Source organism: Lissotriton vulgaris, chromosome 11, assembly GCF_964263255.1.
Source record: "Lissotriton vulgaris chromosome 11, aLisVul1.2, whole genome shotgun sequence".
Lineage (NCBI taxonomy): Eukaryota > Metazoa > Chordata > Amphibia > Caudata > Salamandridae > Lissotriton > Lissotriton vulgaris.
The window spans coordinates 411,051,527-411,195,705 of record NC_141699.1 but is presented as its reverse complement, the minus strand read 5'-3'; the positions used below and the strand labels follow the sequence as shown (position 1 = coordinate 411,195,705).

The following is a 144,179-nucleotide window of genomic DNA, read 5'->3' as shown; positions in this document are numbered from 1 at the left end:
TGCGTGGTCAAGGGGTCACGGGCTACGGTACTGTCTATGGCCAGACTTCCTTAGTGGGACACTTTTGCCCATGCTGAGACATTTTCATAGTTACTTCACAGCTTCATCAGTTTCTTATACTCCGGCCCATTGGCACTTGGTTATACGGGATCTAATTGCAATGTTTTATGTGCCTGTTTTAGCCACACATAGTCCTCCTGGCTGCCTTCACTAGGACCTTTTAGGCTGGCTCCACCCTGGGTCTGGCTGATACTTTAGACTCTAACTTGCTTACTTTCCGGAAACTGGTTGGTGCGTTGGACATGTGGCATTTAGTTCCTTTTTCCACTTGAAGGGTCCGGTTCTGGGCAGGCAGATTCGAACAGTCTAGAAGTTAAACATCCTGGGTTCACTCGCAGTGGCAGGGTGGGGGGGCTGGCTAATTCCACTGGCAAGCTGTCACCTAAGACAGTATTTTAGGTTGATTATGCAGGTATCCAAGTAGGTTTCGCCTTGCAGTGTCACTCGCCAGGAAGCACGAGTGGTGAAGTAATCGTTCCCCCAGTTGCACAACATGTACATACAGTTGTATAGGTTGCTTGACGAAGCTTCGTAGGGGCCAACTAGTGCCAGGCTAAGGGCCATATATAATACAAGTATGAAACACGAGGAGAGACTGTCTCAGTGTTTAAAGGGACGTGCCAAAGCTAACGCATTCTGTCCTTTTCCTCATGTTTGAGATGTTAGCAAGCAAACTGTGGCCGGTCCAACTTTGTTTTGTGTATAGTTGCATGCATGCACCATGAGTTGATCCCCAAGTTCTTCCCAGGCCGGACTATCTGTCCCGTTCTTTAGCCAGACCTTGGCTGTTGCGGACAGCTAATTTGCTTGAGACAGACTAATAGTTTCGCGTCACAGAGTACTCGTAGGGATATTGCCTAATTAGGTCCCTACTAGCCTTATAAGCATTAGAGACAATTGGTGACATGCTGAAAGGTAAACCTTGGGTTGGAGGGACATGATCCCAAAGTAGGTCGATTGGTCAGCCTACACAGGCAGGAGAGTTCCGCAGATGCTTAGTAAAGCTTGCGGCGAGGCAGGGGCCTGCACACCCTAGGTGATTACGATTTGGGCAAGCACGCACCTATCGTGTGATGCTCAAGTCCTTTTGAGGCAGTCTTTATTACCTGCTCTAGAGGCAGGGAGCTTTTGGGAGCTGCCAGTTAATTAGTGGGTTGCAGTGCTTTACCCTGAGGAGAACGTGGGGTCAACATATTTGTGTACACCCGTTTTTACTCCTTTTCCCAGGGCAGGTCATTTCTTAAGGGGGATTTGGCCTTTGTTATGCCTCGCCAGAACAGGGAGTGCCTCATCACAAAGTCAGTGGGGGGTATCCGGCTGTAGGTGTCTTTGAGAGACAGGCTAAGGCATCTTAGGGCTGAAGTGGGCGACACAGCATTGACAGGGACACTGTCGGTCACAGCAATTCCACCAATTAGGATGATTACTTACTATGACACACTGTCTGGCAGTTAGTCTTCATTACTGGTAGAAGTATCAATCAATCAATCAATCAATCATCGCATTTATATAGCGCACTACTCACCCGGAGGGTCTCAAGGCGCTTTGGGAGGGGGGGTCCGCTACTGCTCGAACAGCCAGGTCTTGAGCTGCATCCTGAAGGCGAAGTGGTCTTGGGTCAGGCGGTGGTTACAAGGTCCAGTCACCTGTAGTTTGGCACTGCACTACTCAATGCAGGGTCTAACGTTGGACTCCACGCACTTTTGCCCTCTTACCTGAGTGACACCACTGCTATGGGCACCAGGGACTATTTGAAGTCGACGTCTCAGTTGCCTGGCTCATGAGGGAAGAAGACCACTATGACCACACAGGGCAAATTAGCAACCAGTGAGGGACAGGTAAATGTCAGTGGTTGGATATCTCCCATGGCTCCTGTGGCAGGGAACCTGACAGGGGAGGCATTGGAGCCTGCACACAGGAATGTCTGCGCCATACAGTACTATCTGGAGCATGTAGAGGAGATAAAGGTTAGCAACTCAGACTGGGGAGTCTGGGTCAAGAATCCCCTCGCTAGAGCTATGGGGGGCATCAGGCTGGATGGGGTCTTTGTGGGACGGGCAAGGGCAGTATAGGGCTGCGCACGTGACACAACCTTTGAGAACGCAGATGGGTCCCAGTGGATACACCAAAAAGACTGAAGCGAAGCATGTGGCACACAATTTTGCAGTTCGGCACCGTCCTTGGTGTAGGTAACAGGGTCGCAGGTGGATTCATCATTTTAAGCATGACCCGATTCTTGCTGACTATGGGAGTGGCCCTAGAATTAGCAGGATGTAGTAGGAATGCCGGCCTTGGTGGGGGCCCTGGCTGCGACGGTCGCCACACCCAGGGCTGTGGCGGAGTTACAGGGCGATCCAGAGGCGGAAAGGTACTCAGAGGTACCCTCTTCAGGAGCACAAAGGATGCTGAAGCCTAATATCCCCAGGAAGTCTGTGCAGTGGACCCTGGGGTGCGACGGCACCCCATTATCCTACGGCGGTTGGAAACCTGTACAACCGGGGGTTGCTTGAAAGGTCTGCCCCTCGTAGGGGGGGGGGCGTGAGCAAGAGGGTGGACCGATGGTTCACCGGAAGTGGGAGTGGCTACCCACTCACCACAACCGCTAAGCAACGATTGGCTAAGGCCACGATGCAAGTTTGGCCCATCAGGTGGTAGGCCGCTAGGGGCGGCTTGCCTTTGGATCGCCTGTAAGATAACCCACCTTGTTGGCATATTGTTATGCTAATAAACCTGCAGCAAATTATTCCCAACAAAAAAGTTGTCTTGTCTGCTTATTTTATGCTGCGTGTATGTTGCTGCGGGAGGGATGGTCAGTGGGCCGATATTGGCACTATGCGGGCGGACTGACTCGTCCACGAAGGGGACCCTCATAAGAGGGCGGCCCCCTTAGTGCCACAAGATGGCACACCGAGCAGCCTAGTGTCTCCGGACCCCAGTGGGTCCCGATCGTCACTTCTGGCCTGAGCGTGGGCAGGGAAGGGGATATATGTCCACCCACGCCCCTCTGACGGCCTCTTTGCCCCCTCACCCTGACACCGTTTCCCTCCCTTCCGCTTCCCCGGCGTCTTCAGTGTGGGGGGGGACTTGTTCTAATCCTTTTTTTTTTGTGTTGCAGGCGGAGTTACAGGGCGATCCAGAGCGGAAAGGTACTCACGGGTACCCTCTTCAGGAGCACAAAGGATGCTGAGGCCTAATATCCCCGGGAAGTCTGTGCGGTGGACCCTGGGGTGCGACGGCGCCCAGTTATCCTACGGGCGGTTGGAAACCTGTACAACCGGGGGTCACTTGAACGCTCCGCCCCTCGTAGGGGGGGGCGTGAGCATGAGGGTGGACCAATGGTTCACCAGAAGTGGGAGGGGCTACCCACTCACCACAACCCCTAAGCACCGATTGGCTAAGGCCACGATGCAAGTTTGGCCCATCAGGTGGTAGGCCGCGAGGGGCGGCTTGCCTTTGGATCGCCTGTAAGATAACCCACCTTGTTGGCATATTGTTATGCTAATAAACCTGCAGCAAATTATTCCCAACAAAAAAGTTGTCTTGTCTGCTTATTTTATGCTACGTGTATGTTGCTGCGGGAGGGATGGTCAGTGGGCCGATATTGGCACTATGAGAAGTGCATGCCCTCCCCGCCTGCAGCTGGCCTCGTTTAGTAAAGGTGTGCGTTATATATTTTTAAAGCATTTCGATTTGTTTTATAAATTACTTAATTACATCCGAAAAGGGCAAGGTAGCGTGTGTGTGCGTGTTTCAAAGCATCCCCCCACCGTCTTCTTCCGGCTTATGCTTGTTTTTGGTAGCCAAAGTGATTACAACTTTGTACACAAATAAGTGATGGTGAGCTCAAGCTCAGACTTGACCCTGCTTCTCGCAAACTCTGAATCCGGGTTCATTTCTTTTATGCTACATATTTGGCCTTAAGAACGAAAGCGTTTTGACTATTTGTAGAGTAATCGTTTAATTATTTCTCCCCTATTTGTATAGGCTCAACTATTGGCAAAGCCAATAGTCATGGTTGAATTTAAGTATGCTTTTATTCCTGTTATATATATGGCTGCGGTTGACTGTTACCAGTCGAGTTTAGGTTTCTAGGTTTGTTTTTCACCAAAAAATGGAAAAAGAAGCCTCAATTGCTTTTTGCTTGTATGCAGTGTGCTTCCACCCTGTAGCTATACCATACGTAATACCTGACTTTACCACCTTTCTATCGTGGCCGGCCCAGTGGGTTGTAGGCGGCATGCTGTGTTTAAGTACTACTGTTGTGCCCTTTCTTAATTATGAGCCTACCCTGGACTCTATTCTGTGTAACTGCCGGCCTGCAGTTGTAGGCGTGAAGCTGTGTACTGCCTATCGCTCTTGTCACCAATAAAGGTTTCAAAATATATATATATATATATATATATATATAGCTGCGGTGACCGGAGTAGAAACATGCAACTTTGGCGGCATAGTATGCTAATATCGACAATTTGCCTTATTGGTTTTTTGAAAGGGTTTGCTTTATTTGTGTATGTTTTGTATGTACTTAATTATTATTAGCACTACAGTTTTATTTAGGGTTTGAAGTGGACCGGATGTATGCAGGTATGCAATTGGTGCTAATTGTGCTCTCCCTTTTCACTGGCATATGTGTAGAATAAATATATGTTACCTTTGCTGCATTTTATGTTTTTATTTTATTATTTGTATTTGGCCCATAGTATCTAGCGCTAACTTAGCCCTACACGTTTGCACTGTTTTACACCCCCACTAGTTACATTATACAAAGTAAATGTGAACTATTTTTCCTAAAAGCCAGGCTATGACTTAAATCTGCTTCTGTGCACTAATAGAAGTAGCAAAATGCTAGGTAGGGGTATACTATAGTGAACATTGCATTGTAGCTTAAACGTTGTAATTAGTGTTGTTTTTATGCCATGTGCCTCCGACATGTTTAAACCGTAGTGTTTTATTTTGGTGCATACAGGGGCTGTTGCTAGCAAGATATCTGGCAATAAGGCTCGCTATGTATATTTAACAGTCTACTTCATCACAAGCTGGTGGTGCTGGGGGCGGTGGTGATTTTAAGCATTGAATGATATTGTGCTGCTTAATTTGTGCTAAAGAGATACTGGTTTTTTAACATTAAAAATATTTACCCAGTAAGTTAGGATGAAATGTATAACTAAATTTGGCTAAAGAGTTATTGTGATTAATAGCATTTGCGAGCTGTACATCAGATTAGTTTATTTTAAATAGTTGTTGGCGTGCCTCGGTGTGAACACAACTTTAGCAGCTTGCTGTGCTTGATTTGCATCCCACAGATGCTGCCTACGAATAGATTTCAATCTGTCTTCCTTTGCTTGTTAGCGCTTCATTAGCCTGCCCTTGTTTCCTTTCTAAAGTGTAGATTTTCACTCCAAAACATCACACCATCGCAGACTTTCGGTCTGCTTTAGGCCACCCAAAACCACGTTCGATTTTGAGTTTACGTGTAGCGCTGTGACTAAAACGAGCTTCTGCAAACTTTAAATCTGGAAACTTTCGCCTAATGCTACAAATTTGCCCATAATGACTAGACCGTTTTCAATCGTAACACAGTAACGCTTTATTTTGCAGTGAAATATTTATGTGAGAACAGCTACTATTATGTACCTATGCTTTCTAGATGCTTAATTGTTATTAACATTACACTTTTCTACAGCTTTAAGTGGGCCGGGTCCAAGCAGGTACAGCAACAGGGGCCAATGGGCCTGCGCATTTATTACCTTTGTCATTGGTGGCCATATTACGTGACTCGGCTGTCATATGAGCTGCAGCGATGCAGAGCCACTGAAAGGCTTTCTGTATTTTTAAATTATCTTGGCATTGGTGTTTTGAGCACGCTGGCTCTGAAATGTAATGTTTGCCCCGGCATTTTTGGGGGATTACAGCACTGTCGCAGAGGACTTTTTACAGCGTAATTATTGCTTTCTTTTGATCACAGTGGCTCTGAACGGTACACTATGTTAAAGACTGATTTCGAGTTTACGTGTAGCGATGTGACTAGAACTAGCTTTCTGTAAACTTTAAAGTCGGAAACGTTTGCCCTATGCTAGAAATGTGCCCCTAATCAGTAGCCCCTTATTATTATTAATTTTAGTAACACTTTATTTTGCTGTTAATTATTTATGTGGAAACAGCTACTATTATTTGCGTATACTTTCTATATGCTTAATTGTTGTTAGCATTACACTCTACTTACTGCTTTAAGTGGGCCCGGTCCAAGCAAGTACTGAACAGGGGCCGATGGGCCTGCGCATTTGTTAAATTTTTCTTAGGTGGCTATATTACGTAACTCAGCTGTCATATGAGCAACCACACACACACAACCACACACACACAACCACACACAACCACACACACATAAACACACACATAAACACACACAACCACAGACGCAATCACACCCACAACCACACACAACCACACACACAACCACACACAACCACAGACAAACACACACAACCGCACACACACAACTACATACACACACAACCACATCTACACACACAACGACACTCACACACAACCACACACACAACCCCACACACAACCCCACAGTTAGTGCACACTTTCACCGGCCACAAACACCACCACCGTCAATGCACGCTGCCAACGGGCACAAACACCACTAGCCATCAGTGCACGCTTCCATCAGGCACACACACACACACACCACCAGCCATCAGTGCACACTTTCACCAGGCACACACACACCACTAGCAGTCAGTGCATGCTTTCACCAGGCATACACACACCACCAGCACAGTGGCTCTGAACGGTACACTATGTTAAAGACTGATTTCGAGCTTACCTGTAGCGCTGTGACTAGAACTAGCTTTTTGTAAACTTTAAAGTCGCAAACGTTTGCCCTATGCTAGAAATGTGCCCCTAATCAGTAGCCCGTTATTATTATTAATTTTAGTAACACTTAATTTTGCTGTTAATTATTTATGTGGAAACAGCTACTATTATTTGCGTATGCTTTCTATATGCTTAATTGTTGTTAGCATTACACTCTACTTACTGCTTTAAGTGGGCCGGGTCCAAGCAGGTATTGCAACAGGGGTCAATGGGCCTGTGCATTTATTAAATTTTTCATAGGTGGCTATATTACATAACTCAGCTGTCATATCAGCAACCACACGCACAACCACACACACACACAACCACACACCCAACCACACACACAACAGCACACAACCACACATACATAAACACACACATAAACACACACAACCACAGACACAACCACAGACACAATCACACACACAACCACAGACAACACCACACACACAACCACACACACAACCACAACCACACACACAACACACACACACAACCAGATACACACACAACCACATCTACACACACAACCACACTCACACACAACCACACTCACACACAACCACACACACAACCCCACACAAAACCCCACAGTTAGTGCACACTTTCACTGGCCACAAACACCACCACTGTCAGTGCACGCTTCCAACGGGCACAAACACCACCAGCCATCAGTGCACGCTTCCACCAGGCACACACACACACCACCAGCCATCAGTGCACGCTTTCACCAGGCACACACACACCACTAGCAGTCAGTGCATGCTTTCACCAGCCACACACACACCACCAGCCATCAGTGCACGCTTTCAACAGGCACACACACACCATCAGCCGTCAGTGCACTCTTTCACCGGACACACACACCACCAGCCGGCAGCGCACACTTCCACCAGGCACACACACAACCAGCCATCAGGGCACAATTTCTACACACACACACCACCAGCCATCAGTGCACACATCAATTGTTAACGCATCCACAATTAACTATTGTAGCAATCGCAGTATGACGCACTTTTACTTTTAAACATATTCATCTAAAGCGCAGCATGCCACCATTGCTACAAAAATAAATACACTTTTTTTTGGCCTACAATTTATAGACTTTTGTTGCAATTGGTGTTGCAAAATTTTGCAATGCCAATAGCTCAAACTTAATTAATGCGAGACCTATTGCATTGCAAATGCTTGTTGGTCGTTCTTATGATATAGAAAAGTCTAGGGTCGCACTCTGACTCCACCCACCAGCGGGTGACTGTTGTGTGGCGGCCTTCTCTTCCACCCCTAACGATCTTTCTCTACTGATGAGGGAAGTCATCCCGAAACCCGAGACATGTCTTGGGCGATATCCTAAAACCCGGGACATGTATCGGGTCTAGAGATTCATCAGTCCTACAAGTACCGACTTGCACCCACCTGGGTGATCCACTGAAGAACTGCAAGTACCAGAGTCCCGAGGGGCGATCCGGAGGAGGGGCTAGCGGTGTGCGCTCCATTTATGACTAAACACAATACGGCTCCCTTGAGCTTTGGGCCGACGGGCTCTCAGAAGACGCACCTGCGTGCCGGTTCTGGCATCGAGGCCTTTGACTGTTGTGTGGCGTCCTTCTCTTCCACCCCTAACGATCTTTCTCTACTGATGAGGGAAGTCATCCCGAAACCCGAGACATGTCTCGGGCGATATCCTAAAACCCGGGACATGTATCGGGTCTAGAGATTCATCAGTCCTACAAGTACCGACTTGCACCCACCTGGGTGATCCACTGAAGAACTGCAAGTACCAGAGTCCCGAGGAGCGATCCGGAGGAGGGGCTAGCGGTGTGCGCTCCATTTATGACTAAACACAATACGACTCCCTTGAGCTTTGGGCTGACCTGCGTGCCGGTTCTGGCATCGAGGCCTTTGACTGTTGTGTGGCGGCCTTCTCTTCCACCCCTAACGATCTTTCTCTACTGATGAGGGAAGTCATCCCGAAACCCGAGACATGTCTCGGGCGATATCCTAAAACCCGGGACATGTATCGGGTCTAGAGATTCATCAGTCCTACAAGTACCGACTTGCACCCACCTGGGTGATCCACTGAAGAACTGCAAGTACCAGAGTCCCGAGGGGCGATCCGGAGGAGGGGCTAGCGGTGTGCGCTCCATTTATGACTAAACACAATACGGCTCCCTTGAGCTTTAGGCCGACGGGCTCTTGGAAGACGCACCTGCGTGCCGGTTCTGGCATCGAGGCCTTTGACTGTTGTGTGGCGGCCTTCTCTTCCACCCCTAACGATCTTTCTCTACTGATGAGGGAAGTCATCCCGAAACCAGAGACATGTCTCGGGCGATTTCCTAAAACCCGGGACATGTATCGGGTCTAGAGATTCATCAGTCCTACAAGTACTGACTTGCACCCACCTGGGTGATCCACTGAACAAATGCAAGTACCAGAGTCCCGAGGGGCGATCCGGAGGAGGGGCTAGCGGTGTGCGCTCCATTTATGACTAAACACATTATGGCTCCCTTGAGCTTTGGGCCGACGGGCTCTTGGAAGACGCACCTGCGTGCCGGTTCTGGCATCGAGGCCTTTGACTGTTGTGTGGCGGCCTCCTCTTCCACCCCTAACGATCTTTCTCTACTACTGAGGGAAGTCATCCCGAAACCCGAGACATGTCTCGGGCGATATCCTAAAACCCGGGACATGTATCGGGTCTAGAGATTCATCAGTCCTACAAGTACCGACTTGCACCCACCTGGGTGATCCACTGAAGAACTGAAGGTACCAGAGTCCCGAGGGGAGATCCTGGGGGGGGGGGCTAGTGGTGTGCGCTCCATTTATGACTAAACACAATACGGCTCCCTTGTGCTTTGGGCCGACGGGCTCTTGGAAGACGCACCTGCCGGTTCTGGCATCGAGGCCTTTGACTGTTGTGTGGCGGCCTTCTCTTCCACCCCTAACGATCTTTCTCTACTGATGAGGGAAGTCATCCCGATACCCGAGACATGTCTTGGGCGATATCCTAAAACCCGAAACATGTATCGGGTCTAGAGATTCATCAGTCCTACAAGTACCGACTTGCACCCACCTGGGTGATCCACTGAAGAACTGCAAGTACCAGAGTCCCGAGGGGCGATCCGGAGGGGTGTGCTCCATTTATGACTAAATGTTCTTATGATATAGTCTGCTTAGCTGGTTACTGCACTGGGTTGTCAAATCAAAACTTTTGTGTATAGTTGGTTGCGCACCTGAGCTGGCATGGTTGGAGGAAGAGAACTGGAGAGATCTGCTGGGATGTGCATTGTGGTATTATCATCATACACCTGAGTGCCATTCTGAGATGTGAAGAAGCAGCCATAGTGTATAGATATTTGGGAACTGCAGTTGTGGACTATATTAAAGTCCTCTGATTGATCAGCAATGTGTGACAGATCTCTTCAGTTAACCCATGCCTGCTTATTTAGATATGGCTGGTTTATTGGCTGCTCAGTACTGGTGATGTACAACCCTTTTAGTGTATATGCCTTAATTGATTGCAAGAGGTGTAAGTTACAGTAGGCCAAGCACGGAGTGTTATGGTTTTAGTCGTAGTGTAGATCAAAAATGCTATATCTGAAATTCATAACTATATAATAACCCAGCAAACCACAGGTTGTTCCCAATCTGAGGATGTAAGCTGAAGATTGTGCTTGAAAGTGCAGCTGTCTTTCTAGGCTCTGTTGCCAGGTTGTTGGGTGCAGTAGTTGTCTTGTAAATAGCCATATTTAAGTGTTTATAGATCGAAGGGATTCATCCAGTTTTAAATTGTAAAAGTCTTCTAGGCCATCCATTTTTAAAGTGATTTAGGCGTATCTGCATAGTTGTAACAGGTGGGATTGAATTATTTAATCAGGTTTATTAAGAGGTTATAGGTAAATGTTGAATAAAAGAGGGGATAAGCTCCTGATGCAACCACATTGTTGTATTTGAGGAGCTCAGGTGAAAGCTAGTACCAACACTAGTTTGCAGTCACAACTGGGAGTACAATAATTCAATAGGCATTAGCTGAACTCCCTGCTCATCTTTCATAAATGATATATCAAACAAGAAGTTGGTATGTGAAAAGATTGCACAATTGTGCAGAACATTGAGTCACATTGCCTTAAGACAGCAACGTTCATCACTTTTCCTATTGCTGACACAGAAGCGGTTGTCACTAAGTTAACCTATCAGCTATTCAGCAGCAAGGTCCAATAAGGAAATGTCCAGAATCCAGTATGGCATAGTGCTTTAATAAGCTTATTGGGCTGTGGCAAATTCATCACAAGTCAGGTACGACTTACATTTAACTGACATTTCTCCAGCCTACATTGACCTGTTGTGAAATATAGCCTGATAAGATATTGAATCTGTTCTGGAGATCTTTATTTTGTTTGCAGAAGCCAGGTAGTTTCTTACGTTAAGGTGCGTATTTGATCCCTACCGCAGTATGCAGGGAAATACATTTATATACTGTTTCAGAACAGACACAGGTGACGAAGAAGAGTACCAGAAGTTGTAGCATCACTTGAAGCACATTTTATTTTACAAATCAACTCACACTGCATGGAAAGCTCATTAGCAAAAAGAAAATCGCACCATCTAACTTGACCGAAAAACAGAACTTGCTGCCATCTATAGTGGTGGCAACCATGCTGGACTGTCCTGGCTTTTGGCATGAGCAAGCATGGCCTACACCTGGGGCTGTGACATTCTGCGGGGTGCACAGAGGTCCGTGACAGTGCCCCAAAGCATATGGGAGTTTTTTGTGAAATCAGTTAAGGGGTCACCAAATTCGATTTTAACCCAGGACGCTCTCTGATCAAAGACTGGCTTTGCGACTAGAGCAAGGAAGTGAGGGTGCAAATAATTCAAGTCTTCCCAAACCCATCTGACACTCCAAACCTGTTTGACTCTTAACTGTCACATGCTCAAACCAAACTCCTCATTAAATATTGACTCTTGCTTATATGACAATCGCAAAAGAACTGAAAGAAGATCCTTTTACAAATGCAGGGTGACTCAATCCAATTCAAGGGCTATCGCACAGGCACGATCAAAGAGGTGGACAAAACAGCCATCCCATGAAGTTATGCACACAGTGTGGACATGAGACCCATGCCCATGACATGTCTGGTATGTGGAAAGGATGCTCCCTGTATGGTAAGCATAACCAATTCATGCACAAAAGCCACACCGCACGCCCCAACAACATGGCAGTGGTTCTATTGATGAACCCATGTAAAAGGGATTAGAACTAAACAATATAGTAAAATAAGGGGAAAAAAGAATAAGAAAGTTAGAAAAAAAGTGGTATGACAGGGCCAATTCTGACCACGTCATAGAATTTTGTTTGCCAGGACAGGAGGGGTAACAACACAGGAGAGGGATGAGGCAAACAACCTGTTGGAGGGGTGACAGGGCACGCCACTGGTGTAACAAAACTTGAGGGGGCCTCCCTGCAAGTTCGTGGAGGGGCCTCCTCCGGGCCCCTCCACAAGAGTTGTGTGCTGAGGGGGCCCCCTGCAGCTTGGGGGCAACCCGCACCACGAGGGGTGTGGGGGACTGTGTTAGGCCCCTGGGGCAAGCAACAACACAGGAGGTGTGGTGAGACTGGGCAAGCAACAAAGTGGAGAGGTTGGGCTTGGTGTGGCAAGCAATAAAGTAGAAGGGGCGGAAGGGACAGGGGCAAGCACCAAGGAGGGAGGGTGGTATAATGGACAGGGCGAGCAACAAAACGGGACGGAGTGGGAGGGGCAGGGGCAAGTAACAAAGCAAAAAGGGGTTGGAGGGATGGAGCAAGCAACCATGCCAGGGGTGAGGGGGGTGGTACCAACAGGGCAAGCAAAAATGCAGGTAGGATGGGGCAAGCAACGCAGGGTGGGGGCTGGAGGGATGAGGCAGGCAAGAACACAGGATAGAGTGGGTAAGGGCAAGCAAAGAATGGGTCAAGAAACAATGTGGAGGGGCGGGTGCAAGTAAAATACAACATTAGATCTGAAAGTGCGGCCAGAGGAAGGACACATCCTGGGTAAGGAAGCAGTACTTCAACCATCCTCCAGGGGATGGACAAACATAAGAGGGGAAAGTGATGTCGGCACGTGCTGACCAGAAAAAAGCAAGGAAATTAGAGTGACGACTTAGCCAACCAAGTGTACTCAATGTATGAGCTCTAGGCCTCCTGTAAATAAACACATTGTCTCACAAGGGACAGCACATGTACTGTCTCAGACTAGACCCAAAGACAAAAGGCTTTATCTGTTACTTTTTAATGCAGTTAACTTAGCAGCACTACTGTTGTGTCATTCCCCAGAGTACTTGTCTTCTTAATTCCTAGCTGCTCCATTGATCAGATGGCAAGGCAAGGACCACAAAAATGTTCGCCCAACCCCACGAAAGCTTCTGATATGCCTTATAACAGAACCCCTTCTCTGCACTGCTCTCCTTAGCAATGACCCACTGCTATTAGACCGTTCCCTCTTGAAGTATGGATTTGTACTTTCTGTTATTACAAACACCAATGGCGGAACACAGGCCCCTCCGGCCCTCGCGGTGCAGGGAGGCCCCCAAGCTCCAGGAGCCCCCTCCACGTACCTTGCAGGGCGGCCCCCTCAACGGTGTAGGTTTGGGGGGTGGGTGAGGCAATAAGCTCCACCCCCAGATTTTTTCAGGTGGGTGATACTGTGCAGCCACTGCAATGGAGGAATTGGTAAAGGGGTTGAAATAGTGAGATAGTTTAGGTTCTTAGGACAGTATACAGAGTCTCTTTCTTCTGAATAAGGGGGCTGCACGTTATCTAGTTGTTAAAGGCGTCCTTTCTACCAACTCCCTTAGTAGGGATATCAATAGGAAGGAGTCAGGAAAAGTAATGCAATTTAGTTGAAAGTTTCTAGTTGATGATGCAGGTACCTGTTATTTTTTTTTAAAGATGTAAAAATGAGCAGGTGCAGATGGGCAGATGGCAGTTTTCGGTTTATGTTTAGGGCACAATGATGACTGATTGCAGTGCTGGTTGGGCGAATCACCTCGAGGGAGGGAAGGGGCTAGGTGTTCAAGTAACTAGTTTAGATTTCGTTCTTGCCAATGAAAGCAGAAGTTGTTTGAAAGGATGTTGGCCACGGAGCAGAGTTATCAGGGAAGCTGGGTGAAGGTCTTGGGGAATTACTGTTACGAAAGGTATTAATGGAGTTGGTTGTTTATGATTGGGCGTATAGTGTGTTAGGTATTGAGGTTGGACAGACAGGCAATATTAGTCAGGAAGGCAAGTGCCAGGGCGTTGATTAAGCATACGATACACACATCATTTAAGGGTCGCCAGGGGTCGCAGTTGCAACCCCTGGCTTGCTTCTTGCGACCCCTGGTTTTGCCTTTGTGACCCCTGGCATCAGAAGTGGTAGAATCACTGTCAGAAACGCTGTGGCAGTCCGTCCTTATGGATGTCGATAGGGCTCCCCTCTCTTTGTTTTCTCGCATTTGTTTATTACACTACAAATGACTAATGTTACAGTATTCACTATTAGTGTAATTTAAAATGGAATACAGTCAGCTGCAATATGACCTTCCCTAGCAACTGACATAAGTAATAAAAAAATGCTTTTAAATATATGTTGTGTCTTTGCTTGCGATTTGGTGTATGTTTATTTGCGGCAGTGTGTGTAAATGTGAATGTGTGTGTGTATGTGTAAGCGTGTGAGTGAGTGAAAGTGAAGGTCAAATAGCGTGTGATGTCACGTCCGCTCCCAATGGCATTTTCGTGAAGTAACATTCATGGATCTGCACCTGTCTCATAAAAATGCCCTTTTCACGTTTATAATTGGTTGCAGTTCCGAATTTCCACTGCTAGAGCGCGCAGTTTTCCCCAGGTCACCCGGGTTACCAATTCTTTAACACGCACTGGGCCCTTGGCGTGAAGAACACACTAATTTTGTTTGGGTGAAACTGGGTGAGGATTTCTCCTCCTGCACGCTGCTAAGAGTAATCAGGTTTGGTTTTACCTCTGCTTACCATGCACCCGACTTACCACAGGCGCAACTTCTTGTCGGACCTGGAGCTATTTAAGGAAAAAGTAGACAGGCCTAACATTCAATATACTTAAAACCAGTAAAATACTTTCCACAGTTTTGTGTAATGACCACAGACACCTGAATAAATTCGAAATTTTATATAAGAATTCAAAGTGAAGAAGCCAAGATAATAAGCGATACACAGAGTAATATATCAAACATCAAAATCAGTACCAATAGGTAACTTTGCACAAAAAATATGACCATTTAGAATATATGGGAAACTACAGGGAGAAGTTTTACCACATACTATTCGCTGCAACTTTATACTAGAACATAGGATTGGGATGGGACCTAGAACATGTACTTGACCTAAGTGATTAAGCTATTCTTGCTACTTTCACTGCAATCCACTAAAGGGAAAGGAAAAACGGGAACATACTAATGAAATATGACAGTTGGCAATCTTCTAAAGGTGGGGAGAGAAGTGGAACAATCTAATAAACAATTTCATATCTCTCTCTTTCAAGGTGATAGAGCAATATCACGGGCAAGAGTGCTTTATTAAGGAAAGGAAAAGAGAGAGAGAGAGAGAGACGTAAACCCACAATCTATATTTACCTAGATCAGATTGAAGACCAACCCTGGCCACGGGTCAGTGGGAAGACGGGGACAGGGACCCTCAGAAAAGGAATGCCAGAATGCGAGCAGGTACAGCTCACGGACAGTATGGACAGGATACCCCTCAGGTTCAGGTCAAGGACTGGGCCTCCCAGGGTACGACCAACACCCACAGCTTCGGACAGCAACGCCTGCGTTACCCCTTCCTGCAAGTAATCCGCCAGAAACCCCGATTGGATTTTTCGATTTCCCCAGCAAAGTGCTTCGCCAGCACTTAGGATTTTCCACCCCTTAGGGAATTGTGGAAAGTATGGACAAGGTGCTCCGCAGCACTTTCAGAATGAGCACCTATTGAGATCGTAGGGTCAGTGACAGGTCTGCTACTCGGACAAGTCGGACAATTTTCCTAAGCTAAACTAGGGTAATTATACAGTTTTGGGGACCCTTAGACCACCCATTAATGTTGCAAGTGACAGTTTCCCACATTGTGATTGGTCAGGAGAGGTGGTGCGGTCTTTACCACCTCCTAGAATTCAGTTTTCACATGTTTAATATTCAAATTTGGATTGAAAAAAACAAGGACCCCCTGGACACTGATAGCAGTGAGATTCCTAGGGCAGGGACAACAATATGTGAATAAACACCCTAGGCAATCAGTAATAATGGCAAACAAGTAACAACAATTGACAGTAAAAACTCAAGGTGCACAAAAAAGTTATTTTATATTAAAAATGGTCAAGATTTTAATGCAAATAGTTAAAAACAATACACATATATAACATTTTCATAAATTTACAATAAGTACAAACTGAACCTAACAATAATAAGCATACATTTCATAACTGACAATACATTCAATTGAATGTATTGTCAGTTATGAAATGTATGCTTATTATTGTTAGGTTCAGTTTGTACTTATTGTAAATTTATGAAAATGTTATATATGTGTATTGTTTTTAACTATTTGCATTAAAATCTTGACCATTTTTAATATAAAATAACTTTTTTGTGCACCTTGAGTTTTTACTGTCAATTGTTGTTACTTGTTTGCCATTATTACTGATTGCCTAGGGTGTTTATTCACATAATATTCAAATTTGAACACCCGCCCCCCAGGTTCACGTTCCCATGCATAGAATACAGCAGTACAGGATAGTTCACAATATGTAGCAACAGTATTGCTTTTTCCAAGGTAAGACTCCGTATTCCCAGCGAGGTTCCCAGGCGCATTGTGCTTCAGGAGCCAGCTGGCTAGGTTTAGCTTCTGCGCAGTTGGAACTTTCTCCGGTCATGTGACGGTGCCCAGCAGAGCTTCAAGTATGGCTCCGCTCATGATTACCCCAGCCCACAAAGACGCGGTACATGAAAAGTAAGCGAAAACAAATTAAAATCATACATAAAAATGATCGCACTGTATACCATGATAAGAGGTAACCAACCCTTACTTTTATAATAACTATAGCATTAAGGATTAGTGCGTAAGAATAGATAGGCTAAAAGCTGCTGCAGTAAGCAGAGAGCGTGGTGAGAGACAAGCGGCCATATTTAGCATCAATGCGCATGAGCACAGAATCCCTCCAGAATGCGAGTGCGTCACATCACATGGGTATGACCGACGCATGCGCAGACTGAATTGCGGCAAAGCAGCCATTTTCAGTGCAAGCTTCGTTAGTACGTGAAAAGACAAACAAGCAAGCATCCTAGGGACACCCGCGTGTAGGGGAAAACACTTTACAAATGACGAACAATGGTGTTAATATTATTATGCAATTTAGACAAGGGTTTTGCATACGAGCAAGGCGCTATACGTGCGAATCCTTGCTCCATCAATCCCCTCTTTGATGATATTTACTATCATCACTACATGAAGGAAACAGATGCCAACTTTTCTCATTCATTCATATCGTCCATTTCGATTTCAATAAACTTATTGTTTAGTTTTCTTTCAGCTTCCCTATGAGAGTGGTGATTTTTCGCCTTTTTATAAATTGCACTCTTCAGCTCCTCTAATTCTAATTCATCAATGTTTCTTTTCACCCCCCTCGGATTGACTGTATATTTCTTTTTACACTTTTGACATTTGCAGCAGATAAAAATGATCAATACAATCACACCTATTATGACTATTGGCATCAGTATTTTCCACAAAATATTTCTACCTAGATTAGTAAACCAACTACCTATAGAGGAGAGACCTCCAGTCAGTCTCGTCCAGGCACTGTCAACCTCCAATGGTTTGAGTTCCTTTTCCAAATTAGTTATGTTCCTCACATATTGTTTTAATTCGATGCTCTTATCAGGAATGTAGGTGCAACAATGTTGCGCTCTCAGCATTCTACAGACTCCGCCCTCTTTTGCTAATAGGGTGTCAAGGGCAAGACGGTTTTGTAAAACCATTGATCTGATCGCAACCATTTCAGTATTGACCAGCAGGAAACCAGCAGCAGTGTCCGTTGATAACCGGTCCACTACTGTAGACAATTTGCAGATTCTATGGGTGTTCAGAACTACCCCCATTCCAGGTATCAGTGCACTAAAAATATCACCTACAATTTCGCCTACACTTTCGCGTCTACTACGCACTAAGCCATTAGTTTCATCATCGCTTCCAGCTGCATTGTTCACATGGTATATTTTCGGGAAAACAATGCCAAAGTAGCAGCTTCCATACCAGTGATCCGGCAATTTGAAATAAGCCTTGTTCCCACATATATAATATATTCCGGGAAACACAGGTTCTGACCCATTTTTGAAACCCCAACCTCCAATTACCTTATAATTATGTTCACACTCGCTGGAACCGATGAATACATTGTTATAGTACTCTGTCCTTTCCCTATGGATACAAAGTTTCCCCTTTCCTTCAAAATCCAGCAACAAGGCAGGACTGGCTTCGCCTTCTGAGGTGTTATCCATGTGCTCAGCCCACCTAGGAACTCTTTCCTTCTCGTCATTTGCCTTCTTCTGAAACTTTTCTCTCCTTCTGTCTGCCATCTTTATAAACATCTTTTCCTGCTCTTGCAGTGAACAGGTCAGATTGTCTTCTTTTGCTTGATCTAAGTCTATGTTACCTATAGTCAGGAAATATTCTCCCATATAGCGGGTCACGTCACTTGTAGTATGTACACGGTTCAAATGTCTTCTAACAGGAAGTTCAGAAAATACTACGTCATTATTTGAATAATAGTACTGCAAGGTGCTTCTATAGAACAAGCTAGCCAATATACTACAGGATATTCCATATGTCAAAGGTAGATGGTGGTATGTCACGCCTTCAGCCACTGAGGTTGGTAGCTTCATGCAGACATAACAGTCCTCTATTTCCATAGCCTCTACGTAATGCACTAACAAGTTAGCAAAAACATTTAAATGCGTCCTGTTCTTCATTTTGTGAAAATGTAGTCCATCCTCATCTGGTGCTTCTAAATCAGGTCGTGTGTGTGTCAGTCCTACTCTTTTGTCGCGTCTTTCTAGTCTTCGTGGTGTTTCTGCAGTCGGTACAACCCCTACATCTACTGCTTCGGGTTCAGTAGGGGACAAGTTAGGATTCTTACTTATCATAAAAGGTAGAAAAACTGTTAGTCCTATCCACATTACTATTAGCATAGCTACACTACACAAGCATATCTTACAACAGGTTTTGAGACACCCACAGCGGGATCTCCCAGAGACACTCGGATCAGACATTTTTAGCTTACAGGTGGCTTTTGCTACCCCTCTTCATTTCTTTGCACCAAAGGCCCACTTCAGGGCTCGCTTAAGGAGGGTCTTCGTCCGAACTCCGATCAGCAATGGACTCGTTGTCACTGTTGCCACTGTGGTGAGGCTCGTCAATCTCTTCCAACACAAAGTACGTCCACTCAGGGCTCCGATACAGTCGGTTCTGTTTCTTTATTCTGTCGCTCTTTCTCAGCGATTTGCCTTGGGCTGCATTCCTTTCACTTAAAGCCCTTTTTCGGTCTTTATCGTTTTCTTCGACTGTCTTTAGTCTGAGCCTTAGTCTCTTGACGTATCGAGGTGTACTTCTTCCTCCGTGCCTCCCAGTGGTTGAGGAGACTTCTCCTTCTTCGTGCACTCTTTTCACTTTTTGTTGTGGCACTTCTGATTCCCTGCCTGTCTGACTAGTTCCAGGTCTTTCGTCTATCTCTTCTGCCTGGTCGCTAATCTGTCCCTGCTCAGATTCAAATCGCACTTTCTTTTTACTTCTTGTTACTGTTGTTTCCGTTGTCTGAGCACTTTGATCTAGTTCTATCTGTTCCTGTTCATGCTCTTCGACCTCTTCGCTTTCTTCTGCATGAACGTCAGCCCTAATTTCTAACTGTCCCTCTCCACTCTCGGGAGTTTCAGGAGGAGTGTCGATGTCCTGATCTGACCCTACTTGGCCTATTTCCTGATCAGGTATGTTACGGCTTTCATTGACCTGACCTTCTTCTTCTACTCCTGACTCACCTGGACTATCCCACTCACTGTCTAAGTAGGAATATTTCCTTGTTCGTATTGGATCATGAACTGGTTCGTCGGCGGGATACCATTCAACGTCTCGACTTGTGCTCGGCAGTTCGATGTCAGCTAGCTCCGGACTCTCTTCCTCGGAGGTCTCTTCAGCTGTGCTGCCTTCAGCTCCAGTCGCGTTTTCTCCAGATACCCGCTTTGTGTGGCTGGCGTGGATCCACTTCGGTACACCAGCGCACTTCACAGCAGTGGTAGTGACGAGGATCACTTGTCGTCGCTTTCCCCACCTTGGCTTCAAGCAGCTGCTCCGGGTGTGTTTCTTTAACACCACCCAGTCTCCTGGCTGCAGGTTGTGTGCTGGAGTCTTTGGCCACTCGTCTTCAGTCTCTCCAATCTGCTGAGAGAGAGAACGCACTTGGTCACCCAGCTGCTTGCAGTATTCTAGCACCATATCATCAGAAATGCTTAGCAGTTTGTTTCCGGGTACCCATGCCTGGGGCATCACTCTTCCCATCAACACTTCATGGGGACTCAGGCCAGTCTTTCGATTCGGGATACTTCTCAAACTCATCAGCACCAGGGGTAAAGCTTCTATCCAGTTCATTTTTGTGGAATCACACAATTTTCCCAGTCTGGACTTCAGAGTGCCATTTATTTGTTCCACTACCCCAGAAGCCTCTGGGTGGTAGGCGCAGTGCAATCTTTGCTTCATTTTGAACGCTCTACAGAGTTCCAATAGGACATCGTTGGCAAAATGCCCACCTTGGTCCGTTTCGATTGTCTCTGGGATCCCATACCTAGGTATCAACTCCCTAAGCAATAGTTTGGCTGTGGTAATAGCGTCATTTTTCTTAGCTGGATATGCTTCCACCCACCTAGAGAATAGACAAACTATGACTAAAACATATCTATATCCGTTGCATCTGGGCATGGTTATGAAGTCTGCCTGGATTCTTACGAAGGGACCTACTGCCTTTCCAATAGTACTCTGTTTCACTACAGTCTTCTTTCCTGCATTGAATTGCTGACACACTAGGCACCTCTGGCAAAGCCTGTCCGCCTGGTCCCTGAACTTTGAATTGCAGAACACTTGTTCAAACACCCGACACATCGCATCTCTTCCCATATGTGTTGGCTCGTGTATCATTCTGACCATGGGGTCGATCAAGCTATCAGGCAGTACAGGCACCCCATCCGGATTTACCACCACACCATCTTCTCGCAACTCGCATTCCTTTGCGGCCCACCTGCCTTTTTCTTGCCTGTCTGTGGCTTGTTGTATCTCTCTTAATTCTTCCCACGTTGACACATTATCAAACAACATAAGTTGGCAGCTGGTTCCATCCCACCGGGCAATTTGTAGGGACATCTGGTGTCGGGCACAAAACTGTGCAATTTGGTCAGCGTACCTATTACCGGCAGTCACATCATCATTTCCAGATCTGTGAGCCGCACACTTGACCACAGCCAATTCTTTGGGTAATTGGATGGCTTCCAGTAAGTTATGCACTACTTTCCCATTTCGGATAGGTGTGCCAGAGGAAGTCATGAATTCTCTTTGCAACCACAATTGGCCGAAGTCATGAACAACCCCGAAACAGTACTGACTGTCTGTGTAAACAGTAATTCTTTTGTTTTTTCCCCTCTTGCATGCTCGAGTTAACGCTATAAGCTCCGCCACTTGTGCAGATTTCACCTCGCGCATGTAAGATGCCTCGACGACTCCTGTCAGAGTAACCACAGCATAGGCAGCACTCAGACTCCCACTCTCATGTCTCAAACACGAGCCATCCACAAACATTGTTTTATCCCCTTCCCGTAGTGCTATTTCACGAATGTCAGGACGGGGCTTGGTGCTATATTCAGTCAGATCGATGCAATTATGTTCCCCACCCTCATCCGATTCTGCATCCAGAGGGACAGGTAACAGTGTCGCAGGATTTAGGACATTGCACCGGGAGATAGTTACATTTTCAGCACCAATCAAAATTCTCTCATACTTAGTCAGCCGACTAGGTGTGAGGTACTGGGTCTTAGTTCTAGTCAGTAGGATGACAACAGAGTGAGGAACATAGACAGTGACGGGATGTCCCATGACAATGCTCTCACTCTGTTCTAGACTGACGCAAGTAGCAGCAACGGCTTTTAAGCAGCCAGGCAGTCCAGCCGCCACTGGATCTAGGGTGGCCGAAAAGTAGGCGACTGGTCTTCTGACTGATCCGTGCTCCTGGGTCAGGACTGAAAGAGCACAATTTTCCCTGGTGTCACAGAACAGTTCAAAGGGTTTATTGTACTCAGGCATACCCAATGCAGGTGCGGTACATAGACAGTTTCTCAGAGTTACCCAAGCATTCATGCTCTCACTGTCCCAGTGGACGGGATCTTCCACTCCTTTCTTTGTCATATTTATCAGGGGTCGGGCTAGAGCCGCAAATCCTGCAATCCATTGCCTGCAGTAACCCACAACTCCCAAGAACATTCTCACCTCTTTCTGGGTTGTGGGCAGTTCCATTGCTTTAATTATTTTGATCCTTTCGGTAGTGACCTTCCTGATTCCCTTTTCTATCTGGTGCCCCAGATATTTTACTGAGTTTTTACAGAATTGTAATTTGTCAGGCGACACTTTATGTCCTCCTTTTCCTAGGTGATTCAGCAAGGCAATCGTGTCAGTGACACAGTCAGACTGGGTTTTAGATGCCACTAACAGGTCATCTATGTACTGCACCAAAACAGACTCTCTCGGCAGCACTAGGGATTCAAGGCACTTTTTCAGTATCTGGTTGAAAATCGATGTACTTTCGGTGTACCCTTGAGGGACACGATTCCAGACATAGATATGGCTGTCGAATTCAAAACTGAAAAGGAATTTGCTTTCTGGGTGCAATGGGATGGAAAAGAATGCGTGGCACAGATCGATGACAGTGAACCATTCTGCATTCCAAGGAATCTGGTAGAGTATTACTGCAGGGTTGGGTACAATAGGACAGCAAGGCACAACAATTTGGTTTACCTTGCGCAAATCTTGCACCACCCGGTACTTCCCGCTAGGCTTTTTGATCCCAATGATAGGCGAATTACAAGGGCTGCTCAACACTTCTTCTATTATTTCTGCTTCTAGCAGCCTCGTGATTTCAGTCGCTACTCCTGCCTTCACTTCTGCACTCATTTTGTACTGTCTGGTTTTGGGGTATACAGCATTTGTTTTTATTGCTATTTTAACCGGGTCCACATTTGCCATCAGGCCTACATCTTTTCCCGTGAAATCCCACACTTCAGGTACTACTCTTAGCTGGAGTTCCTCAGGTAAATCCTCAATTGTCAAAGGCTTGATATCAGCATCTTGTCTGACTAACATCAGTTTGTACAGGCCATCTTCATCGGGGGTCTGAATTTCAACGCCATTTGGTGTGCAGAAAATGGTACAACGCATCTTGCACAACAAATCACGTCCCAGTAGGTTTACAGGACTGGAATCACAGACCACAAATCTGTGCATTTCCTTGAAATTTCCTATGGAAATCTCCATTGGTTCAGTTACAGGGGTACTTATTATCTGATTTGAGACTCCCACTACTTGGATTGCTTCTCCCGAGAGGGGTAGGTTAGGAACATCCACTGTTCTTACAGTAGAACATTATTATCAGAAGTCAATTTACTTAACTGTTTTTCTTGCTGTTCGGCTAATTTTACCTGTGCCCACATCACTTTCTCCTTGAGGGCTTTCTTTTTATTTTCAATTTCATCTTCGCAGTATTTCGCATATTTCAGGACATCATCTATGGGCTTTCCCTGCCAACTAATTTTGTTATCTCGAATCCATTGTGATATTTCAGGCCTTAATCCTAGCACAAATCTGTAACTGAAATGGGTCATGTCTTTCATGTCCACATTATCAATACCACTGTAAGTTTTGAATACCTGTAGTAACCTTTCGTAAAATGAATGCACTGTCTCATCACGTTCTTGGGTTGTTCTATCTATTCGGGTCCAATCTGTCTCTTTGGCTGGCACCTTTTTCTTAAGATACTGTATGACCTGGTCATATTTCCTCATTACATCCGGTGAAGGGGCTCCCGTTCTCTCATCTCTGGGATATTCATCATTAGGCCAATCAATCTCTATTTTACATTCCGTCCACAGATCTACAGGGACCACAATATCGAAAAACCCATCCAGGTCTTTCAGCAGGCATTTCTGAACTTTTATGAAACGCTCTACCTGTCGGTACCAGTCAACTGGTTTCTCGCGTAATTTCGGGAAGTCATTTGTAAATGACACAATGTCTTGCCTGGACCAAGGGACATGGACGTACTTTCCTCCCGGGACCTCTCTCATGGGACACAATTTTTCTGTTGGGGTTACTTCCTTTAATACGAATTCTGAAGTTATCGACCCAGCCCTACTGCCTTCCTTTTTCTTTGCCCACCTAGTTCTCCATTTCCCCACTTCGCCCCATTTCTGCAGGAGTTTCAACAATTCCTTTACTTGGATCTGTTTCCCCATCACATTCAGACTTTCTAAATCCTTGTCTGAAAAGTCCACTCTGTAGGGTTTCTGAAGAATTTTGGAGCGACTAACATCAACTCCCATTTCTGCGGCGGCATCCATTATCTTTTCGTGGAGCACCCTAGCATTCCGGGTAAGATTTTTACTGATGAATAGTAACTCTTCCTCATTATACGAGCTCAGGCGCTCAACTCCCACGTTCCCAGCCATCATTTCTTCTATTTCTATTCTTAATTTATATATTTCCAATGTTTTAGGTTGAGAAGTGGTCTCCTTCTCTATCTCCTTTGTCCATCTGTCTAATTCTTCAGGGGAAACTAAAGAGGCGTTCCTAATTCCAGATGCACTTTCAATCACCACTTCCTTTTGTCTAGTCTGACTTCTTGCCCCCACTATACTGGCCCTCGACTCCCTTATGGGCAAATCCATTAAACTTCCAGATTCACACTCACTTTCCTGATCCTCATCTACGAATACTTCTTTCCTCGGGGTCTGGAAGCTAGGAGTAGGCAGTATTGGGGTGATGACAGGAGGAAGGGGACTAATTAAGTCATTTTTATACATTGGGATAGCAGGACCAATAGTTACCGGAATGGTCAAGGCCTCAGGATGGGGATGCATCTGTGCAATGGTTCTGGCTAAGTCCTCTCGCTGTCTAGTCAGAACTTCTCTCTCTTTTTCCTGCAACCCTCTTTCAGCAGAATTGCCATGCAATACCTGGGGTACTAAGGATGGATAAATACTCGGGGCAGTCGGGGCAACCAATCGAGGGGGACTTTCCCCGAATGGTTGATAATTCGGGACTGTGGACTTAGGTCTGCAAAACTCATCCCTTCCACTATGTTTACTGCTTGTAGCTGTCCTGTCTGTATCACTTTCCCTCCTCCTCCGGGGGTAATTGGTAACAGAACTTTGAGAATGCACCGAATCTGATTCCGCTACATAGGGAGGTGGATCCTTCATTAACAAGTCTTCCAGGTGTTCATCTTCTACATCCCCCATAGGTGCTAGGTGATGGGTTTTTGCTTTACATTTTCCTCCTTTCTCCTCTAATACTCCCATCATGGGGAATAGCCCTTCAGTTAACATAGACTGCCTCCACTGTTTCAATTTCTGCTCTTTGGTTGGTGTTGGAAGTCTGGGATACCACTTACTCACTCCTTTATCCATTCGGGGTTTATCTCGCTCTGCAGCCTCAATCTCCCACTCCTCCAAAGCTTCGTACTGGGTCAGCCTAGGTCTCGGGTGTAATTCATTCATGCGGGTCCTTAAGTTAAACAGGATCCGACCATTAAATGTACCTTCAACAGGGAATGCCAGGACTCCGTCATCTACAGTATACTTTGCCCAATTTTCTAGCCAGATACAAGTGTGATACCCTTTATCAAACATCATAAAAGAGGCAGGGGTATTTGGCGGGGGAATGAGTACGCCTTCTCTCGTTCTAATGGGCTTGTCAGTTTTGAAAAAGTTCTTCACTTTATCCGAGAATGACAATTTTCTCTTTATTCCATACATCATGTGCGGTCTACCTCGTATAAGCTGATCCTTATGAAATCCTAGGTACTTTGGATTCGGTATGAAGTCTGGATACCACATACAACTCTCCAGACTCGCTTCTAACTCGGCTTGATTAATTTTGTTTACTTTCGTGCTTCCAATGCTAGCGCGACTTTTATTTCGCGCCACCCAATCAGGTCAGAGAATACAACTACGGTCAACCAATGGGTGCGCGGCCTTTTCGCAAGACAGAGTCTCCCGTTTCGGCACTCACCCCTCCTTCACAAATTCAGCTCCGCTACACGCCCGCTGTCCTGACCAATACCAGCGCGGCACGGAGTGACGTCAGAGCAGCTCTCCGACTGACTCCCGCCTTCACAAGGTAACGGAAACTTTTTACTCTCTCTAAAGTGCGAGTGCAAGTTTTAGTTAACAACACACAACGTTTGCCACTATGTCTGAGTGTTCTAAAGAGAGAAAAGACTTTTCTTTCGCTACTAGTAAACCACTTCTGTCTACTTTTCATTCACTCTGGATAGACTTCTTTGCCTGTCCCTACACACTAGTAACATAGAACCCGTTATTCTTCTGACTCATCCACCTTGATCGGGGATATGTACTGAGCCAGGATTTCACCAGCGAACTATTTTACTTACCAGACAAGCCTCGGAGACCCTATTACTCCTTCCGTATGCGACCCTTACTAGGTGATATCGCAATGAAAGTTTTATAATGGACTCGTAGCTATCATTCACTCCAGAAACAAAGGTCCTTATTAGTGCTTCCAGTTATCCTTAACCCTGCACTAATACCTCAAACCTAGTGACTTCAACAGCTAACCGGATTCTACTCACCGTTAGCTAAAATACTTCCCCGGGGATTCAGACTACACTGAACATTTACAAACAATTCTGGGTTAATTCAACATGCAGTATTTATAACAGCAATGCAAATTCATGAACATTTACATATAAAAACACATTTTAAAAATATTGTAAAAATATAATAACAATCAGCAGCACGTTTTTGTATTCACGGCTTGTTTATGACTATCCTGTCTACCTAATCTAACTAGTCCAAACCATCCTCTGCTACCAGAAATTACTGCTAGAGCGCGCAGTTTTCCCCAGGTCACCCGGGTTACCAATTCTTTAACACGCACTGGGCCCTTGGCGTGAAGAACACACTAATTTTGTTTGGGTGAAACTGGGTGAGGATTTCTCCTCCTGCACGCTGCTAAGAGTAATCAGGTTTGGTTTTACCTCTGCTTACCATGCACCCGACTTACCACAGGCGCAACTTCTTGACGGACCTGGAGCTATTTAAGGAAAAAGTAGACAGGCCTAACATTCAATATACTTAAAACCAGTAAAATACTTTCCACAGTTTTGTGTAATGACCACAGACACCTGAATAAATTCGAAATTTTATATAAGAATTCAAAGTGAAGAAGCCAAGATAATAAGCGATACACAGAGTAATATATCAAACATCAAAATCAGTACCAATAGGTAACTTTGCACAAAAAATATGACCATTTAGAATATATGGGAAACTACAGGGAGAAGTTTTACCACATACTATTCGCTGCAACTTTATACTAGAACATAGGATTGGGATGGGACCTAGAACATGTACTTGACCTAAGTGATTAAGCTATTCTTGCTACTTTCACTGCAATCCACTAAAGGGAAAGGAAAAACGGGAACATACTAATGAAATATGACAGTTGGCAATCTTCTAAAGGTGGGGAGAGAAGTGGAACAATCTAATAAACAATTTCATATCTCTCGCTTTCAAGGTGATAGAGCAATATCACGGGCAAGAGTGCTTTATTAAGGAAAGGAAAAGAGAGAGAGAGAGAGAGAGAGAGAGAGAGACGTAAACCCACAATCTATATTTACCTAGATCAGATTGAAGACCAACCCTGGCCACGGGTCAGTGGGAAGACGGGGACAGGGACCCTCAGAAAAGGAATGCCAGAATGCGAGCAGGTACAGCTCACGGACAGTATGGACAGGATACCCCTCAGGTTCAGGTCAAGGACTGGGCCTCCCAGGGTACGACCAACACCCACAGCTTCGGACAGCAACGCCTGCGTTACCCCTTCCTGCAAGTAATCCGCCAGAAACCCCGATTGGATTTTTCGATTTCCCCAGCAAAGTGCTTCGCCAGCACTTAGGATTTTCCACCCCTTAGGGAATTGTGGAAAGTATGGACAAGGTGCTCCGCAGCACTTTCAGAATGAGCACCTATTGAGATCGTAGGGTCAGTGACAGGTCTGCTACTCGGACAAGTCGGACAATTTTCCTAAGCTAAACTAGGGTAATTATACAGTTTTGGGGACCCTTAGACCACCCATTAATGTTGCAAGTGACAGTTTCCCACATTGTGATTGGTCAGGAGAGGTGGTGCGGTCTTTACCACCTCCTAGAATTCAGTTTTCACATGTTTAATATTCAAATTTGAACACCCGCCCCCCAGGTTCACGTTCCCATGCATAGAATACAGCAGTACAGGATAGTTCACAATATGTAGCAACAGTATTGCTTTTTCCAAGGTAAGACTCCGTATTCCCAGCGAGGTTCCCAGGCGCATTGTGCTTCAGGAGCCAGCTGGCTAGGTTTAGCTTCTGCGCAGTTGGAACTTTCTCCGGTCATGTGACGGTGCCCAGCAGAGCTTCAAGTATGGCTCCGCTCATGATTACCCCAGCCCACAAAGACGCGGTACATGAAAAGTAAGCGAAAACAAATTAAAATCATACATAAAAATGATCGCACTGTATACCATGATAAGAGGTAACCAACCCTTACTTTTATAATAACTATAGCATTAAGGATTAGTGCGTAAGAATAGATAGGCTAAAAGCTGCTGCAGTAAGCAGAGAGCGTGGTGAGAGACAAGCGGCCATATTTAGCATCAATGCGCATGAGCACAGAATCCCTCCAGAATGCGAGTGCGTCACATCACATGGGTATGACCGACGCATGCGCAGACTGAATTGCGGCAAAGCAGCCATTTTCAGTGCAAGCTTCGTTAGTACGTGAAAAGACAAACAAGCAAGCATCCTAGGGACACCCGCGTGTAGGGGAAAACACTTTACAAATGACGAACAATGGTGTTAATATTATTATGCAATTTAGACAAGGGTTTTGCATACGAGCAAGGCGCTATACGTGCGAATCCTTGCTCCATCACCACCGTCCTGCCCGATGAGTAGCTGGTAAACTCTTTCATAACATAAAGAGAGATTTTCTCTTTATGTTTTTCCCTTTCTTTGCCCTCATGTGCAAATCTGACTGTTGAAATCACAGATACTCAGGGAGCTTCTCAGAGACGTTCTTTAGCCTGTTGCGTCATAGGGCGGGGTTGCCAGCACATAAATCTCTTCTGGCCAATAATGCCAATCAGTTTAGTAAGCAAAGCGTCCTGTCAGAAGTTCTGCCAACTTTGTCTAACAGTTCAAGGCCCTGTAAAACAAGCACGGAATCCAGGAACTAATGTGCCCAATAATAATATTGGGTAGTGGTTTGGCTGCTGTAACAAACAGCAATTCCACGAAATACCACAATTCTAGCAAAGGCAAAGGTGTTTGGCTGCTACGTAACTGCTAATAAAACTGCTACAAAATAACAAACCAAACATAACACAAAGCAATCGCTTTGAGATATTCAGTATCTGTTTAGAGTTTTCTAAAATAAACAAGTTGGTTGAGAATGCCCAAGAAAATAAAATGCAGCCACATTTCTTCCCCAAAATAAACAATGCAGGAAAGCAAGGGAACTAAATGCTTAGCTGTTTCTGAACACTGGGAGGCGACGTTGCTCGTAAAAACCAGAAACAGATCAAAAGCCACTGGACTGAAGAATGTCTTGTGATGCAAACACTCAATGAGAAGTGCTACTGCAAAAAAAACAAAAAAAACGGTATTTTTAAAGGCACATTTGGATGGTGCATCTTCTTCACAGGGGTATTCAGACTAAATATCCAGTTTAAAATATCGTGACATGGAAATAGCAGCAAGAATATCGATGTCAAAAATATCGATTTGAAGGTAATATCGAATTGTTTAAATATCAACATTATTAATATCGTTTGCAAAAATATCGTTTTTTTAAATACAGTTTTTTAATTGTTATGTACTTAGTATATTCTTTAAATGTATATGATGTTACTTTTTTGTATAATTATTGCTTAGGATATTTGATATGTTTGTTAATATTTTAGTAGTTAATACATTTTATTTAATCAAATTTTCTGATTTTTAGTTCTGTATCGGGTTGTGAGTTTATTGGGGTACAGAGTGGGAAGTAATTTAATTATAATAAATTAATGAATATTTTTTATTTTATAATATTTATTTGATTGATATATATTTATGTTAATTGTGCTAGAAAAAAATTAAGCAGCATTTGAGTGCAGGTTGTGGGGTTTATAGGGTAAAGGGTGGGAAATAATTTTTTTAAAATTAATTAATAATTAGTTAATTAACATCAATTAATTAAATATTAATTACATTAATTGTGGAATTTGTTTCAGGCTCGGCTTGTGTGGTTATGGGGTAAAGGGTGGGAAGCAATTTATTGTTAATTAATTATTAATTAGTTAATTAACAGTAAGGAATTAATGAATAATTATGATAAATGTGTAAAAAAATAGGTATGGGTTGTGGGGTTATTAGGGTAACGGGTGGGAACTCTGCTTAACATACCTAAGAGGACCAGCATTAGGCAACACTTACATAATTTGCACTGGCTGCGGTGAGAGGGTGATGTTCCAATCCCGGGTTATGGAACGCACAGCTCTCTATAAGCTGGGCCTTGTATACCTGAGAAAACTGTTTAGGTTCTATGTCCCTTCCAGGCAGCTCCGTTCTGCCATGCTGCTCTTGGCTCTCACTCTAAGGTTCTGCCTTAAAACGATAGGTGGCAGCTCCCTTGCCTACAGGGCGCCTGTGGCCTGGAACCAACTCTCAAGGGATTAACGTGGCATTCAGGACCCTAAAATCTTTAGGAAGAGGCTGAAGACCTTCCTCTTTGTCTAGTCTGCTAATTTTTTTCTTCTGCTCCCTTTCCCACACTGGGCTCACTCTGGGACACTCTTTTGAGTAGCTCTGCATGTTGCAAATCCCATAAACATAAAACATAAAGATTAATTTTTTTATTCATTTATAATTAGTTTTTACCTACTATTAATTAATTAATTGATAATTATGTGAATATTCTAATTACGTGTTTTATGTGCAGGATTGTGAGGTTTATATGGGTAAAGGTTGGGAAGTAATTTATTTTTAAATAATTGACAATTGTTAATTAGTATCAATTAAATAATTGATAATTATGTTAATTGGTACATTTGAAATTTTTAGGTATGGGTTGTGGGATTTATATGGGTTATGGGTGAGGAGTAAATTAATTGTAACTAATTAAAAATCATTTTTTAATTAATATTACTTATTAATTTGATAACCAATTATGTTAATGTGTACATACTTGTCTGTAAACTGTTATGTGTGTGTTGCGTGTTATTGGGGGTACATTGTGGAAAGAACAATGATTGTAATGAATTAATAATTAATATTTAATATATTAGAATTAGTTTGTTGATAAATATTTATATTAATAGTGTGAATCATTTTTTTTAAAGTTACATTGTGTGTGCAGGTTGTGAGTTTTGTGAGGTTATAGGGTGGGAAGTTACTAAATTGTAATTATGTAACACATTTGTTTGGGTGAATGAATAACTAAAAAAAATATTCATATGAAAATTATTTCATTTATGAAAACATATTGAATATATTTGTTTTTTTTCACAACATATTTATATTTTTCATTATTTACTTTGTTTTATAAATAATTTTGTTTTGTTCAAGATATTTTGTTTTTTTAATGTTGCATGGACTAGAGTGGGAATAGTAAATTTTACTTCTCCACAATCCAACGCTTTCTCTACAGTTGTATTTACTGTAGTGGGAATAGTACATTTTACCCCTCCGTAATCCAACACTTTAACTGCTGTTTAACAACTGGAGTGGGAATAGTAAATCTTACCCCTCCGCTGTCCAACACTTTCCGTAATGTTGAACTTCTTGGAGTAGGAATAGTACATTTTACCCCTCTAATATCCAACATTTTCCCTCCTGTTGTAGTGACTGGAATGGGAATAGAAATTGTACCCCTCCGCAATCCAACACTTTTCCTACAATTGCACTGATTGGAATGGGAATAGTAAATTTAACCACTCCACAATCCAACACTTTTCCAAATGTCATACTGACTGGTATGGGAATAGTAAATGTTACACCTCCGCTGGCCAACATTTTCCCTACTGTTGTACTGATTGGAGTGGGAATAGTAAAGTTTCCCCTCTGCACTCCAATAGTTTGTTTACTGTTTTACTGGCTGGAATGGGTAAAGTAAATACTATCTATCCACAATCCAACATTTTCATTACTGTTGTATTTACTGGAGGTGGATTTGTAAGTTTTAGTTAGTATTATTATTTTTGAATTTATATTTACTATAATAATTTGTGTAGTGTTGTGTGAATTGTAATCATAATAGTGTTTGTATTCAGTATAATATTTAATAATTTATTTTAAAGTGCAAAACTGTATATTGTTATGTTTTTGTTAATTTAAAATTATAATATTTTTAATTAATTATGTTTTAATATGTAAAATTGTTACAAAATTTTAAGATTTATAAGTGGTTTACTCTTTTAATTTAATTAGAATGGTTTGTTTTTTAAAGATTTAGGGGTCTATTAGAATGTCGGGTGGTTAGCCACCGCCCGCATGGCGGTGGCGATCTGCCCGACATTCTCCTCTGCCTCATTCCATTTTACCCCCGCCACGTTAGTATGGCGGATGGGACCCCGGCAGACGGGAAGACTGTCCGTCGGTTTTCCGCCGGTCGACCAGTCGACCGGGTGGAAAAGGGCCTGTATATGGTGGTGGTGTCTACAAGACACCACCGTCCATATTACGATACATACGGTGATGTGCCTTTCCATGGCAGCATGGAAAGGCATGCAGTTTCTGCATGCGGGGTCCATAGCGGGCCCCCAGGGGATTGAGGAGTTGGGGGGTGCACAAGGGGGTTATCTATGGTATCCCCAGCATTTGCATGCACAAGGTGGCAGGCACCACAAGGTGCCTGCCACATTGTGCCTGCAAATGCACACAGTGCAGCCACAGCATTGTGGCGAGCGGTGCTATGGCACCTCCCACCACAATGTTGTAGGTGGGGGATGCCACCGTCGCGGTGGCATCATAACTGACGGTGCGGCACCGCCACACGACTGGTTGCCGGTCCCAGCACCAATAGGGTGGTGGGCGGACTAAAGTACGCCCACCATCCTAATAGGCCCCTATATGTTATTGGTATATGAGTATATATATTTATGTTATATTTCTATATAATGTCAAAAAAAAGATATAAATTAAAATTATTAGTTTAATTTTCTTTTTAAGTAGATATATGTAAATATATTTAATAATTATTATATATTTGTGTGTAACTTTTTCTTAAATTAAGTTAATTTATTATATTCATTGTTAAAATATATATTACATATATATATTTTTAATTAGTTACTATTTAATATATTTATTATTTATGATGTTATTGTATATATATGTATATATATATATATTTTTTTTTTCCAACACACAGTTCAATCCGTGAACTGCTTCACAAATAAGGACACTCCAGCCCGATTTATCGGTCTCTGCTTTTGATTTATTTTCTGCGCGTACACTCAGTCAACAAACAAACGCGTTTCGGCGTTGCCGCCTTCGTCAGTGCTGGCTAACAGAGACATTTTTTGCATTTAAATAAAGTTAACATTCAAAACATCACGTGTTAAATTATCATGGGGAGGGAGGAGCAGCATGCAGTATCATAATATCACAAAGTCATAACAAAAAACAATCATAAAGGGGTAATCAATACGGGGGATTCTTTCAGTTTACTACTTAATTGTACCCGTTCCTATAGGTGTACCCACATTTCCTCTTCGTTATTCAGGCCTATCGGGTTCTTGGTCTGCAACATAATAATGTAACGGGACTCAAGCGTTCTTAACTTCTTTACCCAGTCCCCTCCTCTTTCTGTTCTCACCAGTTGATCCAATATGAAAAAGGATAACAAATTGTTGTTGCTTTGATGTTCTTTTTCATAATGAGGTAGGCCTGGTCTTTCAAATTGATGGCCCTCATATGTTCGAGTATTCTTAACTTTGTCTGTTTTATGGTGCTGCCCACATACTTCTTTCCACATGGGCATACCAAACAATAGACAGTGAACTCTGAGTTGCAGTTTAGTAGTTTTGAAATTTGTTTTTTTTACCCCTTCCCGGTACCTCATACTCCTTAACCTTGTGGGAATTTCTACAGGCTTTGCATTTCATGCATGGGTAGAAGCCCAATGCTGGGGCTTTCCTCTTTTTCTTACTCTCATGGTGGCTATTCACTAGATGGTCTTTCAGTGAGTGACTTCTACGATATGTTACAAGTGGGTGGTCAGATAGTAGTTTTCCCACTGTGCCATCAGATTTGAGTATGTTCCAGTTCCTACGTAGGATTTGGAACATCTCTGATGACTTGTCATTGAAATTGGTTATCAGTCTCAATGACGTGTCTACTTTCTTGGCTTTGTCTATTAGTAGTTCTTCCCTTGGTCGTGCGTCACTCCTTCTCTCTGCCTCATCTAGGACCCCTCTGAAATAGCCTCTTCTCTCAAATCTCTTTCTAGACTCTCTTTTGGCCTTTACATATTCCTTTTCTGTGGAGCAATTCCGCTTGATACGCAGAAACTCCCCCAGCGGGATGTTGTTCACTACAGACCGAGGGTGGCAGCTGCTAGCATGTAGGATCGTATTGCCGGCGGTCGTCTTCCTATAGAGAGATGTTTGTATCTTGCTGTCCTGTATATAGACCCTCAAATCTAGATAGAAAACCTCCTCTTTGCTTATGTTGCTAGTGAATCTCAAATTGAGATTATTCTCATTGAGGTTTCTGATGTATTCTTCCGCCTCATCCTGCGATCCCCGCCACATAATGAAAAGATCATCAATGTAGCGGGTCCACAGGGAGATTTTTTCCACCCACTTCTCATTGGGCCCCGCCCAGGCTACGTGCTCCTCCCACCAGCCCACAAATAGATTTGCGTAGCAGGGGGCGAAGCACGTGCCCATCGCAGTCCCCTGTAGTTGTAAGTATAATTGGCCTGAGAACAGAAAGATATTGTTTTTCAAACAGAATTCTGTCAATGCAACAATCATATGGTTATGTGTCCTGTATTTCAATTCCCTCCTTTGCAAGAAAAAGTTCATTGCTTCTGAACCATCCTCGTGTCTTATTGGTGTGTAGAGGCTTGTAATGTCTAATGTGATTAGTAATAAGTCCTCTTCCAACATCACACCTTGTATGGTTCTCAAAAAGTCCTGTGTGTCCCTCAAATAGGAACTCAAATCCTTTACCAATGGCGCTATAAAGGTGTCTATATATATGGAAGTTTTCTCCAGCAAGCTGTCTATTGCCGATACTATTGGTCTACCGGGCGGCCAGATCTTGCTCTTATGCACTTTTGGCAAGTGATAGAATGTGGCCAATTGTGGATGCTCATTCTTCAGGTTTGACCAATCCAATATCCAATATTGTTGCTAAATAAACAACAATATGAGGATGAGGCCTACTGTCAACTGAGGAAACCTGAACATTATGCTCCAATAAAAAGAGAACAATATGTTGAGAGCATAACAAGATTTCATATCTTAATTGCTGATTGGAAAGATAAGGGTATCCTAGATACAAAGGATTGGTCAAACCTGAAGAATGAGCATCCACAATTGGCCACATTCTATCACTTGCCAAAAGTGCATAAGAGCAAGATCTGGCCGCCCGGTAGACCAATAGTATCGGCAATAGACAGCATGATGTGATGATATTTATAACCACATTTTTCCTTCTAGGGATTCATAGGAAGCTCGAAATACTTTTCTGAATTCATACGCTCTGCAGTTATTAAATGCTTATCACCATTACAATCCTTTGCTATTTAAGTGATCTGATAGATTTAGATATAGGAGGAAAGAAGGGAGTGGTAGGGGGAAAGGAAGAAAAAGCAAGGTAATTTTTACCAGTTACTATCTCTACTTCCCTTTTTGGAGCCAAGTGGGCTGACATTAATTATTCATGACATCAAAATTCTTATTTTTTTACATGTCCTGGATTGGTGTATGATCCTGTTTATTCACGTAATTATATCTATTTCTTTCAGGCCCACAGGTGGGTTTACTTTATCTTATATATGGGATACAATGTTGTAATATATATATATATATATATATAAAGATACAGTTAATGTAAGGAACACAAGAGAGCCAACTACGTACCAAGAAACCAATGTAAAACATGTAGTTAATGTCAAAAAAGAGAGCGAAAAGAGTGCCAGAAAAATGTTCAATAGCACTTGAACTTGGCAGGAGGCAGTTTCGAGGCGTGCGGCTCCCATACTTTCCTTTCAAGGTCTTGTCATACCAGATTAATTCAGATGTCAGATGACCATTGGATAATGTATTCACAGTTTTAAATACCGGTGAGGACTTCACAAGTTGGTCCTCACGAGTGGAATTCAGCTCACTCCTTTGTGCCCAGGTCTGGTGACGATCATTGGGTTACCCCATTATTCTGTAATGAGCAGACCCACTAGTAGCATTTAATTTGGAGGCCCTGGGGACAGTTAGTATCATGTTGATATAGTTTTAAAAGTAAGTTAGATATGCTAATTGAGTATAAGCATGTTTAAGGAGAAAAACAAGAACTTTGGTACTGGTAAAGTATGTAGAGTCCTAAAGTCAGCAAAAACGAAGTCAGCAAAAAAAAGGAGACCTGAAAGCAAAACGTAAAGGGGAAAACTATGCCAAGGATGCCAGGTCTAACGACAGTCATTCCTCAAGAGGTCTGCCATAAATGTATTCTGCATAATCAGCTCTACTCATTGTGACTACCAGTCTTTTTATAGTCAGAATTAAAACTTCTCACTAGGGCTGTCACACAAACTGGGCAATACCAATACTGCCAATTGTTTTGCAATATTCTTTGGAAACCGGGGCTACACTTCCCTCTAGGGCACCTGTACTTTTTATGGGTGGTAGAAACACTGCTCAGCAGGTCCATCATACTTTGCAAGATCAGTGCCCACAATTCCCAGCACAGTGTTCACACTGGCATTGGATAACACCAGCAGTTACCAACAGAGATGACGCAATGTTAATGCATTGAAAAATCAGTTGATCAATGCCTTCAATGCATTCATCTGATTTGGCCACAGGATCAGGGGTTATAGGTCAGAAAATCCACTCAGTCCAATCAGCATTTCATCCTCCTGAATTTGATACAACGAGCACCAATGAGTTGTGTAGCAATGCAATCTTGCCAAATGATGCCTCAAAGGTGACAATTATCTTTATAAAAGCACATTATGTAACATTACCGTAGCACAACAGTACATTTGCATTAGGCTCATGCCAAAGGCTCTGTGAGCTGCAACCTGGCCTCGTATCAGGAGGGCCACCTTGAATTCTGGGACTTCTCCTTTTCCCATCAGTAGCATCAGTGGTAAAAGTCCACACCTTTGGATGGCTGAAGTTAACCCAGGTGACATAAGGGCAGTTGGCAGTGGTGGGTGGTTACCCCCGTATTAGTAAGCCACATTATTGCCTACTCAGCAGCAGGATCCATGTTGGCCTCCTGACTGACCTGAGCACAATATTCAACAGGTACTATCCTACAGGGTTGAGCATTTAACAGTGGTGAATATATTTGGCAGTGGTAGTTTTCTGAGTGTTATGAGTGTGCTGGAAGCCCCTTATCTACATCATCCTCAACAATGACAAATGACTTTGCATCGCAGCCCGCAGCTTCTTCGAAACCTCCGCTGTGCGACTCATCCTTGATGCTGAATCTCCCAATGCTCCACAAACCAGTATTTAAAGTACTTTGTTCAGCAGGCCTAACTTGGTGTCCGTATCCGGTCCACACTCCATCGCAGGCAGCTGGAACTTATAACTTTGTCCCAGTCCAGCACAACCAGATACCACAGTTGGTGTGTTGTACTTTTAAGCACCATTTTTACTTACAACTTTGAAATTGCTTATCTACAGCTCTACTGATCGGATTTTTGTTGTTTTGGTCTTAAATTATTTATTACATTTTACTCTATTTTTCTAAATTGGTGTGGGAGTTTTCTTGTGTTGTGTTGCATAAATACTTTACACATTGACTCTAGCCTAAGCCTGACTGCTTTGTGTAAAGTAACCAGAGGGTTAAGCACAGGTTAATTTCGGGTTTGCTTGTGTTTCTCCCTGAATTGTGGTTACTGCTTCAGTAGGATTTCACACCCCCTCAACCAGTAACCCAATTTCCTACACCTATTTTGAAACTACAGACAATAGAAACTCTCTCCTAACCACACACTACCAGAAACCTACGAAAAGAACACTATCAAAAGATGGTTCCTGTAGTCTAATCATGGCGTTCACAGAATCGCCCCAAAGGGCGCCCAGATAGAGAATACACTGTGATGCTGTAACAATAGTTGGAAGTGCTATTTAAATGTGAAAAACATAAAATTATACATTTTCTCTCAGCCAGGAAGTAAAAGAAATCCCAATAATTAAGGTGAAGAATTTCAGTTTTCAACCTGATTGCATATGGATTGATCTGACTGAAGACAGAGGCTTCAATAAAGTTTCAATAAAAATACTAGATCTTAGTGGACAACATGAGGTCAATAAACATTCACAGCTCTGGAATATAAACCGTGAACATAATTACAGGTGCATGGCCTCGCTGCTGGGGGCAGTAGAAACAGACGAACATGCATATCTACTCCATGGCAAAGTGGCAGAATGGAATACTGGTCAGGAACAGCAGCAAACACAGTCGATACAGTAAAACCAACCATTACAGAACGCTTGAACCTTCTTTCAATGGCCATCCTCGCTGCACAAGAGCATTCTGAAGAGGAACATGTCTAGAGCTCTTTCAGGGGTCTACACTATATTAGCCTTGAGTGAGCCCCACTGCAGAGTCTGCATTGTGGAAGAATAGCCCACGAGTCTTAAAGGCGAAGAAGACACTGACGACTAACAATGAATGAAACTAAATATCTAGATATCATTCCTCTTAGTTATGCAATGTTTTTTGCTGTTTTCTATGATTGTCAATGGCAGTGCCTGTGAGGAACTATTGATAAGTTTATTGAATAGAATTCGATCGCTGTGTGTTGAGAGTTAAAAGAATATGCAAGTTTGCACTATACAAAACTCGATAAATAAAATAAATGGCCAACCATTTCTCTCTGCCTTAATATTCGCAACAGTGTGTCAAATGTTTCTGGGTGAAGATGCTTGCTTGGCTCACTTGCCTTGTTTTGACTGGATTGACATGGGGGCATGTATCACGTTTTACTGCCTTCAGGTACTAGACAGGTAACTTTTTTACTACTTTTCATGAAGTATGAAATACCAAAATGAGTCAAATAGGCAACGCCTTGGCCGAAAAAGCAGTCCAGTTGGCCCGATAATTATAAATTAGTCATGGAGGCAAGGCCAACTCTTACGGGACCCCACATCTCAAGGACTTCGGTGGAGCCATCCTGTTTAGTAGGAAGGATTAGAAACACTCTGTGGCTAGGGCAGAATCCCTTACCCACTCTTTGTTAGCATCCAACAGCAATGGTAGTGTGGTGTAAAATAATGCAATGAGTCCAGCACATGCACACAGCAGATGAAAATGCATCACTGACGTCCTATGGGAGATTAACTAACAGAGCAGTGTCAGTTCAGTCTCCTACTACGACAGAGTGTAAGTTTAACAAGCATTTGCAATGCAGTATGTCTCGCATTTATGAGAGTTTGAGATATTGGCATTGTAAATGACAATGCCTTTTATTTATGTGTTGTTTTTAAAACATATAAATAAAAGGCATCTTCATTTACAATGCCAATAGCTTAAACTCTTATAAATGCGAGACCTATTGCATTGCAAATGCGTGCTATGAAAATAAAAAATTAAACAATAATACACCTTCAGAAAGAGTGATGTGTATAGTTTTTGCTATTTATTTGGGCTTGCTTACAGCCATAATGAAACTGGAGCTGCTCTAGGTTCCCATATGGCATTGATTTATATATACTGTGTATCATGTATACTTTCCTGTATCTGACTTGCTTCTTCTGCATTCTGAGATAGAGTCCAATATAGTCAATTAGCCGTAACTCATTGCAACACTTGGTCTATACCAATTTTTTTTTGATAACTAACTTTATTTCATTTTGAAAGAGCGAGTATCATCCATACAGTACAATTGTTAGAGCAAATGCAGAAAAATGAGTGTGGCAAATCAAATTAGCAACAACAAGTTTGACAATCCATGCAAACCCCACTCGCCCACAAGGAGAGACATTGATAGTCCCCCCACTTTCCTCACACCTTCTTGTGTTTTTGAGGGCAACCAAAGGCCTCATATATGGGTTTTTCTTGTTGTGCACACCTGACAACTCCAGCGAGCCATGTCGATAACAAGGAGGGCGCCGAATGCCTCCAGAGAGGGTCTATGTCATTCTTGGCCACTAAGCAAGCTATACCCAGGAAAAGGCGCTCAGCACGGGGACCTCCCAGCTCTTCCACCAGTCCGGTCTACGCCAAATTTACATTTGGATGGAAAGAGATATTTCATTTATGCATCTTAAATATTTGCTTGACATTATGTTTTTGCACCAGTGATGTTTCCTGTGAAGAAATGTGTTAAGGCTTGCACTCGAAGTTTCTTGTACTCCATTTTCATAAATTGCAAGGCATTAACATTTTCAACACAATTATTCTTCTGGTAATAGTACTGACATTTTCAGGAGTTGTCTTTGGCCTTGTTTAGGTTTGGGGTAGGCCAATTGTTAGAATTGTAAGTCTGCTTTTACTCGCCTCTTCCTTTGCGAGGAAAGATATTGATAATGTGTCCAGGATTTCATGATAAATAGAGAAGATGACGTGTTGGAACGAGCTTGGTGATAGAGCTTTGAATTTAGCAATAGAGTCTTGCTTGAGTTTCTTCACCTGTCTACATTTCTTTTTTTGCTCAAATATCTTTTTATTATTTTTCCATAGTGGTAATTACTTATACGTTCATCAGAATGTTTCACTTTTTCAAAACATAAAAGAACAAAGAGAAAATACATAAAACAAGATAGTCCCTTCCTCGCCACCCTGTCCTACGTCACACCTATGATTAACAAATTTACTCCAATCAGTTCAGAAGAACATACAAAGTTACTGAATTTCCCTGCTGATGTCTGCTAAGTATGCAAATTGCCATCCCCATTCATGTAATGCCAGTCGAACATCTATAAGGCATTCAAACTGATTTGAGAGAAAAATATGTGTTCAATTATGGGTAGCTACATTGTCAGTGGGGCCCGTACTTTTTGTATTTTACTTAGTTTTTACTTTGGCATTTACTTTTTCATATATGGTGTTAGAAGTGAGGGTCTCTAGTTGGCAACGGTTTGCGCCTTTGTCCAAATGTTCCTTCTAGTCAGGATAAGGGGGATACACTCCTAAAATAACCCCTGCTCACCCCCTTGGTAGCTTGGCACCAGCAGTCAGGCTTATTTCAGAGGCAGTGTGTAAAGCATTTGCACATAACAGACAGTAATACAGTCAAAACACTACAAAAGAACACCACATCTGTTTAGAAAAATATCCAATACTTTATATATTCAAAACAAGACCAAAATTATAAAAATCCACCATACAGTATATGTCACACACACTAGTGCATGTCCTACCTTTAACATACACAGCACCCTGCCCTAAGGGGTACCTTGGGCTTACCTTAGGGGTAACTTATATGTAACAAAAGGGAAGATAAGGGCCTGGCAAGTGGGTACACTTGCCAGGTCGACATGGCAGTTGCAAACGGTGCACAGACACTGCAGTGGCAGGTCCAAGTTACATTTAGAGGCTGCTCATGTGGGTTGCACAATCAGTGCTGCAGACCCACAAGCAGCATGTGATTTACAGAAACTGGGCACACACAGTGCACTATAATAGGGACTTACCGGTAAATTAAATGTGCCAATATTGGAATCACCAATCCATAAGGGGGGCTTGAGGGCAGCCGAGTGCAGGTTGGTCTGCCCCAGGGCAGATTGGGAGGGGCTAAGCTGGCCAGGCCAACCATTTTGTAGTTTTGGGCTGGGTTTGGAATTTGGGCTGTTTTTGTGCTGGTGCCCAATTATATAAAGGACTTTTTCACGCTCTCTCAGCCACCATTTAAGGTTCTGGTGACTTGGTGGCTGGGAGCAGGGTAGGGTAGAAGAAAATGTTGTCCCGCCCTCCCATCCTTCTTTTTAAAATAATTTTCTGGGGTGGTTCCCCCTTTTTTGCTTTTTCCCTGGGGGCGCTTTTATTTAGACAGGGGCATAGGGGCAATTTTTGTAAGCTGTCGTTTGGAACAGGGGCTGGCGGGTTATGGAAAAGTTGGCCATGGTTGGCAGAGGTTTTTGGTTAAGTGTTGGATTTTTGGGAGCAGGGGCAGGCTAAGGGTAGGCAGCCAGTCTAACTTTCAGGGTAGACGTTTTTTAGTTAAAGTTGCAGAAAGGCAGGTAGGGCATTTGGGTTCCTATTGTTGCGCATAATTTTTAACTGCAATACTGTGTAATGTGGTAGTGTATGTAAATGGCAGGGTGGGGTAAACTTTGAGGGGATCGTAGGGGCGGGGTGGATCAGGGGGCAGTTATTCAACATATAGCGAGGTTTTAGTTTTGTAAGGCAGTTGCCATGTTTGGAATTTGTTATATGCACCTGTTTCAATAAAGCAGCCTTTTTCACACACAAATTGGTTTCGGCTTGGCTTGCCCCCTCCCTCCCAAATACAATTTACAGGTAGAGCATATACATTTTAGCACTGAATACCAGTGGTAAAGTGCCCAGAGTCCAAGATCCAACAAAAACACAGTCAAAAACAGGAGGCCAGAGGAGAATCTATGCGCCGGTCCAATGTGGCCGCGTGAGAGCTCGGCTCTGCCGGACCTGTCCCCCAGCCCCACTATCCTGATCATTATCCTGAGCACTGACTCCGCCGCGGGTCTGCCGAAGGTGCGCGTTGTGCCCTGAAGTGACTCCGACCCCTCTGTGCCATCGGGGGCCGGAGCTACGCCTTCCGTCTTTTGCGGCCTGGCCGTCGCCCTGAGCCTGGGACTTGATTGGAGAGGCGAGCCGGCACTAAGCACAGCAGCACCGGGGCCGGACATTGGAGTGGCCGATCGGCCCCGACACGGAAGCACTGGCGATAGGTGGCCGCAAGGGAGCGGAGCTCGGAGAGGTGTGCCCGGCCCTGTGAAGAAGATCGGGGGAAGGAGGTGTCGGCCGCTCTGGTGGCGGTAGCGGGCGGCTGCTGAGGCCCGCTCGCACCGCCGTAAATTGGGGAGAGATGGTTTCTGAGTGCCCCCCCCTCATCGTTGCTGAAGATCCTTCCGCCGCGGTTGACATCGTGGCAGAGGTACTGACTTTGTTTTCGATTGGGGGGGGGGCTGCTGACATTGGGACCAGCTCCTCCTTATTGCCGTCTGTTGGTGGCTGGACCCCTGCGGGCCTGCACCTGCGTTGGACTGCTGCAGCGGGCATGGCCGGGCATCTGTGGGCTGAAGGCTTGAGTTGTAGCTGTGCTGGATGCAGGGGGCGTGGAAGGGTGAGGGGGCCTCCGCGCCTGCTAGTGAGCCTCACTTCCGATGGCGTCCAAATCATATGCAGATAAACATCAGTCCAAATCTGCCAAGGGGTCTAAGCAGATCCAAACCAACAAGCTGGACAGCTACATGATGCCCAGAGGTTCTCCTCCAGACTCGAGGTGGATTCAGTCGGTAGGGGGGGATTCTTCTGCCCCGCCCGCCGAGCCGACGCTGCTTGACGTGATGGTGGCGATTGACAGTGTCAAGTCGTCACTGGGTAAAAAGATGGAGTCACTGAACAACAAACTGGATACAGTCACCATTGAGGTCAATCTCATTCAGGGACAGAGACGCTATCCTGCATGCTTCCCGCTCGGGTGTCCCCTGCAATATGAGAACGCTACCCTTTCCTTTTTCCCTGACTTCAAGCAAACGATCCAGAAACAGCGCCAGAGTTTCCTCGCAGTGACGAAAAAATTCGTAGACAGAGGTTTGAATTATGCAATGAAGTTGCCTGGTTGAGGGTGGAGTTCGAGGGGAGGGCATGTTTTTTTTATAATCCGGAGGTGGCGTCGGACTGGTTGGATAGTCATCTCCCGAGCGGGCTGGAGGGACAAGATCGAGACGGAGGAGGCGGCCTACTGGAGCAGGATTGATGGAGACTGCAGAATTTGTGGGACTTTTGAGACCTGTCAGGTAGTGGCGTTGACCCAAGTGTATTTCATTTGGTTTGAACCCATGAACAACGGGCTGTTACAGATGCGGGGATGGGTCATTCTTCGTGGGGCTGGGGGGGAGATGGGGCACCGGCATTCCTCCTCATTTCTACCTTTAGTTAGTCAGTAGTTAGTATATGGGGCGACAGGCACACTGCAGGGAGGGGGTGTGGGGGTTGGGCTTGGCTGGGTTCTGGGTTCTTGGGACCTTGCAGTGTGTTGGTATGTTCGGTTTTTGTTTCATGTTTGTGACATCAGGAGATAATGTAGGGACGCTTCCATGCCAGCTTAATGTCCAATGGTAAGAGGGGATCGGGGATCCAAATGCTCAGCTGGAATGTAAACGGGTTGGGCGACAAAATTAAAAGGGGGATGGTTAGCCAATGTATTAGACATCACTCTCCGGATGTGGTGCTGTTGCAGGAGACGCACCTTATCGGGAATAGATGTATGGCCCTCCACAGGGGAGGCTATAAGCTGTTGGCACATGCGGGGTTCACGTCTGGGTCGAAGTGGTCGCCATTTTGCTAAACAACTCCTTTCCCCTAACTATTCAAGCTACTTGGTCTGATCAGCGGGGTAGATATGTTGGCATATCGGGTCAATGGGAAGGGAAAATTGCCACTTTTGTTTCCATTTATGTCTCACCAGGTTTACAGGCGGATACATTCCGAGATTTGGGCGCCATTATTTTTAACATTGCCGCTGGGTACCCTGGTCTTGGGCGGCGATTTTAATGCCATGGTCGATGGCAAAAAGGATAGACACCCAGCCAGAATGCTGCGGCCGGCGCACAGGTGGCTCCCTGATTCCCTGGATACAACAGGATTGGTGGATAGTTGGAGGCAGTATAACTTAGGCGGATTGCAGTATAGGCATGTGTCGGCCGCACACCACAGTATGTCCAGTGTAGACTATATTTTAGTCCCGGCCGCCCAGGTGTGTGCGGTTCGAGAGGTGCAGCACCTGGGAGGGGCATCTCAGACCATTCACCGTTATGGTTCCAGCTGGATTTTGACCAGGTCACTGCCGGCAACCCTTGGCATTTCAGAGACCCAGCTGTTAAGAAAGATATAGTTCAGGCCATGGATAGGTATTTCCAGGACAACCAGGGCATGGTGGACTCGGCACAGACCCTGTGGGAGGCGTTCAAAACTGTGGTCAGGGGAGAGGTCCTATCCCTGATAGTGCAGAAAAAGAGGGAGCGGCAGGTAGAATTGGTGAAAGCGGAGGAGGCGGTACTAACTCTAGACAAGGAAATATCCCAGGTAGTCACTCCTGAAGGTCTCCATCGTCTTAGGTCACGGCAGGACCAGTTCGGGAGCTTCACAAAGGAGAGGGCCAAGGCGCAGTAGGGTGAGACCCAGAGTAGGATATATGAGCTTGGAGATAAGGCTGGAAAGTTAATTGCGTGGCTGGAGAGGAGAGAATAGGCGTCGCAGTTGATACCTGAATTGCAGGGAGATGACTCTGATATGATCACTGACCCACAGGCCATTGCCAATAGGTTTGCGGACTATTAAGAGGGAGGTATATCGTTCAGAGGAAGACAACAGGGGAATGATTAGGGACATTCAACTGCCCACGCTCTCTGTCGACGACTGTAAATAACTGGATTCCCCGCTCACGAATAGCGAGGTAGTGCAGGCTATCACAGGAGTACGCTCAGGCAAGGCCTCGGGACCGAATGGTATTCCCGTTGAGCTCTACAAATTGAGCTCCAACAGACTCGCTCCGTTCCTTCACTCTATGTTTAATGAAAGTTGAGAAAAGGGGCAGCTTGCGTATGACCAGCGTATTGCCAACATAGTGGTCATCCACAAGGAGGGTAAACCCAGAGCGTGCTGTTCGTCGTATAGGCCTATCTCACTTTTAAACGTCAAACCTAAGATCCTGGCGAAGCTGCTGGCTACGAGATTGACCAAGATTATTACCACCTTGGTGCACCAGGACCAGTCGGGCTTTATACCGCGTCGGAATATTGGCCGCTCTTAAACCTACAAACTGTATTTGAAACAAGCTAACGGATCCCAACATCTCCCCGAATCTTAGGATGCTTAAACAAAACTGCAGTAGGCAAGAGAAGATATAGGGCCATATGTATCAAGCCTTTTGCGATTCGTTAAGGCCGAAATTCGCAGAATTTCGGCCTTAGCGAATCGCAAACGGCCTTTTTTAACGATTTTGGAATGTATTAAAAATTAGCAAAATAAGGAATCGCAAAAAATTGCAATTCCTTATTTTGCTTAAGCATTTAAGGAATCGCAATTTTGCGATTCCTTAAATGCTATGTATGAAGCTTTTTAGAATTGCGATTTCAGGTTTAGAAATCGCAAATTACCACCAACTTGTAGTTGGTGGTAATTTGCGATTTCTTGTAAATATGCACAATTGTGCATTTGTGAGTGTGGCATATGACGCACATACATGCCCATTGGGCATGTATGTGCGCCATATGCACACACATGTAATTTACAGGGGTGCAGCAGGGTGTCCTTGAGAGCCCCCTGCACCCTTGAAATAATTCTCAAATTGCGATTAGCAAATTGCGAATTCGCAAATTGAGAATTATTTCACAGTCATTGCTATAGGCCTCCTGGGAAATTATTCCTTATTTGCGAATTCGCAAATAGCGAATTCGCAAATAAGGAATAATTGGAAATCGCTAAAAAATACCTATTTTGTACATACATACCATTTAGCGATTTCTAAATAGTGATTCCTTAAAATTCGCTATTTAGATATCGCAAATGGTGATGATGATACATATGGCCCATAGGACCATATGTATCAAGCAAATTAGCATTCGCAAAGGCCGAAATTCGCAGAATTTCGGCCTTTGTGAATGCTAATTTGCTAAATGGTATGTATGACACATTTTGGCAGCAAAATAAGGAATCGCACAATTTGCTATTCCTTATTTTGCGATTGCACTTAAGGAATCGCAAATTGCGCGATTCCTTAAAAGCAATGTATCAACGGAAAATTAATGCAAAAATGCCCATAAGGATTCGCAAATTACCACCAACTTCTAGTTGGTGGTAAATTGCGAATTCTTTTAATAACGCAATTTATTTAAAATCCAAAGGTGCCATATGACGCTCATACATGCCCTTAGGGCATGTATGGGCGCCATGTGCCAACACATGTCATTTTCAGGGGTGCAGCAGGGTGTTCTTGTGACACCCCTGCACCCTTGAAAATATTCCTAAATTGCGATTAGCTAATTGCTAATCTCAAATTACCCCTTCATTCCTATGGGCCTCCTGGCCCATAGAAATGAATGGGAAATTTGCAATTTGGAATGTTAAGGAATCGCTAAAAAAAAGCGATTTCCTACATACATACCATTTTGCGATTTCTAAATAGTGATTCCTTAAAAATCGCTATTTAGAAATCGCAAATGGTCAGGATGATACATATGGCCACTAGGGAACTAATTATAATTGAACCGAAAGAAGTAAATATAAACAATTTATCCAAGATTATAAAAATGAAATGAAATGAAAAGTGAGTCTTACATAGCGCGACTGTCACTCCTAACGGAGTCTCCTGGTGCTGATAAAAATGTAATCATCACAGAGAAAACTCAGTATTTTAATGATAAAATTAAACTAGGCAAAAATTCCAGAAGAGAACTTTTTAAAACAGTCAGTATGCTTTCCAGCCCCAATCCAATCGAATAGATATGCCGAGCCAGTTGCTATAAGGCAATCCAGCTCGTTCTTTCACCAACAAGGTTGAGGCTGTGTAGGAAGATTTTGTTTGAGACTCAATGCTAACCTTTGTGCTTCTAGCGAGGAATCAACAGGACCTAGCAAACAGGAGTTCAGGGAGTTTTCCCCCTTACCAAAGAAAGAGTGCTTGAACTTATCGCTCACACTAAATCAGGAGCTCCCTCAGACCCCTGCCCTCCTAAAATTCCACAGGATACAGCTGAAACAGTAGTGGCTCCTCTGACTACATTAATGAACAGACATCAGGACAGTTCCCTGCTGAATGGAAAAAGGCTTCCATACTTCCTCTGTTAAAAAAAACCTCTCTCAACTTAAACAAGGAAAAAAATGATCGCCCGATTTCTCGCATGCCAATGCTGGTGAAAATTCTTAAAAAGCACCTTAAAATCGCTGTTTCAGAATTTTTGAACAAAAACGAGATCCTGATGGAGCTCAAAATGGTTTTAGATCAAACCATAGTACTGAAAAGGCTTTAATTTAGCCACAGAGGAGATAAGATCAATGATGGACATTGGTGGGAAGGCTGCAGTGAACCATTTGGATCTGTCCGCAGTCCAGGGCTGGACTGGCCGTAGCGGGCACCGGGCGTTTCCCCGTGGGCCGCTAGGGTGGGGGCCGATTTTGGGCCTCTGGGGGCCGTTTTTGTTACTGGGCCAAAACGGCCCTGTGACAAAATCGGCCGAAACCGGCCCTGGCAAACAGCTCGGCCGCTTCCAGGGGCAGTTTTGGTTCCCAGTCCGGTCCTGCCGCAGTCTTCAACACCGTGAGCCACAATGTCCTCATAAATCTCTTAGCTAATATTGGATATTTGTGAAAGGGCTCTGGATCTCCTTCGATCCTTTTTCACCGACAGAGAGCAGTTGGTCTCCCTCTGAGAGTTTAAATCAAAATCCTACTCTCTGCCGTGTGGCGTCCCTCAGGGGTCATCACTGAGCCCTAAGCTCTTTAATATCTACCAGGCTCCCCTAGTCAGGCTGATTCAATCCTTTGGCTTTTCCAGAATGCCATATAAGCATTTTTAAGGAGGTTTCTCACCATTTCAACAGTTATATATTTGGGGTTGTCAGCTGGGAAGTCAGGAACCTGGGGGTGATCTTCAAAGCCAATCTTACGTTCGAAGATCAGATCAATTAACTCACTTCTTTCTGCTTTTTCATTTTAAGAACAATAAGGGAAATTCTTCCTTTTATGCCGTATAATCTTCAGAAGTCAGTGGTCATTATGCTGATACTGTTCAGGTTGGACTATTGCAATATCCTTTATCAGGGCATTCATCACCCCTCCTTAAAAAAACTCCAGCTTTTGCAGAATGCAGCAGCCCGGCTCAGAAAAGAAAAATACCTAAATTTCAATCAGTGTCCCAAGTTTTAATGGAGCTCCACTGGTTTAGAAACGAGTCGCCTGTAAGGCACTCTGTACGGCGCATAAATCTCTCCATGGGACAGGCCCAGAATATTTCAGGAAGAAATATACATGGTACGTACCAAGGAGAGTTTTGCATTCAGATGCATCCAAAACAGTCACACTCACCAAATGCACAAAGTATCTTGGGGTTGTAGGAGCTTTGTTTACACCACCTCTTCTTTTCTTTCGAAGTTTTATATAGCGCACTCTTGACCCAAAGGTATCTGGTATCAGAGCGCTTTACATGAGCACCAGTTGCTTACACAAGGACACATTAATTCTTTTGGTAGGCACAGGGGGATTAAGTGATTTGCCCAAAATCACAGGATGTTGAGCGTCATTGCCCGAGACTCAAACCCAGTCCCCCAGATTTTAGATCAATCGCCCTAACCGTTAGGCTACATCCTCTCCCCAAAAGTGACTGGCAACTTGTTCCAAAGCTGGGCTCCTTAACCGTAAAGTCTTGTCTGCCTTATCTAATCTTACGGAATCTTGTTGCACAGAGGAAGTTTGCTGATGCTGAATGGAGACATCTCCCAGGGGTGTATCTCTTTAATCTCCATTGCAGTGACACAGTGCTCATCCCCTGGAGTGCCTTGAAGACAACACACATAGATTTGAAGGCTATCCTCTGTTTCAGAGAAAGCCAATGAAGTACCTTCATCGTGTTGGATGCGGAAGATCTTCCAGGTTTGTTTAATGCCAATATGTCATCTGACGCTTGGATTCTACAAAATCTAATAATCATACTTGAGGCCCTTATCCCATAAACCGTGGTAATTCTCGTGTGAGTGCCAAACAGAGTTTGTGCCAGAACTGTAAGTACAAGGTATGAGCCTGGTTTGCATATACCCACAGTTCCCCATACAAATTTTTGCTGGAAAACCTGGCAAATTATAAACAGGGAATGCAGTTGATTAGACACTGCAGTCCGAGTACAGACTTTTAAATAGCACTAAAGGACCAAGGGGGTGATATATTGTAATTACCTTTTAACCCTAGCCACTTTGTGAGCTAAGAATTTAAGAGCCCAGGCATCCCAATGTAGTCATTTGCTGAAGACACTTGAAGAACTTGCCATTGGGTTAGCCCGTTTTTGTGTGGGAGAAGCCTCCTACGACTACATTGACTATTTGAAAGTGAAGATAGGCATCCCTCAAGAAGTTGTGCACACTGAACAATTAATCCTTGCGCTTTTATCTATGACCCTGTGTAATTTAAAGCAAATACTCTAGCAACTGTGAAACCATGTTTGCTGTCCTGAGAACAATCTGGAGGAAGCTGTATGAAACTCAGTACGCTAAGCTACTGATGATGCACACACTGTGTTAACAGGCCAACCTGAGAAAAGAAGTAGAAGCTGGCGGCACACAAAAAACACCAGTGAAACGTGACCTATTCTGAAGCATGACCCTTCGCTCAAGATTCAGAATATGGTGTTGTTGAGAGTACTCCTATCAGAGCTCTATTGGACCTGGAGGGCTGAGAGGTCCTCTCCCCCAATTAAAATGCTCTGGAGGATGGAGGCACTCTGACCCAACTAGACTTCATGTTGTTGGTGACCTGTCTTGCCGCTATGGAGGACTAACTGAGTGGTATCTCTAGATCAGGGCTAGCTGGTGATAGGCTAGTTAGTAGGTTCTGAGATCAGGAACACCTCCCTTCGCCTTCACTTGCCTGGCTGCTGGTTCTTCTTCAATTTTACTGGTGCCTCTCTGTTGCCAGGTGGTATGTTCAATGGTCTACCTAACTCTGCCTCCATTTCTGGAAAAACCATGGCTCTGGCCCTGGGCCTGGTCTTTCTGCTTTAATGATGGTGCTTGAGGTTCCGTGACAATCGTAAGTGGTGTTTTCGACTCGTTCGAATATGGACGAGTTTGGTATCTATGAACCACAAATGACGAGTTTAGTGGGTGTGCGCGTTTTCGCTATGCTGACCTAAACCGTTCGTCTGTTTCGTAGGTTTCTCCATCTGAACCCACGGGTTCCATTTTAGATACAGCATCCATTTTGTCTCTTGCCCTCAAGTAGCCAGCGAACGGACACTGTCCGCTTCGTGACCCTGGGATTCCCAAACTCTTGCGGAAGACACGTGTTCCTTTGAGGGTGTCTTTATGACGAGGGGGATGATACTGCAAAGGCAGATGGCCCTGCTCGAGGCTCATCTTGCCGTGCCAGTCTATTGTTTCAGCCGTGCATTCATTAGGCATGTCTCCTTTGATCCTGCAATCGTGTTTCCGATATCACCCCCTTACACTCTTTTCAATCTGTTGACTATCTTTGTCTTTCCCTGCACCTGTTTCTGACTCTTCCTTAACTCGTTTACAGTCGGAATGGAATGCACTAATGGTGGGAAGATGTACTTTTACAGTTGGGAACCGGCAATGCTACTGTAATTATGTTCCGGGACTCTGAATACATGAAAGCGACCCCCTATGAAATTTACTGTGGGAACTGGGTTGTAACCTTTTGTTTGCCATGTTGCTCTATGAGGAAAAACTGTATAAAAGGAGCGATCCACAGATGCAATTTGAAGCAGTCTCCTAGAACCTACACATGTTGTACTTCTTGTGACTTCTGTGTTCCCTGCAGTAAATAAACCTCGATCTTTGACGCCGGAGGAAGTGTCCCGTGTCTCTGTCATTTGTACGCCGGAACAGGTAACCCACGAAGGTTTCAGGTGTTGTCCCCTGGCACCGCTGGGTCTTAGAAAAACCCAGTCCTTCAGTTGGCGCCCACGTGGGGCGACATCAGCGGTACCGGTCCAAAGCCTGACGATCGTGAGGAACTTCGTGTGAAATCTCCGAGGGAAGGTGCACCCCGCTTCATCGATCCTGTTGTCGAAACAAGTGGCCCGAAGACTTTTCCCGCGAAGATCCCCACCTCCTGACGGCTGCGACGGACTGATGCCCTGACTGTCGACCTGTTTTGGCGCCTGTCGTAGTCCTTGGTACAGCGAGACGATTGACGGGCCTTCCTGGTGACGCCATTGTTCTTTCAGTTAAGTATTTGTGGGTCGCTCCCAGAATCCTTAGTTGTTGTTGGTGCTTAGTTCTTGCATGGTTCCATTGCATTTGTGGTGCGGCGTATTTTTTTTCTTAGTTGTTCTATTTGACGATTGCAGTCGCCAAAAACCCAGGGTTTTGCATTTTTGTGGGGACATCGTAATCCCATAACCCTTGACGTTTGTGAAACTCGGTTAGTGTGCACGATGCCTGGCCGTAGTACTTTGTTTAGCTGCTTTAGAGGTTGTGGTGCGGATTCCCGATTGGAGGACTCATGTCCGATACCTCCAGTTGGAACTCCAGTGTATGAATTATATAGTCGCCATGGTGTGGGTCCTATCACATTTAATGATTGCTGGGTCCGCTACACTAAAGATGACGGTGCCCTTAGTTGGCCACCTCATGGTAGTTTCGAGACCCGAATTTTGGATAATCTTGAAGCTAAATTGTAAATCGATTCCTTTCGGTTATGGCGTAAGGAAGCCAAGCAGAAAGAAATCAAACAGCTTAAACGTAATAAGAGAGAAGGTATAGTTACGACAATGAGAAATGCAGAGCAGTTTCAGCGAGACAAAGACGAGAAGGAAAAGGAAGTTTTCGATAGATTACAACGTATGACAGTGGATAAGTGTTATCCCGCTTTACCGACGGGTACTGATAAGAAAGGAGAGGAAGCAGTAGAGGATCCTTTGTTGTCCTATCTACTGAAGTCGCCACCTCTATATGCGCAGGATACCACAGCTCCCGTGGTTCCCCCTGTTCCTCAACCTGCTGTTCCGGCAGCTGCTGGTCAGCCTGTTGCTGGTCCTGTCTTTGCGAATCCTCCTGTTCCTATTCCTCTACCTGTTACTGTCCCTACTGCTCCACTGCCTATACCTTCTCAAACTGTTGTTCCAGCTACTTCTGCTCTTGTGGCTACTCCTACCGCTCCTGCTGCTTCTGTGTTTAGCTCTCATTTTGTCGCTCCTGCCTTTTCTCCTCTTCTCCGTCTGTTCGAAGACGCATTCCTAATGCTGTTGCTAATCTTTACCCTCCTTTTGGACCGCTTCTTGGGTCTGATGTTTCTGATGTTCCCCAACGACGAAGTCAGCTCCCTGGTGGTAGAGAACGCGATACGTTAGTTAAAATGGCGCGTAATTGGATTTGGTACCCTCTTAAAAAAAACGCGCATAATTTTTGAAACTTTCTATCAATTTAATGAGCCCACACAGAGATTTGTGTTTGATGAAATGTGCAAATTTCTACGTGAAGCGATATCAAATGATGAGGTAAACGAAGTACCGGTCGACGTAACTGAACTTCAGCTTCAGTTTTCGAGTGGTATGATTGTGGGTAGTAATGTTCGACGTGCTGTAGAACATCTTCTATCTTTTCGTCCCACTGTAATACCTCGAGCATTGTTTAAAGATGAAACTGAGGAGTGGATGGCAACGCCTGGTCAGTATCCCATGCGTGAAGTTCCACCAGTGTGGATGCCAGGTGATGCGCAGGCTAATCCTATCATTCCGCCACACTTCCAGAGAGTTTGGATACACCTCCCATGGAAGCGATCGGAAGTTTTGCAGGTGAACCAATCTTTGCCCGACCCCCGCAAAAATCCTGCAGGGTACTATAAAGAGTTGTCCCAATTAGTGGATGCTACGATTATGAATCTTGCCGATATCGACATGTTGTTCGGCAATGTCGTACCTCAACCGGTTTGGGCTAAAATAGGTCACGAAGATCATGCAGCTGAGTTAGGTGGTGATTGGGCGGCGCTTACAGCGGCTGACGGGTTGCAGGTTGGTGGGGCTAAGCCTGAGCAGTTAATTACGGCTTTGCCTCAAAGAATTATTACCCTTATGAAGACACTTATGCCAGCAATGAAAGTTAACTGGGATAAACTGTCTGCCTGTAAGCAAAAGAAGGACGAGAGTGTCTCCGATTTCTTTACGAGATTTGAGGAGGCATTCATCGATCACAGTGGTCAAGATATGAGCACTGAGGGAGGTCAGAGGTTGTTTGTGGATAAATTCGTATCAAACTTGTTGCCTGAACTTAGCAACAAATTGAAAAATTCAGAGAGTTCGTGGGCTGTTTCTACCTCTGCTCAGATATTGGCCACGGCTCAATATTATGAGAATAGAGAGAAGGAGGAAAATGATTGTGCGTATAAAAAGACGAAAGATCTCAAAACGAAGGTTCTGTTACAGCAAGCGTATCCTCCGCGCTCAAATCAAAATGATTCTCAACAGCGGAATAGATCACAATCGCAACCCGCCAGGTCACAGTCGCGGAATGACTCTTCTTCGCAGAGATTTATGCTCGGATACAATCAATGCGCCTACTGTAGAGGCGAGGGTCATTTGAAGTTTGATTGTCCGGTTTTGCGCAACAGAAATAATGGTGGTTCATCTAGAGGAGGTCGTAGTGGTCCTCAACAGGCTTCTCGAGGTAGAGGTCGTGGTGTTACTCAGAATCAAAATGAGCGTTCTAACAATTCATCTGATTCTAATAATTGTTTTGATCAGCGTGGTTCATCGTCAGGTAGATCTGCACAGTACCATGTGGACGATTTTTATGTCGAGCAGGGTACTGATGACGGTAATTACTAGGACAGCCGCAGACAAAGAGAGGGAGTAGTATCAGTTCCGGTTGATCAGAGAGGGCCTTACGTCGCAGTTGCCACATCGGGCGTAGTTGAGCCTTTTCTGTTGGACACTGGTGCAGCGAAAAGTTCCATCATGCATTCGAAACTCCCTGGCGCACCTTTGTCTGGCTTAACTAATGTTTCCGTTGGATTCTCTGGCGCCCCTGTTAGCAATCCGGTTTCTAGCCCTTTGCCCCTTACAATTGGGCCTCGTGAGCTAGAAGCTCCTTTGATTTTGACTACTGGTTGTGGTGAAAATCTTTTAGGCCTGGATTTGCTGAAACGATTATATGCGACTTTGTATTGTTCTCCTGCGGGAGTGGAGCTTACGTTGGGTCAGAGAGTAATATCTCCCATGTACTTGTCATCTGATAAGCTCCCGCCGGAATTGAGTTCTCTTCCTGCATCTTTGTGGGCAACAGGTCCCAATGACGTGGGCCTGCTTGACATCTCCCCTTATGTTGTTCAATTGAAATCGAATGTGCGATTGCCACGTATTCCCCAGTATCGTATCTCCCTGGATGGAGAACGAGCGTTGTTAGCGATCATCTATGATTTGATCGAGAAAGATGTTATCGAGGAGACTCGGGGAAACGTGTGTAATAGTCCTGTGTTACGTATCTTGAAACGCACTGATCCATCCAAGCCTCCTGTTTACCGTTTTGTTATTGATTTACGGGAGGTGAACAAAATTGTTATTCCTCAGTTTTCTGTGGTGCCTGACATTACGGCTTTACTGACTCTGATTCCAGCATCTGCCTCCTGGTTCTCAGTGATCGATCTGAAGAATGCTTTCTTTAGCATTCCGATTGCTGAGGAGAGCAGAGACCTATTCGGTTTCTCTTTAGGTGGTCGCAGCTTTAGGTTTAAACGCGCTCCTCAGGGCTACTGTGAGAGTCCATCGATATACAGCCAAGCCCTGAAGAGTCAACTTGATGCGTTTGTGTTACCGGTTGGTGCGGCCTTGATCCAATATGTTGATGACTTGTTGGTGGCTGCTGACTCAAAAGAGATCTGCAAGACTGCTACGGTGTCTCTGTTACAACATCTCTGTGACTTACATCACAAGGTGTCACCTTCTAAACTGCAATATTGTTGCCAAGAAGTAACCTACTTAGGTCACTTATTGTCAAAGGAGGGAAGAAGGTTGACCCCAGAGAGAATTGCAGCAATCGCTCGAATGACTGTGCCAACGACTCAGAGAGATGTGCGTGCCTTTCTAGGTATTACGTCATACTGCAGGCAATGGATTCCGAATTTTTCATTGCTAGCTAAACCATTGGTAGCCCTCACGTGCAAGGATGTTCCAACTCCTTTGCCATGGATGGAAGAGTGTCAGAAAAGTTTTTCTGAATTGCGTGATGCGTTGTTTTTGGCTCCTGTGTTAGGTACTCCTGACTACAGCAAGCCGTTTACACTATACGTTCACAAGAGAGAGGGTTGTGCGTTGAGTGTCTTGACGCAGCAATTTGGAGGTAAGCAGCGTCCATGTGCATATTTTTCCTCGACTTTGGACCCAGTAGCTAGAGCATTGCCGAGTTGTCTAAGAGCGACAGCGGCGGCTGCTGTGTCCATCCGACAATCTGCAGGATTGGTCATGGATAATATGCTTACGGTGATGGTTCCGCATGCAGTTGACACTCTCTTGAATCGTACAAAAACCCAACACTTGACGAGCGCAAGGTTGTCCGGTTATGAGTTGACACTTTTGGCAAGTCACATTCAAATAAAGCGCTGCACTGTCCTAAACCCGGCGACGTTGTTGCCAACCAATATGGAATCAGACGATGTACCACCACACGATTGTTATTTGCGAACTGAGGAAGAAACGAAGGGTCGTGTTGACCTAAAAAACACTCCATTGGCAGATCCCGATGGTACTTTGTATGTGGATGGTTCGTGTTTTAAGTTGCCGAATGGTGATGTGACGACTGCGTATGCTGTGGTAACGTTGAGCACAGTTGTGGAAACTGCGAGATTGAATCAGAATTCTGCGCAGGCAGCAGAGTTAATTGCATTGACGAGAGCATGTGTTTTGTCGAAGGGAAAGCGAGTGAATGTGTTTACCGATAGCCAATATGCTTTTGGCGTTGCACATAGCTTTGGTCAATTGTGGCGAGAGAGAGGCTTTATGACATCGCATGGCACGAAGATCCAACACGGACAGCTCGTGAACGATCTTTTAGACGCACTTACATTGCCCAAGCAGGTGGCGATTATTAAATGCAGTGCGCACCGTAAGGTGACGGATGATGTTGGTCGTGGTAATGCGTTTGCGGATGAGATTGCTAAAGAGACAGCTAGAAACCTTGCAACTAGAATGTATGTGACAAGTTCGGTAAGGTGGCCTGTAGAAACTGGTATATGTGAGGATACTGTTGAGAGCGTGAAGGTGATTCAGAATGAGGCCACCGAAACTGAAAAGACTAAGTGGAAGGAGAACACGGGAAAGTTCGATGCGAAGGGATGTTGGATTGATTTGTCGGAGAATCAGAGGTGGATGTTGCCGGATGCCTATGTGCTAGCTGTTGTGACTATGGCACACGGCTTGTCACATATTAGCGCGAAAGGCATTTGCAAGTTGCTGTCCCCTGTATGGAAGAATGATGGTATCGCTAAGTGTGCTGAGAGAGTGGTTAAGAATTCTATGGTATGTATGATGTACAATCCTGGCAAGGGCACTCCTACACCACCTGGCCACTTTGCTCCTCCCACATGTCACTTTGAGGTTATCCAGCTGGACTTCATCCATATGGAGAGATGTAATAACCTGAAGTACGTTTTAGTTGTGGTTTGTGCATTCTCCCGATGGATCGAAGCTTACCCTCTCAAAGACAATACTGCCCTGACCACAGCAAAAGTCCTACTGAAGGAGTACTTTCCTCGGTATGGAATGCCACGGATTGTATGGTCTGATAACGGAAGTAAGTTTGTGGGGAGTGTGATGAAGAGTGTGTGTAAGGGCCTTGGAATTACACAAAAATTCCACAGCGCCAATCATCCCCAGTCAGCAGGTTTGGTTGAAGGGTACAATGGTACTCTAAAATTGAAACTCGCAAAGACTCAGGCTACGACTGGTCTGTCGTGGCCTGATGCCTTGCCTCTGGCTCTTTTGTCGACCAGGGCGACTGTACACTCTCGAGTAGGGCTCAGCCCATATGAGATTGTGTTCGGCCGTCCTGCAAACATTTGGGGGGTCCCTAGACCCAGGTCTTCGACAGTCTTGAGTATCCAATGTTAATTGATTATCTTCATGATCTGACTGCTAAACTGAGGTTAATTCATCAACAGGTCTTTGAAGCACTGCCGGCACAGACGGAGGGTCCTGGACATCGGCTCCAACCGGGTGATTGGGTCCTCACCAGAAACTTTGGCCGGAAGCGGAACCTGGAGCCGAGATTTGTGGGACCTTATCAGGTTCTACTCGCCACGAGAACTGCAGTTCGTTTGGAGGGCCGCAAACATTGGGTGCACGCCACCCATACGAAGAAGGTGCCTATACCTTTGCCAGTGGATTCGTGGGTGAGGACCGGCATCGCCGCATCAGAAACAGAAACTCCGGTGAACTTTGTGCCGTTCAGTGAAGCTCAGCCTGTGGGAGACACTTCAGTGCAATCAGATAACTTTGTTGAACCTTTGTCATTGGTAAACTCAAGACTTGACCTATCATCTGACCGACAGGACTCTGTTCCGCAACCTAAACAATTATTTGAAGAACAGACTCGTCCTGGAAGAAGCAGATATTTTCTTTGTTCCCATACCAAAGACTAATAAAAATCTTTTTGCTTTTCCCCTTTTTGAAAATTCCCATTGCCCCCCTATTGTCATTTTGGATAATATGAACAATTGCAAGACTCATTAATTTTGAGTTCTTTTCCACGTGTGTTTTTCCACAGCTAGGAGATTTTGAATTATATTGTTTGATTAAAGAACCTTACATCCGGGTCGACCGTAGGGCCGTGCGGGTACTTCCTTCTGTTTAGCAGGTTCCTGACACTAGGTCGGTACTTTTGTCAATCCCTAGGAACTCTTGGGAATTGATCATTGCTACTCAGAACGAAGGGCGTCAAGAACGTTGCGGACGGTTTTTAGAGGATGGAATTCTCAAAGTTGTCGGAAGTGGAGAAGACTTTAGCGCAAAGATCAGTGCTGCACAGGGTTGTGCGAACTAAATGCTTTCTGTTTCAGGTGTTCTTGCTGTTCTTGACTGTTTCCATGTTATTGGTGGGTGGAGTATATTATGGGATACAATCGTTATTACCTTCTGCTTCACCTACTTCTTCTTCTGAACCAAAACTTACTCCCACTGTTTCTCCTCATTCCTTTCACCCTTTACCCCAACACGAGCAGGTTAGACGTGCGGAATTTATGAATAACTCCTTTGTCCAGCTTCTTCATCAACATCAGTTGGTGATGAATACTACCAACTGTTGGGTGTGTGGTTTAATGCCACATACCATGGATAGGGGAATTTCGTACTTGGTCCTTCCTTATAGTTCCCAGGGGTCAGCTCGAGCATTCCAAACTATGTTTCGTAGCACACTAGATTCCTACCCCCATCGAGAGCCACGCACTGCAGATCATGGTCCTGGCCCGTACCACAAGCCTTTGGCAAGAGCGATTGCCGATTTAGATAGGGATATCTTCGACACATCGCTTATCCCAGAGGAAGAGGTGCGAGCATACAGAGATCTGAGTGAGGCTGAGTATAGCATGTCAGTGGGTGACCGGCAGCTTAAAAGCTCGTCTCCGATCTGGATCGTACCCCATCTCGGAAATTTCTGTTTGAAAGGTCTTGGCCGAAGTCTGCGAGCTCAGCTCGGGAGGAGTGCCTGTACTAAAACGTATGTTTTACCAACGGCCTCTTCCCCTGTTCTTTTGACTGCCCAGGGTACATACTTTGTATGTTACGGCCGCGCATATACATGGTTGCCTCGTGATTTCTCAGGCACCTGTTATATTGCGAATCTGTTGCCGCTGACCTTTACTGTTGGGTCGGATTATCACAAGACCAGAGTTGTGAGAGCCGTGATTAGCGAAGAAGACACTGCCGATCAAGAAGCAGGAGACTTCTTTAAGGGTTTCTTGCCGTTTTGGGGACCTATGATCAATAGTAGGAACCTGAGACAGTTGACTCGAGTGGTGGAATCGACTGCTAATATCACTGCAAGTGCCCTTGGTAATCTTACAGCAGAGCTTCAGGCTGACAGACTTATGACGTTACAAAACTGTATGGTTTTAGACGTTGTTCTTGCAGATAGAGGTGGAGTATGTAAGGTGATCCATTCGAGTTGCTGCATTTTCATTCCTGATAACGCTCCAACTGTCTATCAAGCCATCTCGAAGTTGCATAAGATCTCCGAGTCCATACACGTGGACGTAGGTGATTGGACGCTACTAGGATGGTTTTGGGGCCTGATGTCGACGTGGGGTTGGAAGATTCTGATGATCATCGGGGTTGTTGTAGCATTTCTATTCACGTGTTGTCTTTGTGTGCAGTGTGGTCCTGCCTTATGTGGCCTCTGTGCTACGACGTGTATAAGACGGCCACCTGTTACCAAGGAAACATTGATGGATAGAATGATGTTGCAGCAACATCTGGATGGTCTGATGAATATCGAGATCGATTTTGATATCGACTAGTGCTTGCCTACATGAGGGCAAAAGGAGCGTCTGAGGTTCCGTGACAATCGTAAGTGGTGTTTTCGACTCGTTCGAATATGGACGAGTTTGGTATCTATGAACCGCAAATGACGAGTTTAGTGGGTGTGCGCGTTTTCGCTATGCTGACCTAAACCATTCGTCTGTTTCGTGGGTTTCTCCATCTGAACCCATGGGTTCCATTTTAGATACGGCATCCATTTTGTCTCTTGCCCTCAAGTAGCCAGAGAACGGACACTGTCCGCTTCGTGACCCTGGGATTCCCAAACTCTTGCGGAAGACACGTGTTCCTTTGAGGGTGTCTTTATGACGAGGGGGATGATACTGCAAAGGCAGATGGCCCCGCTCGAGGCTCATCTTGCCGTGCCAGTCTATTGTTTCAGCCGTGCAATCATTAGGCATGTCTCCTTTGATCCTGCAATCGTGTTTCCGATATCACCCCCTTACACTCTTTTCAATCTGTTGACTATCTTTGTCTTTCCCTGCACCTGTTTCTGACTCTTCCTTAACTCGTTTACAGTCGGAATGGAATGCACTAATGGTGGGAAGATGTACTTTTACAGTTGGGAACCGGCGATGCTACAGTAATTATGTTCCGGGACTCTGAATACATGAAAGCAACCCCCTATGAAATTTACTGTGGGAACTGGGTTGTAACCTTTTGTTTGCCATGTTGCTCTATGAAGAAAAACTGTATAAAAGGAGCGATCCACAGATGCAATTTGAAGCAGTCTCCTAGAACCTATACATGTTGTACTTCTTGTGACTTCTGTGTTCCCTGCAGTAAATAAACCTCGATCTTTGACGCCGAAGGAAGTGTCCCGTGTCTCTGTCATTTGTACGCCGGAACAGGTAACCCACGAAGGTTTCAGGTGTTGTCCCCTGGCACCGCTGGGTCTTAGAAAAACCCAGTCCTTCATGCTGTGAACCCTGGAAGCATAGGAGGCACGAGTCTGATGGGTATGTCCTAGATTATGCTGACCTGTTCTTCAGTGCACACTGCAGCCTTTGAGCAGATACTCCACTAACATGTTGGGCTTCTTTGTCTTCTCCGTGAAGGGACTGCTCCCGTTCCTTCTCAGCTGGTGTTGAAACATAGTTTGTATACACAGTGGTGGTAAAGCAAGTAAGGAGTTGTCATCACTTTTTTGATGATAAGGTTAAAGGCTTGGCGACACTGAACAGTGCATCTGAACCTGAAAGGGTCACATATTTTATAGTAGGGGGTTTTAGGCTTCTGATCTGCCTTCAAGTGTTTTCAGGATGGTGGGTACCCCTCATTTAGTTCAGTGATGGGTTTATAGATCTTGGTGAATACTCTGTATAAATCAGATTTTACATCTTTGTCCATGGAATAACCCATGTCGCCTTATTAAACTCTGCTCTTTTTATGTTTATATGCTGCCTGTGGCACATTATGTTTGCTATCGATAGAAATGGGAGTCTCTAGTTGGCAGATTTGTACCCTGTCCAAGTAGGGACCCTTCCTGTAAGTCAGGGTAAGGGGATTTATGCTTCTAAAATAACGCCCGTTGACCCCCTTGGTAGCTTGGCATGAGCAGTCTGGCTTATCTGAGACAATGTGTGATACATTTGCACATAATACACAGTAATACAGTGAAAACAATACAAAAGGAAGACACACAGGTTTTAAAAACTAGTCAATATTTAGCTGTGTAAAATAAGACCAAACAATAAAAATCCAAAATACAGTAATAAGGATATGAATATTGCAAGAATCAACTTAATGTACAGTTCTTTGAAGTTGAGAGCTCCGTCTGGGGCTATCACAACATCGTAAACAAACAAATCCATCAGTTCAGGTTGACGCGAGGTTGCGGGCTAGCTAGGGTGTACCTTAGAAATGCAGGGTGTCATGGACCTTGAGGGGAGCTCCGAAGAGGCAGCATCATCGGAGTCAGCAGGTATCAGTTCCGGAGGTCAGTGCTGTAGTCGTAGGGACCCTTAAAGTCACACACATTGCAGATCAAACTCCGTGAGGTTGAAGCCAGGAGCGCTAGCCTCGACAGTCATCAAGGCTGCGGTGTGAAGTGGATAGGTGCGGCGTGCAGTGCCCTCAGGTCACGGTACAAAGCGATACCAATGGGGGTGCTGGACAGAGCGTTTGAGTAAATCAAACCGTCACCCCCAGTCAACAGATCTGGGTTCAATCCATCATCCTTCTTTAGCTCACTTCCACCACCCCAGTTCAGACATGGCCATATGTAAATCAGTCTGACCCTGTGCCTCATGGGAAATGTCCAGCCCCAACTGCCAAGCCATGTCTACCCTGGACCGGAAACAAGCATCCTGGGACCTGTTTCTGGCTAATCAGCCGTCATCAGCCGGGCTAGCTTGAATCTAGTGGCAAAGTGAGTAAGAGACCCACGTCTGGGCATACCCTGCCAACTCAGAGCGAACAAAGCGATACCAAAGGGTGTGATGGACGGAGCGTTTCAGTAAATCAAACACTCACCCCCAGTCAACAGATCTGGGTTTAATCTATCATCATTGTTTAGCTCACTCCACCACCCCAGTTCAGACATGGCCATATGTAAATCAGTCTGACCCTGTGCCTCATGGGAACAGTTCAGCCCGAACTGCCAGGCTATGTCTTCCCTGGACCGGAAACAAGCATCCTGGGACCGGTTTCTGGCTAATCAGCCCGTCATCAGCAAGGCTAGCTTGAATCCAGTGGCAAAGTGAGCAAGGGACCCACGTCTGGGCATACCCTGCTAACTTAGGGCGAACAAAGCGATACCAAAGGGGATGATGACGGAGCGTTTGAGTAAATCAAACACTTACCCCAGTCAACAGATCTGAGTTTAATCCATCATCATTCTTTTGCTCACTTCACCACCCCAGTTCAGACATGGCCATATGCAAATCAGTCTGACCCTGTGCCTCATGGGAACAGTCCAGCCCAAACTGCCAAGCCATGTCTTCCCTGGACCGGAATAAAGCATCCTAGGACCGTTTTTTAGCTATCAGCCGTCATCAGCCAGGCTACCTTGAATCCAGTGGCAAAGTGAGCAAGGGACCTAAGGTGAGATATAACTAGCGTGGGGGACGCGTAGTGGAAATGTGTGCGAGCACGAGGCAAGTAACTCGGGGAGTCAGCCATCAAGGTTGTGGGGTTAGTTAGAAAGGCGCTAGGATGGAGGCAGGGTGAGTGGGAGGGAAAGACGCACATGTGGTGTGAGAGTGGGATGTGTGAAGGAAAGGCGCGTAGTGTAAAGGGGAGAGGTGCCGTGCATATAGTGTGAGAAGGGGACGCCGTTCTGTGAAAAGCTCCGCAACGCAACACCTGTAAAAAGGAATGTTAGACCTGGCACCTTGGCGTGAATCTCCCTCCCACTTTTTGCTGATGTGCCTCAGATGTTTTGCTGGTGTTCGATGCTCAGGGCACTGCGCCACGGCCAATCCGTGCCGCAGTGCAAGTGCTCCCAATGTAAAGTGTATGTACAATTGATTTCCACCATTGGATTATTTGGTTTACTATCAGTCCCCAGTAAAGTGTACGAGGTGTGCCGGGGCTTGTAGATACAAATGCCGCTAGTGGGCCTGCAGCGCTGGTTGTGCCACCCACAGAAGCGGCCTCGTAAGTTATGTCTCGGGTCCGCCATTGCTGACCCCGCGTGCAGTCCCGCACTGTCACGCTGACTGTGCAAGTGCCCACACTTGCCAGTCCCAGAACCTTCCCTCACCTTCATATAGTCACCCCTATGGTAGGCTTACAGGCAGGGTGCATTGTAAGCGTAAGGTAGGACATGCCTAGAGTGTGGCATGTCCTAGTAGTGAATTACCGCCTCTCTCGTTCTTCACTATTGAAGGACTACCGGTTCTCTTAGGCCAGATGAGCTGTCGGAGCTATTACACGCTATAGTCCCGGCAGGCTCAGGGAACACGGTAGCAGGTCGAGTTTAGTATGCCTGAACTCAGAATAATACAATACTTCCTTTAGTAGGGTTTATTTTAATATCCTGTGTTTGCAAATGCTACTTTTAGAAGGTTAGCCTTTGCTCACCTAACTGTTCAGCCCGCCTCTGCCAGGATGTGTATCTGCTGTCTGGGTTTGTGTGAGCGACAGGGCTGGGAGATTCCTGGGGGATAGTCGGGTGCTCAGGAGGGTGAGTGAGATGCTTACACCAGGATGGGTGGGCGGAGTATTCCTTGACTCTGAATAGGGTTGTGCTCCACCACCACAATGCTGGCTCCACCTCCTGCGGAGCGTCTGATGTCTCTGCCCTGCACCCTGAAAGAAGACGGCAGCGTCCTGTCAACAAAGTACTTCAGAACCGGGTTGAACCAGGCTCAGGCCCCCTGGCCTGCAAAGACAAAAGAAATGCAGTATAAATATAGGAGCTCCGCTCCTTACAAATCAGATCCAGTTTTGACCACGACGAACCTCTGCCTGACTAGAAGGACCAAGAGAAGCTGAAGGACGGAAACCAGTCTGTATCCTGTAAGACTGGCCTGCAGTGGTGCCTTGCTGAGAACGGAGAGGAAAGGACCAGATAGGACTTTGTAGACTTGTGCCTGAAACGATCTCCAAGGGCTTGATCGAGAGCTTGCCCCCTGAACGGAACCCCAGGACCATTGGGTTCTATCTGCTTGTGCCCGTTTGCTGTGGGGCCTCAGTTCTTATTCCCTCGCCAGAGTTGTGACTCGGGTGCCTTCGCCCTCTCCCAGGTCGTGACAGCTCGGAGCTTGGTCGCCCCGCCGTAGAGAGTCCCTCTCATTCCTGAGCCGCTCTCCGCTTCAGTGCCGGGCCGCCTGCTCTCCTGTCAACTCGCCGCTTACGGAGCGAGCTTCGCACCTCTCATCTTCTACAGCCGGAATCTGCACGGAGAGCATCTCATAGCCTCGGACGGTCCGTACGTCGTAACGTACCCGACTGTCTCGCTTTGCGCTCCTGCATACCAAGGCTCGTGCCGCACCTCAAGAAAGGGCTCCCTGTACTGTGGTACCGGAAGCCTGGGGCTGCACCTGTCTGCCCGAGAACTTGATGGCCCTCACAGATCCACGAGTCAGACCCTGCGTGCTAAGAAGTAGTACGCCCCGCAGGCCTGAACGGCGCCTCGCCCCGTGAGCTGTACCGATCCCGGATCGCCGCAACCCTCCACAGTCTAGCTCCTCCACCTTGCTCCTCGAGGGGGATTGAGCTGGAGAGATCCTCTGGAGAACCGTCGGCCTCGTTCGGGGTCCGCCCTTACAAGTAGCCGCGCCTGAAACGCCTCGGACTTCCACCAGCAAGGTACACTTGAACTCCGTCTCGAGTTCATATCGGATCCAGGGTCCGCAACATTCTTATTTCCCTGTCCTCGTACCTTGCTAACAATCGAACATTGATAGACTAAGTTTGCCTATTGTAATCTGGTGACCTCGATTTACTAAACGTTATTCTGGTCTTGTGATATTCCTGCTTGAATCTATCTTTTATATAAAGTATACGTATTTTTTAATACAACCATACGACTGGTGTCCATTTGTGGTGGGTCAGTGGGTTTACTGTGTGTGATCATGAATGCTTAACTTACTATCGCCCTGAGGATTAGCCTTGTCTGCTCGCGCCACACTACCTAGAGGGTGAGCAGGGGTTATTCAAAGGAGTAGTTCACTTGCCCTGACGTGGAGCTGAGGGTCCTTGCTTGTCACAAGTGCATACCTGTGCCAACCAGAGACCTCCGGTTCTAACATTGGTACCAGCGGTGAGGATTTCGGATTCGCATTCATAATTCATATACAGTGAATTACTGATCACCACGTAGTGAGAGCAGACCAATAACGCGACCAGATTACAGTCTTGCCGAGAAATCTCCAATCTCGTAAACCATGCCTGGTTCACTTCCCTCAGGAGCACTCTCTGTTATCTCTGAAATCGACGATGTTGACTGGGACGGGCTGAAAAAGTGCAAAGCCGAGCACTTGAGAGTCCTGTGCGAAAAGTTCCGAGTTTCGCAAGCCAACTGCAGCACACGAACCCAGCGCATCACGGCAATGAGAGCCTGGAAAGAGTCCAGAGAGCCCGAAAATCAGGTGGTGATCAATCCGCCCGATAGCCTCATCGGAGGCCTGGGAGGCCCGTTGGCCGACGAGCTGGCAGACAGGGCCGCGACCAGAGCGCATGAAGTGGAGATGGCCAGATTGAAAGGTCAGATGGTCATGGAGGATAAAAGGCTCCAGCTGGAGCACGAGATACGCCTAAAAGAATTGGAGCTGAAAGCAAAGTGCTTGGACGCAGCTCCTGGTGGCATCACAATGCCAGCCCAGGTAGAGTCAAGGGTCTACGTACCGAAGGATGTGGTGAAGGAGTATTTCAAAGGAGATGACATAGGCAGTGGTTCCGAGCCTACGAGGTAGCCATGTCTTCCCACCGGGTCCCTGAGAAGGATTGGGGAGCGGGGTTGTGGGGACGGTTCCTGACCGAGGGGCGGGATACCCTGTTAGATCTTCCTCCTGAAGAGTCAGTCTCCTACCCACACATGAAAGATGCCCTGATGAATCGGTTTGGGTTAACGCCTGAAATGTACCGGCAACAGTTTAGAAAGTGTGTAAAGATTCAAGGGGGTACGTATGTGGAGTATGTGACCTTTTTCTGCAGAGCGCTGGATGGTTGGGTGAAGGGCAGTAAGGTAAATGATTTTCAAGGGCTGTTTGATTTAATCGCTTGGGAGCACTTGTCGGATAATTGTTTTCCTGAGTTATGCCAGCACCTGATCGATAGCAAGCTATCCAACCCGAGGAAGCTTGCTGAGGAAGCGGACCGCTGGGTCAGCACCAGGGTCCACAAAGGTCCAGTGGGAGACTCAGCCAAAGGTGGGCAGGGTCCCCAGCAGAAGAGTGGGGGTGACAAGGGAAAACAGAAAGGGTTCCACAAAGGCCCCCAAAGTAATTCCCAAGGGAACCAAGGGAAAGGTTCTCAGCCTCCTCCACCCCCGAAATCAACCGGGGCCCGACAGGTAAATCTGTTCCAAAGGGGCCCATCACCTGCTTGAGGTGTGGCGACCTGGGTCATGTTGCCTCTGATCCTAAGTGTTGCTTGTTTGTGAAACCCGCACCCACTGGTGTTCCACCCCGGCAACTATCTAATGTTAACTTTGGGGAGGAAGTATCCTTCCCAATGGGTGGGGATCCCGTCCAGATGACCCTAGTCTCGCTAGGAGACAGCGAGATGGTCCCAGAGAACTACCTACCCAGTAACACAAAGAAATATGGGCAGGTAGTGACCATCAATGGTAAGAAAGCGGAGGCTCTTCGAGATACAGGAGCCAGCGTGACTGCAGTGAGGCAGCACCTGGTGTCTCAAGAGCAGGTAGTACCGCACGCCTACTGCAAAGTTGTTAATGCTGACAATTCTGAGAGCCAGTGTCCGATGGCTCAGGTTCCCTTTGAGTGGGGGTGGGGGGCCTCAGGTACTCTTCAAGTTATTGTGAGGACCTCCATGCCTGTAGATTGTCTGCTAGGGAACGATTTGGAGAACTCCCCTTGGGAAAAGGTGGAGAAAATGACCCATCTGCGGATGGTGGGTCTACCCGACTGGGCGTGCGTGACCACAAGGTCCATGGCAGCCAGTAGGGGTGTAGAAGAGGTCCTGGAGCCTGAGGGAGAGGCCCTGGAACCGGCCTTAGAGAGGAGGCACAGGGGGGCGCGGACAGCCGGTCCCCGAAGTTCCCACGGCCCAGGAGGAGGCAGACCTCGAGGGGGATGCCCTGGAGCCTACCGGGGAACAGATCGCCGAACTGGGAGACTTGCCTGAGCTGACCCATTGGCAGCAAGAAGGGGGTCCCTCCAGGGAGGAATTCTGTGAGGAGCAGAAAACGTGCCCTTCTCTCGCAGGTATGCGGCAGCAGCCTGCAGACCAGGTCAATGGCGTTCGGCCCTGAAAACACTTGGTCTACTGGGAGAACGATCTCCTGTATTCAGAGCCTAAGGCTGCTGAACCTGGGTCAGCCCGTGTGCTGGTGGTACCCAGAAGTTCAGGGCCTTCCTACTGGGCTTGGCTCACAATGTGCCTTTAGCAGGACATCTGGGGATGGACAAGACCTATGACAGGCTTGTCACCCACTTTTACTGGCCCCAGATGCACCGGAGCTCAGATGCTCACTGCAGAACTTGCCAGACTTGCCAGGCAAGTGGTAAGTGTGGAGGGAAGAACAAGGCTCACCTCCAACCATTCCCCGTCATCAGCACCCCATTCCAGCGAGTGGGAATTGACATTGGGGGGCCTCTGGACCCCAAGACAGCCATGGGCAACAGGTTTATCCTGGTCTTGGTGGACCATGCCACCCGGTACCCTGAAGCCATCCCTCTGAGGACAGTGACGGTCCCCGTGGTGGGACGAGCACTGATGGGAATTTTCTCTTGAGTAGCATTCCCTCTAGAGGTGGTGTCTGACAGGGGCACCAACTTCATATCAAAATATATGAAGTCCGTTTGGCAAGAGTGTGGTGTAACGTACAAGTTCACCACCCCTTACCACCCCCAAGGAAACGGGTTGGTTGAGAGATTCAACCGAACCCTGACAGGCATGATTATGGGCCTAGAAGGACCAATGAGGCGTAAGTGGGACGTCCTCTTACCATGTCTACTGTTTGCGTACCGAGAGGTGCCACAGAAGTCGCTCGGGTTCAGTCCCTTCGAGCTTCTGTACGGTCACCCGGTGCGAGGACCTCTGAGTCTGGTTAGGGAAGGCTGGGAGCAATCTCCCAGGAAACCTCCCCAGAATGTATATAGCTACATGCTGGCCTTCCGAAACCAGACCAGGCGATTCAGGCAACTTGCTGAGGCAAACCTGGAAGCCAGCCAGGAGGAGATAAAGCGGTGGTACGACCAGAATGCCACTCTGGTAGAGCTTCAACCTGGACAAAAGGTGTGGGTCTTGGTCCCAGTGGAGCCCTGTGCACTTCAGGATAAGTGGACGGGTCCATTTGAGGTTGTGGAGTGCAAGAGTCCTGTCACCTACCTGGTGAACTTGCAAACTCCCAGGAACCCTTTGAGGGTCCTACATGTTAACCGCCTCAAGCCCCACTTGGAGAGGTCCGAAGTGGGCATGCTGTTGGCAACGGATGATGGAATGGAGGAGGAGACCGAGCCTCTGCCGGACCTCTTGGTGGCCTCCGAGCGAGATGGGTCAGTGGATGGAGTTAACCTCTCACCCTCCCTGACCCCTGAGCAGCAGAGTGATTGCCGCCAGCTGCTGGGGCAATTCTCTGACTTGTTCTCCCTGGTTCCTGGTGTCACAGATTGGTGCGTCCATGATGTGGACACGGGAGACAGCTTACTGGTGAAGCACAAGGCTTACCGCGTGACTGACAGGGTACGAGCTTGAATCAAGGAGGAAGTCTCAAAGATGTTTGCTCTTGGGGTGATTGAGTCCTCCAGCAGTCCTTGGGCCAGCCCAGTGGTCTTGGTCCCGAAGGCTGCGACGCCGGGAGCCACACCCGAACTCCGGTTCTGTGTGGACTATCGAGGGCTCAATTCGGTCACGAAGACTGACGCGCACCCCATCCCCAGAGCTGATGAGCTCATCGATCGGTTGGGAGCTGCTCGGTGCCTCAGTACGTTAGATTTAACGTCTGGGTACTGGCAGATTGCCTTAACCGAAGGGGCCAAAGAGAGGTCAGCGTTTTCAACCCCAGATGGGCACTACCAATTCCGGGTCATGCCCTTCGGGATGAAAAACGCCCCTGCCACCTTCCAAAGACTGGTCAACCAGGTGTTGGCCGGACTGGACGTGTTCAGTGCCGCCTACCTGGACGACATCGCAGTGTTCAGTGGAACGTGGAAGGAACACTTGCGGCACCTTTGGGAAGTGTTGGCGGCTCTGCGCAAGGCAGGCCTCACGATCAAGGCAAGCAAGTGCCAGATCGGGCAGGGTTCAGTGGTGTATTTGGGACACCAAGTTGGGAGCGGCCAGGTGGCGCCCCTTCAGCCCAAAGTTCAGACCATCCTGGCTTGGGAAGCCCCCAAGACCCAAACGGAGGTGAGGGCCTTTCTCGGACTCACCGGGTATTACAGGAGGTTCGTCAAGGGATACGGCACCATTGTTGCCCCCTTTACGGAGCTGACTTCGAAGAAGCAGCCTCGGAAAGTGATCTGGACCGACGCCTGTCAGGAAGCATTCGACACCCTGAAGAAGGCCATGTGCGCGGCGCCCATGCTCCTGGCTCCTGATTTCTCCAAAGAGTTCTTAGTGCAGACAGACGCTTCAGAGCATGGGATAGGGGCTGTCCTTTCACAGACGACTGAGGAGGGCTGGGATCACCCTGTGGCCTTCATCAGTCGATGGTTACTTCCAAGGGAACAGAAGTGGAGTGCGATTGAGCGAGAAGCTTTTGCTGTGGTCTAGGCCCTGAAGAAGCTAAGACCCTACTTGTTTGGGTCTCACTTCCAAGTTCAGATGGACCACAGGCCCCTCAGATGGTTGATGCAAATGAGGGGTGAAAACCCGAAACTGTTGAGGTGGTCCATTTCTCTACAGAGTATGGACTTTACGGTGGAGCACCGCCCTGGCATAGACCACGCCAACGCTGACGGTCTGTCAAGGTTTTTCCACCTTAGTGATGAGGAACTCCCTGGGGTAGGGTAGTTCTCCTCACCTTTCAGCTGAAGGGGACACGTGTTAGACCTGGCACCTTGGCGTGAGTCTCCCTCCCAATTTTTTCTGATGTGCCTCAGATGTTTTGCTGGTGTTCGATGCTCAGGGCACTGCGCCACAGCCAATCCGTGCCGCAGTGCAAGTGCTCCCAATGTAAAGTGTATGTACAATTGATTTCCATGATTGGATTATTTGGTTTACTATCAGTCCCCAGTAAAGTGTACGAGGCGTGCCGGGGCTTGTAGATACAAATGCCGCTAGTTGGCCTGCAGCGCTGGTTGCGCCACCCACAGAAGCGGCCTCGTAAGATATGTCTTGGGTCCGCCATTGCTGACTCCGCGTGCAGTCCCGCACTGTCACGCTGACTGTGCAAGTGCCCACACTTGCCAGTCCCAGAACCTTCCCTCACCTTCATATCAGTCACCCCTATGGTAGGCCTACGGGCAGGGTGCATTGTAAGCGTAAGGTAGGACAGGCCTAGAGTGTGGCATGTCCTAGTAGTGAATTACCGCCTCTCTCGTTCTTCACTATTGAAGGGCTAGCGGTTCTCTTAGGCCAGATGAGCTGTCGGAGCTATTACACGCTATAGTCCCGGCAGGCTCAGGGAACACTGTAGCAGGTCGAGTTTAGTATGCCTGAACTCAGAATAATAAAATACTTCCTTTAGTAAGGTTTATTTTAATATCCTGTGTTTGCAAATGCTACTTTTAGAAGGTTAGCCTTTGCTCGCCTAACTGTTCAGCCCGCCTCTGCCAGGATGTGTATCTGCTGTCTGGGTTTGTGTGGGCTGGGAGATTCCTGGGGGATAGTCGGGTGCTCAGGAGGGTGAATGAGATGCTTACACCAGGATGGGCGGGCGGAGTATTCCTTGATTCTGAATAGGGTTGTGCTCCACCACCACAATGCTGGCTCCACCTCCTGCGGAGCGTCTGATGTCTCTGCCCTGCACCCTGAAAGTAGACGGCAGCGTCCTGTCAACAAAGTACATCAGAACCGGGTTGAACCAGGCTCAGGCCCCCTGGCCTGCAAAGACAAAAGAAATGCAGTATAAATATAGGAGCTCCGCTCCTTACAAATCAGATCCAGTTTTGACCTCGACAAACCTCTGCCTGACTAGAAGGACCAAGAGAAGCTGAAGGACGGAAACCAATCTGTATCCTGTAAGACTGGCCTGCAGTGGTGCCTTGCTGAGAATGGAGAGGAAAGGACCAGATAGGACTTTGTAGACTTTGTAGACTTGTGCCTGAAACAATCTCCAAGGGCTTGATCAAGAGCTTGCCCCCTGAACGGAACCCCAGGACCATTGGGTTCTATCTGCTTGTGCCCGTTTGCTGTTGGGCCTCAGTTCTTATTCCCTCACCAGAGTTGTGACTTGGGTGCCTTCGCCCTCTCCCAGGTCGTGACAGCTCGGAGCTTGGTCACCCCGCCGTAGAGAGTCCCGCTCATTCCTGAGCCGCTCTCCGCTTCAGTGCCGGGCCACCTGCTCTCCTGTCACCTCGCCGCTTACGGAGCGAGCTTCGCACCTCTCATCTTCTCCGGCAGGAATCTGCACGGAGAGCATCTCAGAGCCTCGGATGGTCCGTACGTCGTAACGTACCCGACTATCTCGCTTTGCGCTCCTGCATACCAAGGCTTGTGCCGCACCTCAAGAAAGGCCTCCCCGTACCGTGGTACCGGAAGCCTGGTGCTGCATCCGTCTGCCCGAGAACTTGACGCCCCTCACAGATCCACGAGTCAGACCCTGTGTGCTAAGAAGTAGTACGCCCCACAGGCCTGAACGGCGCCTCGCCCTGTGAGCTGTACCAATCCCGGATCGCCACAACCCTCCACAGTCTAGCTCCTCCACCTCGCTCCACGAGGGGGATTGAGCCGGAGAGATCCTCTGGAGAACCGTGGGCCACGTTCGGGGTCCGCCCTCACAAGTAGCCGCCCCTGAAACGCCTCGGAACTCCACCAGCAAGGTACACTTGAACTCCGTCTCGAGTTCATATCGGATCCAGGGTCCGCAACGTTCTTATTTCCCTGTCCTCGTACCTTGCTAACCATCGAACATTGATAGACTAAGTTTGCCTATTGTAATCTGGTGACCTCGATTTACTAAACGTTATTCTGGTCTTGTGATATTCCTGCTTGAATCTATCTTTTATATAAAGTATACGTATTTTTTTATACAACCATACGACTGGTGTCCATTTGTGGTGGGTCAGTGGGTTTACTGTGTGTGATCATGAATGCTTAACTTACTATCGCCCTGAGGATTAGCCTTGTCTGCTTGCGCCACACTACCTAGAGGGTGAGAAGGGTTATTCAAAGGAGTAGTTCCCTTGCCCTGACGTGGAGCTGAGGGTCCTTGCTTGTCACAAGTGCATACCTGTGCCAACCAGAGACCTCCGGTTCTAACAAGGAAATAAAGTAAATACATGTGCTGTGAGGAACGGGGCATGTGGTTTGAGGAGGGGACATGCTGTATGGAAGAGGGACACACAGAACAGTGTGTGTGAGGAGAAAGGGTGGTCAAGGGGCCGGCTACCTCTCTTGCACTTGGCCCCCGCCCCTGTATAAGCCATCCCTGGGCACACAGCATTGGGTCGCCAGTCCGATCAACACCAGTCAGGGCTATGGTTTATTAGATGTCTATGGGACTTTGTACACCTATATTGGCCACCTGTCCCCATCACTTCTGGGGCACTTCATGTGTGTGCAGACACTTGGTGCGTGGCTCAACGGATGTTTGTCGATGAACAGAGGGGCTCATTTTTGGAGATTTATTCTACCACTCTTCTGCAAACCAGGCCCTTTAAGAGCTGCATCTCCCCGTGAGACAGAGTTTGTCCGGGTGAGTGACTATTGTTCATACTTACGTGAGTTGTAGTCTCTTTACCACCTCCTAGGGTAACCCTAGACTGCTGCTAGGGCGACGTTTGAGAGATAAGTTAAAACAAGAAAACCAAGCGCTCGACATTCTCGCTGTTTATTTTTGCATCGCTTTTTCACTTTAAAGTGAAAGCGCGACGCAAAAATAAACACACGGCGCCCTGTCTCCTTTTGGGACGGCCCATCTGGACTGGATCGCAGGGCTTGTTTATATAGCACGCCTCCTACAATGCCTCCTTGCGATAAGAAACTGCTTCATGACAGCCGTGAAGCAGGCGATCCAGTCTGGATGGGCCAGACCAAAAGGCGAAAGGAAGGCAACGCAAACAGCTCATTTCCAATGGCAGGCCCCCGTTTAGCATAAACCGTGCCGTCAGTCAATGGAAAAGAGGAGCAGGGCTTAAAGCCCTTTTCTGAATTCCCTCTCTCACAAAAATTTTTGCCAGCGAGTAGCGTGTGCGCTGAAACGCAGGCAAGACCTAAAAATACTGCTTTAGGCAGTGCAAGGCTGCAGGCCAGGCTAAACGCTGCAGAAACTGCCATCTGCGGTAAAGATGTAATATCTCACGCAACCGCCACCAGCCGAGCACAGCTACCCAGTGAGGATCATGAGAATAATCAGTAAGTGCCTGGGAGAGCAGGTAATGTATTAACGGTAGTGATCAATTACATCTTTTGAAAAACACTTCTCCGTAACTGCATATATAAATTTCAGTTACAGTACTGAGCTAATTGACTAGGTCATTGAAGAGTAATAGTGCGCTAACATTTGCAGTGCTTTCCGATGTTTATTTCCTCCCTCAGCCTCTGCCCCAGTCCGGGCCCCTGGTAACTGTAGTTGTCTCCTGACAACATTCGAACTCCTCATGAACACTGCTGAGTCCGGGAGAGGCTGAGCAGGTGGTGTTTCGGGGAGACACGCCTCTCATGCATGCCTAGCAGAGAACTGCAAATCTAATTAAAACAATTTTAACAGAAACTATGCAGGTGTGAAGCCTCAGTAATTCAGAGAAAAAGTTCCCTTGAATGCGCAAAATACAAATAGGCATCTCAGTGACCAATTTTGCACCCAGAAGTCCTCAACAGCATCGTGACTGGGGACAGACTGACTTTGCTACTGTACAGCAGCTGAGCGTGTCTATACAGCCGGCTGAGCCAGTGAAGGTAACACACACAGAGACACTTCACAAGGACATGGCAGCTCTATTATGTTTCCCCACCTGGGTGCAGCACCTGGGTGACTTTACTATAGACAAGGTATAATTTAATTAACACTAACATGGTGATATCAAACAGAGAAGGGTTAAATATCCCTGTTGAAAGCACTGGACAATACCAATGATACATTGCATATTCCAACAAGCATTGGCATAGCCAATAGTTCTCGCTTTTGGGACCTTCTATTTAGTTATGCAGCACAATATCCTTGGTGCAACAACATCAACTGTTGCGTGGCTAAACACTTATAAGGTCCCAAAGGCGAGACCTATTGGCTATACCAATGCTTGTGTGGGTGTGTAATTTGTAACTGGGTTTTGTATCGCGCCAACTCACCGACAGGTCTCAAAGCGCTACTGTCCAAGTACAGCAACAAGAAACAGGATGAGAGAATAGAAGTGTCTGAAGCTAGTAACCGACTACTGAGATGTAAATGCGTCTTTGAAAAGTAAAGTCTTCAGGGACTTCCTAAAGTGGAGAAGGTTGGATTCTCTGCGAAGCGCCTCCGGTAGCTCTTTCCAGATGATAGGAGCCTGAACTGAAAAGGATCTGCCTCCTTTTGTTGCCAGCTTAAAGCGTGGGCAGGATAGCAAAAAAGAACCGGACGATCGCAGGGCGCGCTTGGGTTCATATATTTCAAGCCTATCTTTTATATAGGTTGGCGCCTGTCCGTGGATTGCTTTGTGGCAGATGCACAAACTCTTGAATTCGACTCTTTGTACTATTGGCAGCCAATGTAGCCTATGGAGCAAAGGGGAGGCATGAGTCCGCCTCGGCACTCCAAATATCAAGCGTGCTGCGTCGTTCTGAATGACCTGAAGACGATTAGCTGAGTTTTTTGGGAGGCCAAGGTATAATACATTGCCGTAGTCGATTCTGGACACTATTGTGGCTGAGACAATGGTTCGAAGCATATTCCTTGAGAGTAGGGGGACGAGCTTACGCAGTTGCCTGATCAAATTGGTACAAGAACCAACTACAGCGGACACTTGGTTAGTCATCGAGAGTTCCTGATCGATTTTCATACCGAGGCTCTTAACACAAGGGCACGGTTTTGGGGTAGGTCCAAGTTCTTGTGGCCAAAACAAATCATTCCAGGGGGAAGTGGAGGTTGAAACTACGAGAACTTCCGTTTTATCTGGATTGATTTTCAATAAATTGGACGACATCCAGTTTACTGTAAAACGTAATATGTCTTGGGCCGTGGACTGAGCCGATGGTGTGTTGTCGATACTCAGCAGCAGCTGAGTATCATCGGCGTAGTTAAAAACTTTACAGTTCATGTTTGCCAGGGACTCTATCAATGGTTGTAAATAAAGATTAAATAGGAGTGGAGAAAGCGCAGAACCCTGCGGGACTCCACAGGCTAAGGTGCCCACATCGGAGACCTGATCTGCTAGCTGGATCCTCTGCGTCCTCCCTGATAAGAAGGCTGTTAACCATTTGAGGGCTTGCTCTCCTATCCCAAACCTAGCCAATCTGCCCAGGAGCAGTGCATGGCTGACAGTATCAAACGCCGCTGAAAGATCTAGTAATATCAGGGCGCTTGGCTTTTTACTGTCAGCCATGCATCTGAGCTCATCTAGTACGGACAGCATTACTAGTTCTGTGCTATGGTGGGCACGAAAACCAGCTTGCCGCTCCTGGAGAAGATGGTGAGATTCCAGGAGAGATGACAGAGATTTTAGCACGTGCTGTTCTAGTACTTTTGACAGAAATGGCAGTTGGGAGATTGGCCTGTAGTTCTTCAGGCTAGTTGGATCTGCCCCAGGCTTTTTTATCAGGGGTCTGACGCGTGCCTCTTTAAAGGAAGTTGGTAATGATCCAGTAGCTAGTGAGGTGTTTAAAAGGTCTAAGATCTGATCCTCTAGAATCGGAATTGCTAGTCGGAGGATATCGGGTGGACAAAGATCAGCGGGGGAGCCAGACTTGGTAGATGTTGCAAGTTGTCTCAGGGTGGTAGGGTCGATTTCGGGGAATCTGGTAAAGATAGGGGTAGAAGGAGGGTTTAAAGGAGGCAATTGTTCGGTGTGTGAGACTGGATTATCCTTCTTGATATCAGACAAGATGGTCCCTACTTTTTCAAGGAAATATCCTTGGAAGGTATCACAGTCGATCAATATGTCTGCCTTTTCCTCCTTCTTACTTAGCTCTTTCAGGATTTGGAAGGTTTCTCTCTGGATGTTTGTAGCGTTATTTATGCGTGTCTCGTAGTAATCCTTCTTAGCTGAAACAATAAGCTGTGTGGGTGTGTGTGTGTGTGTGTGTGTGGTTGTGTGTGTTTATGTGTGTGGTTGTGTGCGTGTGTGTGGTTGTATGGGTGGTTGTGTGTGTGGTTGTGTGTGTAGTTGTGTGTGGTTGTGTGTGTGTTATTATGTGTGGTTGTGTGTGTGTGGTTGTGTGTGTGTGGTTGTGTGTGTGGTTGTGTTTGTGTGTGTGGTTGTGTGTGGTTGGGTCTTTGGGTGTGGTTGTGTGCGTGTGTGTGTGGTTGTGTGTATGGTTGGGTCTGTGTTGTTGTGTTTGTGGTTGTGTGTGTGGTTGTGTGTGTGTGTGTGTGTGTGGTTGTGTGTGTGGTTGTGCTGTTGGGTGTGTGTGTGGTTGAGTGTGTTTGTGTGTGTGTGTGGTTGTATGTGTGGTTGTGTGTGTGGTTGTGTGAGTGTGTGGTTGTGTGTGTGGGTGTGTGTGTGGTTGTGTGTGGTTGTGTGTGTGGTTGTGTGTGTGGTTGCATGTGGGGTTGTGTGTGTGGTTGTGTGTGTGGATGTATATGTGGTTGTGTGTGGTTGTGGTTGTGGATTTAGTTGTGTGTGTTGTTGTGTGTGTGTGGTTGTGTGGTTGTGTGTGTGGTTGTGGTTGTGTGTGTGGTTGTGTGATTGTGTGGTGGTGGTTGTGTGAGTGTCAGTAATACTAAAAGCACCTCAAAATAAAGGAACACAAACATCGAGTTTGGAGAAGGAGAAAGCACGTTGTAAGTCAAACGGGCGCAGCAAAGCATTGACACAACAACAAAACAAGATCACTTAGCGAAGACTGAGTGCTGATAATGGATACAACCAGCCCATCATCTTAAGAGTTCGATTGCAACCAATGTGCACTCAATCCTGCCCCCTCCTTGTGAGTTGCACCCCATATTTCATGAGTTATAACTGCTGCACCCATCATAGCGCTTTGAGATCTAATGCGCGACAAAGGTCTAATCGACTAACCAGTCGCCAACATGCTGTGCTTTTAAAGAGAATTTGCCAAAAGTTTCCAACTTCCTCATCATGTCCTCATGAAAGCGCCAACAAAAGGACTCCCTGAATGGTGCAACGGACATGAAACAGCCGCTGCGATCAGAAATAAACACTGTGAACGTTGTCCAGTTTCACGGTAACATTTCCTTAATGTTCCTTAAGTCACAAAACAGTAATACTAAAAGCATCTCAAAATAAAGGAACACAAACATCGAGTTTGTGGGAAGAGAAAGCACGTTGTAAGTCAAAGGGGCGCAGCAAAGCATTAACACAACAACAAAACAAGATCACTTAGCAGAAGCGCTCATTCTACATATAACAAGCCCGTGAGTGGGAAATTTAAAAAAAACATGTGAGTGGTGCGCGCGAAAGTGGCGGCCGCGAGACACACTCTGTGGTGAGGGAAGAGGAGGGGCGAGAAAGACAGAGAGGCAAAAACAGACGGAGAAAAAGACAGATGGTGGCTGTGCGCGTTTACGCGTACATGCACACAGGCTTGAGGCCAGTGGCTGGCAGCACTTTGAAAATCCCCTTACTAAAAGTCAAGCAACAGCACATGCGCTGTTCTAGGCTCTACCTAAAAACTACGATCAGTTTACAAGGGCACTTCTATTTCTGTAATTTCCAACAGTTTTAAGATTTTCTTAGTTTCGTGTTGCTCAAATGGGTGTCATTTCTGATATTTTTATATGTTTTCCTCGTCTTTACTGCTTGATTTTGCTCGCGAGAAAGTGTCACTCTTGATGGTTGAAATGTCACTCATAATTACACTGAAATTATAACTATGTCACACATACCAATCGGAAACCTTGACAGCTATGATGATTGTCAGTACGAGATATGTGAAGGTTCCGTTATTCTAATTCCCCACAGACATTACTTTATCTCTCTTAGCAGTAAGCACTGAGCTGAATATTTCATATACTTTAAAGAGTTGCTGTAAAATATATTTTCCGGTTTGACATTCCGAACGATCGGCTGTAGATGACCCTTATTGGTTTCCACGTTCGCTTCTGCTGTGATGTAAAAAAATGTATTCAACATTCCACTTAAATAGAGACGCCTATAGTCCAATATAAAATAAAAAAATCAGCACGGTTTGATATTTGTTATTGATCTAACTGAAAACAGAATACATTGTTGCACATGGTAATTTGTATTGGGTTTCTAAAGCTTTTGCTCTGTACCATTACGTTCAGGTATTCCAATAAAAATAAGTAATTCGTTTAACAGTCAGATATCGAAGCATGCCAGTCCTCTTTCAGTGCCAAAAAACAAACTGGATTGTAGTTACTTGCCAGTATCCGCCATCTTGGAATATGCATATTTCCAATTCAATGCAAAGAGATTTAGAAAAAAAATCATATATAATTATTTGACGGGCAGATGCCCTGAATATTTCATTTCCAGACTAAACGTATTATTTGTTTTCTGTTTCATTGACGTAGTCATGTTTGATGAAATTGTCCAAATAATTGTAAAATCATCTTCTCACGAGACCTTACAGCACCTCAGAGATTTATCTTTTTTGTTGGTTATTTACGTCAAAGTCTTAACTTGCATATTTCCTGGTGAGTTCCTTGAGGGACAAGCTCCGTTCCAATATGGCGCCTACAGATATCTCATTGGTGTCTTTTCTGGTCTGCCGCTGTCCTTGGAAAGAGAATATGTTGCAGTACCTTGAGCGTGGGGCACTGAGAGAGCATGGCCGGTGTGGAGGAGCAGCAGCTTCGGCTGCAGAAGGCGGTGGATGCCATGGTGGAGGGGCTGGAGAGAGAGAACATTCGGGTTATGCAGGTAAGGGACGTGAGAGCAACACTAGTACGCAGCCTTGCTGTACCACCCCCTCGCCCTTTGAACATTATGTGCCAGTTACTAAACAGAATACTTCTTCACATAGACAGCAATCTGCGTTATTGCCCCCCCCCCCCCCCCAAATATACGTCTGTTTTCGTTTATGTCTCCAAAGCGCAGTGCTTACCCTATCGAAGAGTGTTACGTGTAGCATATTCTTTATTTCATTGTCTAAGACTTTTTAATCAAAAGATGGCAACGACTAGTTAGTTAATCCGACGTGAACGCTATCTTGCAGGAAGGGATGGAGAGGAGTGAGGGGTGGGGGACGGGAGGGGAGGTTTGAGGGGGGGGGAAACAGAGTGATACATTTGCCAGGACCGGGGCATTCTTCCTCCAGAATGGAGTGACAAACCCCAAACAAACGGGAAATGTAAGCAATCAACCTACTGATTTCATGTATAGTTATGTTTTTGAGACCTAACATTCGCAGGGCTTCTCCCACAGAGAATCCACTAGGGTTTATTACTCTGCCACCGAGACAGTCACCAGCCTGAAGGGGCAAGGTATGCTACTTTTCTCTATGTGGAGTTATAACTTTCATATAGAGCTGCTACTAACAGTTTACATTTGTGTTGGGAGTGGTTGCACGATGCGATTCATTAACAGACCTACAGTTGGGAAATCCCCAATTAGCTGTCATCACTCTGATGAGGTTGCAAAAAATAGGTTGGTAACTGGAAGCTAATTGCTCTGCCAGAACCGTCTAGTATAACTTCAAGGTCACCCACACCGGTCGTGGCTTCATTCATCACAGAGGCCTGAGACCTCTCAGTTAAAGGTCCCTGAACTTGACGCCGTTATGGCGCAATGGACGTTTGCCGCTGTTGGCGGCCATGCCTGTCTTCCAAGATTGGGATGCAATCGAGGTCTCCACCCTGGGGGTGTTATGAGGGGGCCTGCCCTGAAATCTTTTCAGGGCTTGCAGAAGGACTTTCAAATGCAGCGTACTCAATTTTTTAAATATTTGCTCTTTCGGCATGCTCTCTCCCCTAGCCTGGTGGGCTTGGAGGAGTTAGCTGAATTTAGTCCGGTAGAGGCGAAAGTTTTCATGGGGACCTGCATGACCATAAAATCTCTAGGATCTACCAGTCCCTGGTTACACACTGCTCTTCTTCGTTGCAGCGTCTCCGCGAAACATGGGAGGAGAATGTGGGCCCACTCGAGGAGGACTGGACGGAGGCCCTGGCATCCCCGCGCGGGGCTGTTTTCGCTATGAGCCTTCGACTCATTCAGTATAAATATCTCCATAGGATCTATTTTACCAGAGTCAGACTGCACAGGCCTGTTTAAGTGGCATCCCTGGAATGTCTCTGCTGCCTGCATGAAGAGGGTACGCTGCTGCATACTATATGGCAGTGGTTCCCAAACTGTGCTCCGTGGCACCCTGGTGTGCCGTAATGAGGTGCCAGGGGCGCCGCGCTCACGATGTGGGAAATTGCATGCTAGCGAGTAATGGGCAGTGAGTGGGTATCAGAGGCGCAACTAGAGCCAAATTTCGGAGGAGGGCTAATCAAATATTTCGGGGGGTGGTGAATCTTAAGCAATAGGCAGTGGAGCTGCAGGGGCTCTTAGGGGGTGTGAAACAACAGCAAGGCCTCATTAACATGCAAATGGTCTTTTTAAAGACCCATGAAGTGTGTTCTTCATGGCAATGTGTATGAAAGGTGCGCTGTTGCCATTGTATTGCTCCACCTCCCGTCACATGTCTAATACCGTTTACGGGGCTACCGGGTGAATGGAGAAAATCTACCCTTCAAGGCAGAAACTATATGAAAATGCCTCCAGTCTCTGCGAAGCCCGCGTGACTGGATGTGACACCTTTTAAGAACAACAGCAAGTTGTCCTTGCAACCGGAAACTGCATGCATTCTGCCACTCAAGGAGATAGCCCATGTTTACCCCCTCCGACAAGACGGATAGAAATGGTTTTAAAGGCAAGTGTGAAATGCCAAGGGGAGAGCAAGCAGCCCTCCTTCGCACCCTACCCAACATGTTTTTGTCCGAGATCTGATGTCTGACCCGACGGGCGCTTGGAGGGTAATTAAATATGCTTATCGTATGCGCACACAACTGTCACAGCAGCGCCAGACGCGGGGGCATTCAGGTAAGAGAGGTGACCGAGTGGGGGTTGGAGGATACGTTCCTCTACTTTGCCAGGTACATTAACTCCTTTACGTCCTCCTGTTTCTACCATCTTAGACTCTTCTGGTTATAAAAAGTCCTCCCTCACCTTCCGGGATCTGTTCCAAAAACAGTGGTCTGTGCTCTCATTGTGTCATGCATCGGCAATATGCTTTTTCTTAGCCTGCCTTAAAATGGCTTTTCAACTAATCCCACAGATTAAAATTCCCCTCCGCTGTCATATTCCACCTTACCCAAGAGAGCCCCACTGGTTTCCAGGTCGCAAACGTGTGCAGTTTGAAGAACCCGTGCTTCTCACACCACATGTTCTATGAAGAACCTCAATTGTGTATCCATCCTAAGCTTACCTCTTACCCTTCGACTTGCTATTGCATCACTCATGGGGGGGTTGGGGGTGGGGCGGCGGGCGGAAGCCCTTTCAGTCCAATGGGTGTTGCGCGCCTGCTACGGAGGGGGGGTTAGCACCGCACACCTTGAGGGAGTGCGTTGTGAAAAAAAAAGTAAGGAGGCTGGTGGGTATAAATTTGTGGGAAAGGTGCAGGTCGATGCCACTTAAATGAAGCACTGCAATTATAGGGGAGTGTTGTAAGTGCAGTAAAAATCATGTTACCCTCCTGTAATGATTACTGTTATTTTCGTTTTATGTTTTTCTGTATTCATAATTGTTTTGTTCTTTTTTGTATAGTGCTCAGAAGCCTTGGGTACTTCACATAAAAACGAATTAAACAAAGAAAGATTGGAAACCTGAAAATAAAACGGAATACATTCAGACCAAGAGCAGGGGCGTAACTTGGTCAGTAAGATTGGGAAGGGGTGAGCATCAGATTTTCCAACTATCATGCTGGCAAATAAAGTTAAAATATATTGTTTTATTTTTTAGCTGCTGACTCTTAGCCAGTGGGGCGATGCTCCTACTCCATTGTGGAGGAGCCGCCCCTTAAATAGATTATATGACAAGCAGGATGCATGATGTAGCCTTACGTCTAGAGCAGTCGACTTCGGAACTGGGGTACCGGTTTCGAGTATCGGCAACGATGCTCAACATCCTGTGATTCTGGGCAAATCACTTAATCTCTCCGTGCCTAAAACTGAAATGTGTCCATCTGTAACGAAACTGGTGCTCATGAAAAGCGCTATGATACCCCATTTCTTGAGTCTAGTTTGCGCTATATAAAATTCTAAAAAAAAAATAAAAAATGTTTTAAATGAGAGGGACTGGGGGAGTGGCCAGGATGGCGAGCTGGGTGGTCGCACTCGAAGTGAGCTCCGCCGTCCCTGGGCCCTAAACCTGCCGTGAATGCGCTGATTCTCCCCCCGGGACGCTGCAATTCACGGAGCAGGGGAGTGGAGCTGCGGAGTAGCGGCTGCGAGACCGCTGCCACCTCTCGAGACGCTTGATCGATCCCGGACACGGCGCCATTGCGGGGAGCGGGTAGGGCCTAGTGCACGGCTTGGAGGAGAGGCGGGCTCTGCCCGGGCTCAGACGTCGGCCCGAGTGGCCAGAGCGGACCGCTGACCTTGCTCGCCGGCCCCGGACATTGCCGCCTGCCCTTGCAGCACGTACCGGGGACCTGAGCCGCCCGACCCAAAGGCAGAGAGATTCCGGCGCCGGGCCTGGTGCCGGACTTCACGTGAGGCCGCGGCTTCGGCCTGGGTCCCGGGCCTCTATTGCTTTGGCGGCCACTTGGGAGGTCTGGAGGAGCTGTGGACCCTGCCTGCCAGACCCGGGCGTCCCTGCCTTGCCCTGCGACGCTTCTCTGAGGCGTGGACCGGCTGCAGCAGTGGTGCGGCGAGGGAGGTGCCGGTCTTGGGGCCCTCCACTACGCGAGGCCGTGGCTTTGGCCTACATCCTGGACCTCGGCGACGCTGCACGGCGGAGGCCTCACAGCCCACCGGCTGGGATTGCGGTACACGGTGCTGCCTTCTGGGTCTGCTGAGGGCCCCGCGGTGAGTCGGAGGGCCGAGGGACGCCGGAGAGGGGGGCTGCGGCCGATACCCCTTGGAGCCTCGAGTGACTGGGGGCCGGATTACTGCTTTGCTGCCCGCGGTGGGCCTGTCCACCGGCGAGGACCTGGGACGGACCCTTCCTTCGGGGTGGCCCCTGGCGGCGCTTTGGACTGGCCGGCCCCGGGGCGGCCGGGGTGCTCCCTCCTGCACTGCCTGCGAGAGGACGTGGAGGCTAACCGGACATTGTCACGACCCCCGCACGGGCCCTGGGGGCCTGCCGGGGCCTGGCTCGGAGGGGGATCCCCCGGTGGCACTGGTGACGCTCAGCTCGAGGCCGCGGAGCCTATGGAGTGGGGGAAGAGAGCAGAGCTGGGCTGATCGGATCTGAGGGCCTTGGAGGGCCGCCAGTTGCTGACGGAGTGGTCGGTGGGTCCCGCGGCAGTACCTGCTCTATCGGTGGGGCGGTTCGGCCCTGTAGATCATCCGTGGGACGCCGTGAGAGGCCACCAGCTCGGTCCCTGGGCTGCACCGGGGGCTGGTCTATTGGATTCCCAGGAAGAACACCTCGGTGGCCATCATGACGCAGAACAGAGGGTCACGGAAGGGAGACCGCACATTGCCGGAGATACTGAACAGGAGCAATATGAGACAGGATCGGGGACAGCCCTCCCCCTCTCACCCGAGTGGTTCCCAAGGAGCAAGTGGAGGGGAGCCGCCGGTTACGAGGTCCTTCCTGGAATCCCTCTTTAGTTCGCTGAGGGATGACTTCCAAACGCTCAAGCAGGAGGTAGCAGGTGAGGTCCGGGAGATACGGCTGGAAGTGGACGGCCTGGGTGACAGAGTATCCACGGTGGAAGAGGCGGGCCATGCAAGGGACGAAGAAATCACTCAACTGCAGCAGGAGGTCATCTGACTCCAGGAACAGCACCTTGACCTGCAGTCGCACACGGAGGATCTTGAAAATCGCTCCAGGAGAAACAACATCTGTGTCCGGGGAATTCCGTCCCGAGAGGAGGGGGGACGATGTGGCGGCGTACCTTGGGGAACTGTTCAGAGAAGTCCTGGGGGAATCGGCTGATTTTCCTATCCGGATTGATAGGGCGCACCGAGTGGGTCTGCAGCGCCGGACTTCAGCGCCCCCTCCTAACATCTTGGCCTTCTTACCGGACTATCCCCTGAAGGAGCGGATATTGCGGGAAGCTCGGAGGAGACCCTCCCTGGAATTCCGGGGCCATCGGGTGGCTCTTTATCAGGACCTGGCCGCGTCCACCCTGCAGAAACGCAAATCTTTTAAAATTGCGACTGACTTTCTTAGGGAGCATGGCACTCAATACTCTTGGGGGACACCCTTTCCGGCTCATTTTTCGGTGGAATGGAACCTTGCACCAGTTGCGTTCCCTTCAGGATACATGTGGGGTGCTGGGGATCACAGCTCCTGAGGACGGAGCTCACACGCCCCGCAGGGGCCGTGTTACCAGAGATGGATGGCAGACAATTCCCCGGCCGACAGTCATCTGCTTCCTCGACGCGGCCGGATTCTCCTGCGGTCCAGGCGGAGTCGGACGCCGCGGTGCAGGACGGGACCGATGCTCCCACGGCGGCTGTGGTGGCGCTGACAGCTTAAGTGAACTCCGGGGGGAGATCGACATCGCTACTGTGGATCTGCAGGTTTGGGGGTCTAGGAGGGCGGGGGGAACGGAGGAGTGCGTGGTGGCTGGACGTCCACTTGTTTGACTTTCCGCAGGCTTGTCCGATAAGGGCCGGACTGGGACACTGAGTTTGCGGGGTTTCTGTGGGGTACGAGGGGGGTTGTTTGAGGTCGTTGAACCAGTCCCAGTTGCGGGAGGGGACTGGGGAAGGGAGGGTTGTTGGGGAAGACGGGGGTCAGTTGGGGGGGTCCAGGGGGGTAGGGGACGGGGTTGGATGGGGGGATCCGGGAGTTGGAGGTGGGGAGGGGGGGTCGTCCAGTGCACATGGGGGTTTCTAGTCATCCTGGCATTGCTTGTGTTTTTTGGTTTGCTTCCACTTGGCTATAACATTTGTAGTCTGGCTTGTCCCTTTGATTGGCATGAGAATTGGAGAGGTGAGGGGAAGTGCGTACGAAGCATTTTGCGGGCTGTGGGTTCTGGGATGGTTTGTCTGCTCCTTGGTTTGCGCAGCATTGTTTGCTTTTTATGTCCCTGCTCTTTGCTCTGTGCTCTGCTACACCCCATGCCGAGTAACGCTTTTGTCCTCCCAGCCTTGCTGATGTGGGGCCTTGCTGCTTTCTGCTACACCGCTACTCATGCCCCCTACCACGTGTAAGGTCGTGACCCTGAATGTCCGGGGTTTGAATAATCCCGTTAAGAGGCGGGCTGTCCTTTCGCTCTTGGAGAATACCCAGGCAGATATCTGTCTCCTCCAGGAGACGCACTTATTATCACAGGGCACACACAGGCTCCGGTCGCATAAGTTCCCCTCACAATTCTTTTCCTCTTGCACCACTAAAACGGCAGGGGTGGCGATTCTGGTGGCACGGCACTTCCGGGGGGAGATTCTCCACAAATTCACTGAACAAAAGGGTAGATTATTGGCTTATCGGTTTAGGATAGGGGGTCTTCTATTTACGATCGGGTCCCTATACAGTCCCAATGAACGGCAGGACCGCTTTCTGCAGGCGGCGATCAAAGAGGTCACCTCTACTCAGGATAGGCACATCATACTCGGGGGGGGGGGGGGGGGACTTCAATATTGTCTTTGACTCCGCACTGGATAGGTCGGCACAACGCTCCCCTCAAGTCGGAGAACTCTCCACGGACCGTAGAGCCCAGCTGGAAGAGGTGGACCTCCTTGATCTGTGGAGACATCTACACCCGACAGATAGGGACTACTCGTACTATTCCCATGCACACAAGACGTACGCGCGGTTAGATCACCTTTTGGTTACATCTCCGGTGAAGGCGCTGGCCTCGGGGTCGGAGATGGGAGTGATCTCCCTTTCGGACCATGCCCCGGTTGAGGTCCTGTTGAGCGTACCTCCGACGGCCCCCCGCCCCCGGGCGTGGCGCCTCCGTGACACGCTGCTGCACAGGAAGGAGGTAGTGGCTCGCATTGAGAAGGTGATTCGAGACTTTCAATCCCATAACGATAATATGGACACTAGCCGGGCCACGCAATGGGCAGCCATGAAGGCTGTTATCAGAGGGGAATTCATAGCGATTTCCTCAGCGGATAATAAAGTGCGGCAGGCCAAGAGAGATGAACTTACGGATCGGGTTAGGGAGCTTGAACAGATCCATCGCAGGACGGGGGCTCCCCGAATTTGGTGGCAGCTCAAAGAGGCCAGGAAGCTTCTAGCGGCCCTGGACCTTGACCGGGCGGAGTATGCGGCGTTGCGGTTGCGTCACACCTTCAACACTGGGGGGGACCGCTGTGGCAGGTTGTTGGCGAATAGGCTCCGAGTAGCGAGGCAGTCCCAGTTAGTTAAGGAGATTTCTGACCCGATGGGGCGACTGGAGACTGAGGACGCTCGAATAGCAGCCGTCTTCCGCGGTTTTTACGAGGATCTTTATACGGGGGATCCCCCGGATGAGGTGGCCGTGGACGCTTATTTGGACTCGGTTGCATTGCCCTCTCTAGAGCCTTTTCAGGCAGATCATTTGGACAGAGACATTCGGATTGAAGAAGTGGTTTCTGCTATTGCCAGACTTAAACATGGCAAGGCGCCGGGTCCGGATGGCTACATTGAGCTTTATTATAAAACATTCTGCACGACGCTAGCCCCCATCCTGACGCGCCTTTTCAATTCTTTCGCGGAACCCGGGGCCATTCCGCCCGACCCGCTCCGGGCCACCATCTCGGTTATCCCTAAGCCCGGTAAAGATCCGAAGCAATGCGGGTCGTATAGGCCGATCTCTCTTCTAAATATTGACCTGAAACTGTATACGGGGATCCTGGCTGCTAGATTGGCTCTCCACTTGCCAGGTCTCGTTGATCCTGACCAGGCGGGTTTTGTCCCCGGACGGCAGACGGTGGACAATACGAAACGAATTGTCCATCTACTGGAGAAGGCCTCTCGGATTCCGGGAGAACGAATGATGCTGGCGGTGGATGCGGAGAAGGCATTTGACCGGGTCCATTGGCCTTATTTGGAGCGGGTGCTTATGAAGGCGGGTATAGGAGGGAAATTCCGCTCCATGATTCTTAATTGTTACAGTCGTCCGTCGGCGGTGGTCCGTGTCAACGGGCTCGCTTCTGACTCTTTTGGCATTGAACGTGGCACCAGGCAGGGTTGCCCGCTCTCGCCCCTGCTTTTTGCGCTCTACATGGAGCCGTTTGCCCAGCGGATGCGCGATAACCCGATGGTGACCGGCATCCGGATGGGAGGCTTCACGCATGCTATCAGCCTCTACGCTGACGATGTTATTTTAACCATTGACAGGCCCCACATGGCTCTACCGGCGTGCATGGAGGAACTGACCTCTTTTGGCGCGGTGTCGGGGTTTAAGATGAACGTGGGGAAGTCGGTGGCGCTGGATGTCTCCCTCGACCCGGACACTAGAACCTGTCTGCAACAGCGGTTCCCCATGCTCTGGTCTTCAGGTACGGTGCCATATTTGGGGATCCAACTTGCTCCTACCTTGCCGGCTATGGTGTCGGCGAACTATCGGGCCCTGGGTGCCAAGATTAGGGAGGAACTGGGCCGGTGGAACCGAGGCATCTTCTCTTGGCTCGGCAGGATAGCTGCTGTCAAAATGACGGTCTTGCCCCAGGTATTGTACCTCTTTCGGGCCCTGCCACTCCAACCGCCGGTGGGATGGATTGCGCAACTGCAGGCTGACGTTTCTCGGTTTGTCTGGCAGGGTAAGAAGCCTAGAATGCGTAGGGCTCTCTCGCTGCTGGCCCCGGAGGCTGGTGGGTTGGGTGTCCCTGATTTCCGCAAGTACTTTCAGGCTGCTCAGTTGCGTTATCTTGTGGAGTGGAGTAAGTGGGAGTCTGATAAGCATTGGCTCTTTCAGGACCAAGCGGTGGCAGGGAGACCCCTGCAGGAGATCCCTTTCCTGCGTCGCCCTCATCGGCCCAAAAACCTCTATGCCTCCTTTGTCACGAGGGTGCCCCTGCGAGTGTGGGACGCTACCAGCGTTTTGCGTGGCCTCACTACGTTTCCGTCACCGCTTACTCCGCTGGTGGACAACCCGGACTTTACTCCGGGGATGGAGAGGGGGGCGTTTACGAGATGGCGTCAGGCGGGGTGTAGGGCCTTATGTCACCTTTATGGCCCGGAGGGGGTTGTCCCTTTTCCCCAACTCCGTCAGGAGTTCTCACTCCCGGAGACTGAGCGACTTCATTATATGCAGGCTCGCCACTGGGCCCTCCAGCCACAAGTGAGAGGGACAGCCGATCGGCCTTTTCACCCCTATGAACGTTGGCCATGACGCGGACTTCAGACTCCAAGCTGATTACCGACTTGTACAAGCTACTGCAGCCACCGGCGACACACATTTATCACCCTGGGAGAGAGCGCTGGGAAAGGGAGTTGGGGAGGACACTGAGCCCTAGAGAGTGGGAACACATATCCTATAGAGCGCGGCACTCAGCTTACCACATGGGGCTCACAGATACGCTGACTAAGGTCTCTACCTACTGGTATTATACACCTGAACGAGTGCGTGAGTTTGATCGTAGTAAAGATGACACATGCTGGAGGGGATGTGGGCACCGGGGTACTCTCACACACATTCTATGGGACTGCCCACTCCTGGAACCTTACTGGAAGGAGGTGCTGGATGAAATTGACTCTCACTTCGAAATTGAACTGCCACGCTTCCCTGCCTATACCCTATTGGGGCTCCCAAATGATCTAATGTATCCTCTCCGTTCTCGCAGGGGCAGGCAGATAGCAATAGCTCTAGGTTCAGCTGTCCAGAACATCTTAATTCATTGGCACACGGCTACAATACCATCTATCACTGGCTGACTTCACAGGTTGTGGCATGTGTTGGGTATGGAGAAAATGTCCCTCACAGTGGCGGGTGATGTGGACCAGTTTAGGGAGCTCTGGCAACCCTTTCACTCCCTGTTGCTTTCTGAATTTAGGGAACTTACCTGCCCCAAGTATCTCCGCCTTCTGCGGCTTCCGATCCCGGAGGAGTCTGCCCCGTGATCTCCCTTAGGACTTCTCCTCTATGGTGCTGTGGCTCTGATGTGTGCCGCGGTTAGGGATTGTGCACTGGACGTGGGGTGGGGGGGGGGGGGGGGGGGGGGGGGGGAGAATGTTGGGTGGGGGGGGGGGGGGAATGTTGGGTGGGGGGGTTCCTCGGGAAATGTCATAACATGTTGAGGCGACATGGGCCTTCTGTTACTGAGCGGGCGGGATCTGTGGAATGACAACTGTTGATAGCGCTCTTGGACACTGGCTTTTTCCACCCTGCTATATCCTCTTGGGATGTTTGTTTGTCCTTACGTGTTGTGATGAATAAAATACTTTAAACCTAAATGAGAGGGGCTTAAAAGGCAGTGGAAAGTGAGAGGAATACAGATTAATAGGAGTAACTAAATGAAGGGCAGGAGAAAGGGCACATTGCCTCAGCTCCTCGAAATAAAGCCAGAAATACAGAGAACCTGGAAGGTGAATTAACTCAATAAACAAAAGTCAGAAATGAGAACTGATGTGCACATTCAACATTGTCCTGCGACATGGTGATAGTGGCAGCACATTATAAAGCGCGGAGGGCTGGGGTTACCACGGACACCAGAGACCTCTTCGTACGAATGGAGGGGTTTAACCAGTGTTTTAAGTGGGATCCAGAGGGTGGCTGTGGGCGTGGGGGGAGTCTCTTAAAGGTGCGTGGTAAAAAAAATGGTGGGAGCCAGGGCCAACTGCTGATTAGGTCTAGGGAGCCGCAGGTCAAAAAAGTTTGGGAACCACTGCTATATGGGATTGATCTGCACTTGCTAGGTTTTGGAGGGGTGTACTGGCATGCCTTTCAGAGGTCCTGGCTTGGGATCTCCCCCGTCCCCCTAAATTGGTACTCCTGCATGTTATGGATGATATAGGGGGTAACATCTACAAGCGCCTCCTGATGCTCCTGGGTTTCTCCCTTGCCAAGTGCAACATTGCTAAGGCCTGGAAGGCTACTGCCGCACCATCCGTTCCGGTATGGGAGGCGGGACTGGATTTCTGTATGGGCCTCGAGGCCCCCATTTTTTTTAGCACGCCGATGCCTGTGTAAACATTATAAAATCTGGAAGCGTTGAGCGAACTACAGGGTCTTGGAATTGGGCCCATTCCAGAGCAGGGATTTTGTGGGTTGTAGTTTTTTCCTCCCTTGTCTTGGGGGGGGGGGGGGGGGGCTGCATTATATGTGTATTGGTCAGTGGGGTGTCTCTTGGACATGTTTCATAGCAATTGTAGAACTGGTGCTCCGATCATACCTGCTAATTTTGCTGGGTTGACTGTGCGATTGGGTGTGGGGTGTTATTTGTTTTGTTGTTTAATTTAGTTGTAATTCATATGCACGTCTCTTCATTATTTTGGTATTATATGAGAAAACTGTCATAGTCAAGATATTGTCTATTGATGCTTTGGAAGACTCTGGGACACAGAGCTCAGCTGTATGTGCATTTGACAACTAACATTTTTTTAAAAAAATAAAGTCCCTGATCTCATTTTAATGGAGGGGACCTAGCCATGCTGGTTTTGCTTGACCTCTGTGCAATATTCGATATGATGACGCCATGGGCCTCTACCAGAAAGACCGAGGACCAAATGCTGTGACTAACATTTTCTACAGAATTGGTAAAACCCTGAATGCATCAGGCTCTTAGTTCTGTAGTCATTTAAGCGGAACAACCCTCAATTGAGTGTTTCCTCGAACCATGCTCTACTACAGTCAAGATGGGATTATGCTTTCCCACCACACTGCTTAATGTGATTTACCACAAGGATAACTTCTTTCCTCTGTAGACTCTATGTATATTTTCCATGGTTGGTGCAAAACTTGGAAGGCAACCCCTCCTTGTCTTTCATTTAAACCTCCTCTACCCAAGAACACACCTGGCCATTGGCATATAATCCAGTATTTCTTTCACAGTTTTATTACTGGTGCATCCTATACAAGTTCTTTCCAAGTTGTCAGAGGGTGTCTTCCAGTACTGCAGGGCCACTACACGTGCCTCACACAAACTTCAAACCAGCATGCCACTAACTCAGTAAAAGGCATTGTCATTTACAATGCCAACAGCTCAAACTCGAGCAATTGCGCAATCAATTTGCATTGCAAATGCTTGTTATAAATTGGTGTTGGAGTTCTTTGGTGTCATTTATATTTCTTCAATTGTTTTGATGTTGTTTAAATGCTTAACACTTGCTTCTGTGCCTTGCGGCTCAGAGCCACAGCTACCCAGGGTTGAGCTGAAAGTTTGCAAGGTTTGTCTTTGCTAGTTACACCTGCATGTACAATGTAGCACCTATTTGAAAAAGCAAAAACTATATCCTCCCTCTATCACAGCGTCGCACTAAATAAACCTCTTTTGTGCCACCAGCTGTTCTGTGAAGCACTGAGGGAGTGCAGAAAGGGAGAACAGGATCTACTGTTGTGCAGATTATCTACAGAATAAAAAACTCAAGGCACCCTGGTTGCCTTTTCTAATCCACTTAGTTTCTGGTTCATTGCAGGCAATTGCATGTACAGAACTCAGAGAATTGCAGATGTAGAGACGTGCTTTCATAAATGTTAGAATTATTTAATAACACAGATTCAGCTACGGTGTATTTTCTCTTGTCTGCTAGTTGCATGAACAATGCTTTCTGCATTTCCTATAAAGGTGAGTGTAAGAGAACCCCTTTCTAATTCATCTATAAGTTTTAAAGGTTGCATCCAGCGACGAAAGAAAATTAGTTCTCGTTTTCCAGTCCTGTGTTTCAAACAATCACCAGTAATAAGAATTCTAAAATGTTGCATTGTTTCGAGATTTCATCAAGGGTTTTGAGATGTATGTTGACATTAGCCCTTTTAAGTACGTTTTTAGGTCTTGCCTGGGCAGTGCTTGCGCTGTCTCTTAGAACCTTGCTGTATTCAGGATATTAGCATGATGCTCTGCCCACCTTTTTAATTGACTCCTGTCACTGTCCTTTGTAAATGGTGGCTTTTCATTGGTCAATAGGCTTAGTAGCCCCTCCTAAGTACAGCCTTTTCTCTTGTAACCTTCGATGAGGACACCCCTTGTTACATGTGTTGCTACTTAGTGCTTTTTAGGTTGGAGGCCTAAAAGGCTGCGCTTGCGCAGACTTAGGCTGGAGATTTAATGACTCTTAGAGTGCTGTAGGTCCCGCCTCCCTGCCCTCTCTCTCCTTCATTGGCTGGCTTCCTAAACGGAGGCCAGCCATTGGAGGATAGATGCATCACTTCAAACAAGCCCCGTCTTTTTCGGATTTGGGGGCGTGATTTTTTGCATTCTTTAGCCCTGTGACGTTGCCCGTCACTCAAGACAGCAAAACCACGCCCCCAAATCCTCAAAATCCGGAAGCTTGTGTCCGCCATTTTCTATCCTTCGCAGTGAAGGTAAGCCCGTGCTCTCCGTGTATTTTCGCTGTTTGTGTGTGTGTGTGTGCCTTCTTCCCCCTGTCTGTTTCCCGCCCCCCTCCCGTTTCCCGCCCCCCCCTCCTGCTCTCCGTGTATTTTCGCCGTTTGTGTGTGTTTGTGCCTTCTTCCCCCTGTCTGTTTCCCGCTCTCCGTGCATTTGAGCGCCTCGCTGCTCCTCCTTATTTGTAAGATTGCATCTTAATAATACGCAGACCTCCTGGATATCGGCAGGCAGTCCCAGTTTTGGGAGGAGTGATCCGGTGTCCAGACTCTTTTCCAATTTTTCAAGAAACGTCCCGGGTTTTAGGAATAAGATAAAGCCTTCCTATAAAGCAGAAATGGAAGTTTTCCTTTCAAGACGCCTCGAAAGATATTTAATTTATTATCTGCCTCTTTCAGGTGACACAGGAGGCGGTCATCTCATCTGCCTGCTCCCAGCAGAGGAAAGACGGAGTAGGGGAGAGGGTGGGGGTCTCGGGTTGGAGTTTCTAATATTTACACACGCGCGCTCGTATTTACATTTACATGGGTATGCAGAGCAAACTCCGTGACAGGCCCGACATAAAAGTAACATGAAATACTTTAGTCCTACCTTTATGTCTAACCTGTCCCGGTTTTTGCTTCTCAATATCTGGTCACCCTAGGTATGGGAGACTCGGGCGTCACAATTTGCAGGGGGGTTGGGGAGGGGCATCGTTTTGAGCTGTGCCTCCGAATCAGCAGAATTACATATCCACCGAATTCGCAGACTCTTTCGCTGCCAGACTCACTTAAACAAGTATTTTACAACACTCAATTACTGTCTGTCAAGCAGCCCATTAATAAAGCTCTCAGGAGAGACGGGGATAATGACGGTAAATATGTGCCACCAGGAGACTCCAGAGGGAGCGGGAGAGCGGTGGCTGAGCGGAGCAGTGATGAGGGTGAGTGCTGCAGTCTGTCCACTCACAGGGGGGTCGGAGGTGCTCTGCTCCAGAATGGCCAGAACGAAACGGGCCCGAGGCCCCCTGATCCCAGAGAAGACGCGGCCCGAAGATTACCTGCGGGTGGGAACTGACCCTCTCCACACGTGTCTGCATAGCTGCCCTGACCTTCCTACACATGGGTGCAATGCTACCCTGGTCTCCCTGCAGGTGGGAATAGACCTATTTTGGCCTTCATACGCCATGGTGCAGAGCTTCCCCCCATCGAAAAGTGCGGCACTGATGAGGACTGCTTAGTTAAATAAATGCAGTATTCGATCCCACGCTGCCGTCCCCGTCGCACTGTTTTTGTCGGCGTTTCACATCCGTTGTTTCTAATCCTTTGGAAGACATTTGAGAGTGTGCTGGGATCTACAGGTGGCCGACCCCGTGCCTGCCTGTGCAGACCTCCCTGCCATCTCTGCACGGATACAGGCTCTTTCTCTCCGTGTCCGCCGAGAAAACAATGCAGCATTGACTTGGTGACCACTCTTCACAATGGCCCCGATGGCTCTTAAGAGCAGCGGTAGAGTGACCACCCAGGTGCGGCTCTTGTGTTTGCCAAGCAGAGGAATGCCTGAGAAGGCCGCAGTTCTCTTAGCCACATAATTAAAGTTAATTAGTGACTTTTTCTCTTGGATTCCCACAGTTTGGTGCCGGTGTACAGGGCAACACGTGTGTATGTGATGGACGACTGTGACCTGCACAGATGTTCACTCGAGGGCAGTTCAGGCAAGGATGATATTTTGTTGCATGTGTGCCTCACTATAAAAGGAGTCGGCTGGAAGCATGATAAAAACCAAATCCCTCCGCGAAAAATAATGTCTCTGCTGTATTTCAAATAAACGTGAAAAACCAAGGGACATACTTGTAGAGAACGTCTGTGCCAAAGTGCGTGCCTGCAGGATACCAACGTCTCCCTCAAATGTTATTTGAATACTTTGGAAAAACATAACTTTTTGTACTGTGCTTTTGTAGTCTCACAATAAATATGTTTCAGATACTGTTTCGTAAGCGTACTATCCGAAAATGGTGTCTCTTTGAAGAATAATGTCCATTACTTTTTCTAGCTCTGGATTGTGTGCCTTTTGTATGAGCCGAACTTGTGTTTTATTAGCCACTGGTGTAGTATTTCTTTCAAGCTTTCCTTAGTCCTTGGCTTGTCAGTTTCCATTTTAAGAGGTGCCCAAACACAGCACAACCAACCTCTTGCGCTATTTGCTCCAGCGCATTCGTGTTGCTGCTGGAGCTTTGATGCAACTTTAACCAAATTGAAAAGTTGCTAAACACCATAATTCCCATTGTTTATTTGTAAACAGAAGCATGTCTGTCTGTCTGTCTATTCAGAACACGTGAGTCCTACATTAGTCAAGGAAGCAGAAAGCAACAATAATTGTATATTAGCCACAATACGGACTCAAGAGACCCACTGCTCCAGCCCCACATCTGGGAGAAGGCCACTTTTCCTGCATGAGACTGATGAATGTACCAAAAGTGGTACAGAGATTATTGTGAGGGAGAGGGTGGCAGGGAATTAGCTATGATTTATACACTAGGTACTGTTCCTCCGGGGCCTTGGTGTGTGAGGGGCACCACAGTTATGGGTTCTACCCAACTGGGTTTGCTCTTGCTCTGCACTCTTGCCTAACACCTGGATAAGGTGTTAGGCAAGAGTGCAGGTGTTCTTTAAATCCGTACCCATTGTTCAAGGTATTCTGCACTTTTAGTGGCTGAACAGAGTAAATAGATTATCCTTTTTGTATTGCCATGACAACGTCAATAGACGGGTACTCGCTGAATGGCGACAGGAACCCTCCAAATGATATTTGCTTTAATTAGTAAAATCTGCAAACTAAACTTGTGTTTGGTTAAATTGGAGTCAGATCTGTGGTTTTCAAGAACACGGTCCTAGGGTCTCTATGAACTCAGGAAAGACAGGACACAAAATACAATGATGGGTGATCCAACCCTTAAAGATAACTCACCCATGAAACCGAGGACTATTTAGAGGCCGATGCCACTGACGCGCAGCGGATGCCTGTAAGTCTTGCTCTAGGTAGCTCCACTTACGCGCTTGCATGCTCCAAACCTGGTCCACCACAGCTGTTGCTGTTTGTGTGGAGGGTGGACCTGCATAGCGCAACACACCCCCTGCTTCATCACACGCATGGCGGCAGGCGGGGACTATTTAGAGGCCGATGCCACGGACGAGCAGCTGACGCGCCGCTGGCGCGCCTAAGTCAAGCCCGTCTGTGCCTGGCCCAGGCCTAGGGCCAGAATCCCTGGTCCTCTCCCCATTTGCCATCAGCACAACTCTAAAGAGGATCTGCTTAACCTTAACCGAAAGGGAGCTGACCCTCATTGTGTCCGTTAAGCGGCTTTTGGAAATAGCCTAGCCTGCCCATGCGGTTTTAAAATGCCATTTGCACAGGATTCCAGGGCACCTTACCACATACAAGAAGTCAGGAATATAGAATCTCAGCTTAAAGATAGAAATCAGGAGGCTATGACCCCAGGCTCAAATAGAGCTTCTAGACTTCAATACTCCTCAAGCCAATTAAGGGCTTATTGCAATCATTTGCTCCCAAGTGGGTGCACTAAACATCCAACCTGAAAATGCAATCGCCCTTTGGCATAAGTCATATGCTGTGCTTCTATAAGAAAATTAACGCTAACAAACGTGTACCAAGCCACTGTTTACTCTTGGGTATTTTGTGCCCTCTCTATATGGTAGTATTCTTGTATCCTGAGTCAGTTGCCAGCGCTAATAATCCTGGCATTTGTGGGCTGTGCTCTAGAATGGTTGCACAGCAGACGCCACCCTCCCAATAGTACACTTCCATGCTATGTCTCTTTATGAAGGAAGGCACTTCACATGCTGACAGGTCCTGCATCAGGCCCACAGTGTTGGTAGTGCAAGTCTGAGCACACTGCTTTCAGCGTAAGAAGGAAGAGATGTTAGAATTGACATAAGAGAAGCTAGTGAAAACTATTTTCTTTTTAGAAGGTGACTGGCAGAAAAAAAAATATGGCTATACCACGCCCATAAATAACACCGATAAGAGGCCGCTGTTCTATGTGTGTTTTTTTCTGTTCATGTTTTGCCTTTTGTGGCATTGTTTGAATTGTTGGCTTGATAGCACTTACCACTTAATATTTTATGCCATTTTAAAAGGGTTTTGGTTTTTCGATTTCCAAGAATTGCTCGCCAGCCTGCGTCCAGGAGGGTTGTGCATAATTTATAATGTCTGTGTTCCTGTTATATCTGAGGTAGTGGTGGATGTTACAGCTAGAATAAGGCATCTCCATGGCAATAAAGCCCTCGAAGGGAGGAGGAGAGAGGGCTCTCAAATTCACTACAACACTCTCTCACTACCTCACACTCTCTCTATATACTACCTCACTCTATTTCTATCTCACTATCTCTCTCACTATATCACGACACACTCTCTCTAAAGTTCACTACATCACTCTCTCACTACCCCTCAACTTCACTCTCTCTCTAACTCACTACTTCACTCTCTCTATCTCACTACTGCACTCTCTCTCTCTCAAATACACTAACTCACTTTCACTCTCTCATACACTACCTCACTCTCTGTCTAGCTCACTACTTCACAACATCGCTCTGTTTCTATCTCAATACAACACAACAACTCTCACCCTCACCTCATTCTTTCACTACCTTACTCTCTCTCTCTCACTACCTCACTCTATATCTACTTCACTCTCCCACAAAACAAAAATAACTACATCACTACTTGAATTATATCTATAAAACTATCTCTCTCTCACTAACTCTCTCCATAACATCACTCTATTTCGATATCACTCTCACTACCTAACTATAACACAAGTCACTCACTCAAAAAATAACTACAACACTCTCTTGCTGACTCACTCTCTAGCTCACTAGCTCACAAGTTCACTCTCTCCAACTCACTACGTCACTCTCTATCTCACTAAGTCACTTTCACTCTCTCTTACACTACCTCAATCCTTCTCTATCTCACTACGTCACAACATCACTCATTGTTTCTATCTCCCTACCACCAAAAATCACTCCATCACTAACTCACTCTTTCACTACCTCACTCTCTCTTTTTCTATCTCACTAAGTCACTTTCACTCTTTCACTACCTCACTCTATCTCACTACCTCACAAACTCACTGTTTCTATCTCACTACCTCAGAACATCCCTCTACCTCACTCTTTCACTACCTCACTCTCTATCTACCCATCTCTCACTACATAATTCTCTACCTCACTATTCCACTATATCTCACTATCTCACAACTTCTCTCTCTCAAAACATCACTACCTCGCTCTCTCACTACCTCACTCTCTAGCTCACAACCTCACAACGTCACTTTCTTTCTCTAACTCACTACCTCAATCACTCTATCTCACTACCTCACTCTTTCTATCTCACTAACTCACTTTCACTCTCTTTCACTACCTCTTTCTCTATCTCACTACATCACAACATCACTCTATGCTTAACTCACTACCTAACAACATCCCTCTACCTCACTCTTTACTACCTCACTCTCTATCTACCTCACTCTCTCTCACTACCTCACTCTCTCTATTTCAATACCTCACTCGCTCTCTGCTAATGCAATAGGTATCACATATGCAAAATACAAAGCTAATGCCAATACAAATGACAAGGCGATTTATTTAGGGATACAAAAAAGATAAAAAAAATAATGAGCAATTCCAATAGCTCTACCTATAATATTGCCGAGACCATTGCATTGTAAATGCTTGTTAAATATTGTCTTGAGCACATTTTTCTTAAATGCCTTTCTCTCTGAAATAACAGCTCTCCTGCAGCGCTCTTAAAAAATGAAAATGGAAGCAGCACGGCACGCCTCAACATTAATAATGGCGGCCGCGCTATTCTTCTTTTTATTTTTGTGTGTTAGTTGCGTTTGCGAAGTGGCTGCAAGCCTTTTTTTCATGTTTATTAACTTTTCATACAATGATGGCACCCACACTTTAGCTTTAAATTACTTAAGCTAAAGCACGGGTGCAGCGATTGCTTCAAATGTAAAGAAATAGAAAACAAATGTGTACGAGTGCCGCTATTGTATCAAAGGTAAAGAAATAGAAAAGGAAGCGTGCAGCTGCCATATTTATATCTGTTTACTTTTGTTACAATCGTGGCACTTGTGCTTTAGCTTTCAACATCTTAAGCTAATACACGGGTGCCTCGCTTACTTCAAAAGAATAGAAATAGATATTTTTTTTCTATTTCTTTACTTTTGAAGCAATCGTGGCACCCGCGCTTTAGCTTACGATGTTTAAGGCTAGATCGTGAGTGCCGCGATCCATTTGGACTGCAATAGGTCTTACATTACTGAAAGTTTGAGCTATTGGCGTTGCATTATTATTAGCAAATGCTTGTTAGTAGATGTTGATAAGGAAGTAATTTCTGTTGTATAAATCACCTCAATCTGGATTTAACTAAATTCATCCTATTTACTGTGATGCATTGTTGTCCTGTGTACTCTTTGTATTCCCCTCCCTTCCACCACAATTGGTTGTGTAGTTTATTTGACTGCCACTGCCTTTAGGTGAAAAAAGGCAAAACGTCAGTCATTGCTTCCCTTGTGGTCAGTTAATTGACCCTGAGGTCATCATCTTCTGCTCAATTAATAAACTCTGCTTGCTGACATTTAGGAATATTTACCTTTCATTTTATTATTGTCCTTCTCTATAAATCTGTAAAGCCATACTTGCCCATCCAGTGGAAAACTGAACATACCCACAACTTGTGATGGCAAGTCTAAACTTAAGGAGCCCTCTTTGTATTAAAATGTCACTTTACTCTGAGAGTCCTGTTTTGTGAGTTTGTCAAATTTCAATTAATGAGAATTACATTATTTAATTGTTTATCACAGGGGAAGATGTTCCGTTGCAGCGCTGAATGCTGTGAGATTCAAGGGGCATCTATGCAGCAGGTTCATCAGTGTATTGAACGATGTCATACACCAATGGGCTATGCACAATCTACAGTCACCGGCGAATTGGAAAGATTTCAGGTGTGTTTTAAAAAAGTGTTCACCGAGATGGTACTGGATAAGTATAACGACCCAGAGAATTGCTTCTTCACCAATAGGTTGCTTGTTTTTGGCACTCAGCAATTATAGCATGCTCACAGAACTGACACTCTGCTCACTGCCCTCCACCAATTCCATTCTGACTCTGGGATGTATAACAGGGGTTATAGGGCACTACTTAGTGCCAGACCTGGTAGAGGATTTGTAGCAGAAAAGCGTGCCAGAGACCTACAGCTGGAGCTATGAATTACTTGGAGCCAGACAGCAGAGAGAGCTGAGACATCCAGAGTTGCAGGCAATGGTAGGGCATTTTGGCGGGGCAGAATTTCTGACACCAGCAGTAGGACTCCGCATGACTGGGAGAAGACCTTTGGTGCCAGACACTGGCAGGTAAAGTAGGTTGGGCGACAGTGACAAACACCAGCAGATAAAATAAATCCACAGGGGTGACTTAGAAGGGCATTGCGTCAAACACAGATTTGCTTTTCTGCCATAGTTTAAACTTACCTTGCCCCTTGCTTACCTTGTGTCACTATTGCTGTTCTCACATGTAGTCCACCATTCTGTCGCACTTCTTTTTTGCCCATAGAGTAAGACTCGTGGAGGGGGCGGGGGGGGGGGGGGGAGAGGGGAAGAGGATGTGGTGTAGCGTGGCACAATCGCAGCAGCGTCCAGATAGAATCAGGTATGAAGTACATAGTGTAACTGTAATTTTGAGTTTGCTGTAATGTTGCCATCTGAGAGGAATGCTACAATAACATCCGTAAACCAACTTCCAAAACTTCACCACTAGTAGTCTGTCACTAGATTTATTTATCAGGAAATGGCCAGTTCCTGCAAATGCTTTCTTTTTTTTTTTTATTACCGGGAAAAGTCTGTTTTTAAATTCTCAGGATTCTCTTCATTAGTTATCGTATATGCTGAGAGAGTTTGGTTTGAACAAGATCACACAATCTCACTGCGTGGAAATGCTGGAATTAGAGCTCTAGTCTGTTGATTTCACTGTTTGCAATTTATCTACACATACCAGGTCTCTATGATACGGTGCTTTTAGGTATATGACTAAAATTATCAAAATAATTTACAAAATTATTTACAAACGCATTATAATAAAAACTCCTTGTGAGAAAATGCCTTTTTTTTTTTGCATGGTCATCCCCATTTTCTTGCTAATTGCGTTGCTGGTTTTCAGGCTTTGCGCACAGGGGGCACTGTAGTGCAGTGCCCAATGTATGTGCTGTGACCCCTAAAACATGTAGAAATTGGTTAATCCCTGATTGGTGTATTAAACTTTCCTATACGACTATATTATATGGTGTAGCTACTGAACCAGTGCCAGGGAAATTTAAATATTACCCGTGAACTGCAGCAATTATTGGCCTTCCACTAATGTGACAAGGAAGACATGGCTTTAGACCTAACATAACATGTGTATTTGTAAAGCGCACGTTCACCACTACGGGTATCTTGGCGCTGAATAACAGATGTTTGTTGTTACCCAACTCAATGGTACTCATGTTATCGACCTCAGATGGATGAAAGGCTGAGTGGACCCGCCGGGATTTGAACCTGTGACCATGAGGTCGAACACATGCCCCTGCAGTAGACGCATTAGTCCACTGAGCCACCAGACCCGGCTAACCATGATATACTGACTTCTGTAGTTTAAAACTGCAGTGCAACCTGTTAAAATTACCATTTCTGATAGGTAAAAAACTCCCCTTTAAATATTAGCAAGTCACTCCTATGTAGGCCTCGCAGACTATTAGATGAGGTGCATGGTATTTAAAAGTGGAACATGTAGGAAATTAATGTTCCCACTACAGTGACAATGCCCTAAAAGCTTCGTTCCCAGTGGCAGGTCTAACTGTTCTATATAAAAACTCAGAGTACAGATTAAAAAACGAATACTGCTAACTGTGGGAAAATGACCTGTTGAAAAATAAACCACTCTTTTTAATAGTTATTAAAAAAAAATCCAATGATAAAGTCAGATTTATATTAAATTTTTAACAAATATTATGAAAAAGTAACTCATAGAAATCTTCCTGGGGATGCTGGAGAGATGCCACCTTCTGCTTTTGCCTGGGCGTGCAACTGGGTAGCGGAAGCTGAGGCCTCCCACATTGCCGAAACAGCCCAAATACTACCAAATCTTCCAGGAGGCCCCCTGCACCTTAATACCAACGCTTCTTGCCTGCCTCTGTCAACTATTGCCCTCAGAGTTATGGACTAAATCTAAACTTCTAGGATTCCCTCAATGATTCATTGAAGAACAGTGCACACACAAAATCACTGATTAATGGTGGCTGGGGGTGTTGCTATTCCAATGGCTCAGCCTTCCGTAGCTGGTCTTATACCAACAGATCTGCTGGCCTTGCCGCACTTCACCGGCGCAGCTCCCCGGTATTGGCTCTGCACCCAGCAGTCATCCTGGCTTGGGCTCAGCAGCTGGGAGAAAGCCCTATCCTTTCAGGCTGGAGACTGGTGTGGGGAGAGGAGCTGGTGCTTCTGATGTCTCTCACATACCAATGAGCTGCTCTCCTGCTAACCTGCTGGCCGCCCGATGCAGCCTAACATGTCCGTATTGCTGCTGACCCCTTAACCCCTGCTCTATCATACTCCCGATGGGACCGTATAATTCGGGATACCTCTCATTGCAGTTCAACTCCCTCACGGTCTCACTCCACCGCACTGGAGTTAAAGAAACAAGCTGAGACTAATGATTAATACTTCTGGGAAGAGAAAATAGAAAAAAATCTGGGGGAAATGAGCCCTGGAAATCACTGTTGTCACAGACTAGCTGTTCTTTACTACTGATAAAGGTGCCCTTCCTCTTCTATCTGTGCTCTCCACACCCTACATTTATAGATGCAACTTCTGAGCATCACATCAAGGTTAGGAGCCCACTGCTGTGTCCTTGTCCTACCGCAGTACTGACATGGAAATATACGCCCCCAACTCATAATGCAATAAATTTCCACAAAAACTCTTCAAACATGCTGCCAAGACCTTCAAATACGAAATCCTCAAAGAACATCCAGAGACTGTAAAAACAGACATCTTCTGCAGTCCAACAACTGGAGACCTTAAAACTGGACCCATCTCCTACACCAAGAAACCCACCACATGGAAAGAGAACTTCCTGCAACACCTTCACGTAACTAATGCTACCAACGTCCCTTATGGATCTAAGCTAACGATATCCCCCTCTCAGAACTTTAACAGGGGGCTTTCTATTACCGTTTACAGAAATGGGAACATGCTAATCCAAGCCTCTGAACAGAACCTAATTATGATCGCCACTTCCTTTCTTTATCCGCCACCATGTCATACACGCCTACCTCCACCCTCTCCCACAGAACTAACCATGCACACCCTCCTATGCTAGCGGAACCTTCTACTCCCATTCCCCCACGCATTGTCTCCACCACCACCCTAAAGCCTATTCCATGCCCAGACATCTTGAAGCTTCTGTTTCACTTCCAGAGTTACTGTCCCCTTCTCCAGGGCACACCTCTACTGCCCAGCTTGATTTATATATCACACCTGAATCCCCTCAGTCCTCCAACCACATCAGGCTGGATACTACCTTAACTTCCACCCCAGACTCGAATGAGCTCCATCATACTCCACTCCCTACCACGGACCCAACTGCCTCTTAACTGATCACTTAAATTGCCCGCCTGGAACTCAAAATCAACACTATACTGGATGAAATAGCATCACTGCGCAAGGACGCAAATATTAGTCACATCCTACCTCAACCTCCTACCTCAACCTCCTACCTCTACGGCAAACACCAATCCTGCCACAAACATCCACTCTCATCTCCCTATCCTACACCCCTAGACAAACTATCCCCTACACCAGGGTTCTTCAAACTATGGGGCGCCCCCCCCTGGGGGGGGCGCGGCACCATCCAAGGGGGGGCGCGCGCTCCACTTCGATCTTCCCTTTGTGCCCGTTCCTTTGTCTGGGTAATTCTCCCAGGAGGGGGTTAATTCACAGAGTTGTCAGCTTCAGCTGCAGTGCAGGCAAGGAGTTTCCTCTGCTAAAAACAAAAGCACACAAACAGACACGCTTTCAGCTGTAGTAGAGGAGACCCTTTGCCTTCCACTGCAGCTGAAGCTGTCGTGAATTGGCCCCCTCCTGGGAGAGTTAGCTCTTCCCAGAAGGGAGTGAAGGTTTCCGAAGAGGGTTTGAGGCACGGACGGGGTGGGCTCTGGCCCAGGGCCCCAGCCTTTCAAGGGGGGTGGGAGTCAGGGGGAGGGGGGGGGGGGAGAGTCCTTCAGTTATTTTGGGAAGGGAGGGAGAGGTTGCAATCCGGGTTTGGCCCCATGAAGCACCCCACAGTTTGAAGAACCCTGGTCTAGGGGCAGGGGAGCACAAGCTTTTCAACACAGAATCCCGCCCCTTGTATTTTGTTGATTGTCTGTGCCCGGGCGAAGCTGAGATGTATAGTTCTCAATGTCCAGGGTTTAAGATTTCTCGAGCTGCTCACCAAAAGAGCCAAACACAGGCAGAGCAGAGGTCAAGTGAGCATCAAGCACTTCTTGCAACTTCCAGAAGAGCCACGTAGAAATAGATTGGAGGCTGGTGTCGTTTTAAAGTGGTGGGGCGTAAAAGTTGAGGCTGAGTTTTTATGTAGGGAGGAAACGAAGTGACCAATCCCGACTAACATAAGAAGGGTTCAGGGGTTTTCTCACACAGAGAACATTTTGAAAAAAGTGGTGAAAATGATGCATTTTATATAAAGAATTTCATGGAAAAGCTAGAAGGTTTATGAAGCAATATTTAAGCGTCCGCTCTGGTCTGCGGTCATCAACTCATGAGGATCTTTGTGTGGGGCACCGAAGTGTCTGTGTTCAGGAATGTTGGTCTGCAGATTCGAATTTGAATCATCAAATGTGTGAGGGATGTCGGGTGGAGCCGGCCACCAGACGTCCGTTATGTTGCCATGTGGGTGAATAGATGTATGGGTGGAGTGATGGGTGGAATGGTGGATGTGTGGGTGACATGGTGGATGTATGGGTGGGGGGGGTGGATGGATGAGTGAGGGGATGGATGGATGAGTGAAGAGGTGGATGTATGATGGGAGAGAGGATGGATGCATGAGTGGAGGGAGGATGGATGCATGAGTGGAGGGATGGCTGGATGGGAGTGTATGGATGTGTGTATGGTTGGAAGGGTAGATGGATGGGTGGAGGGATGGATGGATCAGTGAAATGGTGGATGGATCGATGGGGGGTGGATGGTGGACGAGTCGGTCGGTCGGTGGGTGGGTGGATGGATGAGAAAGGTGATGGATGGATGGATGAGTAAAGGGGTGGATGTGGGGATGGATTGGTGATTGAGGAGGATGGATGGACGGGGGGATGAATGGAGGAGTGAAGGGGTGGGTTAGAGGTCAATGGATGGATTCATGAGTGGATGGATGAGTGGGTGGGTGGATGGGTGAAGGGTGGATGGAGGGATGGGTGGCTGGGTGAGGGGGGAATGGAGAGAGAGAGAGGGAGGGAGGATGGATGGATGGATGGATCAGTGAGGACATGGATGAATGATTGGCAGAGTGGATGGGCAGGTGTGTGCATGGATGGGTGAGGAGAGGAGCATGGAGATGGATGGGTCAGAGTGCATACATGAGTGGGGGGAGGGTGGAGAGCGGAAGGGATGGATGGATGGATGGGTGGGTGGATGGATGAGTGGGGGGTTGAGTGGGTGGACGGATGAGTGACTGGGTGGATGGATGAGTGGGTGGGGGGATGGGTGAGAGGGTGGGTGGTTGGATGGATGAGTGAGTGAGTGGAGGAATGGATGGATGGAAGAGTGGATGGATGAATGAAGGAGTGGATGGATGAGTGGGAGGATAGCTTGGGTGAAGGGGTGAGTGGTTGGATAGATGAGTGGGTGGAAGAGTGGATGGATTGGTGAGGGGATGGATTGGGTGAATGGATGGATGATGGATGGATGGGTGAGGGGGTGGATGGAGGGATGGATGGGTGAGATGATGGATGGAGGGATGGATGGTGGATGGGTTTACAAGTGGTTGAAGGGGTTTGGATGAGGTTGGGGCACAGATGGAGGGACGGAATGAATGGTGGGGGAGTTGGTGGATGACAAGGTGTACATGATGGATGGGGAGGGTTGTGATGACTTCCTTTGCCTTGGAGGATTGTGTTTTGAGCTGTGTGGTACGCCTCTGTCGTTTCGCCACACCCACTCACAGGCCTGCAGTTTGCTAGGCACTCTTGTTGTGTTGAGCATTGTTTGCCAGATATGGCCCGTGGTGTGCACGTTGAAGTCGATCATGTGGTGTGCCGGATTTCCGAGGTTTCGGTCGGGTGGTGGGGGGGCCCAACATCTGGGGGAATTCAGCTGGGGAGCTCAACCTGGAAAAGTTTGAATACCTCTGCCCTACACATCACCACCTTAAACCTGGACACACCACAACTGGAATGTCGCAGAGGAAATTGAAATGCTGAGCAACACATATTAAAATGCTCATAGCCAACCTTGCCACCACAAGATCGTGGACATCCTTGGCATCTGTAGGACAATGTGCATAACCCGCCCTCCCCGACCGCCTACCCAACTAACCTCCATCTAACCCAGCCTGGTTCAAGATCATCACCCTTGCTTTGCTGCATGCTACTAAATTGTCAAACAGCAGCCAGGCATGCCACTGACAAAGTTGGAACCATTCTACGACACAAAATTTACATTTGCTTTCTAACCGAAACCTGGCTGAATGACCACTGATCCCCTTTTATTGATCTCACCCCACCGGGTTTCTCAATCATTCGTTGTGACTGCAAGGATCACATTGGTGGTGGATTAACGATCATACACAAAAAAGAGCTGTGCTCAACTCCCTTCAACAATACCAAATACCCTACCTGTGAATATTTATGGGCTCAGCTCACCTCTAAAGGCCCCAATCACATCAAAGTTTATTTCATCTATCACCCTACAGTTGAAAAACCACAATTATTGGAAGACTTAACAGATCTAAAACACCTTATCCCTCCTCTATTCTACACACTGACTGGACTTATAACCACCTAATTATTTTTGATCTCAATGCGATCCAACCTAAGGTTCACCCCAAACCATCCGTCCCAAGCACTGGGCGAGGAACATACATTCAATCACCCATGCAGAGTTAAAAGCATTAGTCAGTTCCCAAATTCTTCTCACACCCGACCTCCCCTCTGCCGATTACCTCACCGCCCTCTGCAACACAAATATAGCAGAACTCTTTGACACAGTAGCCTCTCTGAAAGTCAAAAAAACAAGAAGTGTCCCTTCCAGATCCTTGTTCAATGAAGACCTTAACAAAGAGAGGCGACTGCTACGATTGGCTGAAAGAAACTGGAGACAACAACCCACATGTAGGAAGCTGGCTCGGCATATGATATACCACTAGGTCGTTATAATGTGCACAGTCCAGATATTCCCCCAGAAAGGTCAATAAATTGTAAATTGATACTTGTATAGCGCACTACTCACCCGCAAGGGTCTCAAGGCGCTTGTACGAATACCGCTGTGGAACCCATCCTGGCTTTTCCTGTGAGGCGTCCACTCCTGTGCACCCCCAAGGTGGAGGCCAGGCATCCTTAGCGTTGAGGGGGCCGTTGTGGAGATTAAGCAAGCTATTGCCCAGAGTTGCAGAGTGTGACTCCGTGATTGGAATAGGCACCGAGGCGAGAATTATCAGGTACGTGGAATTTTGAGCCCAAGACCCGCCGAGCTGGGGAATTGATGCAAACCCAAAGTGTCCTATTTGTGGTATTGTGGACAAGCATCCTATGGCCTCAGAAGAGTTGAAGCCATTTATGGCACACACATTGACCAATAAGGGAAACACTAACCAAAAAGGAGATCCACACCAACTTTATAAAAATAAGCTTTTGTTTGAGTTTTATATTAATACCAAGATCTTCTCAAAAAGGTAAGATTGTTATTCAGGAAAAATACTTTAGTCTTTGAGAAGTGCAACTGTAGAGGAAAACAACAATGCGGTTTCACTGATAAGTACCCAACCTACAGTTCCAGCCTTCACGGTTTAAGGTCAGCAGAGGGCAAGGGTCAGGTAAGCACAAAGTCTACACCAGCAGCCGCGCCGAGGTGGATGGGTGCAGAGGTCCAATTCGAAGAAAGGCCCAATGCGTTTCAAGAGAGACCGAGGGCATTCTTCTTTCTTTTTAAGTCTGCAGAAACTAGTTTCAGAGTCTAAGGGATCCCCCCCTAAATACTAGATTTAGTGGCAAATTGGTCCCTTACCTGGGGTGATTACACCCACTATTATGTTTAGAGGTGCCATGAAGGACTGTACTACTCTATCTGGTTCAACTGACCCCATGGGTCAGTTGGCTGACCTGATCAACTTCATGGGCACAACAAGCTTCAATGGGCCTTTTTCTAAGAAAGTCACTAGCTGACCAGTGGCAACTATACTTGGACTGGACATTGTTGTTGGCCTTTGCCTGAAACCCTAGAGTCTCTAAATTCCTTCCTCTTATGTCCCAGGGGCTACAGATGTGTACTCCTGTGTTTGATCGGTCAGCAGATAATATTTGGAAACACAAGTTGGGAAAAATTGAAGACCTTTTGCTCTGGAGCTCCCTGCCATGACGTTGTATCCAACCTGCAGTTCTACAGCATCATATTGAATTTCATATTTGTCCTGTGCAGAGATCTACGCACCCCTAAAAAAAAAATGAAAAGTCCCTTTCTGCGTTGATTTAGAAGATTTTTTGCCCGAAAACTGAAAAGTTACAGAGCATTAGTGGGACTCACCTGCTTCTTGTACCTGACCTGCAGGTCCCACTGTAATGGCTACAGCTTCAGCTTCTACCTACGAGGGGAGGATTTTCAACTCAAATAAGGTCCTTTAAATACTTTTCAGCTGGACCAATCCACTTGTTGTGTCCAACCACAGCTCCATCACAGTCTGCATCAAATCGCACCTTGGTACCAGTCTACCGTGGACATTGACTTCTATTGACACTTTGCACTGTTTGGCTCTATTTTCACTTCAATTTGTTAACATTCATATCTCCAGTTCCTCTTACTGGATTTTTGGTTTTCTTTGTTGTCATTTATTCATTAAATGTAACTCAAATCCTCTAATTTGGAGTCAGATTGTTATTGTTTTGGGTATCTTTACTTTTTAACTGTTCTGGTACTTCTGAATGCTTTACACATTTTCATTAAGTTAAACCTGTCTTTGTGTCACAGCTACCAGGGGTTGAACTTGGGTTTAAATTACTGGAACCTTTGACTGGAGCTAACAAGAGAGTGCCTTTAATACTTAGTGGAGAAGCGTGGCTCAGTGGTTAGAGGCGGCAGACCCGGAAGCTGAGATCGGCCGTGGACCAGGGTTCGATTCCCCGCCTCGACGGGTCTCGGGCTCAAAATTCCATGGAGTTGACAATTCTCGCTCCGGTGCCTACTCGACTCACAGGGTCACACTCTGCGACTCTGGGCAATAGCTTGCTTAATCTCCACTACGGCCCCTCGCGGCGGGATGCCTGGCTTTCACCTTGTGGATACCCGGCCGGGGTATCTCACAGGGGAATACCAGGACGGGTTCCCTAAGCAAGCGCCTTGAGACCCCTGGGTTAAAGCGCGCTATATAAATCGAAGCACATTTACATTTACATTTACTTGTGGTGGACAACTATCCATCCCTATTCATAAACCAACTTCTCAAAGATGTCATAAAAAAGCCTTAATAAACTAAAGTGGCTATAAAGCTTGCTCAAATGAACCTTTTTAAACACAATTAATTCACATGTATTGAGAACCCCAGCCACCACATATTTTTAGCTAGTGTCCTTTGTTCTCATAAACATCCAAAAGCACTGTAATCACTGGAACAGAGGGACATACCAGGTAAAAGGGGGAGGAAGGTTTGTCCAGAGTTACCTATTAAGCTTTGATTCCTGTTCAAACAAGATCCTCAGTCAGGAAAGGTAAACATAAAGGATGAGTGTGGTGAAAGTGCACTAACCCTGATCTGAATTGTAATGAAACTGAACGTTTTTACACAAGCATTTGTACCAGAATTATTGGGCTGAAGGTGTTCATAGAGGGATTCTTAGTCTATTTTAGAATTATTTTCCCACATAGTGCTACTAATGTTGGTCAAGTTTGCTGAGAGTCCTTTTATTTTATTTCGTTACAAAAATGGCATCCCTTTATGTTTTTCTAAAATATCTGTGTTGTATATGGAGAGTGTAATGGTGCTAAAACATTAATCATGCATAATTGACACACTTACTTAATATAAACTGTTACTACTTCAGTGTTGTTAACCGCATCTCTGCTGCGGTTATTTTTGCGCTGTGCAGCTGTTTTCGAATAACCGCGTTACATGACGAGCTCAGCTCGTCATCCGCACACGTCACCCGTGGCTGATGACGAGCTGAGCTAGTCATCAGCATCAAAGGGGTTAAGTAGACCCTTCATGTTGTAAAATGTTTGGTGGCTAACTGATGTGGGCATTTTTACTATTCACTTATCACAGGTAATGTTTAAAAGAGACTGATGAAATACATTTTACAGTTCCTAATATCCACATTACAAGTAGATGAGTATTAATAATGTATTTGTTTTGTAGAGCAAAGAGGTTGTCTTGTGCACTTTGGAGTGGGTGATAGGTCTGTTTGAGGGTGTTTTGTGAGTGTCTGTCTTAAGGCCTGAATGTTTAATGATGTATGTGGGCCCTTCAGGCCATCACACATTTTCTGGGGATCTTTATGATTTGAGAGCCTTCTATGCTGGTTCACTAGCTCAATTTGAACTGGTTGAATATTGTTCACCAGATGGAGACGTGGCTGTCACTTTGTGGAGGAAACTGGAACCTTAACCCCAGAATGCGTGTTCTTCCTTTAGTCTCTCTTCAGACCCCCCACTTTACTTTTTTTCCCACTCAACCTCTTTTCACCACCTCTTTATTCCCTCTTGCTGTATTATCTCCCTCGTCTCCTAATAACACCCCACCTAAATCCTCTTTCCTCGTCTCTGCTCAGCCCTTCAATCATTGATTTGATGTATTGGCACGAAAACTGTTTGATCTATGTGCTCTTTTTCTCTCAGCCACCTCTTTCCTTCCGTTCTAACACCAAAACTTCTTGCTCAATCCTGATCAACCTACTTTCATCTCTCCTGCTTTAATAGCTCCACTCCTCACGCAGCCTCTCTCTCTTCTCACAGTGACCCACTTGACCTACTCTGCACATAACCATCACCCTCTAACCTACTCCCCTTCCCTACCCAATTGGCATGGTGCTACTTTTTCTTGCTAAATCGACTACGCATTACACAACAACATACCGTAACATTCAGCTACATACTTCTGATCCAGTACAAACTAATATCTGATCAGGGATCAATACTTACAAATATCTCAAACAATGGCCCATACACGAATGTATGACGTTACAACGCATACATTTACATCGCATACCACTACAACAAATTTTTTAAAACTACATTTACAACGCATTCCATTACATCGCATTATACCTTTACAATGCATACCATTACATTGCGTTTAAGGGAAGTGTTGGATAGTGTAGGGTAAAAATTATTATTCTAACTCCAGGGGGTGCAACAGTAGGGTAAGTGTTGGATAGTGTAGGGGTACTATGCGTTGTAATGGTATGCGTTGTAATGACATGCAATGTAGTGGCAATCGTTGTAGTGTCATGTTTTGTAGTGACATGCAATGTAATGGATGCGTTGTAGTGACATGCGTTGTAATGGATGTTGCGATGTAATGACTGCGAGCTAAATGTAATGCGATATAATGACTGCGTTGTGAAGGTTGTTTCCCCATACACATTCACCCACATCCCTGATACGCTGGGGTCAATTTTGTTTCAATGATTACAGTTTTCAATGTCGATTATTATTTTATTATTTCATAGTCAACATCTTCAGTATACATTTCTAACCTATACATCAACTTTCCTTCCACTTGGTCGATGGACCAATTAATTGAAGAGTTGATGGCAGTTATATGACACATCTAACTTATTTAATCAGTATATTTGAATAAGCCACAGACTCTCTGTAAGATTAATAAAGTTTATCAATTTTTGTTCAGAATTCTGTAATGCTCATATGCAAGTGGCACAAATACAAACAATGACTTCATCAAAGGAGCGAAACTGTCATTAAATGTAACTAAAGCACATTCTTTTCTCACATCAAAATGTACGGTAACCATGTAATGGAGGGGATGGATTAAGTTCAGCAAATATTATGCAAGAAACAATATTATGGCGGAGTGGATAGGTGAAGAGGCAAAAGTTTCAGACTAATACATTTGCATGTACGATTATACAAACCTAGTAGGTCTGTGGGAAAACCACCCCCTGGCCCAGGTAATGGTGAGAGTCCCCTGAGATAGGATCAGGCAACAAAGTAGACAGGACTCGAGACATGTTAAAGACAAGAAAGCTAGGCCTTTCTGCAAACCGACGATTAGCGACTCATCCCCCCCTTCTTCTCTTCCTCCCTGTCAGTCTAAACCACACCCCTAAAGGCATCCCAATTATACCGTTCAATACCCCTTTCCATCCCACCTAAGTTGCAACAATTCACATATTCTAACAGCTGATTGGCCGTCTCAGTAAGTGGTTCTATCACCCTATGGTGACTTCACCCCAAGCATTAGACATTTCTTTTTCCTAACTCCTGTTCCCACAGTTTCATTCATACTACATTCAAATGATACAATTTGATGAAGTTAATTCAACATTTTAACATCTTCAGTGAAGAGACATCCGATCCAATGATCGACCATGTTCTTTGGAAAAACTGACAAATGTTCCGGGACTCATGTCCTTCAACTCGGGCACTCTTGCTGCTGAGCACAGCGTATTTGTCTTGCTTCTGTCGGCTCTGTTGGGGTTCGCGTCCAGCATACTACAGTAAATGCAAATAAACATTTATTAATTGTATAACAATGTAGTTTTCACTGTGTACCACCCCTCCCACGTACTATTCCCAGGTAACATTACCTAGCATAAGCTTTTAAAGTGGAAAGGCGGCATTAATTAGTATTCTGAAGCAGGATACAGCACGCATCTACGAATTGCACATGCTGCCTAGGGTTTTAGTCCTTTTATATATTATTTCACGTAAGTGTAGATTTGCACAAAGCTTTTTCCCATGTGTATGTGTAAGGTGCATGTTAATTTACATTTCTACTTACTGTTAGTACGTATTCTGGGCGTGTTGCTCCGAGCAGGTTTCGTTTTGTGAAATCCTGCTCCATCACTTCATCACCCATCTCCATCCAAAAGACATCTCCAGCACACCCAGAAACTTAAACATTTCTTACTCCTATGATAGCGTCCAACCTATCCCATCATTCTTCACACTTCACCACCACAAAAACAACCATCACACCTCACTCAGTATAAAACGTTCCGTTTGTCTACAGTGACAAGACGGAAGTCCTCATCCTGGGATCCTCGCCCTCCGCCTGGGACGACTCCTGGTGGCCCCCCGCCCTGGGAACCGCACCCAAACCGACAGACCACGCACGCAACCTGGGCTTCGTCCTGGACTCCTCCCTCTCCATGACCAAGCAAGTCAACGCCGTCTCCTCGTCGTGCTTCAACATCCTGCGCATGCTACGGAAGATCTTCCGGTGGATCCCCACCGAGACCAGGAAGACTGTCACCCAGGCACTCGTCACCAGCCGACTGGACTACGGCAACGCCCTCTACGCCGGAACCACCGCCAAGCTCCAGAAGAGACTCCAACGGATCCAGAACGCCTCAGCCAGACTCATCCTCGACGTCCCACGACACAGCCACATCTCCGGACACCTAAGAGACCTGCACTGGCTCCCGGTAAACAAGAGAATCACCTTCCGTCTTCTCACCCACGCACACAAAGCCCTTCACGATCAAGGCCCGAGCTACCTCAACAACAACCGCATCAACTTCTACGCTCCCAAACGACACCTCCGATCAGCCAGTCACACCCTCGCCGCCGTCCCCCGCACCCGAAGAACGACAACAGGAGGAAGGTCCTTCTCCTACCTGGCCGCCAAGACCTGGAACTCCCTCCCGACCGACCTGCGCCTGACCCAAGACCACCTCGCCTTCAGGAAGAAGCTCAAGACCTGGCTGTTCGGGTAATAGCAGCCACCCCCCCCCCCCCTAGCGCCTTGAGACCCTCCGGGTAAGTGGAGCGCTCTATAAATGTCTATGATTGATTGATTGATTGATTGCTCTATACCCTGTATGGCACTTCAATGCATTAAACACAAACCATTCAAGAGCAATATCATATCAACTGCCCGTTACAGTAGCTAGAATGCCACACTTTTTAAAGATCAATATATGAAAATAGCGGAACCCTCATAAGGTTCTTTCCATCACACATAAACCTAAGCAGACATCACTTCCACCTGCCTATACATCAAAACAGAAGGCCACTGGGCCCCCCAGAGCACCCGAAGTAGGCAAAAATTGCTGTCTTCTACTAAATCTCCTGCATCTTATGCATAACAAAGACAATAGGCTTGGTCTAGCAAATGCCCTGTCAACAACTGGCCAACTTACGAACCTTCTGTAGGATTTGACAGCCAGAACTCTTGAGTGAGACTGGAATCCTCCAACACATCTTTTCTATAGACTTTGGTTTGTCTCTTGGCACTTAGCCACCAGTAGATGAGATTGGACCGTGATCCTATTAATTATATCTCCAAAGTAAAAAATGACTCATGCCCAGCATACACGGAATGCAAAATGCCACATTGATATAGGGTTTCACTGCTCTGTGAATGCATATCAAACAAACCATATGGTATATTACAGGTAACAGCAAATGTCTCTATTACACTATATGGGACATTATTGTTAACAGCAAATATATTAGTGGACCAGGTTTTGAACATGTTGAATATTAAATTAAACATTTCACCATTAATTTAATATGTTGACTTGAACTGCCTTTAGACAGTAGTTTTGTGTGAACTTCTTACGTACGTGAATATCCGGCATATGGGTTTGAGGATTTCAAGAAAAGGTTGCCAGCAATCTCAACTTTCCCAGCCTCTCTTTTTAATGTGTGTTGCATCACAAACATACACCCGGCCAAATTGCTTAGTTCCACAAAACAAGACTGCATCCCAGGTTCTAGCCAATATCACCTCTATATTTGATTAAAAAGGAGAAATCTAATGTAAAGTACATTTTTTATTCACGTAAGACCGGTGCAGCTTTACATTTGTGATTAAATAAATAATTTAGTAGCTGCAGCAGCATTGCAGATTTCACAATATTCAGTCTCTTACACAAAGTACCGTTCCCACTGAATGTAAAATGCTTGTACCAATAGGACGCCATTAACAGTGATTGTGATAAACAACCCCTTCCCCCAATAATAAAACACACTGTCAGACCAAATGGAAAAGTAAGAATTGTCCACGACTTTACCCCGCCTCTCAAATTTCTGCATCTGGACATTGCGGTCTGTGCTTCAAATCAATAAGTATTCTATCTTGAGTCCTATTGTTGAAAAAATATTTTGGATATCCCGTTTGTGTACCTCCCCAGTGTAATTAGAAAGGTGTACAAGAAAGCTTCAAACTTAAAGTGTATGTTAAAACTGCAATTTTCAAATTAAAGTGTATTTGTAATAGCCAAAACATCTTCCTGTTTTTATACAATTCCAAATGTAATCTTAACCTCCACACATATAGACCACTTTCCCTATTTATGACCTTGCATTATTAAGTATTGGTTACCTAACTGTACGTCATGTTGCACGCCAGGAGCCTTCAAAAATTATTGACTTGTTGCTGTTATTTGACTTTCAGAATCGTTTGGCTCGCTGTACTATGAACTGCAATGATAAGGCCAAAGACGCCCTAGACTCTGGCGGCAAGGAGTCTCAGGTCAAGCCGCAACTAGAAAACTGTGTATCCCGGTGTGCAGACGAGCACATGAACCTGATCCCCAGCATGACCCGGAAGCTGAAAGAAAGCTTGGCATCCATTGCTCAATAGCTAGGTTTCAATGGTGGAAAATCATAAGCATTGGAGCGTTGCAGAAGGACATGGCCAAGGAGGCAAGAAGCCGAAGCAGGCTTTTAGACCATAACCTGCAAGGGGCGTCTAAGATTTCCATGACAGTTTGGGGAGATAATGGACTCTGTTTAATCAGGGACACCAGCAGGATTTAATGTTTACTGTGCTTTCACACACAGTTAGTGCATTTACAACAAAGGCTCCTCAGATGCTTTTGAAAGACCCACGCAAGTTCTGCAACGCCCAACGGTAAGGTGGGAGGGGAGATGTAACATCCGGGCACTTAATTCTCAAGCAGCCTGGGTGACCAGATTCAAAGTTAGGAGCTTAGTTTTGCCCGACAATCCCCTCCACAGTAAATCATTCCTATCCACCAAGTGTCATCCACTTTCTTCCAGTGTCCAATATACAACTACTTGTAATTCGATTTCAACGTAATTGTTCAGCCAATAACTGTTGTTCACAGGTATTAGTTGTGAATTAATTGCCATATATCCAGAGCTAACCTACGGAAAACACAGGAAATTTACCTGCATGTCAATATCTCTGAAAGATCAGTGTTGCAGAGGGGGTTGCTGTGTCAGGTTTGAGGGGAACTTGCCTTTAGTAAAATAGAAATGTTAGCCTGGCAGGCAGGTGCCTCTGAGAGGTGTGTTTGACTGGTGTCATATAAATTACCTCACAGACTCGCTTTTGTATGACCGATTATCCCACTCTAGCGAGCTTTCAGAGAGACACTCGCTTTTTTGGTGATGCTGTCTGCCAACTGAAACCTCCTGCCACAGTCCAGCTCCTAGTAGTGAACTATAGAGATGGATTATTAATGTTAATTCAGTGAAAAAACTAGAAGATTCGAAGACATGAGAGAATGCCTGGATCTATCATGGGCCCTAACAGGTTACCAAGAATTTTAATATTGAGAAGAATGCAGTTCCCATTTCCCCAGGATTTTGGTAGGGCTCATGCTAACTCTGTCCTTTTGTTGAAAGTACTGAGGAACAGAACACAAAACTGCCTCATTTGGGAGGTTGGTTTGGTGGTCTGGCTTAAATACGGAGGCAATGAGCAGTCCCCTCAATCACCGACTTCTAACCAAGGGAAACCAGATTGCTTCACCTTTGTTGTTTACAACATTTCTCATGCGTTTTTTGTTTTATTTTATAATCTATTTTATAGTCTATAAAAGTCTTGACCAAATTAAACAAAAAATAAGTTGTTTTTTTTGTCCGTGTGATTATTTTTTTGAGACTGTATTATGTGAAGGTGCGGAATAGATATCGTGTTCCACTAAGAACGGAAAGTGTATTAAATTGTATTGTATTGATATAGCACTTACTAGCCTGGATGAGGTGTTGAAGCACTTTACTTGGGTTAACATGCTGTTATGGAAGCCAAGGTTAGTGATTAGTCCAGTTTTAATTAATGACCATTCCATTCTTTTACTCCTGTTTCTTTGTGGTAGATTAGACTTTGGGATTGGTGGGATTAATAAATGAGGTGTTGTTAGGTTGCAGGACTATGACTTTCAAAGAAGGAAAGGTTGTGACCTTTGAGTTGTGGGCAATTTACAAACATTTACAAAAATACATTAATAAAGATTACGTCAAATATACATATTTCTTAGAGTAGGTTGTGCTCAGAGAAGACATGTAGGGGAGAGGACCATTTTAAAGAAAAAATGAGAGGCATTAATCAGACATTTTAAGTAAAGGTCAGATTATCGTGGAAGGTTTTAGCAGTATACAGATGCTTTTTGAAATGGCATGCCATTTGAGGATGCAAGACTGTAGAAAGAAACAGTATTATGTGCATGCAAGATAGTGCTATTCTGTTTTTTTATAGACAGTCGAAACAGGCAAAAAAGTGTGTCCGCTGTTAGGCTACCACTAGGCTTAGACTGTGCGAAAGGAAGCAGTAACCTTTAGATCATAGAAATGATGGAAAATATATGAGTAAATAATGCCTACACTGAGAGGGCGATTCAGCAGACTCTGGAGTGGATGTCTTCTGATGTTCGTCTTCATGGTTGGCTCACAGGATTAATTGCAAAACAATATGGTATCCATTTGAAATCCTGTGGTTGGACATAACACAATATGAAGGGTGAGGACAGCATCCCCGCTCCGAGGAAGTGTATTGATTTCTTTCCTCCGGCTGGTGATCTGGACATTGAGGCAAAGATTAAAGAGACCAGGCTGCCTTTAGAAATTCAATGAAGACTTTGCTAGCAAGTGGCTGCAGATTAACCTTCCTGTCCCATTGCCTGTTTGTAGATGACAGGGGTGAAGGGTGGGGCTGCATTATACAAGGTGAAGGAGAGCCGTTTGTCTTCCTTAATCACACTTTCATTTGGGCTGATGACAGCCATATGCAGAAACCTCACAGCTCTTTATAAATCTGTTATGAGTGCACCGCGCTGGACACTGCCCTGCTGTGAGGAGCATCACTACACAAAGGCTGTGTCTGGAGAACAGTCTGGTGAGGGCATTTAACAGGAGGACCACTCCAAACTGGTTCTGCAGCACATTGCTAGTGATTGCACTAGCAATGTGCTACTGTTCTCCGTATAAGTAGTTAAGCACACTGGGGGTGTTCGCTGACATACCGGTGTCTTGCAGTGAGAGGCGTCCCTTCTGCTGGATGGGCAGTTTGTCTTGCGTTCTGTACATATGTTATGCTAATTAACAATCCGTGGCGGCACCTCTGCTGAGGTAGAGGAGCGTCACCCCACTGCTTTTTTGCTGTGACACAAAGGTAAAATAAAATGATAATAACTTGCATTATTATAATTTTATTTTCTGCTACTTCCGCCTGCTTTGCGTTAGGGGTCGGGGGCAGGGGAGAAGTGGTAGCACCATCCTAAAGTGTGCTGTGACTGCTTGGCCGGCTCGCTCGGGCCGCCCTAAAGAGTTTTAAGCACTTGGCATGTACTCCATGCAGGGTGCATTGCAGCCTACATGGAGAACATGCCCAGGCCCCCAGTCAGCTTCTGAGCGCTGAAACACAGCGCTCAGACCAATCAAAATGCTGCTAAGGTAGTATTGTGATTAACTGACTGGTCACCTGGGTGTGCTTCTGGTAAGGCTGAGTGAGGTAGGACTACAGAGGCGAGGAAGTGGCCTGACGGTACGTTTATAAAAAAAAATAATCCCACACACTCCCACCATCCTCCCCACCCCGCTGCGTCCCCCTGCCCCTACCTTACACGTCCTTCCGCCCCGCTACCTCCAATCAGTGCTGGCCACCGCTGATAACCGTTATGATGGGGTGGCCAACCTTATTGATTTTTAGACAGTTAACTCCTCTTTAAATATTTGTCCTATGACCTGCACCCAGCTGTGGCTTGCTTAGTTCAAAGTTCTTACATTAGAAGGCAGAGTCCTATGGAGGACATAATTCAAGTGATTTTGTAAACAAGATAAATCAATACTATAACATAGGACTTTTGATCCAAACCCTGTAACTTCCCCACAATTGCAAATTTTGGTAAGTAGTGTGTGAAACTGGGTTCTCTTTTTCCTCTGGATATTTACAATTTATGTAGGGTTCCTGACCAGTTTCCTTAACACAGATCGATTATTACCGAAAAAAAGGAGCAGAGGATAAAGTTCAAAAGGCGATTACCACGGAGCACACAATTTGATCACATGGGAATTGAAGTCGAGCAGGGACCACCACTGGGGATGGGCGTGTTTTTGATAGCTAGGCCCAAGGATTGCATTAATAAGGACAAGCCACAATATGGGTACCTTGCCAGATTGATAATACAGTGTTTATTACCAGAATATTTTGTTGTAGCTGTAAAGCGCTTGCTTTTTTAAAAAACATTTTTTAAATAGTTTTATATAGCGTGTGCACGAGGAGATTAAGTGATTTGCCCAGAATCACAGGATGTTGAGCGCAGTTGCTGAGACTCGAACCTGGCTCCCCAACTTCAAGGTCGACCGTTCTAGCCATTAGGCCACATCCTCTCCAAGAGTGCTTCCTGAACTGAACCTATTTCTAAGTGTTCTTAATGCTTGCAGATAACCAAATAAAGGCATAATGAATTTGTGAGGCCTTTTGTGCGGTCATTAGGCAGTTTGTGGTGAATACTTTTGTTTATCATTGGAATCCTAGAGCCTAAAACAATATTTCATTCCAGAGGGATTACCGATGTGTTACATTTGTAAAATTGACTCTCCAAAATGAATGGCTGGGGTTCGATAATGCTTAATCCAAGAGATGGTGGATGAATTAGAATTTAGATATAGTATGGCACAGTATTCACCCTCAATAAACTTGATGTCCTTTCAAATGTTATCTTTTAAGGTGACTCGTGGGTCTCGTTTAAAAGAGGACAGTGTAGAATGGCACTCAAAAATGTGTGCCATTACTCTTAACTTAGATTTTAACTCACCCACCTTTGACAGCTGAGGTCTTGAACCACTCACTGTGGAGGATGCAGGTGGCTCACACCCATCCAACCCAGCCTTTCTTCACTCGCCTTGCTACTTTGTGCTATCGATTGTAGTTACTTTTCTGTGAGTGACTTTGAACTGGGAGCTCTGACCAGACTGCCTATTGAAACTTTTATAGCCAAGAGGTAAGTGGGGCAAGACAGAGGCCATGCATCAAAGCACTGTTGCTTTGAAAAAAACCAAGGCCTTTAACTTCCAGTTGTTTATTCATTTCTTCTTATGAGCATAAAGAATAGCAGCCCATAAATACAATACCAAAACCCAGTATGGTTTAAACATCGGGCTCTAAATATACTCAAAGGTAAAATAATGTCATTTTTGGGTTAAAATTGGTGTCTCTGGCCTAAAGTGTGTTTTGAGTAAGTTTAAAGTCACCAAAATAAATGTTTCAAGATTGCCTGTACACTCATGTGGCGTCTCTGTGAGCGGAGGCATCGACTTTCACTCATTTAGAGTGAAATACACATTTAGAGACTCGGTTGAGCTTTCACTCTCAGCAGGAAATGCCTAGAAGCTAAAGTCTAAATTATCCTCTTTTCAGAGACCAGAATGTCTGCTAGGAACAGTAGAGGCTTCAGCATGTACTGCCACCTCACGAGAAGTCCTCCCACAGATACCTGCAATTGATGGGAGGGGATGCTATGGTCCCACCCGAGTTCTCCTCCACTACGTTTGCTAGCTATTTGTCTACTTAATGAGGTTTTGATGTTATCCTATTTTTTCATTTCTTTTACTCCTCTCACTTCCTGTATATTGTCATTGATGTCAAAGTTTGTGTGACAGAATTTGCAGTGATACCAAATAGCTCTCCCTTCTAAGAATATCCAAAACTCAAGAGATGTGTGTGTACAAGGAGTCTTTTATACTTCTCAGCTCACCTGACTTTGGTGGGTGACACAGGTCCTGGCAGGTTTCCCACCTGCTCTCTGACAGCCTCGCTTCTTCAACCACTGGGGCTGCCTTGCTGCTTTTTGCTATAAACTCCAGCTGCAGTTCTGAGACTGACATCACTCTGACCGGACTTGCTGCTGGCATAAAGTGTTACACCAGAGAGATAAGTGCAGCAGCCAGGGGTCATGGATGAAAACCGTGTTACTTCGAAAAGTGCAACCTCACAAAGGTAAGCATGCCTGCAACACAAGTAAAAATTATCTTATCATTGCCCAGTGTGCGTTAAACGCAGAGCTTCAAATATGATCAAAAATGTTAAAGAATGTAATTTTGTATTTAAAAATTTGGGACTGTCTTGCCTAAAATCAGTCTTGGAAGGAGGAGAGGGCATACTTAAAGCTCACCTGCCAAACTGCGACAAAAGGCTGAGGTCTACTAAGTGATAATAGAGCGTGTACTTTCTAAACTATACATGTAGTCTGTCCTGACATCTTCCTTCCCACTCCAAAAAAATGTATTCTCTATTGACGCCAAAGAAGCTACTCAACAAAATCATTATATTTCAGGGCCGGAGGCTTCGGATATGCTTCTCTTTCTTAATTACTTTATTACAGCAGCCAGTAAAAACAACAAAAACAGTATTTAGACTACATTACCCGACAAGCATGGCTCCTCACTGGGCCTACCACACCAATTAGGGCCCTGCTTCCCCTATAAATGCTTTTTTTTGCTGCTGCGCAGTCAGATGCAGCCAGTAAAACCAACAAAACCGGTATTTGACTACATTACCCATCAAGCATGGCTCCTCAATGGGCCTACCACACGAATTAGGACCCAGCTTCCCCTATAAATGCTTTTTTTTGCTGCTGCGCAGTCAGATGTAGCCAGTAAAACCAACAAAACCAGTATTTGACGACATTACCCATCAAGCATGGCTCCCCACTGGGCTTAACCCACCAATCAGGGCACAATGCTTTCTTTGATGCTGTGCAGTCAGCTATGTATTACTTTCCCCTTCTTTTCACACTTGAGGTGTTGATATTGTGTGTCCTTGCACGGCGCCTGCACATCTAAATATAAGTGTAGGATACTTGTAAAGCGCACAGCTGCCCATCACCGGGGTGTCCCGGCGCTGTATAACGCTGTGGAACCCTTCCTGGCGGATGTATGACGTTACAACGCAAACTTTTACAACGCACACCGTTACAATGCATTTTTTACAACGCAGGATCCTTTACAACGCATGCCTTTACAACGCATGACATTACATAGCAGATGCTATTACAACGCATGCCATTACAACGTAAGTATAGGTAAGTATATTATTTTATTAAAAAATGTAATTATTTTAAAAATAAATTAATTTAATTATATTTTAAAATAATTATTGTGTATATATATATATATATATATATATATATATATATATATATATATATATATATATATATATATATATATATAATAGATTAGGTATTTAAAAAACCCTAAAAATACCCCTGTACCCAAACCCAGCCCGAAACCTAAAAATACCCCTGTACCCCAAAACTCAAACCCAGCCCTGAAACCTAAAAATACCCCTGTACCCCAAAACCCAAACCCAGCCCTGAAACCTAAAAATACCCCTGTACCCCAAAACCAGCCCTGAAACCTAAAAATACCCCTGTAACCCAAAACCAGCCCTGAAACCTAAAAATACCCCTGTACCCCAAAACCCAAACCCTGCCCTGAAACCTAAAAATACCCCTGTACCCCAAAACCCAAACCCAGCCCTAAAACCTAAAAATACCCCTGTACCCCAAACCCAGCTCTAAAACCTAAAAATACCCCTGTACACCGAAACCCAGCCCTGAAACCTAAAAATACCCCTGTACCACAAAACACAAACCCAACCCTGAAACCTAAAAAATATATATATATATATATATATATATATATATATATATATATATATATATATATATATATATATATTACCTACTGGCTATCGCCAGTAGGTATATATAGTTAGAATTTTTTCTCTATGGGACTTTTGAAAATTCTATGTCTAATAACTTTGGCGTTTGTGGACGGAATCGGCTGAAATTTTCAGGAAAATGGCACATTTTGTTTCTGAGCAGCCCCTGAAAATTTGGCGGGGTTTCGTCAAGGGGGGGCTGAGAAAAAAGGGGGGTCCCAAAACGCGTTTTTTGCATTGAGTTTTCCATAGGGCGGTTGGACTCACTTTTAGCTCGAACGGCTGAATGGATTTGCACGAAACTTGGCAAAATTGTAGGGACTGTTAGCCCGATGTGCCTTTGCTAGGTCTCAATATATGTGCTCCAGTAGTTTTTGAGAAATTAACGTTCAAACCAAGATATATATCTGTAACAGCGCTCTGGGCAGCGATCCGGTCCGCTTACTTTTCGCTTATCGGAACTTTGCGCGCAGAAAGCTGATTGGCTCTCCGGTGTCTGTCAACATTCTAAACAGTCCGGAGCGGACGCCATCTTGTCTCTCGGTAGGATCGAGAGAGAAGAAGAGGTGGAAAACGAAAGGGGAATTTAATGAAAGGGGGCAAGGTATCCCCCTCTTGACCCCCTAGGAATGTTGTTGGGGTTATTAAAGGGTCCCGTGGGGAAAATAAAAAAAAAATGATTTTTCACGGTAGAAGCGCGGCCGCGAACTGGTAGCGAAACGGGAATTCGCCATTTTGTGCTTCGTTAATTAAATTACTAGTTATAAGTGGGTGCGGGAGACGTATCCTAATCCCCTATGTTTCCTGAGGGTGGCTGAGGAGGCTGATATATGTTGATACATCTCTTCCAGCGGCTGTGCGTGAGCTTTTTTTTTTTTTTTTTTGCTGCGTGACAGTCCGGAGCGGCCGCCATCTTGTCTTTCGGTAGGATCGAGAGAGAAGAAAAGGTGAAAAACTAAGGGGGAATTTAATGAAAGGGGGCAAGGTATCCCCCTCTTGACCCCCTAGGAATGTTGTTGGGGTTATTAAAGGGTCCCGTGGGGAAAATAAAAAAAAAATGATTTTTCACGGTAGAAGCGCTTCACGGGCCGCGAACTGGGCCGCAAACTGGTAGCGAAACGGGAATTCGCCATTTTGTGCTTCGTTAATTAAAGTACTAGGTATAAGGGGGTGCGGGAGACGTATCCTAATCCCCTATGTTTCCTGAGGGTGGCTGAGGAGGCTGATATATGTTGATACATCTCTTCCAGCGGCTGCGCCATCTTGCCTTTTTTCGAATGCCACAATTTTGTCGTGCACGGCAGCCATTTTAGATGCCAGGCTGGTCCCAGGCTATCACCTAACCCTGCGGATGTAGTTTATGGCCCCAGCTGTAGAGAATTCAGACATGCCAATCCTCCTGATTCAGGCGTGTGAGTACTGATTTCAGTGCTAGTCTCCCGCCTCCCGATTTCTGCAAGCAAAAACCCGGGGGCATATTACGAACAACTAGCGATAATTTTTGTCTCTAACTTGTTTAGAGACAAAAATTATCGCCGCACATCGGCGATTTTTATCGCAGATAAACCTTGCTATTATCGCTGAAAAGTCAGCGATATTCATGTATTATCGACCTAATGCTCTTAGCCATGTTATCCACCTCCCATTGGATAACATGGCTAAGAACTGCTCAGGGCAGGTCTTAGATTTTGGAGATATTCGCGCTTAGCGCGAATATCTCCAAAAGTTGGTAATAGAAGGTAGCGATGTTAGGGACTGTTTCCAGTCGCTAACATCTTGGCACGCCACTTTGCATGTCATTAGTGATAAGTATCACTGACATGCAAAGCGGGGCCCTAGATGGTCGCTATCTCCTTTTAGCTGTCACTAACTGGTGTTAGCGACAGCTTGGTAATAGGGAAATAATTTTATCTCCGCTTTCATGGCTTTTAAAGCCAAAAAAGCGGAGATAAACCCCCTTGATAATATGCCCCACGATTCCTTGGGGTTTCAGCTGACAGGGCTTGGTATTGTGTTACATGGTAATTTTTCCATGAAACGTCAGAGGGTCGATGCAGGGGTTCTAGAAGAGGTGATAAACCATTTAAGCCTCATGAACAAGCGCATGGTCTTTTAAAGATTTGTGAAGTACTCGGGGCGGCGGTGTGTGTGTGTGCCCTCTTTCAGGAGCGGGCGGGGGGGCACTGCCAGCAACTTGCCAGGTCAGGTAGTGTTCAACACGTGCATCACCCTTTCTCTGCCTGCTATTGCGCTCCATGCTTCGGAAAGGTAAGAAAAAGAACGTGCATTTGAGTTTGAAATGTCCGATCCTGCAGCAGCACACTTCCAAAGCCCACACATGACAATAACCCGATTCAAGGCCCCATTCACCCGTTTTAAAAAAAATAGATAACACTCCAACAAAGTAAGGTTATAAAACTTTATTAACTACTAACTTTAACGAACGGAACAAAAACTAAAAACATTTAAACATTTCTCAACACAAAAAGCAACAATGGTTAGAAGCTGTCTTTTGTGCGAATAGTCCCAAGGCAGCACAACGTGCAGAGTTCTGGACGGCACCCAGGTGATGTCGCCTGGGTGCCGCACTGGTTTAGGGATCCTACAATGCTGCTCCGAAAATTGGCGTGGGGCGTCCCGGGTGGGGCGGGGGGAGGCCTCGTCAGTAGCGGTCTGTTGTGCGAATAGTCCCAAGGCAGCACAACGTGCAGAGTTCTGGACGGCACCCAGGTGATGTCGCCTGGGTGCCGCACTGGTTTAGGGATCCTACAATGCAGCACAGAAAAACAGCGTGGGGCGTCCCGGGTGGTGCGGGGGGAGGCCTCGTCAGTAGCGGTCTGTGTCCAGTGTCACATGGCTGACACAACATGTACGACAGGCACCCAGGTGATGTCCAGTAAACTGCCGCACTGGTTTTGGTATCCTACAATGCTGCTCCGAAAATTGGCGTGCGGCGGCCCGGGGGGGGGGGGGGTGGGGGAGCCGGCGTGAACGGGCCTCCCCAGGTGGCGGCCATCTAGCTGAGTTGCGCTCGCTCTTGCGGCCACAGCGTCTCGCTCACCATGTTGTTGAGTTGCTCCCACTCTTGCAGTGCAGCGATAGGCGGCTGCCACATGGCTCTTAAAATGGCGGACAGCTCCTCGGTTTTAGGCCTGGTCCACTGAAATGGCCCTGGGACACTTTGGAACTCGGACGCTTGCCTGCTAGGGCTTGGGCTCCATTCTCGAAAAGCGTCCCCTCAGCCGTGAAGATTGTATAAAAGTCTTGGGGGCCCCCGACTCCCGCAGGCTTCCGGTGGGGAGCGGCTGCCATGATTGCTCGCGGAATGACCACGACGGAGCCACGAGATGGTGGTGCTCTCATGCTGACGCCAGCTTCAGTCTGAATGATCCAGAAACAAGGTGGGGCTTTCATCGTTTGGGAAAAAAAAATGTTCTAAACCAATGAAAAGTGTTATTTTTAGGTCATATGACCAAGCCTTCCATCTTTAGGAAACCAAAAGTAAAATGAACCAATGAAAAGTTTTATAAACAAGTCACATGACCTGTTATGCGGCATAGGGCTACAAAAAGCGTAGAAAATCCGTTGGCACGTGAGGCGGCGTCAGTAGCGGACCGATGTGCGAATAGGCCGAAGGCAGCACAACGGGCCGAGATCCGGATGGTACCGAGGTGGTGTCCAGCAAATTGCCGCACTGGTGTGGCCATCCTACAATGCTGCGCCGAAAGACGGCGTGTCCAGCTGAATTGCGGTCACTGTTGCGGTACAGTGACTCGAACGCGCCGAGATCCGGATGGCACCGAGGTGGTGTCCAGCAAATTGCCGCACTGGTGTGGCCATCCTACAATGCTGCGCCGAAAGACGGCGTGTCCAGCTGAATTGCGGTCACTGTTGCGGTACAGTGACTCGAACGTGCCGAGATCCGGATGGCGCCGAGGTGGTGTCCAGCAAATTGCCGTACTGGTGTGGCCATCCTACAATGCTGCGCCGAAAGACGGCGTGTTCAGCTGAGTTCCGGTCACTCTTCCGGCACAGTGACTCGAACGCGCCGAGATCCGGATGGCACCGAGGTGGTGTCCAGCAAGTGGCTGCACTAGTGTGGCCATCCTACAATGCTGCGCCGAAAGTCGGCGTGGGGTGCCCCGTTGGCTTATGAGGTGATGTCAGTAGTGGACTGATGTGTGAATAGGTCGGAACCAGCACAAGGCGCCAAGATCCGAATGGCAAGTCCTGGATGTTGAGTGCCTCAGTTGAGATTTCTGAGCAGTGCTTGTAGGACTGTCTGAAGCTTATTTGCACCTGCTGCAGCTTCACTATTGCCCTGGTGTGGCCAAAGGTGGCACATGACATAGGCGGCCGGCTCCCGAGGTCCGGCGGAACTTTTTTCCTTTTCCTTTCTGCTTCTTTTCCTACAATGCGTTTCATCTGAAGACACGACCAGGTCCCTGAATGTGTGCAGGGGGACGCTATTGATTGAATGAAAATGGCGGCTTGACACAAAGCTGACTCAAGCGTTACTGTTGGTGCTATACAGACAAAAATTGGTTTTCAGTTTGTACATTCTTCAGGTTTTTTTTTTCCATCCAAGTCTGATTGAGAGTTTGTAGAAAAATGGCTTCAGATTTTCCACATACTACTCTTCAACATTCTTCCTAAATGTAACAATGTGAAACTCACTAGGAGAACGGCTGTTTCTGTTTCTTTTCAAAATGCTGCCACCAATATTTTCTGAATGGAAGACACCATCTTGTAGCATAAAGGGCCGAAAGGGGTTCTGGTCTGGCCGATGGTTGGTGGAGACATTTTGACTATATCTTGGACCTGCCCGGCCTCGCCCAAAATGGCGCCGGTATAAATGGGACTCGTAACTCCTTGCCCGCAAATGTATATCTAGAAAATGTTATTGTAAGTGGTCCTGTCGTATTTTAATTACAAAATGTACGTCCACCGATTCCGCAACTGTTAGACACCTTTGTTCTTGCAACCTAATGGCCCGCTCGTTACGTTCTTCTACAGTGTAAATGTCTCCTCATCATATACGATTTCAGTTTGCTCCGTGGCCGGCCCACGTGGTTATAGGCCCGTATTTGTATACTGACATTTTCACAATAAAGGTTTTTAAAACAAAACACGGTAGTAGTATTTACATTTGTAAAGTTTTTACTTTTAGTGACTGTTTTCGAATCAGTAAAAGGCAAGTGAAATAAAGCAGTCCAATTACATGACGGATAAAAGGTATAATATGTAGGAACGCAGTAAAGATAAATGGTCAAGGGCAGTTGTGTTTTTCATGTCTGCAACATAAAGTGATCGATAAGAATCTGATAATCAGGCGTATCGGCGACTAAGACAGCAGGCCGAATCTCTTTTACTCAACGGCTCCGTCATGGAAGGAAGAAACGCCCTTTTTCTCGAAAAAGGAATATATTTTACTTGCAAGACAGTTGTAAATTTTCCGGGAAAGTACATTAGCCTGGAATATTATAACATATGTTTGAAAAAAAAATATTGTTCGAAAATAATAAAAAGCGTAATTTTTAGGTCATATGACCAAGCTTTTCATCAATAAATTAACAAAAGTAAAATGAACCAATGAAAAGTTTTATTAACAAGTCACATGACCTGTTATGCTTACGTTACGCGCTGCGCGCCGCGCCTCGGATCACTTCCGGGTGCGCTAACGCGGCGTGTCATAAAACGCATTACGCGACAACGTAGGTCAAGAATATAGTCTAAATGTCTCCACCAACCAGCGTTCAGAACACAACCCCTTTCAGCAGTCCAAAAAGTTCTGTTAAATGACAACAGAGGGGACAGGCAACAAGAACCATCAGTCAAAGAGGGGAGGGCAAGTTCTTCTCTTCCGGTTCATGTTGGGGCGCTACCGGAACTGATCGAATTGGTAGTCTATAGTGTTTCTGGATGTTTCAGACTAAAGCTGGCGTCAGCATGAGACCACTACCATCTCGTAGCTCCGTCGTGGCCATTCCACGAGCAATCATGGCAGCCGCTCCCCACCAGAAGCCTGCGGGAGTCGGAGGCCCCCAAGACTTTTGTAGAATCTTCACGGCTGAGGGGACGCTTTTCGAGAATGGGACCCAAGCCCTAGCAGACAAGCGTCCGAGTTCCAAGGTGTCCCAGGGCCATTTTAGTGGACCAGGCCCAAAACCGAAGAGCCGGCCGCCATTTTGAGAGTCCTGTGGCAGCCGCCTATCGCTGCACCGCAAGAGCGGGCGCATCTCAACTACATGGTGAGCGAGACGCTGTAGTCGCAAGAGCGGGCGGTAAACAGCTGAATGGCGGAAGAGGCACAGTGTAGCAAAAGCGGGCGGAATGGCAACTAAAACGATAAAGGGGCGCCCCACTACAGCTTGTCTTCAGGTCAAACGGATTGTGGGACATGGTCCAGAATTGAAGAGTCATCAAAAGGCAAAAAGTTCCGCCGGACCCCGGGAGCCGGCCGCCTATGTCGGGGGCGATCTCAGGCTACACCAGTGCTATAAGACTTGGGGAGGGTGTCGGAGCCAAGCGTCTTCTCCGAGTCCATGGCCATCACACCGCCCCTCAGGGGCCTCCGTCAAGCTGTTTAGGAAGGTAACATATCACATTGTTTTCTAATGCAGTCAGGTCCACAAACGACACTCACTTACTTTGAGAATAGTGAAGCTGCAGTAGGTGGAAATAAGCTTCAGACAGTGTTACAAGCACTGCTCAGAACTCTTAACTATGGCACCCAACATCCAGAACTTATGCTATTTGAGAATGGTAGTGACATCGAAGCATCTCAGGGACCAAAACCATTAACGTACTTTCACGTATGAAAATCTTACTTGGGGAGGGGGCAGGAGCGAAGCGCCCCCTCCCAGTCAGCGCCACCACACCGTATGTTGAAAATCTGAAGCCATCGTTCTACAAAGTCAACCAAACTTGGATTGAAAAATCTAGAAAAATGTACAAACTGAAAACCAGTTTTGGTCTGCATAGCATCAGTAGCAACGCTTGAGTCAGCTTTGTGTCAAGCCGCCATTTTGATTCAACAAAGCACAGGCATTGAAAAAGGCTGAAATTCAGAACTCTAAACTATGGCACCCAACATCCAGGAGCTTGCCATCCGGATCTTGGAGCCTTGTGCTGTTTTCGTTCTATTCACACATCGGTCCACTACTGACATCATCTTATAAACCAACGTTATGTAAATAGTTTTTTAATAAAATGTTTTACCCTGTTTCTTTGCTGGTGTGTTGTCTACATTTTTAATATTTGCATAGGGTTTGTCGTTATTTTGTGCGGGATGGGTGATGGAGCCGAGCTGTCTTGCAGCCCTCATGGTGTGGAGCTCAGTTCATCTCACTATTTTCGTATTTCTCATGAAGGGTTGTTCCTAATATTTCTATTTTAGCGAGGTCAAAAAGAGATCCAATTAGTGGCCTACTGATTTTGCTCGATTACTTTTATTTTTTTACACGATTTTTCACTATCTGCAAAGACTAAACAGAGTATTGCGCCTTTGTGCTTGTTTGTAAATAGAGAATGATCCAAAGAGAACCAATTCTAAAACAGTAAATGCTTGGACAACAATCAATCAAATGGAGAGACAAGGAGGCACGACGGATTACAACGGGGGTAAAGGCCTGCGTTAACTACCCTTCAGTATCTGCAAAGAGAGAGTACTACTAAGGCAAAAGAGGGGAGGGGGGGGGTGCAGCGTTCAAAGCACATCAGCGTGCATAAATACGAAAATGTTTTTATCTATCACGTACTTGACATTTTAAAGCTTTTCATATTTGCTATTAAAAAACCAATGAAATTCACAGAAAAAAACATAGGTTATAGTGGATATATAGTTAGGAATTTGCATTTACAAAACCTTGAAAATTCAATGAAAAAACCATAGGTTATAGGCCATATATAGTTAGGAATTCGCATTTACAAAACCTTATTTTACTCGCATAAAACCATTGAAATTCCATATATAGTTAGAAGCGCTAACTATATATCGCGCATCCGCAATCCACTGCTGATGATGTCACATATTACATCATTCATGACATGGTCAGTGACATCACTGATGACATCACTGATGACATCTCAAATGACATCACTGATGACAACTCAAATGACATCACTGATGACATCTCAAATGACATCACTGATGACATCACTGATGACAACTCAAATGACATCACTGATGACATCTCATTTGTCATCACTGATCACATCTCATTTGTCATCACTGATCACATCACTCATGTGATAATACAATGAACCTCTTCAGACTCTAATATAACCTTACATACACTCAGTATAAACAGACACTCACAGACTGTCACTCATCCATGGAGTTACTCACACACCTAGTCAGTCATGCAAAGAATCAATCACACCTCCATTTCCTCAACTATAAAGTTATACACATCTTACTTATTCAAACATATAATAACACATATTTATTCTCTTATATAATCCCTGATACAAGCTCACAGTGATCGATACAGCCACTCACACATTCACTGGCTCTTATGTTCAGTTATTTATATATCTCAACTCTCACATGTATTGTGTTTTACATACGTACTTACTTGCACATGTAGCAATGAGAAATCCATTCACTCACCAACACACCCATGCACAGTCAACCGCCCATATAGCTGTTTCCACATGCACTCTTGAACTCATACTCCTAGTGAATCAACTGCTTACACATCTATGCAAAGAGTCACGCACCTCCCAGCCACCCACACACACACTCAGCCTCCCATTCAAATACTTGGGCAACCAATCAATAACCCATATGGCCACTCTTATAGCTACTGATCAACACATGCAGCAGCTTACACAACAACAAACATACTGATGCACAAATTAAGACAGTTTAGTCACTAACCCATGCACTCAGTGAGACACATTTAATCACTCACTCATACAGTCAGTCATGCACCTACTAAATTCTTCATCCAGACACTTATACATCCACTCATTCTTCAATATGTGAAACATATTTAAACTTTACAGACACATACAATCACTGGATGTTGTGATCAGTGATGTCATCAGTGATGTCATTTGAGATGTCATCAGTGATGTCATCAGTGATGTCACTGACCATGTCATGAATGATGTAATATGTGACATCATCAGCAGTGGATTGCGGGTGCGCGATATATAGTTAGCGCTTCTAACTATATATGGAATTTCAATGGTTTTATGCGAGTAAAATAAGGTTTTGTAAATGCGAATTCCTAACTATATTTGGCCTATAACCTATGGTTTTTTCATTGAATATATATATATATATATCAAAATAACTTAAATTAATTAGAAAAAAGGTTAAATAAAAAGAAAAACTTACCTATACTTACGTTGTAAAGGCATGCGTTGTAAATGCATCTGCTATGTAAAATCATGCGTTGCAAAGGATCCTGCGTTTGTAATGGTGTGCGTTGTAACGGAGTGCGTTGTAAAAGATGCGTTGTAACGGCTGTTGCCCCATCCTGGCTCTCCCTGTGAGATGCCCCTCTTGGGCACCCCCAAGGTGAAGCCAGGCATCCCAGTGTTGTGGGGGCCATTGTGGAGATTAAGCAAGCTATTGCCCAGAGTTGCAACGTGGGACCCCATGATTAGAGTAGGCGCCAAGGCGAGAATTATCGAGGCCGCAGACAATGAGCCCAAGACCCTGCCGCGTCTGGAATTGAACCCTGGTCCCGGGCCAGACCTCTGCATCAGGGTCTGCCGCTCTAACCATTGATTTAACAACAAGGGGTGGTGATGGACAGAGTTTCTGAATTAAGCAGAATACTCTCACCCAGTCAAGAGATCAGGGCTAGATCAACACCGTTTTTTAGCTCACTGCACCATCCCAGCTCAGAACCTGGCTATATGCAAATTAGTCTGTTCCTGTCCCAGTGCATGATGGGAACAGGGTAAACCAAACTACCAAGCCAATTCTTGCACTGGGAAGGAAACAAGCTTCCGGGGACCGGTTTCTGGCATTTCAGCCGTCGTCGGCCCGGCTTGCTTGAATCCTGATGGTGCAATGAGCAAGGGACTCACACCTGAGTATACCCTTCCACGCTTAGGGTGGACAAAATATTTAACAACAAGGGGTGGTGATGGACAGAGTTTCTGAATTAAGCAGAATACTCTCACCCAGTCAAGAGATCAGGGCTAGATCCAACACCGTTTTTTAGCTCACTGTACCATCCCAGCTCACCCCCTTTTCTGAATCGTTTTTGGCCACTATAGGTGTGGCAGGGTATACTCAGACATGACTCCCTTTCTCACTGCACCATCAGGATTCAAGCAAGCCGGGCCGAAGACGGCTGAAATGCCAGAAACCGGTCCCCGGTAGCTTGTCTCCTTTCTGGTGAAGAATTGGCTTGGTAGTTTAGTCTGCCCTGTTCCCATGATGCACTGGGCCAGGGACAGACTGATTTGCATATAGCCAGGTTCTGAGCTGGGATGGTGCAGTGAGATAAATAACGGTGATGGATCAAGCCCTGATCTTTGGACTGGGTAAGAGTGGTCTGCTTAATTCAGACACTCTGTTCATCACCACCCCCTTTTCTGAATCGCTCTAACCATTGAGCCACACTTCTTCTGTCTTTTGCAGAGTCTAATCATACTTCTCTCTTACAGGATTGGCAGATGGAGTTCTCCTTGCTTGGTGGTGCAGTGAGAGTGGAGCAGTAGAGGCCGCTTACTCTCTTGTTTCCGCATGCAGTTGTGGTCTCGTGCCTTCTTTGTATTTCAGAGGAGTGATTCGTAGACCCGGTTCTTGTCTCCGGTTCCTTCCGCAGCCGTGTTTTCAGCTGTGCTACTCCTCCCACGCCCAATGGGGCTAGCAAATATGTTCTAGGGCTCTGCCTGAGGGGCTGCAGGTCGCTCCCTCCATGTTTCACCGAACGCCAAGCACTCTTTTCCTTGCCCCGCCTGAGGTGCCCCCCATAGACCTTCACTGAAGGTGCAATTGATATAATCGGCATATCCACCTTGCGCCTTTCTCCCCTGTGGATGATTGGTATTGTGAAGAATTCCCAGAGGACGATGACGACTACTATTAAACTGAAGATCGCCTCGTTCAGGTTCTGGACAACTCCATTCAGGAGTTTCAGTAGAACCTTGATTCTGGCCTTGCACCCCTTTACTAGATCTCTGAAACGCTATGCACGTAGAGATTTGGGAACGGAGCCCCCCCTAAGGCACCCCTATTTTGGAGGTACAGCTAGTAGGACACAGTGCTCCCTCTACCCCAGAAGCTGCTAAAGTAGCCCCACTCTGATAAGCTGAACAGGCTCTCCCAATCAGGGCTCTTGGATCATGGGTATGAAGCGACTGAATTACCACGCTTATCCGGACCGCCTCCAGACGATCCATTTCCCGACTAGACCACCTCTCATTCCTCTGGGTCAGACACCTCCCATGGCCACACTCTTCCGGTTAAAAGCCAGCAGAAAACCAAGCGCACGGCAAACAGGATTTTGAACCGGAGGACATTGTTCATCCTTGTTCGCTGAGTGCCACCCCCCTCGAGGTGACGGGCTATGTGCAGCATGTATAGGTTTTCAGAGAGAAGTGTGGTCTAAGCTCCAGGCTGAATGCTCTTGGTCCTCCATTCCCAAGAAGGTAGCAGAGACACCCGAATTGGACCCTACCATGTCTGTTTTTTACAAAACATTCTCAAAGGACCCCAAGAAAGGCATTGACCATGCCTGGCGCAGCTGTCAGAATAAATTCTTGGACATCTCAAAGCCAATGACGAAAATCCTATAGATGGTGTCCTGCCAAGAAATTTGGCTAACCCGTTGACCTCGTTGGTAATGCTAATTGGGCTAAATGTGCATTAAGGTGGAGGTCCTTCCCAATTTAAAAGGACCCCAAGTTGGTGAACCGCGCTACCTCGGAGGCTGTTCCCTTGGCCAACAGTCTTCATTTTGGGGACAGATTTGTTAAGGACCTCAGCAAATATGTGGCGACCTTCTCCATCATAGACAAGGTTCAAACGTGTCTCCAATTTGTTTTTAAATGTGGCCTTTTTGGGTGGGACAGGCGCTTCTGGGGTCACGCGTCTGGTCGTGGTTACTTTCAGGCCTTTTCTAGAGGATACGACGCAGAGGTTATGGATGTTACTCCGGTAGAGATACCTTCTGCATGACAAGATTGCGAGGCACTCGGGCAGACTCCGGAAGAGCTCCTTCCAGGGAGGAAGCAATCCCTCCAATACCACCCTTATAGGTAAGGATCATCCCTCCTTCTGAATGATTTTAGGAAGAAGGCCCAGACATTTTGTTAGCAAACAGAACGCTTGGATCCTGGAGACTATCTGGGGTTACAAGATGGAGCTTTACGAGTCTCTGGTTCAGGAGTCCTTCCCACTCCCCACCATTTTTCCTACTGCAATAGTGTATATATAGACCACAAAATCCAGGAACTCCTAGACAAATAGGCCATTGTGCTTGCCCATATAGATGTCTGGAACAGCATGGCCATATTTGCCAGCATTCTGGATGTGATCATATTCAGATGCCAGCCGATAGGACTGGGGAGCGAGATGCAGTCCGATCTCTAAGGGAGGCAGGTGGTCTCAAGAGGAACTCCAACTTCATTTCAACTGTCTGGAGCTGCTGGTGGGGTCCTTTGCGATAAAGAGGCTTTTTCCTCAAAGGACGAAATGTTGCATCCTTCTCAGTATAGACAATGTCTCAGCGCTTAGCTATATCAACAGCCTTTGGGGGAACATGGTCGTACCTCTTGGCGGAGATCACCAAGGATTTCTGGCATCACTGCCTACAGAATCAGTCTCTGTTCCAGCAGAATACATTCCTGGCCACACAAATGTAATAACCGATTGGATGCTTACTTCAGGACTCCAGCGACAGGAAGCTTCCTCCCAAAGACTTCCAAATCCTCAATCAGCTGTGGGGTCCTTGTGTAATGGCTCTCTTTCCATCACGTTTGAACGCACAGCTTCTTGTTTTCTTCAGTTGTTGGCCGGATCCTCTGTCAGTGAGGTCAAATACCTTCCTTCAGTCTTAAGCAGGGAACCTGCATTATGTGCTTTCCCCCTTCATCATAAGTCCGAGGGTGGTGGTGCAAGGGTGGAGACAACGGGCTGGATTAGTCCTGATTACTCCCCTTTGGAGAACTGAGTCCTGTGTATTTTTTTTGTGTGGGGATACACTACTGCCAGGCTGTTCAGGGCATCGTGATCTGCAAGCCTTTCACCATTTTTATTCATGTCGCCAAGGTCATGGTTGCCCATGATTTTATTGCACACAGTGTTGTTGCCAAACTTGGCATTGAGGTCCCCCATTAGTATGGTGATGTATCTCTCAAGGTATTTCTCCAGCATGAACTGGAGTCTGTTATAAAACTGTTCCTTTGCCTCTTCTTTGTTGTCATTTGTAGGTGCATATCACTGGATAACATTCATATTGATCTTCTTTTTCTTTTTGCTGAAGCTCGCTGTAATTATTCTGGGACCATGGGCTTCCCATCCAGTCAGAGCTCTCTTGGCTGCTGGTGTTAGCATCTCTGTTACTCCATGAGTGCGTGGGACGTTCTCTTCCTCGTGTCCCGAATACAGCAGCATTCCTTCTGGAGCCACTATTTTCTGGCTGGACTGCATCCATCTGGTCTCACTGATGTCAGGCAGAGCAAGGTTGTACTTTTTCATCTGCCACTTGGGCCATTTTTACCAATTTTGTACATGATCCATACGTTCCATGTCCTGATGGAGATGGTCTTAGTCGAAAGCAGGTGGATCGGCTTTGTGGCTATTAGGGATTTCTGGCTTTCACCACAAGGTGTCCTAGCTCTCTGTGAAGGAGATTACTCTCACCCCAAGGATGGGATGTCTTTTCGTTGACAGTTCAAGCTTTCGTGTCAAGAATTTTTAATTCTATTAAGGACACAGAAGTGAGGATTATCCCACCCTGTTTGAGGTTGCGTTTGTGAGAATTTGGCCTGATATATGATGCTCACTAGTTATAGTGATCACCTTGTATCAGTCCAAACAACCCTTATGGTGATTGGTTGTAAGTCAACCTTATAGACCAGCTATCCTAATGGTAGCATGGACAAAGCAGTCTTAGGCTAAACTCTTTTGGCATGTGAAGCCAGCTGTTTTACCACATATAACCCCTTGAATACCAAATGAAAGGACACCACACAGGTAGTTATGTAAATGTACTTATATAGTGCAAATCACCGACCCGGTATCTAAGCGCTTGCTTAGGGAACCCGTCCTGGTATTCCCCTGTGAGATAACCCCGGCAGGGTATACACAAGGTGAAAGCCAGGCATCCCACCGCGAGGGGCCGTTGTGGAGATTAAGCAAGCTATTGCCCAGAGCCGCAGAGTGTGAACCCGTGAATCGAGTAGGCACCGGAGCGAGAATTGTCGAGTCCGTGGACATTTTAGGACTCAAGACGCCGCCGAGCCGGGAATTGAACCCTGGTCCCGGGCTGACCTCTGCTTCCAGGTCTGCCTCATCTAACCAGTGAGCCACACTTCTCCACCTTCTTATGAAAATAAACAAGATATTTATTAACTAACAAACACCTCTGAACTCATTATGAGATCAGAGGGCTAAGCACATGACAAGACTCTTAAGAAAAATACGATAAGATGCACAAATTACAATGGTGCCCTAGGGGCACGACAAACTATATACTAAGTAAATGGTGTGAGAAGTTGGCCCGATATGCAACGTTCGCTATTCTAGCGACCGCTATGTATCGTTCCAACGACCCTTATGGTGTTTGGTTGTAAGTCAACCTATAGACCAGCTATCCTAGTAGCGTGGATACGAGCAGTCTAAGGCTAAAGACTCGAGAGGGCGTGTTAAGCCAGCTGTTTACCACACATGTACCCCTTGAACACCCAGTGAAAGGACACCACACAAGTGTTATGAAAATAAACAGTATATTTATTAAGAATCACAACAGCCCTGTACTCTTTATGAGGACAGGGTACTAAGCACAAACCAAATCTCTTTAGCAATTACTTCAAGTGCACAATTAAAACAAGTGTCCGAAGACACGGAAAGATTAAGGTCTCGGGCGGACCCGATAAGGCAAGTCGGAAGCGAGGGACTCGGGACCCTAGAGTAAGGAGGCTATGCAGGCACCGAAATGCCGAGTTACCTAGCCACGAGGGCTGCGGCTGCACAAGTCTTACAGGCGTCGGGGTCTTCGCTGACGAGCCAGGAGCCGGAAGAAAAGGAGTTGCTGGCCGGCGACCAGTGCTGAATAGTTCGTAGAGATCCAAGCCTGGATCGGAGATTGATGAAACCTGAAAGCAGAGGGGACCAAGTTCGTACTACTAGCCAGTAGTCAGAGGGTACCCGGAAGGCACCGGTTGGCCGTCACCTCGACCAGGTGAGTGGGCGACGCTAGGCTCTGCAGTCTCACGGACCAGGAGGCGTTGTCGGCGACCACGGCGGATGTGCGAGCTGTCCCACGAAGGATGATGCTGTCGGCGTCGCTGGGCCCAGGATGGGGCAACAAGCCTTGGCAGATCTCAGGGCCACGTGGTGGGCCTAAGATGGCATCGTGAGTGGACCAGGAGGGTCCGGGGTGCTTCTCGCAAAGATGGAAGCAAGGGCCAGTCTGGAGCAACCAGACCAGCAGTGATGATTCTCGGATGTCGTCACAGAAGGGCACAAGCCAGCGGCTAGTGACCAGACAACGTGCTGAGCAGCGAGCAGAAGGGCCCCACGCAGATCGTGGAGATGCTGGGAGACTGCACTTCGGTGCTGGAGCGGCTCAGGGTCGGGGCTTCTCGGACCCCAGAGCACTCACCAGAGAGTTACGTCGATGGTCGTGCTGGCGTTAAGAGCGTGCAGGTTCTGATGATGGCCGGTCCCTCGAGGTCTCGTCGCACCCACAGATCACAGCTGAGCTGATGACGTGGGTAGAGGTCAGAGGTGCCAGGGAAGCCGGTTCTCGTCGAGCTGGGCTGTCGGATTCCTTGAGGAAGGACTTACAGCAAACCGCAGAGTTCTTAGTTGGTGCCCGCTGATGCAGGGTGACTACTCCTTAGTCACAAGGGAGAAATCTTGAGAAGAGTCTTGAATGTCCTTTCGTAGAAAGTAGTTCTTGAATCAAAGATGACCTAATTTGGAAGGGTCCCCGCTCCGGTCTTTATTCTAAAGAAAGGGGTGGGTACATGACTAGGTCCTGCCCTAAGGGTGGGACCAGGAAGGGGGGTAGTTACGCCCCTCTCCCCTGCCGGACTTTCCCCAGGCCAGGGCCGTCGCCCCTGGAACTGGTTCTAACCGGCAGATGCGTAGTGAGCACCGGGGTGCCACTCCGCAGTCACCTTCTCACCAAAGCCCTACCTACCCAGAATACACAAACCCTGTCTGGGACGGTGCGAACACCGCCCTCGACGGGAAACCCTTTGTCCAAGTGCTCCTCGCTGGAAGGACTCCCAGCAGCAGGAGGTCAGACTCGTGTCTGTGGTGGCAGCATCCATTTTGTGGAGCTGAGGCTTCAGTTAACTTTAACCGGGGTTCACAGTTACGTACATGTCGTGTCCCTCTAGAAGGGTGGGATGCTAACCTTATCGCCAGAATTGGTGGGAGGGCAGCACCCCGATTCGTATGACACCTTACTCGACATGCCTGGATAACGCGACACCGGAGTTACCGTTATGGTACGCGTTATCATGGAACAGCCATTGGGTCTTGATTCCGCAAGCTGCAACCGGGCTCGGCTCGGGCCTGAACCTAGCTCACACGAGCCCACGCACTCTGCCTTCAGGATTGTTAAGGCCTGCCATAGGAGTGACTGATAGGAACTCGGGTGTCCATTGTATGGTTAGATATAGAGCTACTATACCTAAAGCAAAGGGTGATTACACGACTTCGCCCCAGCTGTCATGCAGCCAGTTGTGTCAAATTTAGGAGGCCAGCCAGGGGTGGCATAATACATGCTGCAGCCCCTGGCGGCCCTGGGTACACCTATGCCCTGAGTTACAGGGTCTGATAAGGTGGCCCAGTACCAATTGGAAATGCACCTAGGGTACATGGAATCCATTTTAAAGAGAGAGCAGTAGGCCTGGGGTCCTGATTGGCAGGGTCCCAGGTCGACTATGTCCAAAACCAGCTAAAACACAGGGCAAAAAGTTGGGGGCAACCATAGTCAGGATGTACCTTCCTACACAACCCCCCCCCAAACGAAAGGAGATAAGGCTATCCTTGTCCAGGTAAGCCTCTATTACCTAAGTGGCCATATAAGGAAGGACCAGCTCTGGCTTGGTTTCCCCCTGTGTCATGGTCCACTAGGCAACCCCTCACCCTAAGGGTATCTGAGGGTCTCCACCATAGGGAATCTCTGTCTCTGGTGTGTCTTGGGAAAGAAGAAGGCTGATGCTGGGATGGAGTACTGAAGTGAGGCTCCTCTACCTTTGGGCTCAACTTCCTCCAATCACCATCCATCATGCGTGCCTTTCTTTCTTTAGTTGAGATGTGTAGGAGAGTAGGGTCTGCAATCCTATGATCACCCAGATTTTTTGCTTTTGTTTCACTGGTTTACGACTTTCTCTGGCTGCGGGCCTGCCAATCAGACCCACAGCCTGGCTGTTCTCTTTCTAAATTACGAGATGTACCCTAGGTGCATTTACCAATTGGTACTGGGCCACCTTATCAGACCCTGTAACTCAGGGCATAGGTGTACCCAGGGCCACCAGGGGCTGCAGCATGTATTGTGCCACCCCTGGCTGGCCTCCTAAATTTGACACAACTGGCTGCATGACAGCTGGGGCGAAGTCGTGTAATCACCCTTTGCTTTAGATATAGTAGCCCTATATCTAACCCTCCAATGGACACCCGAGTTCCTATCAGTCACTCCTATGGCAGGCCTTGACAATCCTGAAGGCAGAGTGCATGGGCTCGCGTGAACTGTGTTCTGGCCCGAGCCGAGCCGGTTGCAGCTTGCGGAGAAAAGACCCAATGGCTGTTCCATGATAACGCGTACCACATCGGTAACTTCGGTGCCGCGTTATCAAGACATGTCGAGTAAGGTGTCATACGAATCGGGGTGCTGCCCTCTCACCAACCCTGGCGACGAGGTTAGCATCCCGCCCTTCTAGAGGGACACGACATGTACGTAACTGTGAACCCCGGTTAAAGTTAACGAAAGCCTCAGCTCCACAAAATGGATGCTGCCACCACAGACACGAGTCTGACCTCCTGCTGCTGGGAGTCCTTCCAGCGAGGAGCACTTGGACAAAGGGTTTCCTGTCGAGGGCGGTGTTCGCACCGTCCCAGACAGGGTTTGTGTATTCTGGGTAGGTAGGGCTTTTGCGAGAAGGTGACTGCGGAGTGGCACCCCGGTGCTCACTACGCATCTGCCGGTTAGAACCAGTTCCAGGGGCGACAGCCCTGGCCTGGGGAAAGTCCGGCAGGGGAGAGGGGTGTAACTACCCCCCTTCCTGGTCCCACCCTTAGGGCAGGACCTAGTCATGTACCCACCCCTTTCTTTAGGATAAAGGCCGGAGCGGGGACCCTTCCAAATTAGATCATCTTTGAATCAAGAATACTTTCTACGAAAGGACTTCAAGACTCTTCTCAAGATTTCTCCCTTGTGGCTAAGGAGTAGTCACCCTGCATCAGCGGGCACCATCTAAGAACTCTGCGGTTTGCTGTAAGTCCTTCCTCAAGGAATCCGACGGCCCAGCTCGACGAGAACCGGCTTCCCTGGCACCTCTGACCTCTACCCACGTCATCAGCTCAGCTGTGATCTGTGGGTGCGACGAGACCTCGAGGGACCGGCCATCATCAGAACCTGCACGCTCTTAAAAACCAGCACGACCATCGAGGTAACTCTCTGGTGAGTGCTCTGGGGTCCGAGAAGCCCCGACCCTGAGCCGCTCCAGAACCGAAGTACAGTCTCCCAGCATCTCCACGATCTGCGTGGGGCCCTTCTGCTCGCTGCTCAGCACGTTGTCTGGTCACTAGCCGCTGGCTTGTGTCCTTCTGTGACGACATCCGAGAATCAACACTGCCGGTCTGGTTGCTCCAGACTGGCCCTTGCTTCCATCTTTTCGAGAAGCACCCCGGACCCTCCTGGTCCACTCAAGACGCCGACAGCGACATCCGTCGTGGGACAGCTCGCACCTCCACCGTGGTCGCCGACAACGCCTCCTGGTCCGTGAGACTGCAGAGCCTAGCGTCGCCCACTCACCTGGTCGAGGTGACGGCCAACCGGTGCCTTCCTGGTACCCTCTGACTACTGGCTAGTAGTACGAACTTGGTCCCCTCTGCTTTCAGGTTTCATCAATCTCCGATCCAGGCTTGGATCTCTACGAACCATTCAGCACTGGTCGCCGGCCAGCAACTCCTTTTCTTCCGGCTCCTGGCTCGTCAGCGAAGACCCCGACGCCTGTAAGACTTGCAGCCGCAGCCCTCGTGGCTAGGTAACTCGGCATTTCGGTGCCTGCA

General features: G+C 46.7%; 1 protein-coding gene across 1 annotated transcript; it reads left to right on the top strand.

Annotated features, from left to right (window-relative positions):
* Positions 1-80,454: 80,454 nt before the first annotated feature.
* On the top strand, positions 80,455-118,644 carry TIMCC (TIM double twin CX3C motif chaperone). Its single transcript, XM_086943474.1, has 3 exons — positions 80,455-80,622; positions 101,206-101,346; positions 117,218-118,644. Exons 1-3 carry the CDS (start codon positions 80,530-80,532, stop codon positions 117,404-117,406), a joined length of 423 nt encoding a protein of 140 aa, XP_086799600.1. The 5' UTR covers positions 80,455-80,529; the 3' UTR covers positions 117,407-118,644.
* The last annotated feature ends 25,535 nt before the right edge of the window (positions 118,645-144,179 follow it).

Bases quoted from the DNA above. Each gene is read 5' to 3' on its own strand.
- TIMCC (XM_086943474.1), top strand. From the start codon at position 80,530: ATGGCCGGTGTGGAGGAGCAGCAGCTTCGGCTGCAGAAGGCGGTGGAT. The intron at 80,623-101,205 runs GTAAGGGACGTG...TGTTTATCACAG, and splicing joins AGAACATTCGGGTTATGCAG to GGGAAGATGTTCCGTTGCAG. The intron at 101,347-117,217 runs GTGTGTTTTAAA...TTTGACTTTCAG, and splicing joins GCGAATTGGAAAGATTTCAG to AATCGTTTGGCTCGCTGTAC.